Consider the following 127,580-nt stretch of genomic DNA (forward strand, 5'->3'; position numbering starts at 1 on the left):
CAGCACCCCCCCATCCCCCTGGGGTCCTGGGGACGTCGCGGCATGGGTCCAGGGATGCGGAGCTCAGGCACAGGGCGTGAGCTCATGGGTATCTCCTTAGTGGTTACTCAAAGGAGAACAAGATAAACCATCGAGGGCACACGTTTTCAACCATGGCTGCCCATGAAAACTACTTGAGCTGCTTAAAAAATTCTAAAGGCTAGGCTTCCTCCCGGCCAACTCAATCAAATCAATCAATTCAACCGGGGATTCCCTGGGCATTCTTTTTTTTTTTTTTTGAGACAGAGTCTGGCACTGTCGCCCAGGCTGGAGTGCAATGGCACAATCTCGGCTCACTGCAATCTTCACCTCCCAGGTTCACGCCATTCTCCCACCTCAGCCTCCTGAGTAGCTGGGACTACAGGCGGCCGCCACCACACCCGGCTAATTTTTTTGTATTTTAGTAGAGACGGGTTTTCACTGTGTTAGCCAGGATGGTCTTGATCTTCTGACCTCGTGATCCTCCCGCCTCAGCCTCCCAAAGTGCTCGGATTACAGGCATGAGCTGCCGCGCCCAGCCTGCATTCATAGTTTTTAACCTCCCCAAGTGATCCGAATGCACAGGTTAGAAGAAACTGATCTCAGAAAACATGTAAAAAGAGGAAACGTGAATGACTCAAGTATAAAATCAATAAAGCTGAGGTTCCTGCCTCAGGCTGAACCTGAAACAGCTGAGAATCAGACTGCGGGATGAGGGGCTCCTCAGCACCTGCCCAAGCCAGGCGTTGACACGGGACAATCACTGTCCTCTTAAAGCTCGCAGCGCGACTGAGAAAGTAGACACAACCCAAGTGTCCATCGACAGACGAAGGGACAAACACAGCGTGGTCTTTTCCCACAATCGAATATGACTCAGCTGTAGAAGGAGTGAGGCTCTGATACCCCTACAGTGCAGATGGCCCTTGAAACATGCTCTGTGAGAGAAGTCAGACACGGAGGTCACGGATTGTACGACTCCATTTATATAGAATGCCCACATGACTCTAAAATCCACAGAGGCAGGAAGGAGATTAGGTGTTGCCAGAGACTCAGGAGAGAGGATGGGGAGTGACTACTAATGGCTGTGGTTTTGGGGTGACGAAAATTATCTAAAATTAGATAGTGGTGATGGTTGCATAACCTTGTGGGTTTACTGAGACCACACAGTTGTATGTTTAAAAGGGTAAATTTTATGGTATAAAACTGTATCTCAATAAAGCTGTTATTAAAAATTCACGGCCGGGCACGGTGGCTCACGCCTGTAATCCCAGCACTTTGGGAGGCTGAGACTGGCAGATCACGAGGTCAGGAGTTCGAGACCAGCCTGGCCAACATGGCAAAACCCTGTCTCTACTAAAATACAAAAATTAAATGGATGTGGTGGTGGGCACCTGTAATCCCAGCTACTCGGGAGGCTGAGGCGGGAGAATCACTTGAACCTGGGAGGCAGAGGTTGCAGCGAGCCGAGATCACACCATCACACTCCAGCCTGGGCGACAGAGTGAGACTCCATCTCAAAAAAAATTAATTTATTAAAAATAAATAAATAAAAATTTACCAGCATGAGTATGAATACAGAGGAGCCAAGGTGGGGATTCGGACCTGGTGAGCTGCGAGGAAGGGGACGCAGTGCTGGTGGCACTGGGCGCAGTCACGCCCATATCCATGGGTCTAGCCTCAGGGACAGTGTGATACAGAGTCCTGGGTGGTGCCACAGGGCAGAAAGATGTTATAAAGGCTTCCTAAGGGTCGTGGTATCTAAACAGACTCGAGAACAGTCACTGTCAACCCTGAACACAAGTTAAAATCACTGAGTTCATAAAACCAAAAAACCTAGCCCTGCCCCAGACCAATTAAGAATCTCTGGCTGTGGGCTGGACAGAGTGATTCCACCGTGTAGCCAGAGTGTAGGTTTGAATGCTGCCGGGGGCTTGAAGCTGGAAGGGAGAGGGGCCTGCCAGGCAGAGGGCAGCATGTGAGTGCCAGGCAAACACGGGCATTGCCAGCATAGACTGGCAAGGGGTGAAGCAAGCTGGAAACAGAAACTATCACCGGGGTCACACCAGGAAGTTGGGGTTTATTCAATGGGTGGTGGAATCTCTCTGAAGTTGTTTTTTTTGGGGGGATGGAGTCTTGTTCTGTTGCCCAGGCTGGAGTGCAGTGAGACAGGCTGGGAGTCATGCCTGTCACCCGTGGCCGCCTGGCTGGGTCCCTCCCACCAGCACCTACATGGGCCAACGTGTCCTTCCATTGCCCCCAGGGATTTCTCAGAGACACGTCACACTCGTTCTTAAAATACTTCAGAGAGGGCCAGGTGCAGTGGCTCACGCCTGTAATCCCAGCACTTTTAGGATAAAACTCCTAGAAGATAACACAGGAGAAAACCTAGATGACCTTGTATATGGTGATGACCCAACAGAGGCATAATCCATAAAAGAAATCATTTATAAGTTGGATTTCATTAAAATTTAAAACTTCTGCTCTGTGAAGGACAGTATCTAGAGAAAGAGAAGACAAGGCACAGAGTAGGAGAAGATATTTGTAACAGACACATCTGATATAGGACTGTTACCCAAAATATACAAAAAACTCTGAAAACTTAACAATAAGAACACAAACAATCCAAATAAAAAATGAGCTAAAGATCTTAACAGGCCCCACACCAAAGAAGTTAAGATATACAGATGGCAAACAAACATATGAAAAGATGCTCCACATTATGTGTTCAGGAAAGCACAAATAAAAACAACAATGTTATACCACTGCACACCAACTAGAATGGCCAGTCTGGAACACTGACAACACCAAATGCTGGCAAGGAAGTGAGCAACAGGAACTCTCCTTCACTGCTGCTGGAAATGCAACATGGTGCAGCCACTGTAGAGAACAGTTTCCTCCTCCTCCTCCTCCTCCTCCTCCTCCTCCTCCTCCTCCTCCTCCTCCTCCTCCTTCTCCTCCTTCTCCTCCTCCTTCTCCTCCTCCTCCTTCTCCTTCTTCTTCTCCTCCTCCTTCTCCTCCTCCTCCTTCTCCTTCTTCTTCTCCTCCTCCTTCTCCTCCTCCTCCTTCTCCTTCTTCTTCTCCTCCTCCTTCTCCTCCTCCTTCTCCTCCTTCTCCTCCTCCTTCTCCTCCTCCTCCTTCTCCTCATCCTCCTCCTCCTCCTTCTCCTCATCCTCCTCCTCCTCCTTCTCCTCATCCTCCTCCTCCTCCTTCTCCTCCTCCTCCTTCTCCTCCTCCTCCTCCACCTCCTCCTCCTTCTTCTCCTCCTCTTCCTTCTTCCTTCTCCTCCTCCTCCACCTCCTCCTCCTCCACCTCCTCCTCCTCCTCCTCCACCTCCTCCTCCTCTTCCTCCACCTCCTCCTCCTCCACCTCCTCCTCCTTCTTCTCCTCCTCCTCTTCCTTCTTCCTTCTCCTCCTCCTTCTCCTCCTCCTTCTCCTCCTCCTCCTTCTCCTCCTCCTTCTCCTCCTCCTTCTCCTCCTTCTCCTCCTCCTCCTCCTCCTCCTTCTCCTCCTCCTTCTCCTCCTCTTCTCCTCCTCCTCCTTCTCCTCCTCCTCCTTCTCCTCCTTCTCCTCCTTCTCCTCCTCCTCCTCCTCCTTCTCCTCCTCCTTCTCCTCCTTCTTCTTCCTTCTCCTCCTCCTCCTTTTTTTTTTTTTTTTTTTTTTTGAGACGGAGTCTCACTCTGTCACCCAGGCTGGAGTGCAGTGGCGCAATCTCGGCTCACTGCAAGCTCCGCGTCCCGGGTTCATGCCATTCTCCTGCCTCAGCCTCTCCGAGTAGCTGGGACTACAGGCGCCCGCCACCGCGCCCGGCTAATTTTTTGTATTTTTTAGTAGAGACGGGGTTTCACTGTAGTCTCGATCTCCTGACCTCGTGATCCGCCCGCCTCGGCCTCCCAAAGTGCTGGGATTACAAGCGTGAGCCACCGCGCCCGGCCTCCTCCTTTTTTTTAAAGGTCACTTTGTCACCAAGGCTGGAGTGCAGTGGCACTCCACTCAATATCGTCATAGCTCACTGCAGCCTCAACCTCCTTACTGGGCTCAAGCAATCCTCCCAATTCAATCTCCTGAGTAGCTGAAACTACAGGCATGCCCCACCATGCCTGGCTAATTTTTAAATTTTCTGCAGAGACACGGTCCAGGGTTTCTTACTCCTGGCCTCAAGTGATCTTCCTGCTTCCTTAAGCCTCTCAAATTGCTGGGATTACAGTCATGAGACACTATGTTTGGCCCAGTTGGTGGTTTCTTCCCAAAAGAAATATATTCTTTTCTTTTTTTTTCCAGACAGGGTCTTGGTCTGTTGTCTAGGCTGGAGTGCAGTGGCACAAACATAGCTCACTGCAGCCTCAACCTCCCGGGCTGAAGTGATCCTCCCACCTCAGCCTCCCAAAGTTCTGGGATTATAGGTGTGGTCCACCATGCCCAGCTCAAAATATACTCTTACCATATGATCCAACAATTGTGCTCCTTAGTATTTAACCAAAAGAGTTGAAAACTATGGCCATACAGAAAAGTTGCACAGGGATGTTTATAGCAGCTTTATTTATAATTGCTCAAACTTGGAAGCAAATGAGCTGCCCTTTAGCAGGTGAGGTAGATGAGTAAACTGTGGCACATTCAGACAGTGGAATATGATTCAGAACTAAAAAGAAATGAGCTATCAAGCTATGAAAAGACATGGAGGAGCTGTAAATGCATACTGCTAAGTGACAGACGCCAATCTGAAAAGGCCGTATACTGTGAGATTGCAACTATACGACATTTTGGAGAAGGCAAAACTACAAAGACAATGAAAAGATCACACACACGATGCACAGCCACACACGCACATGAGCACAGACGCACGCACACATACACAGGCAGATGTATTTGGCCCATGAAGACAGAGAGCTCCCCCCGTCACTGCCGCGCAAACCGCCTTGTACATAGTAGGTGCGTGTTTCAATGTTGCTGAATGAATCGAGAGCACTAAACAGTATTTTGGTTCTATTTTATATTTTGAGAAAGTCAATGAGATGCTTCACAGGTTTACATTCTCAAAGCAAGGGAATATGAGCGGAGAACAAAAACTTCCTAGCCAAGCACAGTAGCACATGCCTGTAATTTCAGCACTTTGGGAGGCCAAGACAGGAGGCTGCTTGAGCCCAGGAGTTGGAGATCAGCCTGCACACATAGTGAAACACCCATCTCTACAAAAAATAAAAACATTAGCCAGGCATGGTGGCGTGCACCTGTGGTCCCAGCTACTTGGGAGGCTGAGGTGGGCGGATGACCGGAGCCCAGGAGTCTGAGGCTGCAGTGAGCTGGAATTGTGCCACTGCTTTCCAACCTGGGCGATAGAGGGAGACCTCGTCTCAAAACAACAACAACAACAAAATAACAATTCCCCAAAGCTGTTTCCTACACTTGACCAGAAAGAATGAAAAGACTTTACATAGCTGTTCTGCCTTACAAAACATATTTTGTTAGCAACCGATGCCAGTATTTACATATTTCGAGGATTATGATGAGACACATCCAGCGCACTATCTCTGGGCAAATTTTTGGAAGAATTATTGCATAATAAGTGATCCAAGAAGCTTATTCTGTTTTAAGTTAAAATATTCATGTAGAGATGGACATGGTAATGCACAACTATAGTTTCAGCCACGCTTCCTTTCGGCCGGAACCGCCATCTTCGTCATTTGCCAAAATGACGAACAGGAGGGGAAGGGGAGAGGCTCCGACAGATGTTCTCTGGCCTTTTAGAAAACATGGAGTTGTTCCTTTGGCCACGTATATGCGAGTCCATAAGAAAGGTGATACTGTAGCCATCAAGGGAATAGATTGTTCACAAAGGGAGCTCCACAGGTGTGACCACGGCAAAGCTGGGCGTCTGCGGAGTTCTCCAGCATGAGGGCGAGAGTCCTGCCGGGAGAATTATGTGCGTATGGAGCACACGGAGCGCTCTAAGTGGCTTCCTGAAATGTGTGGAGGAAAATGATCAGAAAAAGAAGCCGAAGACAAAGGTACCTGGTTCAACGGAAGCTCCAGCCTGCTCCACCCAGAGAAGCTCGCTGCGCGAGAACCGGCGGGAAGGAGCGTGAGCCGCTGGAAGCTATTCCTGGTGAATTCATGACATCATAGGTGTTAAAATAAAATAAAATCAAAGACCTCTGGACCGTAAAAATGTTTGTCTTCACTGAGTAGAAGTGTGGCGTCCTCTCCCCCACAGAAATATTTAAACCAAATTTTAATTGTGTCCTAATTATGTAATATCTCTACTATTCAAATTTAATAGATTAAAAGCTACTCTTGAAAGTTGTGAGGTGGCTCCGTGCAGCTGTGATGCTGTGCTGTGAAACGAAGTTCATCAAAGCCAAAAGAATGTAATCTGAAACAAAAACCAAGTTTAAGTAATCGAGTCCAATGGTAAACTGATCCATCTTGAAAGAAAATAGTTTGTAAACAAAGCAAAATTCAAATGAGTACCAGCCAGAAACTCAATATACTTAAAGGTGGCAGAATTAACTGGATAGTGAGTGTGTTTCCTCAGCTTATGAGTTTCCAACTTTTATTTAGCCATTAGGATGGTCAGAGGAGAGGGGGAATAGAGCAATTAAAGTAGTCAGGTTTTGATTATCTTGAATTTTTTATTAGGTGTGCATTTGATAGGCTTCAGTGATTCAGGCTGAAAAGAATTGAACTATTTTTTCTAGAAATTGAAAAGGAATAAGGCTTGCTTCCATGGACTTACTATAAACTTCTCAACTCTTGTGTTTACACCCAGGAAAACATAAAGGATGAGAAGACACTTTGGATTGAATCTCATTTCAGATCTTATGCATCAATTCTGTTTTGTGTCTCATATCTTGTGTACTTTAGAAGAGTTAATCACTTAAATAGGAAAATAATTATGCTCAGCACTAATATTCTTTGGGTTCTCAAAATGTTAAATAAGTGTAATTACATAGGAAAATATCAGTTTTAGACATATGCAGTTACTAGAGTTCTTCCATTGTTCATTTGTGTAATGGCCATGTTTGATTTCTCTAGGTCGTAGCTGAGTATGTTGTATAAATAAAGATGTTCAAATAAAAAAAGAAAAGAAAGTTGTGAGGTGGCTTATTGTGCAACAAATTACTCAATTGGTTAGAAAACGGCCAGATATTATTTATGAAACATTTGTACTGGTTGAAGATAGTCCCTCTAAATCATTATGGAAGGAATTAAATAATTTACTATATACTATATATATATCTATATATATAGATATATATAGTTACAGCTACTTGGGAGGCTGAGAGGGGAGGACTGCTTGAGCCCAGAAGCTTGAGACCGTAGCGAATTATGATCATGCCTATGAATAGCCATCACATCTCTTAAAAATAAATCATAAATAAAACGCTTTCGCCTTTCAACTGAGGGTTGAAGAAGCTTGGAGAATCATGGACAAGTGGAAGGGAATTTTGAGCCAAACAAAGAGGTCATTTATTAGTAAGCATTGTCAGAAAGGTTACAGAGAAGCAGCGTACCCATCCACTGACAGGGCTGCCTGCAGGGAAGAGAGGGCCCTGAGAGCCATACCTTTAGTTTAACTAGAGAAATGGTCATCAACAGCTCTCTTTCAGTGTAGAGACTGGAATTGAACTTTGTAGGCCCCGACTGTGTCCGTGTGGACCACAGCGATCCTATGCACTTCTAAGTCTGAGTTAGCCCCGAGGCAGCAGCGTCATCCAGAACCCAGGCCATCTGGCCCGTGCTCCCCACTCAGGTTAAATTTAGATTCCAGGAAGCTGTGAGCATGTGCTGTGTGCATCTGTGTGGACCGTGTCGCGTGTTATACTGTTGTGCATGTTGTGTTGTGTGTCCTGTTATCATTGTTTTGTATGTGTATTTTGTGTTGTGTTGTGTATGTTGTGTTGTGTTGTCTGAGTGTGTGTAGTATGTCTTGTGTGTTGTGTATATATTGTATGATGTTGTATTGTTTTGTTGTATTTGTGTGTAGTGTGGTGTGTTATATGCTGTTTTATGAATGTGTGGTATGTGATTGTGTATTGTGTGTATGTGTGTTGTGTGTGTATTGTCTGTTGTGCACGTGTGTGGTGTGTTCTGTGTTGTCCGTGTGAATATGTGTGATGTGCATTTTGTTGTGTGTATTGTTTTGTGTGTATTGTGCGTTATGCATGCATGGTGTGTATATATCGTTTGTGTTCTGTGTTGTGTCTGTATGAATATGTGTGGTATGTGTTGGGTGCATATTGTGTGTTGTCATTGTCCATGCGTGTGGTGTGTGTGTGACGGTTCTCACAAGAGACTGGGAAGTGAGATCAGCCTCTGCTGTGTCTGATCCAAGTGAGGTTCAGACGCCAGTCCCTGTCCCTGTTGCAGGAAAGCCTGTGAACACTGGCAAGGGGCTGCAGTGTCACCCGGCCTGGTCTGTGGTGCCCTCATGGTTATGGAAACGGAAGGAGCCAGGCCTGAACGGGGGTGCCGTCCACTGGTGAACTGCGGAGCCCGTGTGCATGCTGGGTGCAGGTGAGGCCTCCGCTGTGGGCCCAGAAGTCCTTCCTGCCCACAGGCCTGGGCTCACAGGCAGAAGACATGGATGCAGCTGTGGTCGTGGGTGTGGACTTGGAGGTGGGCTGGATGTGAAGCCAGAAGCTGGCCTGATTTGGGCCTCATCTGGTATCAATTCTTTCTTTCTGTATTAAGCTTCACTTACACCCAAGTCTTCAGTCAAACCTTGTTAAAAGGCACCATGTTGCCTCTCACAAACGCAATGTTGAATAAAAGCAGCCAGACACAAGAGAACCCACTGAACGCTTCCAATTACATCAGGCTCAGAATCTGACAAAACACATTCACAGGGCGAAGCGTCAGGAGCAGAGTGACCCCTGGCAGGGCGAGGGCAGAACCAGCAGGGGCACGAAGGGTGCCTGGGGCTCTGACGTTGCTATTTCTTCTCGGTGCTGGTTACATGGGTGTGTTCAGCTTGGAAATTCATCAAGGCAGTGAAACAGGATTTGTGCATGTTTCTGTCTGCACCTATGCTACCATGAATAAAAGAAGAAACTGCACGGCCTCATTGTACTGTGGAGAATGAAGGAGGCCCCAAAAGGCCAAGTGGAGCCCTGGGGGAAGTCACTGGGGATACACACGCCCAATAGGCGCATGACCTTAAAAAGGTGGGGGTAGCCAGGCACAGTGGCTCATGCCTGTAATCCCAGCACTGTGGAGGCCGAGGCGGGAAGATCACATAAGCCCAGGAGTCGAGACCAGCCTGGGCAACGTGGCAAAGCCCTGTATCTACAAAATATTAAAAAATTAGCTAGGTGTGGTGGTGCATGTCTGTAGTCTCTGCTACTAGGGAGGTTGAGGTGGGAGGATCACTTGAGCCTGGGAGGTTGGGGCTACAGTGAGCTGTGTTTGTGCCACTGCATTCCAGCCTGGGCAACGGAGCAAGACTCTATCAAAAAAAAAAAAAAAAAAAAAAAAAAGGCAGGGGAGTGGAGGGTCTTGCTCGGACAAATGAGTGGCAAATGCTAGAAGATACTGAACAGCCAGGTATGTGGGGAAGGAATCTGGTGTTGGAGAGGGAAAAGGCACCTCTGACAGGTTGGTGAAGGTTTGTGCCTTAATGTTTTGAGGATTTGAGTATAAGAGAAAGTGTAACACTGTTGTTGTCCTAACCTAGTGGACAAGGAGGGGAGGTTGCCACATTCTGATAGAAGTTGAGGACAGAGAGTGGACGTGGTGGCTGACGATCGTCCAATGCGACAGGCCAGTGCTGTCCTAAGTGCTTTCCAGGGATGACCTCACTTTATCCTCAGTTCTGCCTTTGAGGTAAGGACTGCAGCGATTCCTGCTTTGCAGAGGGGGAAACGGAGGCAGAGAAGTTACTTGACTTGCTTCAGGTCCCGTGGGGCGGAAGCGAGGCTTGAACCTGGGGGGTCTGACTCCAGAGCCATGCTCTACCCCACTGGGCCTCCGTGTTTCCCAGACTTGAGGTCCTGCAAAATGGAAATGTAGGTGTTTCTGTTTAGAGCCTGACATGTATGCAAAGACAAAAAATGACTTTATCCTTAGTATTTCTTGCAGGGCACGCTGGCTCACAACAAGTTCTCTTTAAAAAAAAAATCTGACAATGCCTTAATTTCTCCTTCACTGTAGACAGCTGTTGCCAACAGGATTCTTGGCTGACAGCCTCTGTGAGCACTTTGAATCCCTCATCCCTCTGCTCTGGCCGCCAGGGTTCCTGATAACTCAGCAGTTCGTACTGTGGAGGTGATGAGTCTTTCTCTAGCTGCATCGTCTTTTCAAACAGTTTAACTGTGATGTGCCTGGGTGTGGCTCTTTCCAAATTAGGGAGTTTTTGCCCATTATTTCCTTCAATGTTTTTACTGGTGCTTCTCTCCCTGCTCCCCTCCTGGAACTCCCACTGCACGTATGTCAGGTTCATTTTTCTTTATTCTTTTTGTTCCTCAGACTGGATAATCTCGACAGACCCATCTCCAAGTTTGCTGATTCTTTCCTCTGTCAGCTCAGATCCATGGGTGAGCTCCCCTAGTGAATTTCGCATTACTCTTATTTACTTAAACCCCAGGCTTTCTGGTTACTGTTTTTGTAATTTCTCTATATTGATCTTCTCTGTTTTGGTGAGACATCATTTTCATACTTTCCTGTAATGGTTGACATGATTCCCTTATTCCTGTGAACACGTTAAAAGTTGATTCGGGGTCTTGTCTTCGTTCACATGACATCCAGCACCAGGACTTCCTTTGGGGCAGTTTATCTGACTACCTTTTTCCTGTGTGTGGCCCTTAGTCTACTGTTTCTTTGCATGCCTCATCCTTTTTTCATTGAATCTGGACATTTAAGATAATATACTCCAGCCTGGCCAACATGGTGAAACCCTGTCTCTACTAAAAATACAAAAATTAGCCGGGCATGGTGGCGGGTGCCTGTAATCCCAGCTACTCAGGAGGCTGAGGCAGGAGAATTGCTTAACCCAGGAGGCGGAGGTTGTGGTGAGCCGAAATCATGCCACTGCACTCCAGCCTGAAAACAGTGCGAGACTCATCTAAACAATAAATAAATAAAGATAATATCGTGTGGCAACTCTGTAGACAAGATCCCTCTTCCACTCCTGGCTTTGTTGTTGGTGGTGGTCGTCACTGCTGTTTGTGTTTAGTAACATACTTGGATCCCTAGAAGCTGTGTTGTCACATGCTGCCTCTGAAGCCTCTGCTGGGTTAGCTCACGTGCCAGCTAAGGACTGGAAAGGGCTTCTTTGAATACTTCAAACCAGTTGGTCTCCCACCTGCTGCCAAGGGGCCCTGTGTATGTATGTGCTGGGTGCCTTCAACCTTCCGGCAGGCACTCACAACTCTCTCTTAGCCTTCACTTCCTGCTTGCTCAGAGCCTCCATGCTAGCCAGAAATGAGAACTCTTGCAGGTCTTTCCTGGGGATGTGCACAGCCCAGCACGTGCATGTGTCTAGCACCCCAGCAATGCCGGAGTTTTACAAAGCCCTCTGTGGACAGTCTCATCCCCTAGGTTCTCCCTTCAAAGTATTTGGGTGGCCTCTTGTTTGTCCCAACTGCTACCACTGCCTCAGGCAGCTGCAATGTTGAACAACTGCCACCGATTCTTCTGGATGACAAACCTGGAGATAGAGTTTTCCTGGGAGCCTGAGAGCGCAAACAGTGACAATTCCCTGGGGATGGGACTTGTGAAGAGCAATAAGCTCTTTCTTTCCCCTCCAGAGGCAGCATGGCTGCTGGTCATCTCTGCTTCTAAGGCTGCTGCTGTATGATTTTTTCCATATTTTCCAATAGCTATTGGCATTACCATATATGACACAGAGATTTGTACATCCAACTATTTTCCAGATTTTTTTTTTTTTTTTGTGATGGAGTCTCACTCTGTCGCCCAGGCTGGAGTGCGGTGGCACGATCTCGTCTCACTGCAGTCTCTGCCTCCCCTGGTTCAAGTGATTCTCCTGCCTCAGCCTTCTGAGTAGCTGGGATTACAGGTGCGCGCCACCATGCCCAGCTAATTTTTTGTATTTTTAGTGGAGATGGGGTTTCACCATGATGGCCAAGGTGGTTTTGAACTCCTGACCTTAAGTGATCCACCTGCCTTGGCCTCCCAAAGTACTCGGATTACAGGTGTGAGCCACCATGCCCGGCCTCCAGATTTTTTTTTTTTTTTTTTGAGACTGAGTCTCGCTCTGTCGCCCAAGCTGGAGTGCAGTGGTGCGATCTCAGCTCACTGCAAGCTCCACCTCCCGGGTTCAAGCGATTCTCCTGTCTCACCCTCCCGAGTAGCTGGGACTACAGGTGTGTGCCACCACACCCAGCCGATTTTTTTTATTTTTAGTAGAGACAGGGTTTCATCATGTTAGCCAGGATGGTCTCGATCTCCTGACCTCGTGATCCAGCCGCCTCGGCCTCCCAAAGTGTTGGGATTACAGGCGTGAGCCACTGCGCCCGGCCCAGATTTTTTTTTAAGAGACAGGGTCTTGCTCTGTTACCCAGGCTGAAGTGCAGTGGCACAATCATAGCTCACTGCAGCCTCCCAACCTCCTGGGCTCAAGAGATCCTCCCACCTCAGCCTCCCAAGTAGCTGGAACTCTAAGTGTGCACCCACCATGCCCAGCTACTTTTTTTTTATTTTTATAGAGATGAGGTCTCACTCTGTTGCTCAGGCTGGTTTCAAACTCCTGGGCTCCACTGATCCTCCTGCTTCAGCCTCCCGAAGCGCTGGGCTTACAGGTGTGAGCCGCCGTGCCTGGCCTTCTTTGCAGTGTTACTATTGGGATTTCCAGGTAGACAATCTGGTATCTGAAAATGACTATCTCTTTGTAAAAATGTACGGATAATCGTTTTTCTTTTTATTATATTGCCCAGGAGGTTGGGAGTAACAGTAGTTAAAGGCAGACTTCCTGGGTGTTTCCAACTTTCATGTCTCAACTGTTTCTCAGATGAGGACGCCCTTGGCCTTTTCTCTCGATAGTATCCATCATGCTCAGCAGTATTAAAAACTGTTAGTAGGTATGTATCTTTTTTTTGAATGGAAATTTGTTAGAAGAGATGAATTATATTTTGGTCTGCCAAACGTATTTATTTCTTGAGACAGGGTCTTGCTGTCTCACCCAGCCTGGAGTGCGGCAGCGCAATCATGGCTCACTGCATCCTCGACTTCCTGGCTCCAGTGATCCTTCTGCTCAGCCTCCCGAGTAGCTGGGACCATAGGCATGCGCCACCATGCCTGGCTAATTTTTGTATTTTTGGTAGAGACAGTGTTTTGCCATGTTGCCCAGGCTGCTGTTGAACTCCTGAGCTCAAGTGAATCACCTGCCTTGGCCTCCCAAAGTGCTGGGATTACAGGTGTGAGCCGTCTGCCAAACTTTATACATTTATTCAACAGATATTTGGTTTACCATGTGCCCAGAACAGTGATAGGCGATCAGGTAAAGATTTAAATAAAACTCACATAATCTCTGTCCTTGAAAGTTTACAGTCCATGTAGGAAAATTTTAAATAAAACTAAATTGTAATTACATTAAATTTGGTGAATCAAAGTAACACAGGCCGGGATGGTGGCTTAGGCCTGTAATCCCAATACTTTGGGAGGCTGAGGTTGGGGGATCCCTTGATCCCCCTACTGCACTCCAGCCTGGGCAACAGAGCAAGAACCTGTCTCAAAAAAAAAAGAAAAAGAAAAAAAAAGAAACACACACGATGCTAAGAAAACTCACAGGACACCGAGAACAACTTTCAACTGAGAAGTGACGGGGAGTGGATGTGAGCTGGGCCAGTCATGGTAAGAGCCTGCGTGGAGGTGCTGGGGAGGGGACAGGAGCAAGTGTGGAGGTGGGTGGGGGAGGAGCAGGTGTGGATGTGCTGCGGGGAGGAGCAAGCGTGGAGATGCTGGGGAGGGGAGAGGAGCAAGTGTGGAGGTGGGTGGGGGAGGAGCAAGCGTGGAGGTGGGTGGGGGAGGAGCAGGTGTGGATGTGCTGGGGGGGAGGAGCAGACGTGGAGGTGCTGGGGGAGGAGCAGACGTGGAGGTGCTGGGGGGAGGAGCAAGCGTGGAGGTGTTGGGGGAGGAGCAGACGTGGAGGTGCTGGGGGGAGGAGCAAGCGTGGAGGTGTTGGGGGAGGAGCAGACGTGGAGGTGCTGGGGGGAGGAGCAAGCGTGGAGGTGCTGGGGGGAGGAGCAAGCGTGGAGGTGCTGGGGGGAGGAGCAAGCGTGGAGGTGCTGGGGGAGGAGCAAGTGTGGAGGTGGGTGGGGGAGGAGCAGGTGTGGAGATGCTGAGGGGAGGAGCAAGCGTGGAGGTGTTGGGGGAGGAGCAAGCGTGGAGGTGCTGGGGGGAAGAGCAAGCGTGGAGGTGTTGTGGGAGGAGCAGACGTGGAGGTGCTGGGGGGAGGAGCAAGCGTGGAGGTGTTGGGGAGGAGCAAGCGTGGAGGGCTGGGGGAGGAGCAAGCGTGGAGGTGTTGGGGGAGGAGCAAGCGTGGAGGCGCTGGGGGGAGGAGCAAGCGTGGAGGTGTTGGGGGAGGAGCAAGCGTGGAGGGTGGGGGAGGAGCAAGCGTGGAGGTGTTGGGGAGGAGCAAGCGTGGAGGTGCTGGGGGGAAGAGCAAGCGTGGAGGTGCTGGGGGGAGGAGCAAGCGTGGAGGTGTTGGGGGAGGAGCAGACGTGGAGGTGCTGGGGGAAGGAGCAAGCGTGGAGGTGCTGGGGGAGGAGCAAGCGTGGAGGTGCTGGGGGGAGGAGCAAGCGTGGAGGTGCTGGGGGAGGAGCAAGCGTGGAGGTGCTGGGGGGAGGAGCAAGCGTGGAGGTGCTGGGGTGAGGAGCAAGTGTGCATGTGCTGGGGGGAGCAGTGTGGAAGTGTTGGGGGTTCAGAGCAGGTGTGGAGGTGCTTGCGGGTAGGAGCATGCCTGGGGGTGTTAAGTGGGAATGTGTAGGGGCCGTCTGTGGAACTCAGAGGCGTTGACTGAGGTACGGGGGGTGAGGGTCCCAGGGAAGGAGAAACACTCAGCCGTGGAAGCCAGGAAATGCTCTTGGTCTTGAGCAGTGGAACACGGCTGAGTGGGAGTGATTTGTGTCTGAAAGATTCCCCTGACTGTGGTATGGAAAAAGGGGCAGGCAGGGGAGGAAGATGGAGAAATGGAGAGGGACGCTGGCTTGGACCGAGGGGACAGAGTTGAGGTGGATACATTCTCCAGTTATAGGGCTCAAGGGCTTGGTGTCTGCACATGGGCTGAGGCAGTGGGAGGTGGCTGGTGCTGTCCAGGTCTCAGCTGCAGCACCAAGACAGATGATGGACAGACAGATGGACAAAGGGTGTGCCGTGAGGTGTCCGAACTGGTCCTGAACTCAGTGACATACATCTGGAAACCAGAGCATTGATGGTATTAAGAGCACCACATAAAAAGTGATCAGAACCAAAACCCGCGTTACGCCAATATTGAGTCTGGTTGGAGGCGAAGACAGTGTTGGGAAATGGCCAATAATGTGCAAGGAAAATACAGAGGAAGGCGCTACAGAGGCCAAGAAGGATGGCCCACAGTCAAGGAGAAAGGAAGTGCCCGGTGTGAAATGCTGAGAATCAAGGAGAAAGGAAGTGCCCGGTGTGAAATGCCGAGAATCAAGGAGAAAGGAAGTGCCCGGTGTGAAATGCCGAGCGGCTACCAGGAAAAGCGCAAGGCTCCACTCAAGTCGATCCCCACCACTAGTAACGAACGGAACAGGAAGGGATGCTCCAGTATCACCCTCAGTGTGTTCCAACGTTCAGGTGTCTCGGCAGTCCCCACTGCACTTCTCAGCGCCCTAGTTAAAAACACATTTAAAGTCTATTTTTTCTACGCGATTATCCTTTAGAAGAGCTGTTTTCGACATGCAGAGTGTAATGTGCTGGGCAGAGGAGAGTCAAACTGAACTGGGAACAACAGGAAGGATGTCAGCTGCTCTGACGTAGCTGCTGGGAAAACGCGAGTGCAGACAGCAAATGAAACAGTGCACGACGTCTCCTTTCAAATTATCTGACTGCACACTGAACACCTCCCTTCAAAAGACAGAGAAAAACAAATCATGAGTGAGCTAACATAAAAGTTTTATTGAATAAATACATGCAGTCATGTGAAATTAGTTGAACAGAAAGGACATTCTCTACTTTTTAACCCCCACCCCCCACCGTTGTTCTCTATTTGCAGTGGGGGGTCCAGCTGGAGGTGGAATAAATGCAGCAACCACAGAAAAAACACACAGCTACACACAGGCCTGCATTTGGCTTAGGTGCCTGAAAAAGAAGGGCTGACCTCTTGATAAAGAATGTCTGTAAAAGGAATTCTTACTGTGCAGAATATATTATCATGGTAAATACAGTTACAAGGCTGCTTCTATTTTATTTGTTGTTTGAGACGGAGTCTCACTCTGTCGACCAGGCTGGAGTGCAGTGGCGCAATCTTGGCTCACTGCAACCTCCGCCTCCTGGGTTCATGCGATTCTCCTGCCTCAGCCTCTGGAATAGTAGCTGGGACTACAGGCGTGCGCTCCACCACCACGCCCGGCTAATTTTTGTATTTTTAGTAAAGACGGGGTTTCTCCATGTTGGCCAGGCTGGTCTTGAACTCCTGACCTCAGGTGATCCACCCGCCTCGGCCTCCCAAAGTGCTGGGATTACAGGCATGAGCCACCACACCCGGCCAGCTGCTTCTATTTTAATCTGAACTTGGAAACACCTTCCTACTTTAAGGCACAGGATCAGGTTAAGAACCCACATGTACGGGCTAACAGAGCTGCACTTCAAATTTACTAAGTTAATTAATTTTCCCTTCATTGGCTTCGCTCAAGGTAGAAAAGTTAAAATTCCCTTTTCTTAGATAAACTGATTATTTAAAACTGAAAATAAACGTTTTGAGAACTCAAGAGTGTCTGACATCGCTGGGATCCTGGAGTGCTGAGTGTGGCCTTGATGGCTTCACTCCTCCACATCTGGGAGGTACTTCAGTGCCTCAGAATCACCCCCTTTATTTTTTAAAGAGAATGGAGACGGCTACTAGAGGCCACTCAAGGCCCTGGAGACAGCGCCACCGACTCCACTGCCTCAGGGCAGGTACGGTGCTGCTCAACCGCTTCCTCTGGGCTTTGTACCTTTAATTGTGTCTACTCTGCCTAAGTGCTTAAATAAAGCATTCCATTAAGCAAAATACACATGGAGCGGATTACACACTGGACTGCAGAACTCAGATATATGGGATGTTGGTAAAAATTACTGGCATGCTACAATTTCCATGAGTGCTGCTGCTTTATAGATTATGACAGAAGACTTTGAACAGATCTGATTTTTAAAAAACCCTCAACAAATCTAATACTATGGGAAAGCAACAAGATTTAATGTTACCTCTCTTCCATAAATACCATAGTTAAATGTTTTGTGTGCATACACGTTCATATGTGTCTATAAAGGTATTGATACGCTTCCCAAATAATCCTCTATACTAACAATGGAAACAGTTTATAAAGAGGCTTTACAGTCACATGTCATTCAGCAGGAGAGAATATACTGGTCTTTATGATTACATGAAATATGCTGTGAAGCTACAGACTCCATTATAAGTAAACCCACGGTTCAAAGTGTAAGTTATAAATTGAAACAAAATCAAAATCTGCTAGAAGGGAGGGTGGGTAGACAGCCACTCGCCTCATTTATAAATTCAAACAAAATAAAAATCTGCTAGAAGGGAGGGTGGGTAGACAGCCATTGGCCTTGTTTTTTTTTTTTTTTGAGACGGAGTCTCGCTCTGTCACCCAGGCTGGAGTGCAGTGGCGCAATCTCGGCTCACTGCAAGCTCCGCCTCCCGGGTTCATGCCATTCTCCTGCCTCAGCCTCTCCGAGTAGCTGGGACTACAGGCGCCCGCCACCACGCCCGGCTGATTTTTTTGTATTTTTAGTAGAGACGGGGTTTCACCGTGGTCTCCATCTCCTGACCTCGTGATCCGCCTGCCTCGGCCTCCCAAAGTGCTGGGATTACAAGCGTGAGCCACCGCGCCCGGCCTGCCACTGGCCTCGTTTATAAATTGAAACAAAATAAGAATCTGCTAGAACGGAGGGTGGGTAGACAGCCACTGGCCTTGTTTATAAATTGAAACAAAATAAGAATCTGCTAGAACGGAGGGTGGGTGGACAGCCACCGGCCTCGTTTATAAATTGAAACAAAATAAGAATCTGCTAGAACGGAGGGTGGACACAGCCACCTGCCCCGTCATAGGCACTTTGGTTTGTTTGGTCACGTGAGTTACCCACAAGTTGTGTAGTTCCATGAAACAAGCTAAGAGCTCCAATTTAAATTACAAAGCTATACTTTCCTTAATATATTTATACATAGTTTTAAGATGTTCTCATGGCTATGGAAGCCGTTTTCGGCATATAGCTTATAATATACACTTAATCGTCCATATATGTGCATTCTTTCTTTACAGACACGCACAGCCTATGACACTGCAACAGAGCCTCACCTCACAGGAGGTCTGGGGAACTCTTAAGTACAGAAACCTGCTTTTAATAGTCTAAACAGAATAAAAATTGCATAACAATATCCCAATATTAAGGTTAGTCATGGCATAAAGTGAGGCAGCCTGGGAAGTGGCTGCTGAGAACAGCAGGGGCTGGGCTCGCAGCTGTGGCGCCCTCAACCCTGGTGGTGGCCAGTGCTCATCGGCTCAAAGGTCCCACATCCTATGTGTGAGGTCACGCTGGGTGTTCCTGACAATAATGAGATCGAGCTTCCAATTTTTAATGCAACATCCTGTCTACTCATCCCACTCTACCTCACAGCCTTTAAGAGGATAACGTGTACCTTCCTTTTTTTATAGGCTGGGAAAACATTGAAAATTAACAAAGCTCATGACTGATTATTTGACAACAGCTTAATTGCTAACATTGAAAGTCTGTTCTTATAGTTTAAGTACAAGGTGTCTGTATACTGTTTCATGAGTAAGTTACAACAGCAATTAAAATAAACATGACATTTCATTTTTATGTAAGAAATTTCAGATTAGTACAATGTGATTTATGAACCATGACAATTCTCTTAATATCTTATATTACTCAGTTATAAAACATTTTTCCTTATAAGCCCTTCAACTTACTTCTCAATAATACATCCTTATATTTATGAAAATGTTAATATTTTGAATACTTTATTTCATCTTTCATAATGGACAGAAACATACTAACATTTAATAATCTTTCAGCTTTTCTTTTAAAAAAAAAACACCACAAAATAGGTCACTGAGAACTTTTTGCTGCAAAGATGAAAATTATTTGTCACAAGAATTTAATAAGTTTTAGAAGAAAATATATATATTTCCTTGATCTATTTCCTTCTGAATTTAAACCAGCATGTAAAGATTATAAAAAATAGAGTCTATTTACATGGCATAGTATACCTCAGTGATATATAAACAAGGCCATAATAAAGCACAGACACATCCGGCTCCTACGGACACAGCTGAGCAGAGTCCACAGACACAAGAGCTACCCCGCCACCCTATTGCACGTTGTAGGAACTGGCGAAATCCTAGAGGAAATCCAACATAGAAAATTTAATGATAATATTGGCCAAATTTGCCTAAAATGTCAACAATTTTATAAAACTATTAAGGTATGTATAACTAAATCCATGAAATTATAAAAATAACATTGGTACGTCTGTGAGAGGGTGTGTTCCGGGTAGAGGTGGAGGAGCCACGCTGAAGAGGACCCCTCCTGCCTGGTGCGGCTATGTCATCGCCTGAGGCCTCGTCCCGTCTTCCGTGAGGTCATACCTGAGAAAGACAGTGACAGGAAGGTGGTGACGGATACAGGACCAAGTAGGAAAAGCCTATGAGATAATGTGTTGGGTCCCGCCACTGTCTGTGGGGGACACTACCCACCGGGCGGGGAAAGTGTTTTTAGCTACACACTGGGGTTCTCTGTCTGCAGCAGGGACACTCACCACTGGGTCCAGCCTTTGGCAAGTTCTTCAGATGCCAGAGCAACCAATACCTGTGGGTTTTTAAAAAAGCAGTTAAAGTAGGCTGGGCTGGGGGCACTGGCTCCCGCCTATAATCCCAGCACTTTGGGAGGCCAAGATGGGAGGATCGCTTAAGCCCAAGAGTTTGTGACCAGCCTGGGCAAGGTAGTGAAACCTTGTCTCTATGAAAAATAAAACAAATTTATCTGGGCGTGCTGACACGCGCCTTGGTCCCAGCAACTCAGGAGGCTGAGACAGGGATTGCTCGAGCCCAGGCATTCGAAGCTGCAGTGAGCCATGATCACACCACTGGACTTCAGCCTGCGCTTCTAGAGACCCTGTCTCTAAATAAATAAACAAATATATAAAGCAGGCTAAGGCAGTGTCTTTTAGATCTTTTACCACTTCTTCTCATCTCTCTAATCTTCTGTCTTCATCTAGGAATATGGACTCTCCCTTTTTTGAAGGCTCTTATTTTTTTCAATCTTTTCTACCCCTGTGAGTACCTGTAAGCTGCTATATCGCTGAGTACATCTAAGAACTCCTTCATGCAACCAGCAGTCTTAAAATTCAGCTATGACGGAATATCAGGAGAGACGACTCACAGGAGTGTTGGCCCACGTGCCCTCCATGGCAGCACAGCTGACAAAATGATGCCTGTGACTAAAATCTCCTCCTCCCCAACTGAACCCTACTTTCATTCTTAAATAACATACACCCACGTGCCAAAGTTAAATGTGAATATGGACAAAGACTAGAAGAAATTCAGATAAATAAAGCCAATGAATTTTGGAAGAAGAGCAGAGCCGCCAGTTGAGGAGATGGATTGTAAGAGATTATTTTCCTTCAATGTGATACTTGAATAAAAATTTGAAGACTTAAATTTTACAAAGTGCAGGAACTGATCGAGGATTCATTTGGCACTTACTTTGCCAAGGAGCCCTTTGTCTTTGGACAGGAAGCCGCCGCTGTTCTTCACTGCAACGTCGAGCGTTCTCCTCTGCACCTCTGGCAACGAAACACTGAAATCAAAGCTGAAACAGGAAACGAGAGCCTTACTTAACTTTATCCATCATTCTGCTGTATTTTCTTATAACTAAAAATGGCATTTCTGCTCATGAGATCATTCCAAATGTCATGTTCGTTTTTTATTACAAAACTGAGTTCTTCTACCTAATGTTTTAATCTGGCATTTCAGGAAGACTCGAAAACCAACATTTTTTTCGTTTCCCACACATAAGAGAAGGCTCTGGCATCCCACAGATGTCTGGGTCCCAAGGTCCCTGGCTCACTCATGGGTGGGTACGGAGCGTCTCTGAACATGTCTGACTCTTCCTGGGGGTTAAAACATGGGATAATGTTGACAAAACAGCAATTCCAGAGCAGCCCACTCACTCAGGCTTTCCATTCACTCTTGTTGAGTCTTCAGGCCCTATTCCCACCATCTCCCATAAAAAAAGTACGTGCTTGCAGTTTCGCAGGAGGGAGAAGGCCTCCAAAGCACTCCTGATGCTCAGCCAGACGCTGCATTAAAGCACCTGCAGGGCGCCTCTCCTCGGGGCTCGGGCTGCCTGCCCCAGGCCACAGTGCTGGAAACCCAGATGGGCATGTGGAGTCTCCAGATGTTTGAATGCCTCAGATGGGTAGGAGCACTCTGCACAACCTCATCAGGGGTTGATGCATGCCTGCCAGTTTCTGACGTGTGTTTTACATAAAGCTACTTGTATGAAAGTACAATGAATGAGGAGGATGTTTAAAGATGAAATGTAAACCCAATTAGCAGATAGCGACACCATACAACTGTATTATTATCATCTCCCAAAACACAGGTGGGTTTTGAAGCACCAGGGGACCGTTACGTAAGATACCAAAATGGTACAGATTGGCAGCTCTTTAAGTGGGGGCCAATGAGCCCTGGGGGTGTCTCTGAGACCCTCTTAGGAGGTCACCAAATCACCCTGACCACAGAAGCAGACTCCAGCCTCTCTCGAGCCAGACCACTAAAGAGATGAGCATAATATCATTCTTTTCATTATTATGTTTTTTATTTTTGGAAATACAGTTGTTTTTCCAATATGTCATACTTTAAGATGTTAGGAGCTTACTGTTATTTTAAAATAAAATTAAAAATATATGTATCCTTAAATTCTCAGTTTTAATTGATAACATGGTTAAGTGTCGTCAACAGATGTAACCCCCAAAAATGAGTTCTTCAGGGCCATCAATAACTGATCTTTAATCACTAGTGTCCGTGTCCGCAGGGTTATAACTTGAATTTACTACATTTAGAGCTTTTACATGAAGGTCGAAACGCTTGTTTGTTTTGAGGAGTATGTTTGCTAAAATTTGGTTTCTGACTGAACTTCTCAACAGCTGATTTATGTGCTTTGGCCATTCAAAGGCACCATTTAGGGCCTTCTTAATCCGTCACTTCAACCACGCAGTCTATCCTCAGCTGGATAAAATACTGTACCTTTGATCAAACACTGGATTTAATGTTTTCTTTGACACGTGTGTTTTCCTCCTTCCTGACCGCCTCTTGTCTGGTAATAAATACATGCGGACGTAGGGGTCAGAGCCGTCTTCAGAGAAGGCAATGAGGTTTCTTACAACACAAACCAGAGAAGACGAGGTATTAGGATCGAGAAAAAGAGAATTAGCAGCACATTTAGATGTGCTTTATCAAGCTTTGATTTCATGTTTATCTAAAAACCGAGAAGCAACAAGGAACAGAATGCGTGAGGTGCTTTTGCCTCTCCTGATGGCTGCCTGGTGGCATCTCCCGGACCCCTTTCTTAGTGGCTTTCTCAGCAGCGACTTCGGCCTTCATTTCTCAAGCCCAGAGTTTGGAGGACGTTCTAGGTCCTTGGTCTCTGCTTGTAACACAGTGACGGCTGTCTTTCCATAATGCTTCTGCGATTTTCTCTCTCACAGCCAAGAAAGCCAGGCCCCCAGGAGACACCCACAGACCTGCCTGGGCTGCTGGCGTCCACTCCAGTGCCCACCCCCCAGACGGGGGCTGCTCCTTTGCAGCAAACGTGGTCAAGTGCCCAGCTGCACGGGTCCCCACAGTCTTCGCTTCTGACTGACCACAAGGTCTAGTAGGGATTGTTTTGCTAGACTCCTCTACAACAGTATTCCCACGGTCATTATCTTAGTGGCAAGAATATATGAACTTCTTGAGAGTGATGTATTGAACTCTACAGTTTTATCATCTTTCTAAACGGTGCTAATTTTATTTTCCTATGCTTCCAACAGCTATTTATAAGCACCAAATTTTTATATGGTATTTTAAACCACTAATGGGACAGAGAAAATTGCATAAAAGGAAAATAGTTTGTAAGCCCACAGTATCATTAACCAAATACAATTAAAGCAACAGTCACCTGACTTTATACTTATTAATATAACGAACAAGTTAAAATAAATTTTTCCTGATTAGGCCAGTCATGTGGCTCATTGTCTATAATCCCAGTGCTTTGGGAGGCCAGGAATTACAGACCAGAGTCTCCACAAAAAAATTAAAAATTAGCCAGGCCTGGTGGCTTCCACCTATAGTCCCAGCTACTCAGGAGGCCTGGCCAACATGGTGAAACCGTGTCTACTAAAAATACAAGTTAGTCGGATGAGGTAGTGCATGCCTGTAATCCCACCTACTCAGGTGGCTGAGGCAGGGAGAATCGCTTGAACCCAGGAAGTGGAAGTTGCAGTAAGACGAGATCGTGCCACTGCACTCCAGCCTGGGGGACAAAGTGAAAATCTGTCTCCGAAAAAAAAAAAACAACACACACACACACACACACATTCCTCCTGCTCTAGGCTACACATTTGTACAGTATGCTACTGTGCTGAATACTGTAGGCAATTGTGACATATTTGTGTATTTGTTTTTTCTTTTTGAGACAGAGTTTCGCTCTTGTTGCCCAGGCTGGAGTGCAATGGCATGATCTTGGCTCACAGCAACCTCTGCCTCCTGGGTTCAAGTGATTCTCCTTCATCAGCCTCCCTAGTAGCTGGGATTACAGGCATGCACCACCACGCCTGGCTAATTTTGTATTTTTAGTAGAGACAGGGTTTCTCCACTTTGGTCAGGCTGGTCTCGAACTCCAGACCTCAGGTGATCCGCCCACCTCAGCCTCCCAAAGTGCTGGGATTACAGGCGTGAGCCACCAGGCCAAGCCATATTTGTGTATTTAAACACATAAAAGGTAAGTAAAAATATGGTATGATCTTAGGGGACCGTTGTACTTCGGTGACCAAAACGTTGTCATGTGACATACGAAGTGGTGCCACCCTTTACGAGCACCGTCTCTAGAGGTTTAATTGCTTTGTCCTTTCTAAATGAAACATAAATGGATGTTCGGAAATCCTGATGGACGTTTGGAAATCCCAGAGGCGGGTGTCTACATCATCCTCTCCAGCAGCCACACTCAGCAGCACAGCAGTGGGTGCGTGGCGACCCCGGCCCCCACCTGCAGGCATGCACGACCACGATAAGCTTGTTTCTCTGCGAGCTGTGCCGGATGGTCAGCTGGATCTGCCCCAGTGGAGACTGTCCCAGGGTCGTCCCGCTGTGGGAAAAGAGCAGAAAGTCACCAGCTTGCCTGAGACTGGAGAACGCTGTGATTCCTTGGTCCACTGTACACATAAGATAATTTCCATTCATTTAGACAAAAATAAGTCAAATTACCCATGAACCTAAACATAATTTGAAACTTCTGGGTACAAGTCAAACAGATGAATATTTTACTTGAGGGCTCAATATAAATTAATTATTCAAAACTGACATTTTTTCTTTTTTTTGAGACAGAGTTTCACTCTTGTTGCCTAGGCTGGAGTGCAATGGCGCAATCTCGACTCACTGTAACCTCCACCTCCTGGGTTCAAGCGATTCTCCTGCCTCAGCCTCCCGAGTAGCTGGGATTACAGGCGCCCGCCACCACGCCCAGCTAATTTTTTGTATTTTTAGTAGAGGCAGGGTTTCACCATGTTGGCCAGGCTGGTCTCAAATTCCTGCTCAGGTGATCCACCTGCCTCGGCCTGCCAAAGTTCTGGGATTACAGGTGTGAGCCATCGCATCCAGCCAACTGACAATTTTTTAGTTAGGGCCCTGAGAACTGAAAATAAAATCCTAAGCCCCCACCCCACTCCCACGTGAGTGGACCCAGGGGACCCCAGAGAAACCTTAAACACTGAGTTCCTGGCCACAACAGGACGGGAGGTTATTTATACCCCTCCCTTCGCAGTTCAGATGCAACAACTGACTGGCATTAATGCTGCAGCAGAGATCGTAGGACTGAAGGAACAGACTCCTTGTGGCAGTAAGATACCAAGCTACAAAGACCTGGGGCCATGCCAGGCAAGGGTAAGCCTCACACCCAACACTTACAGAATAAACTGGGTTCTACCTGCCGCCAGGTGTTTCTTTCTCCAGCAGCTAAACAAGCACTGGACTTGAGAGCAGCAGTGTTAAAGCAATCCCAGCTTGTCCTGACCCAGATGCTGACTCACTGACCCCTGCTCCACCGGCGCTAACTGCAGCTCTGACTGACGAGAGGCTGATTTCAGAACTTCCTCCTGATGGCAGACCCTGACCACAGACACTGCTGGCTGTTCTAGAGAGGCCGGGCACTCTGCGGCATTCACAGCTCCTCCCGGAACCTGCGGAGGAGGCGTGCTCCGTACAAAGCTCCTGCCCTACCCCCCTTCCTCCTCTGAGGTGCTTCCGGGCCTGTCAGGCTAGCCGGCCTGCAGACTGCAACCCTAGAAGGAATAGTCTCCCTTCTAAATGTGCAGATCTTATGATTCACCAACTGAGCACCCGAGGTGAAAACCATACAGTGTCCTTATTACAAGCATCAGCCCTGTGGTCCTTGTTAAGCAGTTTCTAGCCTGTCTTACCCAAATTTGCGCGTCCCGTTTCAAAGCCTCATGCAAGCCACGTGCTCTCTTCCCATCTGATGAGACTGCAGCGCCCTTCCTTCCATTTCTCTCTGCTCAACGATGGAACACAGACCCCCAAAATGACAACTGGTCTTGTTCGTGGCCCCTAAGATCATTTCTACTTCCCAAACTGAGCTCCTGAGAAAAAGTGGTTCCTTGTTTAAAATTCTATTTCCTTCTGGAGCAAGGAAGAAGGAATGTTTTCTTCTTTCCAAAATAGTGGACATGAGAAAGCATGAAAGAAAAAAGTGAGTGTGGCTCAGAGGAGGGCGGCTGTGCAAGCCCCACAGTCTGCTTTTTCTAACGGCTCAGAAGCAAACATGCTTCCACCTTTGCCTCCGTTTCTGTCACTGTTTTCTTATCACTCAACACAACTCTTATAACACCACACAGGGAGAACTATTTCAAAGGTCAATTTTGTTTCTTCCACCAAGAGGAAAAGGTTAACATCTGAAGCTTGTGATAACTACAGACAACTTTTTCCTCCTTATCTAAAGAAACCCTTAACACACCTATGAGTCATGGGGCTTAAATAAGGAGCCAACGCAGACATCCGAAGACAAACAAAAGAGACTGGGCAACAGCGATGGGATCTGACTACGCGAAAGAGCAGGTCTGTCCTCACACCACGGGGAGGCCAGGGCTTCTCCAGCGGCTGCAGCGAGGCCCGCGGGCCAGCTCTGTGTCTGTCTTCCTGGCGGAGGCCCAGGCACACAGCAGCATCCTGGCGCTGCCTCCTGTCTTTCCTATTGTGAAACCTATTACTCCATCACGTTCTAATCTTTAAATGACTAAATCCTAGAAAACGGCAGGTTTTATTTCCAAAGTCCAAGACGCAGTGAGCAAAAGAGCAACACGACCTGAAGTGCTTTCAGTTAACCTAAGATTACGCCTCCCTCCCCAAAGCATGTTGGCCTCATGCTCTGCTGTGTTAAACGACTCTCCCCCAGCATGGGGTGGGAGGCGCTTGCTCTGCTGGTGAGAAACAACATGGTGGCACTTAGTTACTTTTCCAGCTGCCTCAGCCTTTGCCGCAGCTCCTGGGTGGCGATGGGCAGCGAGATGTCCGAGGCGATGCTGGGGGTGGGTTCCTTGACCGAGATGTGGCCTGGGGAGGCCAGGAGGCTGGAGGAGCTTCTGCCCAGGTCATGCAGCCCCTGAGGGCCGGCCTCAGGGGGCTGGGCCTTTTCTTCCATACCAGGCTTATCACTGCCCCCAATGACTGGTGTGGATGGAGCTGTGTTGCTGCCGCCAGGGCCTGGAGACCCAGACATATGAGATTTAATGGATGTTTTCCTCCCCTCTTTGGACACAGAGGGCCGTTTGACTTGAGCTGAGTGTTGGTGGTCTGGAGGCCTTTCTCGCTTTTCGAGATGGAGCACCTAGAGGTGGACACAAATATAAAAATTAAACTTGGTGACACTGGTAACATCCTAAACTGGAACAGCTTGGGATGTCTTTACCTGCAAAAATTTCTTTAAAACTTAGCTCAAACTTTTTTTTTTTTTTTTTAAAGGAAAGTTTAAGTAACCAAAATATCACTTCCGTGATACAAACACCACTTTTTCCCCTAGAGATGGGGACCTGCTAAGCTGCACAGTCCGGAGTGCTGTAGCTCTCCACAGGGGTGACCATCGCGCACTACACCTCAAGCTCCTGGCCTTAAGAGATCCTCCCGCCTCAGCCTGCCAAGTAGCTGGGGCATCACTGATGTCTGCGTCTTCAGGCTCTGGTGGCAGCAACAGGGCGGTGGCAGTGATAAGCCTGGTGTGGAAGGGCAGACCACCCCCCTGAAGCTGACCCTCTGGTGCCACCCAACCTGGGCAGAAACTCCTCCATCCTCCCCAGGCCACGTCTCAGGCAAGGAGCCCCCCATAGCACTTCTGCATATTCCTCTAGTCTCCTCCGTTTGCACATATTTCTACACAATTGTGGGACACTGTTTTTACTTGAAGAGCCCAAAGTCATGTTTCCTTGACACAAGACCAAATCCCATATTCTACATAGGTGGTTTCCACCTGGCGTCCCCAGAGGAAGGAAGTCAGTCCAGAACCCCTGCTATCCAGCAAGATCACCCCAACAACCTGGCATGAGTGCAGGAACAGGGGTTCCCGCAGGGCCTGGGGTCTCCTGGCTGTGTGGGCACAGGAATGGGGGTTCCCGCAGGGCCTGGGGTCTCCCAGTTGTGAGCACACGAGCTGGTCCCTGGGCTGGCTTGAGCAGAGTCTACACCTTGTAAGTCGCTCCACTCTGGGTGACTGTGATAGCTTAAAGATTGTTTCTGGTTTTAGGAAATAACGCTGCGGTGAACATCTTTATGTTCCTGGTCTCCCCACACTTTGTATCACCAAAACGAAAGTCAGGTTTCTAGAAGAAAGGCCAAGGAGCCTTCAGATGAGTGGCTCAGGGTTGCCGCAGCTCCCTCTGGAGAGGTGTGTGACACCCCCAGTCTCTGCCAGGGGCAAAGAGGCTGTTCCCATTGCCCCCTCAATAGAAGACATTTGTTTTAATTTTCTAAAAAAGCTGGCTCTTCATTTCAATTTTCATTTCTTTGATTCATGAGTTTTAGCATTTCCCCATATGTTTGCCAGTTTTACTTTCAATATTTCCTTAGCTATTTACAAATGAATCGTGATTTTGGACAAAAAATATTTTGTTCCTGTAAGTTCTACTGTCTCATGGAGTTTTATTAAATTCTCTCTTCTGAACAACCTTTGAAAAGTCAGACTTAGGAGAAAACCTTGTTGATACCGACAGTAACACTTTCCAGGCCAAAGGGTAACGGTAAGGTTGCTGGGTTCACAGGAAAGCACTGTGAGTGGCCGTGGGCCTGCTCAGGCAACCTGGAAACGTGGCCTGTTCTATGGCTGAGTCCCAGCTTTGCCTTCTCCCCGGAGCCCTCTGATACCCAGCAACAGCATCTCCTCCCTGCACTGGCGCCCTCCTGCGGCCCAGAGCTGCAGCCGACACAGAGCTTTCTTCACCGGCCTCATGCCCAGGGCCCACGAGTATCCCTGCCAGCACCCGCCTCCCCATCCCCTACGGTGTTCATTGCAGGATGACACGATACCCGCAGGGCAATCTTCATCTTGATGGTGCTGTTTGGACCCGAGTTACTGAGGTGGAAGCGCTGGCTCACGGTCATGTCCTCACTGGTGAGCAGCTGGCTGAGGGGGACCTTCAGGTTCCCCAGGGAACACTGGTGCTGCTCGTCTCTGACCTGCAAAACACAGGGTGGAAACAATGGCATAACTAGGATCATGTCTGCAGAACCCTTCTACGTCTTCTAAGCTCCTGACCCTTTGTCCTCAGAGATAGGAACTTAGAAAATGTAGAAAGCAGCCAGGTGGGGTGGCTCACGCCTGTAATTTCAGCACTTTGGGAGGCTCAGATCATCTGAGGCCAGGGGTTCGAGATCAGCCTGGCCAACATGGTGAAACCCCGTCTCTACTAAAAATACAAAAAATTAGCTGGGCATGGTGGCGGGCACCTGTAGTCCCAGCTACTCAAGAGGCTGAGGCATGAGAATCACTTGAACCCGGGAGGAGGAGGCTGCAGTGAGCCGATTATCGCGCCACTGCACTCCAGCCTGGGTGACAAAGCTGTTTCAAAAACAAACAAACAAATGTAGAAAGGTCCACAGACAATACTAGTCTGTAAGAAAGATATTTTTAAAAACCTAAACGCATTTCAGCCATATTCTCTTAAGTAGTGTTTCCATAATGATTAACATGGTACGAAATCTCCTAAGAAAGACACAAAACACTGTTAACAAGCAAAAGATCTGCTATTTCCTCATTATAGATTACAATGAGCACAGAAAGAAATGATGCAATAATGACAAATGAGAAAAGCAATAACGACAATAATGACCAATCAGTTAGGAGAACACTGGGTTAATAGGCAATAGTCTACCTGTCTTTTAACCCCTGGGAAAATGGTGGCAATATACATTCATAATGATGTATACAGTTTCTACTCATGACACTTATGGAGACAATACACTTCTAAGTAACTTTTAAGCCTTCTCTATTCAAAATCCACATTAAAGAAATTTGCTTTAAATGCAAGAAATTTAAAGCATTTGCTTTAAATGCAAGGCAATTTTTCCTATTTTTTCAAAAAACAGAGGCAGATCTCACTATGTTGCCCAGGCTGGTCTCAAACTCTTGGCCTCAAGTGATCCTCTCATCTCAGCCTCCCAAAGTGCTGAGATTACAGGTGTGAGCCACCATGCCCAGCCTTTTTCCTGAATAATAACCTTCCGCTTTATCTCTGCAACAGGAATTATTCCTGTTAGATGGCTGTAATATAAAATAATTTAATCAAATAGAGTAAGAACTCTGAAGGTTTCTCAGGCTATACAAAAATGGTCAGAGAAAGGCTGGGTGCGGTGGCTCACGCCTGTAATCCCAGCACTTTGGGAGGCCGAGGTGGGTGGATCATGAGGTCAGGAGATTGAGACCATCCTAACACGGTGAAACCCTGTCTCTACTAAAAAAAAAACAAAAAACAGCAACAACAAAAAAATACAAAAAATTAGCTGGGCATGGTGGCGTGTGCCTGTAATCCCAGCTACTTGGGAGGCTGAGGCGGGAGAATCACTTGAACCCAGGAGGCAGAGGTTGCAGTGAGCCGAGATTGTGCCACTGCACTCCAGCCTGGGTGACAGAGCGAGACTCTGTCTCAAAAAAAAAAAAAAAAAAAAAATGGTCAGAGAAATTAACACATAACTACTCAGGAAAACCTAAAAGCTTGATTGCGTATTTCTTTTTAAACTAAACTATAATCACAAAAGCAGTTTTAAATGAAATAACTATGACAATGTTTGTAGAACTTTAAAAATTATTTTTAAAATCCAAGGTCCAGTAAGCATAGATTATTTTGAGAATATAGAAGTGCACTTTATGAAGGAAAAACCAGCTAGACAAAACACAAATCCTTTTGTATAAAACAGAATGTAAAAAAAGTATCAGGTTGGTGCAAAAGTAATTGCAGTTTCAATGGCAAAAACTGCAATTACTTTTGCACCAACCTAATAAAACCACCAACGCAGAATAATGAGACAGGACCAGGCAAGCCGGCATGACCAGGTCTCCAAGGCCCGGCTGTTCACACACACACCTATCAAGAGAAGTTCAAGACACAAGAAGCAAAAACAGAGGCTGAGGAAAAAATACAAATTCAGGGATTTAAACACCGTGCTCTTCATACCTGATATAAGAAGTAGTCTGAGAATTAGTAAGGCCCCAGAGGGCCTGAGCAATGCCACCAACCACCCTGACCTACTGACATTCATGAGACACTCGCCAACACCAGAAAGGCACACAGCCTACAGGTGCACGTGGAGCGTGTCCCAGGATAGGCAGTGCTCTGGGCCATAAAGCCGGTCTCAAACATAAAAGGGCTCATGTCATACAAAGTATGTTCTCTGACCACTATGGAATGAAACTGGAATCAATAATAGAAAGATTAAAAAAAAAAATCCCCAAACACGGAAACTAAGTAACAGACCAAAATACCCCATACACGGGTCAAAGGAAAAAGCTGAAAGGGAAATTGAGGAAATAATAATAATCAAAAGGAGACATCAACCACCAGTCAAAGTTCGTGAGATGTAGCTACAGCAGAATTTACAGTGAAATTTACTGGAGTAAATGCCCACATTATAAAAACAGAAATGTCTCAAGCTTCTTCTTTAAGAAACTAGAAAAAGAGAAGCAAAGACCCAAAGTAAGTGGGACTGAAATAATAATGGTCATAGCAGAAATCAAGGAAATAGTAAAAGAAAAGCAATAATGACAATTAAACAAAAAATTGCTTAAGAAAATAAAATCAATAAACATCTTGTAAGACTTATTAGGAAGAAGAAGAGAGAAGACAGGCCAGGCATGATGGCTCACGTCTGTAATCCCAGCACTTTGGGAGGCCAAGGTGGGTGGATGGCTTGAGCTCAGGAGTTCCAGACTAGCCTGGGCAATGTGGTGAAACCCCATCTTTACATACATAAACACACACACACACACACACACACACACGCCCCTCCAAAACACAAAAATTAGCTGGGTGTGGTGGTGTGCACCTCTAGTCCCAGCCACTTGGGAGGCTGAGGCGGGAGGATTGCTTGAGCCTAAGAGGTCAAGGCTGCAGTGAGCCATGACTGCACCACCGCACTCCAGCCTGGGTGACAAAGTGAGACCCTGCCTCAAGAAAAAAAAAAAAAGATTAATAAAGCACCAATAATAAAGACAGTGTGATACCGGCATAAAGACAGACATATAGAACAATGGAATAGAAGGAATTCCAGAAATAGACCCATACACATGGGCAACTGAATTTCTGGAAAGTTGCTAAGCTAATAAATTAGGGCAAGTAATAATCTTTTTAACACAGACTAAACAAGTGCACAACTGCTGAACAACTACACAGCCATATTAAGAAAAAGAGGCTGGGCACAGTGGCTCACAACTGTAATCCCAGCACTTGGGGAAGCAGAAGTGGGAACATCGCTGCTGGAGCCCAGGAGTCTGTGACTAGTCTGGGCAACACTGTGAGACCCCGTCTCTACAAAAAATAAAAAAATTAGCCAGGCATGGTGGTGTCTGCCTGTAGTCCCAGCTACTCCGGAGGCTGAGGCAAGAGAATCACTTGAACCTAGGAGGTGGAGGCTGCAGTGATCTGTGATTACACCACTGCACTCCAGCCTGGGTAACAGAGTGAAACTCTGTTCTCCAAAACAAAGAGGTGGGGTGCGGTGGCTCACGCCTGTAATCCCAGCACGTTGGGAGGCCAAAGTGGGCAGATCAACTGAGGTCAGGAGTTCAAGGCCAGCCTGGCCAACATGGTGAAACCCCGTCTCCATTAAAAATACAAAAAATTAGCCAGGCGTGGTGGCGCGCACCTGTAATCCCAGCTCTCAGGAGGCTGAGGCAAGAGAATCACTTGAACCCAGGACGTGGAGGCTGCAGTGACTGAGATCGCACCATTGCACTCCAGCCTCGGTGATAGAGTGAGACTTCGTCTCAAAAACAATGAAACATTAAAAAAGAAAAACCCCCTAAACGTCTTACAAATTCAGTATTAAGACAAATAACCTAATAAAAAAGACAGGCAAAAAAAACTGAATAGACATTTCACCATAGAAGATACACAGACTGTAAAAAAGCATTAAAAGGTGCCCAATGTCACTAGTAATGACACGGAAACCACCCGGAAATACTCCTGTCTATCCACTAACAACACAGCACTGGCGAGATGTGGGGCCAGCCCGACTCACATGCACTTTGGTGGGAATGTAATGTGGCACAATCTCTGGAAAAACAATTGGGCAGTTTATTAAGAAGCTAAACAGGAGCAATCTGCTCCTGGACATTTTACTCAACAGAATGAAGGCATATGTACACACAGTCTTGTATGTGATATTCACAGCAGATTTATATGTAATAGGTCTAAACTGGAAAGAACCCAATCTTTTATCAATGTCTTACTCACAGGTAAATGGATGAGCAAATTGTGGTATATCCATAAATACTACTCAACAATAAAAAAAGACAAACTGTGGATATCTGCAACAACACGGGTAAACCTCAGAATAATTATCACCAGAAAATACAGACAACTAGAGTACATACCGCATAATTCTATTTGTATAAAATTCTGGAAAATGTGAACAGTAATCTATAGTGACCGAAGGCAGGTCTGTGTTTGCCTGGGGCTGGGGGAGGTCCGGGTTACAGAGAGAACAAGGGAGCTCGGTGGACGGATCTACCAATTGTCCTGATTGTGGCGATGGATCCTCAGGCGTATACACGGGTCACAACTCAGCAAATTGTATACTTTAAAAAGTCAATTGTATTTCAATAAATTGGTTAAAAAAATGCAAATAAAATACCTCAACTTCAAGGTCCTGGCGCTTGGGATTGTGAATGAAGAAAGTGAAGTTTTCCTCCCACACAGGTTCATTGGTTTTGTATCGAATCTGGAAGAAATATACAAATTATTAGCTCTGATATTTTCTGTGGAAAAGGGCTACTCATTTTATGTGTTTAGAAGCTTAGAATGAAAAATAAAAATAAATAAAACAAAAAACTAGAAGCTTAGGTTGACCTTAATTAAATTCCAAGACATGTATTTGCAGGTATGCACTATTATATATTGATTGTGGACGTGTTGAAAAGATAACGAGACGGTCTAAAGCCTTTTGAGTGTGTCATGAGGCCCTGAACTGTGCACCCACAGATAGAGGCTTCGTGTGCATGGCCTGGCCTCAGTTCTGTAATGACTTTTGCACCAACATAATAGCTCCTCTAAACTGAGGAGGCTGTGCACTTGGGCACATCTCTTAAACCGTTAACAATTCATTGAGTGACGGCCTGTAACTTTGGGCAATTTCTTTCTTTTTTTTTTTTTTGGTAGGGGGGATGGAGTCTTGCTCTGTCGCCAGGCTGGAGTGCAGTGGCGCAATCTCAGCTCACTGCAACCTCCGCCTCCTGGGTTCAAGCAATTCCCCTGCCGCAGCCTCCCAACTCGCTGGGATTACAGGCACGTGCCACCACGCCCAGCTAATTTTTTTCTCCTGTAAGGAAAGTAGAACATATTACAGCAATATGTAACAGCAATACCCTCTTCTCAAGTCATAATTCTAACTGTATTGGTTGAATTTTAAGCACTGTTGGTTTTCTTTTAAACAATATTTATAGAGTGCTCAAGACAAACTTAGGAATTGTTCCCATGTGTCTATTCATGAAATCAAGCAAAAACATATTCATCTATTACTTCCTAATGTTGTTTTTGTTTTGCTTTTTGAGACTGAGTCTTGCTCTGTCGCCCAGGCTGAAGTGCAGTAGTGCAATCTCTGCTCACTGCAACCTCTGCCTCCTGCCTCCTGGGTTCAAGTGATTCTCCTGCCTCAGCCTCCCGAGTAGCTGGGATTGCAGGCGTCCAGCACCACACCTGGCACCATGCCTGGCTAAGTTTTGTATTTTTAGTAGAGACGAGGTTTCACCATATTAGCCAGGCTGGTCTCGAACTCATGACCTCAAGAGATCTCCCCGCCTCGGCCTCCTAAAGTGTTGGGATTACAGGTAGGAGTCACACCACACCTAACCACTGAAGTTATTTTTAAAAATGAACAGTATATTTCTTGCTATTTCAAGTAGCTGGTTACCTATATCAAATGACTGATTTAAGAAAAAATAGACCTGGAAAGCCCTGGTCTCGATGCCCACACTATCACACAACTGAATGCATTTGCAACCCGGCATCCCCCCGTGAGACAGCAACACGCACAGCGCCCACACGACAGGCACCAAGGCTGAGTCGGGGGCCAGTGCCTTACCTTGCTCTCCTGGGCCTTGTGCCCAACTGACATCTGGACAACAGGATTTGGGTTGCTGCTTATTTTCTTCCCTGACTACCAAAACAAACAGAAAACAGACAAAATAAATAAACACATTTTGAAATGGGTCTTAACTAAAAATGAAATTACTGGCTTATATTAGTAGTCATTTTTATTTATCTCTGATCTTAAGGGAATACCTGGGAACAATTTAATGGGAAAACATATGCTACACACACCCCAAACCATAACTACAAAACTCTCATTTGCACACACATTTTAAAGGTTAGCGTCTGGTATTTTTAAAGCCAACTACTTTGGAAAACTGAATCTTCTAAAAATTCTTAATCATAGTTTTCAAAAGTTCTTTTATTTACAAGGATAACGAAAATGAATAAAGTGCAATTAATGAAAACCAAAAACCATGAGAAAAGACAAATGTAAAAGAATGTAAAATTCAGAATATTTCTCTGGTGGGAATAAAAACACTACACAGTGTCAGATATATGGTTTTATGTTCTCAACTTAGCGTCTTCTGTTTGAGCATTTTTAAGCTTTCATATATCAAATCTTGCTTACCAGCTGCTAAATAATTTTTACTGGAAGAATAAACATCAGTTTAGAATCATATTAAATTAAGCAGATATAAATATGAATAAAAAATTCAGGACTAGGAAAAACGGTAAGAAGTATACATTAGCACACATAGTTGATAGGAGAAAATAGTAAAACAGCAGATACGTGTGACATGAGGTTTATTTATAACTTAGCCCCACAAGAAGATGCAGTTAAATATCTGTGTTAGTGGAAATTAATTAGAAGGTCACAAAAATGTTTTTGAGTTAAATAATTTTAGAGTCAAGACTCAACAATACAGCAATGTCAGAAATAGGTGTCAAAATCCTATCATTATTGGAAGAAATATTATTAGCTCAAACCTACTGCGATAATCTATTTTCTGGTTCATCTTTCTGATGTGAATGAATTCTGCAAAATGAAATAAGTACTGTTAAAAGAAGTTTCCAAGGCTACAGATTACTGTGGCAGAGAATACTAATTTTCCCCCTAAGTTAATTTTCTCCTTTTTCCTTTAATATTAGAATTCCCAAGTGTTAGCTGAGCACAAGTCCTCTGTAAATAAAGATTTTGTTGACAAACCTCCCTTGCAGTCAGGCACGGCCACGCAACTAAGTTCTGGCCTCACAGGAGGCTGTGTCCCCTCGGGCTGGAGCCACAGGTAGCTCGTGGCAGACCCCCAGGCCAGAACCCCCGGACTTTAGAGGGAGATCAACTACTGCTACTTCTAAGTCAGTTCTGTTATTAGATACAGAAGCCAAGGTTGCTCCTTAACTAATAATATAAACACTTCATCTCTGAAAAAGTGGTCACCTGTTCCTAGAGATTGACTGCATCTTGTCAATTTTAAAACATATACTTTTTTCCCCCAACTTTCTAACATCCCTGAAAACAGAATGAATCTTAAATCGATAATATATACCTTTTCGGGGGAGGTTGGCAATAGTGAGAGTTGTCACTGCCCTAACCAATTTATTTTGCTTCTATTTTCTGTTTAGGTATACCTGTCAGTGACATGATTAAAGTGTTTACCCTAAGTCTAAAATTCTCTAAGTATCAAATAAACACTGTCAAAACTTAACGGCATTTAAAATCTTAGTGGTTCATAAAATAATGATGTATCTTAAAATGGATGATGTTTTCAATCCTATGAAATAAGGTTAAGTTTTCTACTATGATGCAATATTCCAAATACATCAGCACAAGTCAAAGTGACAAAGTATAATAATAATATAAGTGTAAGTCAGACTGTCTTGAACTTAAACCTCAGCTCTATTTATCCCTTGATTATTGGGACCTAAATGTTGCATCTATCTGAAACTCAGTTTGCAAGTTTACAAAATGGGCATTTTTGGAACCTAGATGAGCTAATATAACAAAACAATTATAATATATATTATCCTAGCTACACTGGGCACTTTCGTATGCATTATTTTATTTAATGTATTCGATAATTTCATGAAGAGGATACTAATCCTTCCATTCTACAAACAACACAACAGAGTGGATGAAGTGTCTTGTTGGAGGTCACACTGCTTGCTGAGTAGTTAGGTTGCAATTTAAACACAGTCTGATTTCAGGGCCTTCAGCCTTAACGTTATGTTCTCAGGTAGCAAAGAAGAGTGTTGATGTAATTCCTTTCAGTGTTCTGGAGGGCACAGTTATTTCACCTACTGTGCTAACTAGTACTCCACAGGAGGAACCTGTGCTCCTTGGTGCAGGACGAAGTGGGGGTTCGCAAACACCACACTATAAAGCAGACTCTGCCAGTCTCCTGCACCTTTGAAATCCAACTCATTTTTTCCAGATGAGACTGGTTAAAAACAGTTCCTGTTTCTTTAGGATAGATAGAGTTTTCTTTAAATAATTACATGTAAAATTCCCCACCTCCCCCTAAAATTTAAGCCTAAAATGTTCAAAAAAATTAAAGAAAAAATAATAAAACATTAAGTCATAAGAAAACTTTTTAACAATTTGTCAGAGCACACACGTGGATGTCATATTTTAGGGAGTGGAGCTTAGTTTTCAATAGACCTCATTTAATGAAATTGAAAGCTTCTCAAAAGATCTATCACCCGAACCCAGCAGCACCAAAAGCCATGAAGTTGTTGACTCAGAGATGACCCTAACTCAACATATTGGAAGAGGTGATATTTAAATGTATATTCACAGTTCACAAGGCATACCTTTAAGTCATGATTTAAACATCAGTTAAGATTTTAAGTAGAACTTCTACATCACAATTTTCACAAATTCAAATCCAATTAAAATAGATATTTAAATCACCTTAGAGACAGTTGCCTAAAGCCAACAGGAAAATAATCTAATTTATCATACTAGTACTTTATAAAATTTACCTTCAAAGTTGACTTTAATTGTTCTAACTACTAATTATTGGATAACAAAAGTAGGGTCTCTTCCACTGTTAGACAATTAATTACTATATAAATATGGGAGGTAATTTGCCAATAAACTTATGAGACAAAGTATCATCTCTTTCAATATGTTTTCATTAACTCTGTGACCTGAAGGGAAAACAGTTTACCTTTAAAGCTCTCTGAACTGCAGTCTTCTTCAAGACATCGGGGTTAAATTCTAATGGGTTACTCTTTCAAGTCAGAAGAAAACGAATATGCCAAGGGTTAATAAAACATGCAATGAAGTTTATGTAAGGTTAAAGACATGAAAATTTACGGGAATAAACAAACAAAAATCTTTCAACAAAACCACCAGAATTACACAAACAAATGCCACCTATAAAACTCTTTATGCCTAAGACTTCATCTTAGAATGAACCTTTAATCTATGAATATCAAAAGACAGCTCCTTATCCCCTATGATTAATATTCTTTTACTACCCCCACCCTCTTGATCCTTTGTGATTTCACAAATACAAGAGTGGGACTTTAGGAAAGGGTTCTATTTACTATTCTCTGCTGAATAAACCCCTAAAATACCAATCATAATTAAAGGTTTTATTTGAAGCACAATGAATGGGCCACAGCCGCCAAGTCCCTCTCAGGCCAGGTCAGGTCCTGGAACAGCCGCTGAGACGCACCTACCCACCCAGCACCCAGCAGAGGAGCTGCTCCTCTCTGCTTGTCCTTTTCCGGGGTAGGAGTCAGGCTGGCTGGATCCTCACAGAAGCTTCTAGGGCTCTAAATATAGTCCTATGATTATGGGTTTTATGTTTACTTTTATTGATTTTTTTCCAGTTCATTAGTTTCTTGCCCTCGAAAAGGCAAGACTGAGTTGTTTTGCAAGCTCCTTCTAGGACTAGTATTCAATATTAAAGAATTTATCATTTTAGTTGTAATTAACTTCAAACTTGTGACAAGCTGAACTAATGTTTAATTTTTTTTTTTTTTTTGCTAAGCAAAAGATTTTATAATGAAGAAAGATGAATAACTAGCCTCTCAATCTTCCGTGACTGGCAGGCTGGGCCAGGAGAGAAGATGGAACAGGCAGCCAGGCAGGAATTCACATGACCCTAAAGCTGCTGGTGGAGCTCTCAGAAGTCCCTGGATCCACTGCCTCCGTCTCTAGGTGGAGCGTGGAGCCTGGACAAGGCATCCTTCACACACTTCCCAGGGGCTCATATACAATGAGGATGGGAACTCTGCTGCCCGGAAGGACTGACATTCTTCAGATATCCTACGAACCCTTCCTGAAGCTCACTTTTGGATAGATATGGCCTGCACCAAAGACACTGATTATTCTAACATGCATCAAGTAAAGTAAAACAAGGAGACAGGCTGTGGTGTGTGGGTAGGGGATGCAGGAGAAGCTGTGTAAGGTAGTGGACAGCTGTGTGGCTCTGGGGATGAGACAGACTAGACTGTGCAAGTGCTTCAGGCAGGTGCCCCGTCGGGAGGCCTCTGGAGTTACTCATCTCGCAGCCTTGGGCTACTCACCGTCAGGAGGCAGTGGGAGCACCTGTGTTTTTTGTTTTTATTTATTTATTATTTATATTTTTGAGACGGAGTCTTGCTCTGTCACCAGGCTGGAGTGCAGTGGCGCCATCTCAGCTCGCTGCAACCTCCACCTCCTGGGTTCAAGCAGTTCTCCTCCCTCAGCCTCCCGAATAGCTGGGACTACAGGCATGCGCCACCGCACCCAGCTAATTTTTTGTATTTTTTTTTTAGTAGAGATGGGGTTTCGCCATGTTGGCCAGGATGGTCTTGATCTCCTGACCTTGTGATCCACCCACCTCAGCCTCCCAAAGAGCTGGGATTACAGGCGTGAACCACCACACCTGGCCTTTTTTTTTTTTTTAAATGACAGCCAAAATAACTTGCACAAAGCTCCTAGCATCATTAGTCCTAAGGGCCTCCACAGTGGTGGCTATTACCCAGCTAGCACTGTTATGTTTAAGGCGTTAGTGCAAATACCACTCATCTCAGATGAATTCCACATACAGACTGATGAATCTATAAACTTAATAAAGTGACAATAAATTCACTTTGCACTAGGGTCGAGTGGACAGGAGGCACCAAGCACCCGGACTCTGGGCCCACGATGAGTTCCGATTCCAGCTCTGCCACGCACTGACGCCGTGCCTGGGAATCTCTAGTCTGTGTCATCTGGGTTCTTGGTGTTGTCTTAATTTCCTTATCTGTAAAGTGATAATGAGGGTCTGGGGATTAAATATGTAGCACCCTGAGACCCCTGCCTGGCTCCTGGAAAGTGCTCAGTAAGTATGCTGTCCTATCAGGCTTAAGATGCCAAAGCTGGCCACCATGAGTCAGAGAAAGTCCTTCTTGTTCAAGCCTGAAATTAAAGCCCAGAATTTCATCAAAAGAAGGAGGGCAAAGTTCTAAGAATCCACATTATGAAGAGGTCATTTCCAGCCTAGGAGAAATTCCTGTTGTCCTAAGTTTGCAGATGGGGATCACTGGTGGCAATGCACTCCTGGAACTGGAATTCAAGGTGCTTTTGAGTGGGTAGGAAGTAAGAGAGCACTGGGTTGGCAGCTGTCAAAGCCTTCACCAGTGACAGCAAGGGTCTCAGCTCTCTGGGGAAAACTGGAGAAGCACTGATCTGGCTTCATGTTGAAAACCAATGGGTGGGGAAAAAGTTCAAATTTGTTTTACAGAACATCTTAGGTGATGCATGTGTTCTAATAAGGAAGTACAGTGTGCCACTTGGATAATGCTGCAGGAAAGCTGATTTTGGTAACCCTCCTGATACGAGGTCAGAGATATTTCCTTTCTGCAAAAGGAAGCGGTTGTAGAATTGGAAAAAGCAACTTGGAAAAGCTATTGGAGATAAACTAACAGTTTACACAGGGGAGCTATCTAGTCACATTTATAGTCGCCTATGATGAAATTTTCTGCTAACAATCATCAGAAGCAAAAAATTATTTTCTTAAAAGTAACAGAATATGCTGCTATTATGTACTGCTGACCTCATTTTGACTTTAAAAAGGCCTTAGACATATATGAGTAGATAGCCAGAGAGACCATGGTTACCACTTACTATTGCTGTGACTCTGAACAGCTCACCTAACCCTTCAGGGTCTTGATTTTCCTCATCTGTAAGATAGGGCAAAATACCTGTTCTTCCAATGAGATCACTTGGACATGGGGCGGGGAACATCACATACTGGGGGCTGTCAGGGGGTGGGGGGAGCAGGGAAGGATAGCATTAGGAGAAACACCTAAGGTAAATGACGAGTTGGTGTGTGCAGCAAACCAACATGGCACATGTATACCTATGTAACAAACCTACACGTTGTGCACATGTACCCTAGAACTTAAAAGTATAATTTAAAATAAGTAAATAAATAAACAAAATACCTGCTCTTCAAGTTTTGCCCCCACCCTCTCCCTACTTTAAAAAATAAGAATAAACTGAGAATGCATAGGGAAATCCTTTGGAAATAGAAATGAAAACTCTACAAATATGCAAAGCTCTATCACTACTCTATTAAGGGACAACTGGGCCGTAAGAATCTCACTGTCAATTGGATGAAGTCTCACTTTCCAGGCTAATGACTAAGACGCTGTGGCCCCCTGTGGTCCAGAAGCAGGTGAAAACGGCTCTCTACTGAAAGCACAGAGAACAGCACAGGTATCCAGTGCCAGACATACGGACCACGGGCAACATGTGATGAGATGGGAACAAAGACACGCTCAATTATCCACTCCAGGAAGGTCTTTAAGTGTCTTAAAAGAAAGTGAATCACAAACTTAATATAGTTTTCTTCTCCCTTAGGAGCTCTGGGTAAATCATGTGAGTGAAGGCAAATTTTTATTTAAAAAATGGGTGAATTTCTGTCTTCACGTGATCATCCCCCAAGTGACTGAGAGTTGATTACACAGCAGGGTTTTCAAAGAAGGCCCTAGTTCTGACTCTTGCGTGTTTGATCAGGAAGGGATAGTAGGCCGGGCATGGTGGCTCACACCTGTAATCCCAGCACCTTGGGAGGCTGAGGCGGGTGGATTGCCTGAGGTCAGGAGTTGGAGACCAGCCTGGTCAACATGGTGAAACCCCGTCTCTACTAAAAATACAAAAATTAGCCAGGTGTGGTGGTGGGTGCTTGTAATCCCAGGTACTCGGGAGGCTGAGGCAGGAGAATCACTTGAACGTGGGAGGTGGAGGTTGCAGTGAGCCGAGACCGTGCCACTGCACTCCAGCCTGGGCAAGAAGAGCAGAACTCCATCTCAAATAAAAAAAAAAAAAAAAGGAGGGGATAGATTTTAAAACAGTTTTGTGAAAGTTTACAAAAAAATTTACATCTCACATTGAGATGAACCACAAGAAAATGAATTTTAATCATTATGGCTTCGTTTCTCCTCAGGAGAGGTTTTTTTTAACGAGCCAGTAGCAGTTGAGGAATGGAGGGCCACTTCTCTATTTGCCAGGGTTGTTCATCTCATGGTCAGATGTTCTCCAATGTTACAACAGTGTTACATTTCACAAAACAAGCACAAAATAAATACACAATAATTAAAATCATGCAAGAAAATAAAAGCATGCAACATAAGTCCACCGCCAGCCAACTGCGTTAGAAGTTCCAGTCCACATTCTGGCAGTTTCCAAACAGACAAAGAAAGAACCCCAGAGGACTCACAAATAGTGCTCTATAGACTGAGGCGGTATTTTCACAAAACACTAGTCCCGACGCTCGCCTCTCTTTTAAGTAGCCACACCCAAAGTTTCCCTCGTAGATGCTCTTAGGGCAGTGGAGCCAGGGGAGAAAGCAGAGAACGGTGGATTGTGGTCAATGAGAGCACCAGGAGCACCACAGACAGTGAGAGGCAGAGCCAGAGAATCCCAGAGCTCACGGGACGCCCCTTAATCCAGCGCCAGAGAATCCCAGAGCTTGCGGGACGCCCCTTAATCCAACGCCAAAGGATCCCAGAGCTCACGGGATGCCCCTTAATCCAGTGCCAGAGAATCCCAGAGCTTGCGGGACGCCCCTTAATCCAACACCAAAGGATCCCAGAGCTCACGGGATGCCCCTTAATCCAGCGCCAAAGGATCCCAGAGCTCACGGGATGCCCCTTAATCCAGTGCCAAAGGATCCCAGAGCTCACGGGACGCCCCTTAATCCCGCACCGGGCACGCCGCGGCTCTGCAAAGATCCTTTGCCTCTGATGGCCATAGCACATTCCATGCACAAAGTGCCCTTTTAACAGAAGATGAATACATTCTCTCTGGGGTTTTTTTTTTTTTTTTGGTTATGTGACATTATTCAAATTTCAATTTAATGTGACAACACACACAGTTCTAAAGAGGCCTAATCTTTTGTAGTCAATTCACTGATACTATTCTCTCTACCCTAAAATAGAAAACAAATTCACTTCCATCAGGCATTATGGAAGCCTTTACAACAAACATTACCATGGCTAAAAGCAAACAATTCTACTGTATAGAAATTCTGTGGAAAGATTAAATACTTAATGAAATAACTTTTTCCAAATTGAAATTGTAACAGGTAAAGTCATAGACTTTAGACTGGAAGACTGATCAAAGGCCAAGGTAAATACTTTAAGAGAAATGTAAGAATTCTTTTAAGAAGTTAAAATCGGTCAAGAAAGCTTCATTGAAATAAACAGTGCAATTCTATACAATTACATACAACAAAGAGTACAATCACATCCTCCCAGTATGAAATATAAGTGATCAATCATATCTTAATTGTAGATAACTTTAAATAAAATGCACTGGTGCACAAATATTTACTTCATTTCTGTGCAAAGCTCAAAGAAATGCACAGTTCTCAGAACGTGGAAGGTGCTGGAGGAAGCCAAGGGTGTGCATCTCGTGAACTATGAAGCATAGTCTGACCACGGCAAGGCAAGACTACAGGGGATTGAAAGGTCGATAACTGAGGTCCAGGATGTGTGTCGAGAAGTGAGTTAAACGCTTCTTTGCCTTCTTGTCTATCTCCCTGCTAAACACTGACAAAGGGAGAAAAGACACAGGAAGACGATTTATGTACAAACGCACTTGGGTGGATGAGTATTTACTGTGGAGGAGGAATTATGCAAAGAATAGCTTGGGGAGGAAAGAAACTTCTGCACCAGGTGGCAGCAGTCTTTCTTCCAACAAAAGCGGCTGTGGACAAGATGAAATAAAGACTGAGTGCCCAGTCAACAAGTGTATGGGCACTCTAAAATCATCAAACAAGATGACATGACTAAGGACCACACTGCTAGCCTCACTAGCAGGTTTAAGGTAGGATGCCGGAGAGCACACTATGCCTCACGAGATTGAATTAGTAAGATCTTCCTTCTCTATGGTTACAGTTATTACCTATAAAACGATATTTTACATTTTTTTCTCTACAAATGAACAATTCTGATGCAAACAAAAGTATATGCTTCTACGCACAGAGTGTCTCGTATCTGGCAGTAGGTCATTCCGAGACATGGCTTCCTTTTGTTCTGTGAGAAACATCCCAGGCACCCGGAGGCCGGCTCGCTTGTGCAGCAGCACCATTCTGCCATCTGATGCCCCAGGGATCGCCAAGGCCCAGCAGCTCACGCAAGGCCCTGTGACAGCCAGGATGAATCTGGATTTTGTAATCAGAGCTGCTTCATTTTATTCCCATTCCAAATAGAGACAATTCCCATCCTAAGGCAACTAAGTTTTAATACTTAGTGATTTTCTAGAGAGTTAACTTCTTCTCCTGACCACTATTCATCTTCTTTTCCTATGTACTGCATTAAATCCAGCTAAATGTGTAAATAGAAATGTATGCACTCCCAGAGCAAACAGTAACTTCTCCCTCTCCACTGCCACTCTCCTGCACTTGGATGTGAAGTGAAAACGCAACAAGAAGAGAACAGGTGATGCAGAGTGCTGCACAAAGCAGTGGTTACAAGCAAGAGCAGCTGCTAGGAAATACGCACCCACAGGTGTTACCACTGTGTTACCTACCGGAAGGTTCCTTGCTGAATCCAAGTATAAGATCAGCAATGCAGAAGAAAGACCATCGTTGGCTTGGTCTTTGTCAGCTTTGATGTCTGTTAGCACCTAAAAGGAAAGGAAAAAGGCCTTAGCAGCCATGTTTCCACAGGATTAGATACTACTTCTATCTGATTGTATCATGTTGATTACGCTAAAAATAAGAAAGGTGAGAAACCATCCAATCCATGCAATAGAGATGGAACTAAAACAATAAATACCTTTTAAATAACAAGACTACTATTCCATATATAAGCCAATTAAATGAAGCACTCAGGTGATTTCTGGCTCTCAAATCCCTGCACTTTAACGAGCGCAAAACTAAAGATCTGATAAAACAGGTATGAATGACCTATAAATTTCATTTTAAAAACTCCATTATCTTTAATTTATCCCTGATGCTACTATGGTGACTTATTACACAATAATGAAAATTACTGCTATAATTGTTAAAAAAATCAAGTAGCAACACAACTGAGAGACCAATCTCAGTTATGAGGAGTAGTTGGTTGGGTAGTTTTCAAGAGCACATGCTTCACAGCACCTTATCGAGGTTTGACGCATTTGGCATTAACGTGAGCCACTCCAGTCTCAAGTGTAGCTTCCCCTTGGGAACCTCGTCCAGAGTGAACCACTGAGGAGAAAAAACGTTTACATTCAGCAAAAGTTCTTCTGAATCAAAAATCCAAATTAAACCCAGTCTCTACAAATGTTCCATGCTGCTCACTAACCGTGAGGCAACAACAGTTCTCAGTAACGCGAAGGCTGAGCCTCACCATGTCCAGCTCTGCGCTCTGTGGATGCCAGTGACCCCCCGTTTGGAGGTGACGGCAGTGACAGGGGTGAGCAGACCCTTCTAAGTGCTTTACACACACCAACCCGTGACCCCAACAGAAACCCTAAGCAAGTACTAGTATCATTCCTACTTTACACATAAGAATTCAAATGTTTTCTAGGACTACCTAGAGACAGTAAAGTCTTCTATGAATAGACTTCTTTTTTTTGAGATCGGGGTCTTGCTATGTTGCCCAGGCTGGGCTCAAGTGATCCTCCTGCCTCAGCCTCCCCAGCATCTGGGACCACAGGCATAGGCAAGCATGCGCCACCAAATGGCCTTTAATTACAGGACAAGAGATAATACAACACTGATTCCAAATACTGAATTTCAGTATCAAATGACTTAATCTGTTTGTTCTAATTCATCACTCTATACTAATAAAATAGTATACAGCTGTATCAGCTTAAAAGTCACAAAATAATTTAATCAAAGAGGCTCCTCAAATGCTAAATGATAGAAGCCATGGGCAGGACTGTCCATCCAGTGCCCGGCACACCCAGGAAAATGAGATGTCACAGCCAATGAATGCTGAACACTCAAAGGAGGGAAACGTGTGATTATGAAAGCAGCAGAATTCAACACTTTTGTTTAATTTTGCTTCATTTATCTAAATCTTACCCTTCTTTTAGAAGCCACCACAAATGTTTCCTTTTTGATACTTTTTATTCTGATAGCAATAAAACGGTGGAAGTCGAGCCTCTTCGCCATGAGTTCCCACTGTGAGACGCCTCACTGACCGCCCTGTGCCTTCTCCACTATTCCCTCCAACCGCCTGAAAATCTCCATCACTAGGGGGCGTCTCGCACAGCCCTGCTCTTACTCCTGCAGGGATCGCATGTTTGTCTGCAATAACGTCCGTTTATGCTTCATATCCGTAAGGATTCCCAGCATATAGTAGGGACTCAACACGCACCTGAATGGACTCTTAAATTTATTTCTTTTCATTTGCTATTTCTAAAAGGCCTAAATGCTTAGTATTTGTGAAGTAAATGTTGTTCACGCCATACTAATTAGGATTCCTGCACTGTGTGATGGTGAAGGGGTGGTTCGTGGCTCCTCTGGCACAGGGCAGGGACTCAGTCAGCAATTGTAAATAGATCCACATTCCAGGGAAACTTACTTCATCTAAAATGCGCTCCTTTTCAACTTCAATGAGATCAATCATAAGACTATAAAAATAACAATACAACAACTTTAGAACATAGAAACACATTTCTTACTGAAACAACTTTAAGACATAGAAACACATTTCTTCCTGAAACAACCTTAAGCATTTGTCTATGAACAAGCACTCCAGAAATGCAACAAAACGCTAATAATTTATCAAGGAACAGGCTATTCTTCCACAAGCTTCCTCCAGCTCACCCCCAGTGTCAGGAGAGTAAGGAAGAGTGAGATGAGCTCAGAATACTGAGTTTGGCCCAGCTGAGGTTAGAGCTATAAAACAAAAACAAAAAAAACAACTCATCTTCCCTACAATGTTTTATGCATCAAAAAATGTTTAAAAGCATCTCAACCCTCTTATTTTATACGTCCTCTCGGAACGTCTTATTTTATACGTTCACTCACAACTCCAGTAGGGCTGTGCGTTACTGTGGATTCCTCACTCGCACAGTGAACGCTAACCTCACCTTCCCCCACCCTTGCTCCCAGGCTCTAGACCCATGCTGCATCGAGCCCGATGGACGCCTTCACTCGATGTGACTGAGAGGAGGCTCATTCCAGTTCCCCTAAACCTCCTGTACTTCCAAGATTGGCACCACCCCCAGACGCCAGATACAACTAGATGGGATGATTATACTCCCACTTCTTCTTGTAGCCTCTTCTGCCTCCCACAATCTATGTCTACACTGCATTCTCTCTGTCCTGGTCTATGACACGCTCTCTTATTTGGTCTGCCAGTCTCTAAGCTCAGCCCCCGACAATCCAATCCACACAGCGATTTTCCTAGAATGAGCACCTGATCTACCCCTGTCTGGCTTAAAATCTCTCAATTGTTCCTAGTTGTCCTAGGAAGTCTTATGAACTCTGAAGTCAGGCCACAACATGCAAGGCCATTCTTGATGAGGTATGAACCTCTCCAATGTATTCTATCCCTGCATATTTTTTGCCACAATTAATTCAAATAACTTAATTCGGTTAAATTAATTAGAAATAATTGATATTATTAACAAATGGTGGTTAAACAATAACCATTTTAAAAGTTTATTTTTAAAGCTATACTAGTTGTTCAATTGAAGTGAACAAATCAGTATTTATTTTCCCAATGTGAATTACTATATCCTGACAAAAATTAATCCAGCAACTCAAAAAAATTAAAAAACCCATTTTTGCAACCTGGAATAGAACTGTCTGTCCACTACAACTCAGTACGGGGGCAGGTTCCGCATGTAGCTTTAAGCCTCGTAAACAAAGAGAGTGCCACTCAGATAGAGCTTTTAATTTATTTAACTTTAATTAACTTAAGGCTGGTGGCTGCTGTAATAGACAGCACAGATCTAGAAGACTCACTTCTCTTAAATGTGAAACTTTTAGGAATAAAAATGTTTTAAGAAATCCAAGGTGAAACAACTGTTATATCTAAGAACCATTTAATGAATATATAACAAGTATACAAATGTATTTTAAAACATATTTTTGATTATTAAAAAGAAAGACTGACCCCATGCCTTCCTCCAATAACCACAGAGGGTTTTATTTACCTTCCTAAAAAGTCATCCTTGTCTGGGTCTTCATCAAAGAGCTCAATCTCTAATTCTTGTCCAGGATGTTCATACACTAAAGCCTAAGACATCAACGGTTAGTAGTTCAGTGCATTTTTACTAATATAGTCATACACTGAGTATGATATGATGATTGTAGTAAATATGACCATGTACTTTTCTCTGGTGGTAAATCCTTTTTATTTATTTATTTATTTATTTTTGGAGATGGACTCTCGCTCTGTCTCCCAGGTTGGAGTGCAATGGCACAATCTTGGCTCACTGCAACCTCCACCTCCTGGGTTCAAGCGATTCTCCTGCCTCAGCCTCCCAAGTAGCTGGGATTACAGGCATGTGCCATGACACCCGGCTAATTTTTGTATTTTTAGTAGAGACGGGGTTTCACCATGTTGGCCAGTCTGATCTCAAACTCCTGACCTTAAATGATCCACCCACCTCGGCCTCCCAAAGGGTTGGGATTACCACTGTGAGCCACCACACCCGGCCAATAAATTCTTTTTAGAACACTTATTTTTTTATTGTCGAGTCACACACACCTCTTGATGACGGGAGGTCAGTGAAACACCTGCCACACAGTAACAGTCTACTGTGCTTGTTTCTAGGGATCCTGGATTGCGTCTCAATAGATCAAGTTCAATCACTCCAAAACAAGGTCATGGTATGTCACCCACAAGCTTGGTGCAAGGCATGAGACAGACCAAAGATCCAGGACACATCCCTCTAGTCCTGAAGTGGCTCCACTCAGATGCTATCTTGGAATAACCACAAGTTATCTGCTTAGCACCACTCAGGGTAAGAAACTGGCAAGAGACCAGACTGACAAAGGAGTAGGGGAGAGGAAACTGGTGGAGTATAAACCGTACGACTGTTCTGAAGGGCAATTCTACAGATGTGTCAGTCCTTTAAAATATGGTGGAGTATAAATCACACGATTGTCCTGAAGGGCAATTCTACAGATGTGTCAGTCCTTTAAAATATGGTGGAGTATAAATCACACGACTGTTCTGAAGGGTAATTCTACAAAGATATTTCAGTCCTTTAAAAATGTGTAACTTTTGATCCAGCAATTTCACTTTAAAGAGCTTTATCTGGGGAAAACTTGGCTGAGTGAAGAAAGAGACACTCACCTTCTACTTGTACAGCACTGTTTGTAATGCTGACCTGAATAGCCTGGGCCTCTCTGGGTAAGTCTATTCGATGGAATGGTTATTAAAAATCACGTAGATCTCTATTCACTGACATGTGAAGATGTCCTAATTTAAAAAAAAGCTTGCAAGGAGGTATATAACTAACCTCATTTTTGTGTTTTCTGCATTAATAACCACACGTAACATTTTATACTTAGAAAGACAAGCTACTCACATTATGAAAAATATTTTGCTGATCATTTAGTATGATAGCATTATGTAATTAAGGTTTAAAACATTACTTGGCATGACAAGAATGTTGTGTAGTAAGGAGAGAAGGTACGACACTTTTTAAAGATGGGAACAAGGAACATTTAAATGATGGCCTAAATTAGCCACACTCCCACGTGACCGTGCTGGAATGAGAGCTTGGCCACCCCGCTCAGGGCTCAGCCCACCACCCCAGCAACACAACAGACACGACACCCCACCTCATAGACTTCATTCCACTTTGGACTGAGGTTCTCCTTGATGACTTTGCTTTGGAAGATTTGGTTGCCAACTCTAATGATTCCATAGGGGTCTGACTTTCCCTTGACAAGACCCTTAAGGTAAGTGTCTTTCCCCTGAAGATCCTGAGCTTCAATAAAATGTATCCTTAGAACACCCTGAAAAGAAGAACAAACTGAAGGTTAGACCCTTGGCTGGCTCGTTTAACTGGCATGGAAGATAGCTACGCGCCTGACCCCGTCTCGAGAATCAGGAGTGCCGAGGGAATAAAGACCCTCTTCTGGTGCCGAGTACACCCCAGCAGTGGGGAAATGCAAGTGTGTACAGGAGAAGCAGGTGCGCAGAAAAACAAGAGCAGGGCAAGGCAGCAGTGCCTGGGTGGGGCTGGCTCAGAGGAGAACAGACGGGCTTCTGGAGGGACGACCCCTCCACAGAGACACGAGGACAGGCAGCCCCATGCAGCCCCAGAGAGCACTCCTGGCACAGGGACGCTGAGTGCAGAGGACCCAGCACGGTACCGTGCTTCTCTCAAGGAGGCTGGTGACACAGCCACCAAGCTGTACTAGATCTGGTGCTACAGTGAGTAATAACATGAGAGGTTGTGTCACACCTGTCACTAAGCATTAGACATGCAGTAACTATGCTGTTCCATTTTCAGAATAATCCTATGAAATAGTTATTAACCTTATTTTAGAGAGGAGAAAACTGCAACTTTGAAATATGTATTATTCATAGACTTTAAACATAGTCTTGGCCAGGCGCGGTGGCTCACGCCTGTAATCCTAGCACTTTGGAAGACCGAGGTGGGTAGATCACTTGAGGCCAGGAGTTCAAGACCAGCCTGGCCAATATGGCAAAACCCCATCTCTACTAAAATTACAAAAAATTTAGCCAGGCATGGTGGCGCATGTCTGTAGTCCCAGTTACTCAGGAGGCTGGGGTGTGAGAATCACTTGAACCCAGGAGGCAGAGCTTGCAGTGAGCTGAGATGGCGCCACTGCACTCCAGCCTGAGCGACAGAGCAAGACCCTGTCTCAAAATAAATAAATAAACAAACAAATATAGCCCTTTCCCTAAAATATTGTTTTACTGATAAAAGAAAAAAAATATTCACTCTTACTTCTTCCAAGGCAAACAAAGATGCTCCAGCCACCTTTTGGTAGGAAGCATTCTGCTCCACACATCCTTTTTTAAATTACAGAGTGATGGCCAGGCACGGTGACTCACGCCTGTAATCCCAGCACTTTGAGAGGCCGAGGTGGGTGGATTATGAGGTCAGAGGATCGAGACCATCCTGGCTAACACAGTGAAACCCCATCTCTACTAAAAAACAAAAATTAGCCAGGTGTGGTGGCAGCTGAGGTGGAAGAATGGTGTGAATTCAGGAGGCGGAGCTTGCGGTGAGCCGAGATTGTGCCACTGCACTCCAGCCTGGGCGACAGAGCAAGACTCTGTCTCAAAAAAAAAAAAAAAAAATTACAGAGTGATATTCCTCATTCAATCAGCACAGGAATACATGTCCCTCCACAGAGGAACACACTTCAAAAACTCGAAGCAGCTCTTGTTTATATTTTCACATGTCTAAAGTTGAGATAATCGGGCCACATCTATTGACGACACTGGCTGTTAAGCCCATGTAGCTAAGGGCAGCCAGATCCAGGCTCAGGTGCTCACCTGTACTCAGAGCATAAGAAGCTTAGGTGCAGAGGAGCACGAGGATTTCTACATGTAAAGGGATTCCTGCATTTCCAGAGGTGAGAGTCAGAAGTTAAGGAAAAAAGACATTCTTTTCTAATATACAGCACCACATTAAAGCTGTTGAATGCCAACGATATAACCAATTTGAGCACCAAATTAACTGGCATATTGTTACTCCTAAAAAACATAAGGATGCCTCTGCATGTCTGTTAATTTGTGCACCATTATTTAGATCTAATTAAACCAGAAAAAGTAAAAAGGCATCAGGAGAAAGCGATCTACTTCTACTTCAGCGAACAAAAATAAAAACAACATATCCACTGAAACAGGACCAACTTACCACATCCTGTTTCAGTAAAAATAAATAATGTGGTGTGCACTGCTTACTACAGACACCACCACGGTGGTAATGCTCACTGGCTTCTGGAGTCCAAAGTCCAGACAGACTAAACAGACATGGATCCAACACCTGAGTGACTGAAGAGCCCTTAGCCCATGAGAGATCCTTCATTCCACCCACCCCTTCCATAGTCAGCAGAAGGAATCTCATCTTCTTGACTACTTTGCAGTTATTTATTCAGTTTGCTCAAATGAAGGTGACATTAGTATCTGCAACCAGCTCTGTGTACTGGGTACCGTCCTATTTTACAGATGACGAAACTGTGGCCCAGCTACGCCAAGTAATATGCCCATAAAAGTAAAGCTACAGCTAAACTCAAGAGCTGTGACGAAAATCTAGTTCTGTTCTTTCCATTTTATCCAGGTCAAGCTGTTATATAAGTGCTTCTTCTACCAGGTTACTCATTAAATGGCTTCAGAGGCAACGGAATTCTAACATCTGAGAGAAAATATATAAATTATTACATGAAGCTCTCATCATGACTGCCAGGAAAAACTGGTGTCTGCTGCTGAGGGCTGTCCATTTTAATAAAAACAAATGCAGTATGTGCTTTCTGAGGTAACTAAGATGTCTGTGCCATGTACCTAAATCCCTATTGACCCCTCTGAGGAACACAGCTATGGGGTGAGAATCATCCCGCTGTCTCCATGACAAGCTTTAGGGTCAGCGTACATCAGTCAAGTCTCTTAAGGAAAGTGACAGACAACCAATAGTCAATGCATCAAGACCCGTGTGGCAAGCTGGCTGCTGGGGAGAGACAAAGAGTCACAGCACCCAACGCCACACCCACAGGCAGGCAGGTCTCCAAGATCTGTTTTTAGATGTGAACAGATGCCCAGACATTCTTACCTTTGGTACAGGAAACCGCAACTGAGCTATTTGAACTTCACTGACAAGTGGAACGGTGATTCGATTGGGAAGCACCAGATAGTTTGATATTATATCCAAAATGATAGTATCCGATAAACCACTGTTCGTTGGGAGACAAAAAGAGCAAATGGACTATCAGACATGTGAATGCTTCTCTCACCTTTGACAACAGACTTACCACGAATATGATGTAATGTCCCATTTATTTACAGAGTAGGAGTTATCTCATTCCTCCAGTGCAATATTTACAACCCGCATTTCAATACTTTAGCTGTGATACTACTATGGTGACTGTGATACAGAATTTATTTATAAAATACAAGGTAAACTTCTAGTTATTGCAAGTAATTGTGGATTTTGCAATTAAAAAAAAAAAAAATGGCAAAAACCGCAAATACTTCTGCACCAACCTAATACACTTCATAATTTCCGAAATACATTTAATGTATTCCTATTTCATCACAGATTTCATACTTATTTACCAAAATACACCTCATTGACTTTTTTTAACATAAAATATTTCATACATATAAGTACAGAGAATAACATTCATTGGCCCATTCATGTTTATATACACATCCCATTTCCCGTTGTTGTGCACCAGCCCCCACTGAAGGAGAACTTACTTTGTTTTCTCTTATCTGTTATCCAACACTTTAAGTATTGAACACGTTAATAATTTTGAAATACTATACATCACTGCACAGCAAACTAAGTAAAGTGAATAAAATTGCTTAGGCTAAAGGAAAAAATATACTCGCTTTTTTAATGAGACAGAGTTTTGCTCTTGTTGCCCAGGCTGGAGTACAATGGCATGATCTCAGCTCACTGCAACCTCCGGTTCCTGGGTTTAAGCAATTCTCCTGCCTCAGCCTCCCAAGTAGCTGGGATTACAGGCGCGTGCCACCACGCCTGGCTAATTTTGTATTTTTAGTAGAGACAGGGTTCACCACGTTGGCCAGGCTGGTCTCGAACTCTTGACCTCAGGTGACCCACCCACCTTGGCCTCCCAAAGTGCTGGGATTATAGGCATAAGCCACCACACCTGGTCAAAGACGTACTTTTAATATATCTTTTTTGGCCGGGCATGGTGCCTCATGCCTGTAATCCCTACACTTTGGGGAGGCTAAGGTGGGAAGATCCCTTGAGCCCAGGAGCTGGAGACTAGCCTGGGCAACATACAGTGAGACCCCCTCATCTCTATTTAAACAAACAAATAAACATATATATGTCCTATTCTTTAGGGTAAACGTGAGAATTAAATACTGCGCAGAACTCTTAAAAGCATTTATAAACCTAAGTTTCATTGCTGTATAACACCTTTACCTGAACTGTGAAGTTGCAAACGTACTTTGCTTCTCGCCAGTAATGTTTTAGATGCTAAAATTATTAACATACGTAATTACAAACAAAAATATCCACTGAGACAGTGATAATCATCAGTGTTCAACAAATAATGTCCAAGCACCCACTGCAAGACAGTGTCCACACGTGATAACCCAGCACCTCAAGGACTTTTCAGTTTAATATGGGATAAAATTTTAAAAAATCCCCAAAAGAAAAACCGTATGTAACACTACTCTACTCATGAACAGGTCAGTTATTCAGACAGTTAATACTTCCACAGAGATTCGGAGGGCTTCAGCCAGCAGACACTGGCTGTGGGTTCACCATGCAGGGGCAGGACCCACCACCTTTCTCCCACACAGACTCCTGGCCTCGGGGGCCACAGCAGCTCTGACAGAACTCTCTGGTGGGGCTCCCCTCGCTGCGCCTCCTCACACCACTACGCCCTGCACGTCCCTGAACTGTGGATGTGGACGCTGCTCCCCTAGGTCTCCACAGAAGCGTCTCCTGCAGTGGTTACTTTCTTGCGAGTCACTATTTCCCTGTGTGTCCTTCGGAACCACGACTGCTCCTCACCCGTATTTTGTTTCCACCATAATCCTCACCCTTCTTACGCCTTCAACACTCAGAGCCGCTTATCAAAACATAACAGATATTTAATCATAATCTTCACCCTTCTTATGCCTTCAACACTTAGCTTAGAGCCGCTTATCAAAACATAATGGATATTTAATAAGGATAGTCCAAAGTTATGGTGTAGTGAAGGAATTCAGGCATTATTCTTACTCTGTAATGTCTGGGGTTTCTTTTTGTAATCAATATAGCATGTGGATGCTCATTTTATAAAGCTTGGGACAAGATTTCATTATGTTAAGTTCATAGTTATTTATTTATTTATTTTTTTAAATTTATGTTTCTTGAGACAGAGTCTCATTCTGTTGCCCAGGCTGGAGTGCAATGGTGTGATCCTGGCTCATTGCAACCTCCACCTCCCGAGTAGCTGGGATTACAGGCGTGAGCCCACGCCCAACTAATTTTTGTATTTTTAGTAGAGATGGGATTTCCCCATGTTGGCTAGGCTGGTCTTAAACTCCCGACCTCAGGTGATCCACCTGCCTCAGCCTCCCAAAGTGCTGGGATTACAGGTGTGAGCCACTGCGTTGAGCCTCATAGTTATTTAACATTCACTTTTATAACCTAAGGGTTGCTATAGCTGTGATTTGATAGACTGAGTGAGAACTAGTAGCCCCAATTTTACGTACATACCTATCAAATTTTAGTACATGACATTTATGTAAACAATTTATTATATAAAATCTACATAATTGTGTATAAATTATATATACGTATATCTATAAACTTAGAAGAGATATTTTTACATCTCCCTTTTATACAACAGCCTGTTTTTGAATGGTGTTTGTGTATTTATGTTATGTAAGTATATCTTTTTAATGACATAATTATACATATATGATTATATTTTGTATTACATATATAAAAGCTACATGTAAGACAAGAGAAGCTGGGTGCAGTGGCACAAGTCTATAGTTCAGCTACTTGGGAGGCTGCGGCAGGAAGAGCCCTGGAGCCCAGGGGGTTGGCGCCAGCCTGAGAAACATAGTGAGATCTATCTCTGAAAAAAAAATGAAAAATAAAAATAAAATAGCTAGAAATGACTACTATATAAAAAGAGCCTACATATAAATTATCAAATAGAATGGAGCTACACATGTATATGTATCTCTGTATTTATGTGTGTATGTGTGAATGACTTTTAAATAAAATGAATCAGGGATCCACTTCCCCAAACTGTAGGCTTGCCGGGGCAGAACGCATTCTTTGACTCTGCCCTTTCAGGTTGCCAGTATCAATACAACGTTATTTACAGAGTAGATGCTCAATAATGCTGTTTTATTTCAGTCCTCCTATGGTACTGAAGGGAGGCAAAATCAAATACTTTTTTCTACACTGATATGTGTGGATGTTTGTTCCATTTGGCTAAATAGTATCTCCTCCCCCTATTTCTAGTGAAAGTTTTTGCTTTGGGGGATACTCCCATTCACTGGAATTTTTCCACACAAGTGATCCATTTCTTTGCCTTCCATAGGGGTGTGCATGAGATTGAAACCTGATCATCGGAGTCACAGGAATCTGTCCAAGGGTGGCCCTTGCACACACAAGTCAGGTCGGGACCTAGCGGGAAAGGCGACTAAGTCCGCAGACTAGCTGCAGGCACAGCAAGAGCCTGCCTGAAAACAAGCCCACGAGGGACACGCCCACCCTGCATGGGTGGGGAGCTGGCGAGAGAGCCCTTATGGTGCCAACACCGGCTCCATCTGAAACCCCTCAGAGGACATGCCAGCTTTCCAGCTGCTGAGCAGGAAACAAGCACAGCTGTGTCCCATGCACGAGCGGCTGCGGCTAGCTCAGAGCATGCAGTGGGCGCCCATTGTTGGAAGAGTGAATAAACTGCTTTTTGAAAATATTATTTACTGGCCGGGTGCAGTGGCTTATGCCTGTAATCCCAGCACTTTGGGATGCTGAGGCAGGAGGATCATCTGAGGTCAGGAGTTGAAGACCAGCCTGGCCAACATGGCGAAACCCCATCCCTACTAAAAAAATACAAAAATTAGCCAGGCGTGGTGGCACGCACCTGTAATCCCAGCTACTTGGGAAGCTGAGGCAGGGAGAATTGCTTGAACTCGGGAGGACCACCTCCGAGACTGCACCACTGCATTCCAGCCTGGGCAACAGAGTGAGATTCCATCTCAAACAAAAAAACAAAAAAAAAACAACAAACAAAAAAAAAGTACTTATTTATCTACTTAAGACCACTTGAGTCAGGTTTGTTGCTTGCAACCAGAATCTTAATGAACTCTTTAACCAATCTTTTAAAGTTGTGCTTTCTTTCCGCAGATCTTTTAAAGATCACGGCGTTTTTCTGTATCCAGTAAACCACAGCACCTAAAAAGGACTTTTATTATGACTGTGCTTCAGATAATTAAAGTCCTAATTTTTCCCTAATAATGAAACAAAACTCTTTACAAAGGCCATTTCAGAGGCATAAACAAATATACGAGAATAAAAAAATAGTCTGAAACCAAGTTTCATAATTTTCTAAACTATTTTAGGAAAAACAAATCACACTAGAAAATATCCACTAGAAACATGTGACTTTAACCCACAGGTGATATGTTTTAACTTTCAAATAAAACGGTAAAGCCAGCGAAAGCATTTAGAGGCTATAATTTCGAAACTTCCCATTTGGAGGTGACCAACAGGTCTGCCACCCACAGCCCCACGCACTGTTTCAGGTAATGGGACTGTGGCAACTAGAATGACTCCTTGTCTCTGAGCAGGGACGCATACTCCAGGGCCTCAGATGTTTGTTATGGAACATTTTTCTCCTGTTTTAGACACTAGATCGTTACAGAATAATGAAGGGAATCCCAGTGAAATGATACGGAACTTCAAGTTCCTCACCTCTCACACTCAAGAGTCCTGGTGAAGTCGACACTGTCCCCAGCCCATTTCAAAAAGGAATGGAATAGAGGTTAAAAAAAAAAAAAAAAAGACGGAAAGGGTGGGGTAGCCACAGGCTGGAGAGACCCTGGAAAGCATTTCCTTTTGAAGTTTCCTTTATTGTTTCTGAGAAGATAAAAAAAAAAAATTGCAAACTGGCTTACAAAATATTAAAAGGCCTCTACTTTTCTAAAATGCCAAGGCCAGGAAGACACCTTGTGGTGAACAAACGCAAATGAAGACCGAGTGCTCAGCTGGCACTCCAGAGCCCTCCCGCCCTGGCCCATCGCTTCCTGGCAGCTCCCGGTGGGCAGAACAAAGCCCCTGTATCCTCTGCTTGTTTCTCACGACAGCCTGTGGAGAAGACGCCCCTTCACTTGGCAGACGCAGGTCTTAACCATTCTCACACTATTGTCAAGACATCCAAAATGCACAACACGCCCTCGACCGCTAAGCCTCCAGGACCAGACACGAGACTTACTTCAATCCAGGGATATCCAGAAGATTCGTCAGTCCTGTCCAGTTAATTTCTAAAAGCTGTTTTAAAACAAGGGCAAAATATTAAGTTCCAAACAATTTCCAATTATCGAATCAGGTGCACACAGGCTTGTTTCTTTATAGACAAAATGGGTTAGTACACAACACAGACCCACACCCTTCATCCTTTGTAATATACCAAGGACATTTTTCTTTGGTGGTACGTGGAGACCTGCCTCTTTCTGTTTTTTGATAATGTCACAGTTTTCGCTAGTAAAATCATAAAATAATTTATTTACCCACTCTCCTATGGATGGATACTTAGAATTTTGACAATTTCTCTTTATTGTAATTACAAATAATGAGTCAGGGAATGTCTTTTTACATACATGTTCTTGTATACATATGCAGACTAGCATTCAAAAAGTGCGATTTGGGGTCAAAGGCTTATGTTCATTTTTAATGTCAATAGATGGTACCTACCTGCCCTCCAAAAATACTGTACCCATTTACATTCCCACCCAAAGTGTATGAAAATGTCCTTTTCACATACCTCACCAAAAACAATACTAAAACCCAGCCTATCTGGCAGTTAAATAATGGACTTTATCATTGTTTTACTTTGTATTTTCCAATTAGCAGACCATGCTGTACCCACTCATTCGACATCTGTGTTTATCTTAGAATAATTCCCATACAGTTAGCTAACATTCCATTAAGTAGATGTGGGTTGGTAAAAACTATTGATTAGAAATGCTGCTTTTCCTAACAAAACAGCACATAATAAAATTACTTGTGTTCTATATTTGCAGAAGAAATTCTAAGTAAAATTGCATGATCTCAATCACCCATATAGTTGAGTAACAAAACTGCTTGAATCCCTTTTTGGTTGCAAGCAAATATAAAGTGGAAGAGTCAAGATTCTTACAGATAGAACAAAACTTAAAAACAAAACAAACAAACAAAAAACAATTTTTAAGATGCTGAAAGGCCAAGACTTCTTAGTGTAACAGAAATGAGATATAAATATAAAAAATTAGGAAGGAAAAAATAGGCAACTGATTTTCAAACTGGATTGCAAACATCAGTATCAACCTATGCTTTACCTCCCCCTTAAAATAAATGTTTTTCCCTAGTCCACCCATTGAACCACCTGGCTAAACCTCTACATTCTAAATCATATGAATATATTTATAAACACTGACTTAAGAGCTCATTTTCCTTTCTCTTTTCTCTTACACAACTTAAAAAGGAACAGGTACTCCCTGCCACAACAAAACATTCTGGCCATACAAAAATACCTGTTATGAAGAAACTAAGATTTAAAAGGCATCACAACAGGGTTCTATCATTTAGTTCTGAAGGTTGTTACTTCTGATCACAAATCTACTTCAGGAAGTAAGAACGTACAGAATCTTGCATTCGACTCAGGTTAAAATGCAAGCACCTCGCACAGCACACCATCAGAGGACACCCAATGGTGACTGCTCCATCCGCAGAGCCATGAGACACAGGAGCCACATAAACTTCAGGAAAGGGTGGCTGTGACAAGGAAAGTGGCAGGTAAGCTTCTAAATAAAATTAGATGAGGCCATTGTAGTTAAAAGAACAATAAAGAGAATACAATTCAAAGATGCTATTTAATAAAGAAATAAAGAATTTTTCCTATACAGGCATGCCTCAGAGATACTGTGGGCCGGGTTCTAGAGCAGTGCAGTAAAGGGAATATTGCAACATGTGAGTCACACATTTTTGGTTTCCCAAGGCATACAAAACTTATGTTTAAACTATAGTCTATTAAGTGCACAATAGCATTATATCTTTTAAAAAATGTACATACCTTTATTTTAAAACACCTTATTGCTAAAAAATGCTAACGATCACCTAAGCCTTCAGTACGTCGTAATCCGGCTGGTAGAGGGTTTTGCCTCAGTGTTGGTGGCTGCTGACTGACTGGGGTGGTGGCTGCTGAAGGTTAGGGTGATTGTGACAACGTCTCAAAATAAGACAACAGTGAAGTTTGCTGCATTGACTAACTCTCCCTTTCAAAAAAGATCTCTGTAGCATGCCATGCTGTTTGATAGCATTTTACCCACAGAACAGCTTTCAAAATCGGAGTCATCTGCTCAAACCCTGCTACTCCTTTATCAACTAAATTTATGGGATATTCTAAATTGCTTATTGTCATTTCAACAATGTTTGCAGCATCTTCACCAGGAGTAGATTCCATCTCAGGAAACCACTTTCTTTGTTAGTCATAAGAAGCAATTTCTCGTCCTTAAACTTTGATCCTGAGACTGCAGCAATTCAGTCCCCTCTTCAGGCTCCACTTCTAACTACAGTTCTCTCACTATTTCCCTTCCACCTGCACTTCCTTCTTCCACTGAAGTCTTAAACCCCTCAAAGTCATCCATGAGAGTTGGAATCAACTTCTTGCAAACTCCTGTTAAGTTCATATTTTGTCTCTTCTCATGAATTACTGTTTTCAATGGCATCTAGGATGGTGAATCCTTTCCAGGAGGTTTTGCCCAGATCCATCAGAGGAATCACTGTCTGTGGCAGCTATAGTTTTACAAAATGTATTTCTTAAATAATAAGACTTGAAAGTTGACATTTCTCCTTGATCCATGGGCTGGAAAATGGATGAGGTGTCAGCAGGCAAGAAAACAGCATTCACCTCCTTGTACATCTGCATCAGAGCTCCTGGGTGACCAGGTGCACTGCTGATGAGCAGTTATATTTTGAGGGACTCTTTTTTTTCTGAGCAGCAGGTCTCAACAGTGGGCTGAAAATATTTGGTAAACCAGGGTGTAAAAAGGTGTGCTGTCATCCAGGCTTTGTTTTTCCAGGTATAGAGCACAGGCAGCGTAGATTTAGCACGATTCTTAAGGGCCCTATGGTTTTCAGAATGGGAAATGAGTGCTTACTTCAACTTAAAGTCACCACCTGCATTAGCTGTGACAAGACAGTTAGCTTGTCCTTTGAAGCCTTGAAGTCAGGCACTGACCTCTCCTCTCTAGCTGGAAAAGTTCCAGATGTCATCTTCTTCCAGCAGAAGGATGTTTAATATACATTGAAAATCTGTTGTTTAGTGGAGCCACCTTTATCAATGATCTTAGCTAGATCTTCTGGATAACCTTCTATTTTAACTTGCACTTTTATGTTATGGAGATGGCTTCTTTCCGTGAACCTCATAAACCGATCTCTTCAAACTTTTGTTCTGCAACTTCCTCACCTCTGTCAGTCTTCACAGAAGTGAAGATAGTTAGGACTTTGCTGTGGATTAGGCTCTGGCTTAAGGAAATATAATGTCTGGGCTGATCATCTCTCCAGGCACTAAAACCTTCTCCCTATCAGCAAGAAGGCTGTTTCTCTGCCATTGGTGTGTTCACTGGAGCAGCACTTTTATTTTCCTTCAAGAAAATTTCCTTTGCATCTACAATTTGGCTGTTTGGCACAAGAGGCTTAGCTTTCAGCCTGTGCTGGCTTTCAACATGGCTTCTTCGCTAAGCTTAACCATTTCTAGCTTCGCTTTTCTTTTTTTGAGACAAGGGCTTGCTCTGTTGCCCAGGCTGGAGTGCAATGGTGCCATCTTGGCTCACTACAACCTCTGCCTCCCAGCTTCAAGTGATTCTCCTGCTTCAGCCTCCCAAGTAGCTGGAACTACAGGCATACACTACCACGCCCAGCTAATTTTTTTTTTTTTTTTAAGTAGAGAGGGGTTTTCACTATGTTGACCAGGCTGGTCTTAAACTCCTGACCTCAAGTGATCTGCCCCACTCAGCCTCCGAAAGTGCTGGGATTACAGGTGTGAGCCACCTAGCTTCTGATTGAAAGTGAGAGGTGTGCAACTCTGTCTTTCACTTGAATACATAAAGAGCACTGCAGGGTTGTGAATTGGCCTAATTTCAATATTGTTGTGTCTCAGGGAATAGGGAGATCTAGGAGAGGGAGAGATAGGAGAACAGTCAGTCAGTGGAGTAGTCAGAAGATACAATATTTACAAATTAACCTGGCCATTTGATATGGTTTGGCTTTGTGTCCCTACCCAAATCTCATGTCGCACTGTAATCTCCACCTGTTGAGGGAGGGACCTGGTAGGAGGTGATTGGCGTGGGCACAGTTTCTCCCCTATTATTCTCATGATAGTGAGGGAGTTCTCACGAGTTCTGATAGTTCTAAAAGTGGCTGTTTCTCCTGCGCACTCTGTCTCTCCTGCCACCATGTAAGACGTGCCTCATTTCCCCTTCGCCTTCTGCCACGACTGTAAGTTTCCTGAGGCCTCTCCAGCCATGCAGAACCTTGAGTCAATTAACCCTCCTTTCTTTATAAAATGCCCAGTCTCAGGTAGTATCTTTACAGCGGTGTGAGAATGGACTAATCCGCCATCTTACACGGGCATGGTTTGTGATGCCCCAAAACAATTACATTAGAAACAACAAAGATCACTGACCACAGATCACAGTCACAGATATAATAATAATGAAAAAGTGTGAAATACTGCGAGAATTGCCAAAACATCACACAGAGCCATGAAGTGAGCACATGCTGTTCACGTCAGAGCATGGACAGGCTTAGTTTTCACAGGGCTGCCATAAACTTTCAACTAGTAAAAACACGGTATCTACAAAGTGCAATAAAGCAGAGCACAATAAAGCGAGGTGTGCCCGCGAACACTTTCATCTTAAATGTCGTATTCATATTTTATACGTCTGTCTTGTTACTTAAAGAAAAAACCACCTAGCATAGTCTTAATAGCATTAAGGTAGAATTGTTTTATCCAGGAAGTTTTGGGAAACAGAATTAACAACTCTCTTGAGCATTTTTCAATGTCATTATCTTTCAAGGAGAAATCTGTAACGTAGAAAACTTGAAATTTATGTTATAATGAGATTTTAATATGGTTCCAAGTAGCTATGTGGTATTTTTGGACTTGTTAAAATATTTGGGTGAGACAAGGACTGACTTTAGAAAAAGTCAGTATAAAGCTAATTTTAGTTGGTGATTTTGGACCTGTTAATATATTTACATGAAACAGACACTGGCTTTAGTCAAGTTAATTGTATTATGGATAAAAATGTAAAAAAAAAAAGATAAATGTAACTAGTTGCAGGCGATTAAAAAAATGTACAAAGTGGAAGGAGGAAAATAATGAAAGAATCTCCTCCTATTCCTGAAATTTAACGTACCATACTATTATTCCATGTGGCAATCTGAAAACCATTTCCATCAGCAGTGTTAACATCCTACGTACTTCACCAGAACTGCAACCCAGAATGATGGCACTGTCTCTCCAGCTAACTGACACATCAGCCTTTTGTGGGGTGCAATGCTCTCCTCACCAAGATTCGGATCCACAGAGTACAAAACATGTTTGCAGTCGATGCAAGAGACCTACTTTTTAATATCGTGTATAAAGGTGCTATGTAAAAATGACATCACACCGTGTGACTGGCTGGCCTCAACTTTTATTTATTTATTTTTTTTAGCATGCCCCCAAGAAAAGTATCCCCTTGTTTAGATTAAAAAGTATGTTTCTGTTTGAAGGAACAGAAGATGCAACTTTACAGCTGACAAAACCGCTAGCCTCCTGTTTTACATGAAGACTTTAAAGGCCTGGGAGGGCACTGACATAAATGTTTTGCTACATTTTAAATGATAAAAACTGCCCAAATTTGGCAAGTAAAACCTCCATAAATGGGTAGTATTAATGCTCTTCTTGTAGGCAAACTATCTAGATAAAACTTCCTTAAGCCTATCTAGAAACCCGAAAGACGGCTTCTTGCCTATCAAAGCAAAAGATCAAAGGCATCAAACGTAGGGAGAAGTTTTCTATTTATAGCAAAGAGCATAAAGGGTTATTGGAGTAAGCTCAAAAACAAAGCAAGAGATCCAGGTGTAGTGGCACAAGGATTGCTTGAGCCCAGGAGTGTGAGGCTGTAGTAGTGTGCTCCAATCTATGATTCTTTCTGTGAATAGTCACTGCACTCTAGCCTGGGCAACACAGCAAGACTCCATCTCAAGAAAAAAAGAAGCCAAACAGACATACATTTTGAAAATTACACATAAAACTAGGCTAAACAGTGGGTCTTCAAATTTACAGTTAGTCTTAGAACTGAGAAAATCATTTATTTTAGTTTCACAGGTAAGTAAACTGAGACCTAGAGGAGTAATCTTATCTGTAACTTTTTGCCTTTCACAACTAGATAAGCCAAGGACAGAATGAAATCCTCATCTTTTCACTGGACCCACATGGGAAGAAACGACTGATTTTTAAGGACGGCTGTGCAGACGGTGCTGCGGCCCCTTCTGCTCTAAACCGTCCAATCTGCTCCTGTCTCTGATGTGCCTCATCTTGCTCACTGACTTCTCACTTGCTGCTAAGTCTCTCTACGTGGAATGACCGGCAGACAGCTCCAGCCCACATTTGCTTCTAAGCCTAGCTCCCCTGACTCGGGTATTTGCTTACAGAGGCTATGCAGAGCTTATGAACGGGGGTTCTTGGCCCTTGGGTGGGGAGGGGCAGTCCTCTGCTGCACAACACTGACAGGCACAAGACATTTAAGGGGTCAGCATCCATCTTGGTTTCTGCCACTAAGGGCAATAGGGGCCCCAGCCCCCATTATTGTGACACCCTAAACATCCATTTCCAAATCTGTCACTGAGAATGACTACCTACAAAAGAGACCATTCAAGAACAAAGTTTCTAAACTTTAAAGTACAATTTGGGAGATTTTAGAGAATAAATTTCAATACTAGAAGCATCCCTACCAAAGTTCCCATTTTAATGATAAACTGGCCTTTATTTTCCTCACCAGTAATATGCGAACAATCCCATCCTGTGAGGACTAAGTCAGACAATGCACAGAAGCCACGTGCCTGGCTCCAAGCCCATTGCCTGCGACCACAGTCATCACCTGAAGGCTTCCTTCCCTGGAAATCCCTTTGAGCAATTAAGATCTTTCTCGCCACTATCAAGGACTAGCACATGTGCCATGTAAGTAAGCATTACAGCGAACATTTACCCTTTTACTTTTGAAGTTCTGTCCCACTTTAATCTCAGATGAGGAACCATCTATAATCAAAGCACAACTGACCAAATATAAACCAAACAAACAGAGACTATTTCTGACCACTTGTCTTAGAATCATTTCAGAAAAACAACTTCATTACTTTGTCTAAAACAAAACCTCAAAAAGAATATTAACTATCAACGACGGAGTATTAAAAACACAAAACAAGGAAGTCAGTATAAGCTTGTCAGGCAACAGAGGGCATGCCCACGTGGGCCTTGTTGAAAAGACTGAGATACATTTAAGTGCTGCTGAAGTTCAGAGAAACTAATCATCAGGGAGGCAGGAGCAGGAATTGTGGAAGGAAAGGACTCAGCTGGCTTTTGAAAGGAAGAGAGATTTGAATGCAAGAAAGAAGGCGCCAGGCAAACGGGTCCCCATGTTCAAGGCACTGAAAGGCCTGTCCCTGAGCACGGGGAACGGTGAAGGAGCAAAAGCTAGAGGCTGTAATGACGGAGGGAGCGAGTGGGAAGAGAGAAAGGAAACACGTGTGTATGAGTGAGAATGTGAGAGGAAAAGTGTGACAGGCTAAGTGTGAATCTGTGTGAGAAAGCGGGACAGAGAACTAATGTGCGAATGAGTGTGAGAGAGAAAATAAGTGTGAGAATATGGGAGAACGAGTGAGAACATAAGAGCAAGTGTGAGAATGAATGTAAGACAGAACATGTGAGAACAACTACGAGAGAACAAGAATGAAAACAAGTGTGAAACGAATGTGAGAAAAAAGTGTGACAGTCAACAAGTGTGTGAGAACAAAGTGTGAAAGGTGTGAGTGTGAAAGAACGAGTGAGAACAAATGTGAGTGAACGAGTGTGAGAACAAAGTGAGAGATGTGAGGAGTGTCAAAGAAAGGGTGAGAACAAGTGTGGGTGTGAAATCTGAGTGTTGAAAGTATGAGAATGTGTGTGAGAACGAGTGTGAAATAAGTGAGTGTGAGAACACTGTGAGGAGGAGTGAAACGAGTGAGAACAAGTGTGAGTGGAATAGCAAGTGTGAGAAAATGTGGGAATGAGTGTGAGAACTAGCGTGAAAGTGGGAGTGTGAGAACAAAGCAAGAATGAGTGTGAAGGAACAAGGGTGTGTGACAAAGAATGAGAACGTGAAATAAGTGGGTATGTGAGAACAAAGAAACGTATGAAAGAACAAGTGTGAGAACAAGTGTGAGAATCGGTGTGAAAACGAGTCTGCATGAGAACAAGTGTGAGAATGAGTATGGAAGCTCAAGCATGTGTGAGGACAAGTGTGAAAATGTGTGTCCATGAGAACAAATGTGTGAGAATGAAACCGTGTGAGAACGTGTGTGAGAATGAGTGTGGACAAGTGTGAAAGAACAAGTGTGAGAGAGAACGAGTGTGTGGGAAGGACAAAATGGGTGTGTGAGACAGGGAGGCTCCAAAGCCCAGTCTGAGGTCCACACGAGGGCACCATGGAGAAGCCACCAGCAGGGCCCGATAAAGGCCTGGCTTTAGAAGGCGCCTTTGGAAAAGCAACTAAAATTAGCGTGCCCCTCCTTCCCCACGGACACGTGCCTCAGGATGCTGGGAGCCTCGCCTCTGGAGGACTGAGCTATTTCAGGAAACTGAAAAGCCAGTGGAACAGGCATTTCCAAAGGACAGGAAGTCACCTCTGAGCTGTTGTGGCTCTTCTATGAGAAGCAGAACGTGTACCGTGCTCCATGATCGGAAAACAATGTCAGGTTTCAACTGCAACGACACAGATGGATCCACGTATTTCATGAAGAGCACAGATGCCCCTCTTCTCTCCACGTTCCCTAATCCGTTGTGACGGGTGTGGGTAACGTTTACAGTTCCAGGGCAGCCACTTGGCACCTGACCATGTGCTGTGTATGCCTGGCGTCCTGGCTGCATCGAGCTCCACAGTTCAGAACAAGAACCGCCTGGGAAGTCTGTTGGAAATACAAACTCAGGGCTCCCACCTTTCTCCAGTTTCTTATTTAGCAGATCGGGGCTGTTGGTAAAGTTCAAAAATGTTTCTCTTATGTTTCTAAGTCCCAGGACTTCTGAGAGCTTCACTTTTGACCACACAGGAGAGCTGACATCCTGAGCCACCAGCCAGCCTGAAACCCCTCCTTCCGGGCAGCTCCGAGGGAGGAGAGGCAGGAGTGAGCTGAACTTGAAGGAGGACAAGATCCCCACAAAACAAGTGAGATGACTCCAGCCAGATCCTAATGAAAGCCCACAGGCCAAGTGTGGGTGAGCCAGAGAACCACAGAGGTGTGCACATCACGTGGTGGCACCTGCATCCCTGGTGTGCAAAGACGGCCCCAGGGAAGACACTTCCCACTGGGGGGGAGCCCAGGAGGAGGCAGCTGCCACTGTAGAAGGGCACAAAGCAAGCCCTGCCCCACCTTCCATCTTAAGGGACAGAAGCCATGGGGGAGGGAAGCACCTTGAGGACCCACTGCAGCTGGGGAGAGCTCCCTTAAGGATGTGGTAGGGCAATGTCCCAGGCCGGTAGAGACCCTGTATTGCTGGGGCAGGTGCAGACTCTCCTGCAAAAGACCCGCCAAAGACACAAAGCACAGGGAGGAGCAGCAGGGTCTCTGGGAGAGCTCTGGCCCCAAGACCCAGGATGGACCAGGACAACAGGAAGCTCCTCTGTACCCCCTCTACTAGGGGTGGGCAAGACTGTCCAAAATAATATAAAACATCAAACCACAGATTCCAGAAAGTCGGTGAAAACAGCATGATAAATACTGCAAAAACTCCCAGTTACTAATGTGTGGTCTGAGTCTGTGGACGTGCCTGTGGCCCTGACTCCGGAACTCACTGCAGCCTCATCTGCAAGGCTGTAAGAATGGGCTTCAGGGAGCCCTGTTCAACCACCGCAACCCTCCTACCCCCAGCTGGTCCAGGGGTTGGTATCTGACCCAGCTGGAATGGCTCACACTTGTAATCCCAGTACTCTGGAAGGCAGAGGGGAGAGGCCAAGGATACAGAAAGACGCAATGCTTTCTCTGAAGTGCTGGCAGGCATGCTATTCCACACGTGGACTGCCGCACCAGAGGAAGCTAGTCTCAGAGGGAGAGGAGAGCGAGCAGAGGTGGAGACAGTCACAAAGGCTTTCAAATTCCTGGTTCCATTCTGTTCCTGAGACTCAACTGCAGTCCCCTGTACATGTCATGAGACATCAATATATGCTATTTTTATTTTTTAAATAAATTCCTCTCCTTTTTATCCCCATTTGCTTAAAGCACATCAATTTCTGGAGTCCTTGGCTGATAGGATTCAATTTCTTCTCATAACAGAAGACACTGTTTCCATTTTACAGAGGAAGAAATGGAATCTGCGGTTCAAAAGATGCCAGCAGCCAGCACCTCTGCATTGGGCTGGAAGAACATTTATCCAAGCTTTTCTCCTTATGGATAATTCACCTCTAGTGGCTGGGCGCGGTGGCTCACGCCTGTAATCCCAGTACTCTGGGAGGCCAAGGTGGGTGGGTCACCCGAGGTCATGAGTTCAAGACCACCCTGGCCGACATGGTGAAACCCCGTCTCCACTAAAAATAGAAAAAAATTAGCTGGGCATGGTGGTGGGCGCCTGTAATCTCAGCCGCTCAGGAGGCTGAGGCAGGAGAATCACTTGAACCCGGGAGGTGGAGGTTGCGGTGAGCCGAGATTGCGCCACTGTACTCCAGCCTGGGTGACAAGTGTGAAACTCTGTCTCTAAATAAATAAATCAATCAATCACCTCCAGTGTCAGGACTAAACCTACATGTAGGAGAAATATTTAATTTCTTAAAAGACGAAGATTACTATGTGTTACGTATTATACTAAGTAGTTAACATTCATTGGCATTTAATTTCCAGATTTAATTGTGTGAGGTAGGTATTACTGTCCTCCCATGTTACAGATGGGAAAACTGAGGCTTAGAGAAATAAGCTGTTCAAAGGCTACAGTAAGAGAAAGGACTAGGAGTGGAAAACCAGGCTGTCAAACACACACGTCTGTCACTTAACCACGGCACTGTGCTGCCTTCTTCACCTACACTCCAACTTCATCACTTCAGCAATATTTAGGGGTTTTTTTCCTTCAACAAGTTCTACATTATAAAAACTAAACAAGCCAACAAGTAGAAAAATGTAGAAAGGTTTCGTAAGGGTTTCTAAATCATCCAAATAGTAAAAAGAAATAAAAAAACCCCACAAAATAAAAACCCTTCTAGAAACATCTTTCACCAGGATGAGGTGGAATTACTTGGCAGCCAGCAGTAACTCTGTTCTCATATTTTCCAGTAAAAGAAACTGAAAAATTTCCTTTTCACTGGGAGCACGTTTGATGACTTTACTCACCATATAAGGAAATGAGTGACTCTGAACTTTTCAGCCCCATCCTTCTTTTCTGAGCACTAAATTTCATTTGGAAGTTAATACGTTATTTTAAAAGTAAAGTCATCTATGGAAGATCCAAACTAAGTAAGAGCACAATTAAATTTTGAAGAAGATTTAAAGGTTTGGATTTTGTTACATTCTGAAATGAACTTTTTAAAAAGGTCTTTCTCTAAATTGTTAAAAATGTCCCTGGTTAAAGATGGGTAAGTTACAAATACTTAGCAATTTGTTAAGATTACTGAGGTTTTTTTTGGTCACGAATGAAGTTCATTTCTTAAACATACAGGACTTTTAATGACTGGTATGTGAAAAAAAACACATTAATTTTAAATCTTACAAATCTCTTAACTTCCTGAATAGTAAAATTTAATTTTAACAGTAAAATTTGACAAAGATGACCTAGGAGTTTTTGGATGTTCCCATGTTTCATGTACTTAAAAATCGATTCAAAAAACTGGAAGCATTCCCTTTGAAAACTGGCACAAGACAGGGATGCCCTCTCTCACCACTCCTATTCAACATAGTGTTGGAAGTTCTGGCCAGGGCAATCAGGCAGGAGAAGGAAATAAAGGGTATTCAATTAGGAAAAGAGGAAGTCAAATTGTCCCTGTTTGCAGATGACATGATTGTATGTCTAGAAAACCCCCCAAAATCTCCTTAAGCTGATTAGCAACTTCAGCAAAGTCTCAGGATACAAAATCAATCTACAAAAATCACAAGCATTCTTGTACACCAATCACAGACAAACAGAGAGCCAAATCATGAGTGAACTCCCATTCACAATTGCTTCAAAGAGAATAAAATACCTAGGAATCCAACTTACAAGGGATGTGAAGGACCTCTTCAAGGAGAACTACAAACCACTGCTCAATGAAATAAAAGAGGATACAAACAAATGGAAGAACATTCCATGCTCATGGGCTGGAAGAATCAATATCGTGAAAATGGCCATACTGCCCAAGGTAATTTATAGATTCAATGCCATCCCCATCAAGCTACCAATGACTTTCTTCACAGAATTGGAAAACACTACTTTAAAGTTCCTATGGAACCAAAAAAGAGCCCGCATCGCCAAGTCAATCCTAAGCCAAAAGAACAAAGCTGGAGGCATCATGCTACCTGACTTCAAACTATACTACAAGGCTACAGTAACCAAAACAGCATGGTACTGGTACCACAACAGAGACATAGATCAATGGAACAGAACAGAGCCCTCAGAAATAATGCCGCATATCTACAACTATCTGATCTTTGACAAACCTGACAAAAACAAGCAATGGGGAAAGGATTCCCTATTTAATAAATGGTGCTGGGAAAACTGGCTAGCCATATGTAGAAAGCTGAAACTGGATCCCTGCCTTACACCTTATACAAAAATTAATTCAAGATGGATTAAAGACTTCAATGTTAGACCTAAAACCATTAAAATCCTACAAGAAAACCTAGGCAATACCATTCAGGACATAGGTGTGGGCAAGGACTTCATGTCTAAAACACCAAAAGCAATGGCAACAAAAGCCAAAATTGACAAATGGGATCTAATTTAACTAAAGAGCTTCTGCACAGCAAAAGAAACTACCATCAGAGTGAACAGGCAACCTACAGAATGGGAGAAAATTTTTGCAACCTACTCATCTGACAAAGGGCTAATATCCAGAATCTACAATGAACTCAAATTTACAAGAAAAAAACAAACAACCCCATCAAAAAGTGGGCGAAGGACATGAACAGACACTTCTCAAAAGAAGACATTTATGCAGCCAAAAAACACATGAAAAAATGCTCATCATCACTGGCCATCAGAGAAATGCAAATCAAAACCACAATGAGATACCATCTCACACCAGTTAGAATGGCCATCATTAAAAAGTCAGGAAACAACAGGTGCTGGAGAGGATGTGGAGAAATAGGAACACTTTTACACTGTTGGTGGGACTGTAAACTAGTTCAACCACTGTGGAAGTCAGTGTGGCGATTCCTCAGGGATCTAGAACTAGAAATCCCATTTGACCCAGCCATCCCATTACTGGGTATATACCCAAAGGACTATAAATCATGCTGCTATAAAGACACATGCACACGTATGTTTATTGCGGCACTATTCACAATAGCAAAGAGTTGGAACCAACCCAAATGTCCAACAACGATAGGCTGGATTAAGAAAATGTGGCACATATACACCATGGAATACTATGCAGCCATAAAAAAATGATGAGTTCATGTCCTTTGTAGGGACATGGATGAAAATGGAAAACATCATTCTCAGTAAACTATCGCAAGGACAAAAAACCAAACACCGCATGTTCTCACTCATAGGTGGGAATTGAACAATGAGAACTCATGGACACAAGAAAGGGAACGTCACACTCCGGGGACTGTTGTGGGGTGGGGGGAGGGGGGAGGGACAGCATTAGGAGATATACCTAATGCTAAATGATGAGTTAATGGGTGCAGCAAAACAACATGGCACATGGATACATATGTAACAAACCTGCACATTGTGCACATGTACCCTAAAACCTAAGGTATAATAATAAAAAAAATGAAATTTCTAAAATAAAAATAAAATCGATTCAAAATAAGCCCATTATTTCAGTAACAAGAAAATCAGAACAATTATTTTATTCATAACAGAAAGTGATGACACTTGTTTTTATACAGAAAAAGTACAAGCTGTAGTAAACTTAGTTTATGACAGGCGTAGATAAACCCATATTTTAAAAGCCAAATGACAATTTTTAATGTTATTTGAATCAAATTATATGAATTAATATTCCTACTTTCAATTACAAATGACGTTGAAGGTACTTCCATAAAGGACTCATCAATGGCACATCTTGCATCATTCATTTGCCAAACTCTAAGGAGACAGTTATGATCCTTGCTTTCAAAGAGCTAACAATAACTGCAGAAATTGCTGCAAGTAAGTGAAACAAAAGGGGCGAAGAAAGCCTTCTGCGGCAAAGGAAAAGGCACAGGGAGGTAGCAGCGAGGCGTGGGTTGATACAGACAACAATGTGGGCAGTGTGCACCTGGAGAAGACGACCCGGAGCACAGTGAACACGGAGGGCAGCAAAGGGAGATGCCGGCCAGAGGCTGCGGGAGCCCAGGGCAGGAGGAAGGAGTCTGTCTGGTCGGAGTAACAGTTCTATTGTCTTGGTTTTGTGGGAGATAACAAATAGTATTCACTACTTTAAAACAACAACAACAACACAGTATAGGTTCAGCATCCCTAATCTAAAAATCCAAAATGCTTCAGTATCAGAAACTTTTTGAGTACTAGCATCATGCTCAAAGGAAATACTCACTGGAGTCTAATGCAAATATTACAAAACCTGAAACAAATCTGGTCCCAAGCATCTCTGAAAATATTCAACCTGTATATAAAACTGTATGTACAGTTCATTAAACACACCCCAAACGAGGAAGGAGATGCACGCTAATTATGGCAGCCCTTATCTCTGGAGGGGAGAAGAGGGAGGTTTACAGATGAGTCTTCTCAACAAAGTGTTCAGGAACACCAGCTCTGTATCAGACTAAACTGGATCTGTATACAGGCTCTTATTGTGTGACTTGGAAAAATAAGACTTTCAAAATCTCAGTTTCTGAACAGTAAAAGAAAACAACGTTAATATTTAGCTATGGAGTTATGAGGATTAAATGAGCAAATATCTATAAATCATATTCAGTGAGGTGGTGAATAAAATGTGAGCTAAGACCCACACTTCTGAAGAAGTTCATGTTTTCAAATTTTTGTAACATTTTTATAATCAGGAAAGAGAGCTGCTTATCAGGAGATGAGCTCTCAGTTAAGGCACAAAGAAATACAAAAAACTCCCACAAGATTCACACAACAGAAAGGGACAACGGTGAGGTGATAAAATTTTGTTTCTCCACTTTATATATTCTTCCACGGCTATGTATTTTTGTCACCAAATGGGAAAATAAAAATGAAATAAATATTGACTTACTGGTTTCCTAAGGAAGAAAATAGACAAAGCTCCAACTAAGGGCATATCTCCAATCAACGGTTCCAGGATCACCCGCATGGTACCATGAATCTAAACTCAAAGAGGAAACCAAAGTATGTCACAGAAAACATTCTGCAGGGCCGTTTAACGCAAAGAGTTTGCATGTGCATCTTAGTAACTTTTGAGTATGTGACTTCTTTATCTCAACTATGACCTACAGCTAAAAACTGAACGTCAAAAAAATTCCAAGCTAAAAAAACTTCCTAATTTTATTTTTGAATACAGCTTGGAGAACTTTAGAAACTTGTACAATTAAAACAAAAAAACAAAAAACTTACCTGGATACTTTTCACACCAGCTCTACAAAAATATCGTTTGATCTCCAAATCAATCTCACAATTTCCTACAAAACTAACAAAGAAAAATTTCTGTGTTACATAATGTGAGTGAAATGCAGGTCTTCATTATTATAGACCTGTAAGATGTATAATGTGAATAAAATGATAGTAAAGCAACCAAATCAGATTGTAGGTAAAAACTGTAAAATGTGGCCCATCAGATTACAGTATTTTACTGCCCCAGGTCTGCAGGCTGTTATCAGATCCAACATTGCTATGACATTGGGAGGAATACTCTCAATCAATCAATCAATGGCTGTGGTTGTTGTTGGTCTTATATATAAAAAACTTAACTAAATATATGTCCATGTTCAAAAGAAGATGTAAATAACAAACTGCAACTTCTGAAGCAGTCTTTTGATGAAATGTAGTTTTCTTACCTTATAAATCTGATGTTTAAAACATTAAAAAGTTTAATTTTATTTCACACAAATGAATTTCACACCTTGCTTCCCAATCATGAAAAATCTCACAGTGCCCTAGGCCTCTATAACATCAAAGACTGGAAACAGTGTATCTGTCTGGGTCCTCAGTTTTACTCAATGATTATGTCATTTCAAATATTAATATGAAACAAACATGATGCTAAAGATCTGCATCTGTTTTTAATATAAACATGAAATGTCAAATACTTTTTCATGGGTTAGTGTAGGACCTGACCCCAACCCTTGGCTTCTGGAGGTAGGATGTCACACTCCTACCTGACAATGTTTGTCGGTAAGTTTGATAAATGCTAGAAAGGGAATGTCTAAGCAGATAAGCAATATAGTAACAAAAGGAATCTGGGATAAGTTTCTTCCAGTATTTACTGTCCTGGTGTTAAAGGCAATACCTACAGATTCCTCTCATTGAGAATTACTCTCTACCTAGTTGGTGAAATCACCAATAACCTGTTACAAAACTATTAAAAAAACTTTCCTTTTCTTCATTCTATGACTTGATCATTTTCTTTTCTTTTTTTTGAGTAGCTGGGATTACAGGTGTGTGCCACCACGCCCAGCTAATTTTTGTATTTTTAGTAGAGATGGGGTTTCACCGTGTTGGCTAGGCTGGTCTTGAAATCCTAACCTCAAGGGGTCCACCCACCTTGGCCTCCCAAACTTCTGAAATTAACAGGCATGAGCCACTGCACCTGGCCTTGATCATTTTATTTTCTAATACTTTTCAATTACTCCTTCCCCATCTCTACTGCCTGCCAATTTAGTTAAAGTGCTTGTCTGGAACTCACAACAAAGCAGAATGCATATTTGTTCAGAGACGTAAATCTGAGCAATATACTTGGCATATGTTACGGCAGCTAACCCTGAAACCAGACTGATGCGTATTTGTTCAGAGACATAAATCTGAGCAGGATACTTGGCGTATGTTATGGCAGCTAACCATGAAACCAGACTGCACCTTCAAAACGGCATCCACTGACTGATGGACTCAGACTCGCTCGGTGCAGGAGACACTGGACAACAGCACGAGGCTCCGACCCTCATGAAGCCTGGTATCAGCCCAGTGGATCGTCCTCCTGGGGCACAGCCTGACCCAAGACATACGTGGGCCTCCTCGTTTATCCCACTGATGACAATGGCGTTTGCCCTAGCACCAAATATTTTAAAGAGGCAGATTTTTCCATATTAAAGAAAGTTTTTGCTTCTTTCTGAAATAAAGGTAACTTGGTGCCAACTTTGTACATTCACTATATTTAAATACTTTGTAAACTCAAAGATGATCATTTTAATAAAATGATCCTTAGTAAAGGATCAAAAAAAGCACACAACTCTGAGCTGCTAGACACCACATGGTTGTTCTGAGTGCACAGTAGTCACTGGGCACCACACACAGTGTGTTGTGAGGCCCCACGTGGAGCAGGAAGCCCTGAGCAAGCTCAAGGAAGAATGAGGATGAAGGACAAGAGAAGCCCACTTTTGAGCCACAGCTGCATCACTGCCCTCCAGCCCGGGCGACAGAGGGAGACCCTATGGGGGATGTGGGGGGAAGGAAGCCCATTTTTATTATGCTAGGCATGGTAGTTGGCGATCTTCAATTTCCATTTTTTTCCAATGTAAAACACTGTATTAAAATACACAAAAATTTGGCTGGGCATGGTGGCTCACGCCTGTAATCCTAAGACTTTGGGAGGCCGAGGCAGGCGGATCACTTGAGGTCAGGAGTTTTAGACCAGCCTGGCCAACAAGGTGGAAACCTTGTCTCTTTTAAAAATATAAAAATTAGTTAGACGTGGTGGCATGTGCCTGTAATCCCAGCTACTCGGGAGGCTGAGGCAGGAGAATTGCTTGAATCCAGGAGGCAGAGGTTGCAGTGAGCCAAGATCGTGCCATTGCACTCCAGCCTGGGCAACAGAGTGAGACTCTGTCTCAAAATAAATAAATGAATTAATTAACACTCCAAAAAATCTACCCTCATAATCATTTTTAAGTGTACAACTCGGTGGTACTAAACACATCTGTAACATGCAACCATCACCACCCTCCGTCTCCAGAACATTTTTCAACCTGCAAAATGAACACTCTTCCCCCATTAAACACTAACTCCCCATTCCTTCCGCCCCCAGGCCCTGGCAACCACCATTCTGCTTCTGTCTGTGACTTTGACTCCCCCAGGAACCTCACACAAGTGCAATTATGCAGACGCTGTCCCTTTGTGTCTGGCTTGTTTCCTTCAGCATAAGGTCCACAAGGTCTAGCATGTGGCGGCCTGCAGTAGGAGTCCCGTGTTTTTAAGGCATATCGGCCACATTCTGCTTATCCCTTCGTCGGCCCACGCATACCTGGGCTGCTTCCACCTTGTAGCTATTGTAAAAAATGCTGCTAAGAATGTGGGTGTGCAAATATCTGCTCAAGTCCCGGCTTTCAGTTCTTTCGGGTCTGCACACAGAAGCGGGATTTCTGGATCACATGGTAATTTTATGTTTAAGGTTTTGAGGAACTGTTTTCACAGCAGCTGCATCATTTCACATTTCTACCAACAGTGCACAAAGGTCCCAATTTCTCCACATCTCACCAACACCTGTTATTTTCTGGGTTTCTTTTGACAGTAGCCTTTCTAATAGGTGTTAGGTGGTATTTCATTACGGTCTAGATTTGCATTTTCCTAATGGTTAGTGATGGGCAGTATCTTTCCACGTGCTTACTAGCCATTTGTGTATCTTCCCTGGAGAAATGTCTATTCAAGTTCTTTCCACATTTTTGAATAGGGCTGTCTGGTTGTTCTGTTGTTGAATTTCAGGAGTTCTCTATAGATCCTGGATGATGACTGCTTATTGGATTCATGATTATAGGGATTGTATTAAATCTGGGATTGCTTTAGGTAGTAGTAACATCTGAACAATATTAGTTCATGTCCTTTGTAGGGACATGGATGAAACTGGAAAACATCATTCTCAGTAAACTATCGCAAGGACAAAAAACCAAACACCACATGTTCTCACTCATAGGTGGGAATTGAACAGTGAGAACTCATGGACACAGGAAGGGGAACATCACACTCCGGGGACTGTTGTGGGGTGCGGGGAGTGGGGAGGGACAGCATTAGGAGATATACCTAATGCTAAATGACGAGTTAATGGGTGCAGCAAAACAACGTGGCACATGGATACATATGTAACAAACCTGCACATTGTGCACATGTACCCTAAAACCTAAAGTATAATAAAAAAAAAAAGTTTTCTAATCCATTAATTAAGATAGAATGTTTTTCTATTTATTTGTATCTTCTTTGATTTCTTTCAGCAATATTTTAGTTTTCAGTGTACAAGTCTTTCTCCTCCTTAGTTTATTCCTAAGTATTTTATTCTTTTTGATTCTGTTATAAATGAAATTGTTTCCTTCATTTTCTTTTGGGATTGTTAATTGTTAGTGTATAAAAATGCAATTGATTTTAGTGTGTTCACTTTGTATCCTGCTACTTTGCTGAATTTATTTCTTAGTTCCAAGAGTTCTTCTTTTTTTTTTTTTTTGGTGGGATCTTTAGGGTTTTCTACATATGAGATCGTCTCAACTGTAAACAGAAAGATTAATTCCTTCCCCTGGGTGCAATCGCTCATGCCTGTGATCCCACAGCTTCGGGAGGCCAAGGTGAGTGGATCGCTTGAGCCCAGGAGTTCGACACTAGCCTGGGAAACATGGTTGGCCACACATGGTGGCATGTACCTGTAGTCTCAGCTACGCGGGAGGCTGAGGTGGGGGGATCGCTTGATTTTGGGAGGTTGAAGCTGTAGTGAGCCAAGACTGCGCCACTGTACTCCAGCCTGAGTGATAAGGCAAGACCCTGTCTCAAAAAAAAAACTAACCGAACAAAAACATACATACATATATTTTATATATATAAAATGTCTTTCTTCCTTTCCAGCCTGGGTGCCCTTTACTTCTTTCTCTTGCCTAACTGCTCCAACTAGAACTCCCAATATTGTGTTGAAGAGAAGTAGTGAAAGAGGGCATTCTTGCAGTGTTCCTGATTTTAAAGAAAAAGCTTTCAGTTTTTGACCACTGAGTATAATGTGGACTTTTTGTTTGTTTGTTTTCTTTTCTTTTGAGACGGAGTCTCCCTCTGTCCCCCAGGCTGGAGTGCAGTGGCGCGATCTCGGCTCACTGCAAGCTCCGCCTCCCACGTTCACACCATTCTCCTGCCTCAGCCTCCCGAGTAGCTGGGACTACAGGCGCCCACCACCATGCCTGGCTAATTTTTTGTATTTTTAGTAGAGATGGGGTTTCACCATGTTGGCCAGGATGGTCTCTATCTCCTGACTTTGTGATCCACCTGCCTCGGCCTCCCAAATTGCTGGGATTACAGGTGTGAGCCACCGTGCCTGGCCCACTGAGTATAATGTTAACTGTGGGGTTTTCTTATATGGTTTTTATTATGCTGAATTAGTTTCCTTCTATTCCTAGTTCATTCAGTGTTTTTATCATGAAAGGGTACTGAATTTTGTTAAATGCTTTTTCTCCATCAACTGAGATAATCACATGGTTTGTTTTTTTCCTTCCTTTTAATGTGGTGTATTACATCGACAAATTTTTGTATGCTGAATCATCTTTGCATTCTGGGAATAAATCCCACTTGGTCATGGTGTAAAATCTTTTTAATATGCTGCTGAATTCAGTTTGCTAGTATTTTGTTGAGGATTTTTTTAATCAATGTTCATAAAGAATATTGGTCCACAGTTTTCTTGTAGTGTCTTTAACTTCTTTTTATTTAACACATTTTATGAATGGCAGTTATAGAGGCTATTAGAAACTGAGACCCAGAAGGTAAATAATATTTGGATGTCTAACAAGAATTTAGTCAAATTCCAATCAACAGCAGGTAAGACATGTGCTCACTGTATCCTCCACCTTACAGGCACAGCTAAATGACATTACACGCCATTAACCATGACACAAATATAACAAATAAAAACTTACCTAATCTGAAGGTCCAAAATAATTTGCCTTTTGTCGACATTTTCAGTGTATACCTTAACACCATTGATCCTGAGGGGCTGAAATAAGAAGTAGCTTATTTTAAAATACAGAGGTTAAAAAAAAACATCAAACCGTGTAACACAGCATAGAGATAAACAGAACAAGCTTTAAATTTCAGACTACTACAGGAATTAAAATTCTGCCTTCATAACAGAGTGCGGATTGATTTTTGGCTATTTAACTCCTGTTCCTCAGCTTCCTCCCCTGGGAGCTGCAGAAAACAATGGCCTCTACTTCATCAGATTACTGTGAAATTAGGTGACAAAATAAATGTCAAGACAGTAGTGCATGCCTTGCCCACAGCAGTTAATAAGCACTGGGTATGATTGCTGTTGTCAGCACGTGTAACAATATGTATGTGCTCTTTTCAAGCTTCTTTCTCTCGTCTCTTCGCATCTAACTTGACCCTTTCCCTCTGCTCCATCCTTACTACCATGTTTGAAACATAACTTCCTTTCATTTATTCTTTATGTCTCATAATTTTTCATTTCTTAAGACCTTCATGCCCAGGCGTGGCAGCTCGGGTCTGTAATTCCAATACTTTGGGATACCAAGGCAGAGGGTTGCTTGAAGCCAGGAGATTTAAACCAGCCTCGGCAACATGGTGAAACCCTATCTCTACAAAAAGTAAAAAAATTAGCTAAGATGGTAGTGCACGCCTGTGGTTCTAGTACTTAGGAGGCTGAGGTGGGGCGATTGCTTGAGCACAGGAGTTTGAGGCTGCAGTGAGCTATGATTGTGCCACTGCACTCCAGACTAGGCAACAGAGTGAACCCCCATCTCTTAAAAAAAAACAAAACTGGGCACAATGGCTCAAAGCTGTAATCCCAACACTTCGGCAGGTGGAGGCGGAAGAATCACTTGACCCTAAGAGTTTGAGACCAGCCTGAGTGGAGACCTCCATCTCTACAAAAACTCCCCAGGCTTGGTGGTGTGCACCTGTAGTCCCAGCTACTTGGGAGGCTGTGGTAGGGAGAATCCACTGAGCCCAGGGGGGTGAGGTTGCAGTCAGTGGTGATCACGCCACTGTACTCCAGCCTCGGTGACAGAGTGAGACCCTGTCTCAAAAATCAAAGAAGCACCTTACCTTTAGAGTACTACTGCTTACTTGACAAACATGAGTGTATTAAAATCACACCTCTCAACTAGCTGTGGAATCAAACTCTAAGCCTTTACTTGAGAGTCTGGCCACCTCCTATGCTCCCAGGTTCCCAGGCTTTTTCTTTATGGTACTAGCTAAGCCATGTACAGACTGCACTAAAAAACACAATCAACACACTATGTTAATAAGTGAAAATGGGGCAGGCAAGAGGTGCATCAGATAACATACTCTCCAAATGACGGGGAGATGAAGGGACCAACCCCACTCCAGGTGACTGGGCATTATCTAATGAAGGACAAACACCAGAAGGCAACATTGCCCAGCTGCCGGGGGTCTTGGTCAGCACACAGTCTGGCCAAGGACCCTGCACAGGACTCCACATGCCATTCTATCCGTCCCTTCATCAGAAAGCCTGGGTTTGCCACTTGTAAGACACTGGTACAGTAGATAAAAATGCCAAAGCTATCTTGATTGATTCAGCACTCCTCTTAACACTCTTGCTATTCTCCAAGGATCTTCTTATTCAGCTGTTATCAAACTTAAAGTGTGTGTGACGGAACTCAAACATAAATTATTCCTAAAATAAACCCAGCTGAGATTGGAATTTTAAATATCCACAAACATGAACATGCTGTAACTTAGGGCATAACAGGCTAAATGTGGCCTTTGGCCTGACTCTACAGCCCTGGAGCTAGGATGGTTTTCACCTGGCCAAAGGGCTGTAAAAGAAGGGAGGGAGAGACAGCAGGACAATGTGCCACAGAGACTTAAGGTGGAGTCAGAGCTAAAACATGTATGACCTGGCCATGTACAGACAGAGCATGCAGCCCCTGCTTTACAGCATTTAACTTGTCACTGGGATTTTAACCTGCACTCACACGGCACTTTAACTTGTAATTGTGTTTTTTCCCATCTGTGGTTACCATTTTAGGTGTTGAGGGTAAAGTCAACACTGAAAGTGTCCTACAGGCGTTCCGTGCAGAGACATGGGCTCGTCCCACAGGCGTCCCATGCAGAGACGTGGGCTCGTCCCACAGGCGAACCGTGTAGAGACGTGGGCTCGTCCCGTGTAGAGGCGTGTAGAGACATGGCCTCGTCCTACAGGCGTCCCGTGTAGAGATGTGGGCTCTTGCACAGGATGGCCACGCCTCAGGCATGTCACAGGAAAAGCAGTAGCACATACAGGCAGGTGTCACACGTAAGGCTGCACGGGAGGCAGTGGGTCTGGAGTAACTGCTTCTGAGACAGAGCATTCTCTGCACACACAAAGTCAGCTCCGATGGAGAAAGGTGGCCAGCAGCCTGGAGATCATGGGGTGTACACTGGTGCCCACTAACAGGTGGCAAATACACAGCGGCCATGCCAGACCCTACCACAGCCACATCTATCACAACCCTGAACCGCACTGTACCGGGATGTCTGTGTGCTGACTCTGCTGTGTGTGCAACAACGTGTGCGGACTGTGTGTTTAGGCATACAAAACAATGTTACCTTGGACTGTTGCTACTTATTTAAACGCTGATTTAAAAATAGAAAAAGAAAAACTTCCCATGATCAACTAAATGTACTCTTGAGGCCTTTACGAAAGGTGGTATTAGGAAGTATCAGCTTTCCTTTTTATATAATGTGACCCATTAACAAAATCCGTCTTTCCTTCCACCTATGTAATGAATGTTGTACCTAACATACCAGCATTAGAGTCATTAGTAGTTTTGTTTTTTAACATCCCGAGAGGGGTAAACACCTTAAACTCGTCAATTACTGCACATTTAGCATGAATTCGCATATCAAACTAGCTCACAGGAAAGACTACTTAAAACTAGTGCTTCCGAAAAGGGCGTGCTGACAGAAGAACACGGAGCAGAAAGACACGTGGTGGAGAAAAAGTCAGTGTTAAAGAGAAGCCATGCGACGGAGGCTCACATGGCCAAGACGGCACCGCGGACAAGAAGGCAGCAGGACGGTCTCCTGGCAGATGGGAAGGGGCAGTGCAGGCGAGAGGGAAGCAGGACGGTCTCCCGGCAGAGACGGGAAAAGGCACTGCGGCTGGAGACAGAGCCTGAGTGGGAAATGCAGGGGCACCCGGTAGACTTTCTTGGTGAACAATTTTCTTCAGAACATAATTTGAAGCTGTCTGTTTTTTGAAATAGGGTCTTGCTTCGTCACTCAGGCTGGAATGCCGTAGTGCGATCATGGCTCACCGCAGTCTTGACCTCCTGGGGCTCAAGTGATCCTCTTGCCTCAGCCTTCTATGTAGTTCCGACCACACACGTGCACCACCACACCCAGCTAACTTTTAAATTTTTTTGTAGGGATGGAGTCCCACTTTGTTGCCCAGGCTGGTCTCAAACTCTTAAGCTCAGGCCTCCCAAAGCGCTGGGATCACAAGCATGAGCCACCGCTCCCAGCTGAAGTTGTTTAAAACACATATACCCAGCTAGTTGGGAGGCTGAGGCAGGAAAATCACTTGAGCCTAGGAGTCTGAGGCCAGGGAGGGCAACATAGTGAGGCCCTATCTGAAAAAAAAAATTAAAAGAAAATGTGTTTTTCGGCCGGGTGCGGTGGCTCACGCCTGTAGTCCCAGCACTTTGGGAGAGTGAGGCGGGCGGATCATGAGGTCAGGAGATCGAGACCATCCTGGTAACACAGTGAAACTCTGTCTCTACTAAAAATACAAAAAATTAGCTGGGTGTGGTGGCGGGTGCCTGTAGTCCCAGCTAGTCGGGAGACTGAGGCAGGAGAATAGTGTGAACCTGGGAGGCAGAGTTTGCAGTGAGCCAAGATAGTGCCACTGCACACCAGCCTGGGCAACAGAGCGAGACTCCGTCTCAAAAAAAAAATGTGTTTTTTGTTTTCACAGCAATCTGACTGTGTGCACATGTGAGGATACTTAAGAGAACACTGACCTGCTGGCCCACGTCGACCTTCGTGAAACTAAAGGTGCTAAGGTGGGTGTTTGCTCCCCGCACGGCTGGTTCTATAGTTTCTCGAAACAACTTCTCTATAAATTGGCAAATGAAAGGCCACATGTGTTTTACAGTCTGGAAAGGAAAAAGAACACAGTTTAAACAAAATGCTATAATGCATGACACACGAGTGCTCGTGAGAAACTCTCGCAACAGACCAAACCTGGTTTTGAAAATAAAGGGCGAGAGGATCTTCTTGTTATGCAAAATCAACATGATCTAAATTCTAAAAAGTTATTAGAAAAACCAGCTACTGATTAACCAACATGTTGCAGGAACTAGTTATTCTGGTTAAATATTCTGTTTAAGTATGTCAGCACATTTAAAGATTTCTAAAAGTCTTGTGGTTTCAACTTAGTGCTGAAAACTAATAATATTTATACAGTTCTTCAACTGTAATCCCAGCCATTTGGGAGGCTGAGGTGGGTGGATCATCTGAGGTCGGGAGTTTGAGACCAGCCTGACCAAAGTAGAGAAACTCCATCTCTACTAAAAATACAAAATTAGCCAGGCATGGTGGCGCGCGCCTGTAATCCCAGCTACTCGGGAGGCTGAAGCAGGAGAATCACTTGAACCCAGGAGGTGGAGGTTATGGTGAGCCGAGATCATGCCATTGCACTCCAGCCTGGGCAACAGGAGTGAAACTCCGTCTCAAAGAAAAAAAAAAAAAAAGATTGTTATTGATTATTCAGTTTCTTGTAAGTTATTTCTTTCTTTGTCATGTTTCTTAAAACTTATGATTATTATAAAATAGACTTGAACCCTGGCTGTTCAGAAAAGAAGACACGTGGCCAGAGATACAAATATGTACATGCCTATACTTTTCTCAAGTCAAAGAGACAGTTCTCACTCTCTGGAAAGAAAAGAAATGCATTTGTTGTGACTGAGGTCTTTGGGGAGCAGAAGCCAACCCACTAAAGTCCAAACAAGCTCAAATGTTACCAACATGCAAATTCCCAAATATGGAAAGATGGTATCTCATCCTCTAATTCCACTGATAGATGGTAGTTGGTATACTCTAATCTTACCTTATTTAGCCATTCTGCTCTTTCAGTGTCTGGAAAATGAACCTAGGAGGAAAATGCACACATATGACTTATTAACTCCCAACAACTGTAAATAAAATGTCAAGCAGGCAATTTCATATTCTCATCATATGTCCTAAGTTTACATGATGCTTCTTTAAAACACTCTGCTCTAAAGCTTTGGAAAATGGTCTCCAAGGAGGGAAAGTGAAATGCATGGCACCCCAGCTCTTTACATTCTGAGAACACAATGAGCAGAAAAGTGGAGTGTGGAAAATGCCATCAGAGTCTTCTCTGCACCCCACTGTTCAGAGGAAATTCACTGGAATCTGAAACATCATAAATTATACAAAACTGACCTCCACCTTTTAAAAAAAACATGTTTCTAATTTGTCAGTAGTATTATCATCATGTCCTGGAAATCTAGGCTCAGAGCCCCTACCCTTCCCAGGCCAGCCGTGGTGGCCCAAACCTGCATGTCCCAGGTACTCGGGAGGCTGAGGCGGGAGGATCCCTTGAGCCCGGGAGCTTGTCTGCAATGTGCTACAATCATGCTTGTGATTAGTGCTGCATCCTAGTCTGGACAACATAATGAGACTCCATAAAATAAAGTAACAAAATATAAACTAAAATAAAATTCACTCTTCCCTTTTGCTTTTCTCTTTTGGCCCAAACCAGCCAAGAGACACTTTCCCTTACTTGGCTCCTCTCCGTACCACCATCTCCCACCTTCACCCAGATGGGAATCCCCCTTACAATTCTCCAGGTAGGGCCTGGATACTGGAGAAGGGTTTGTACAGGAGAAAAGAAACCTATTTAGGGCCAGGCATGGTGGCTCATCCCACACTTTGGGAGGCTGAGGCGGGTGGATTACTTAAAGCCAGGAGTTCAAGACCAGCCTGGCCAACATATTCTTGCAAACCTCTTTTCTATGCACTTATAAGCATGTATAACTTAACATTAGAACATGTTTCTATACACACATGCATATGCGTACGATATTTTTAAGACTATGTGGCCTCTTAATTTTTTTTTTTTTTTTTGAGAGGGAGTCTCACTCTGTCGCCAGGCTGGAGTGCAGTGGCGCGATCTCGGCTCACTGCAAACTCCGCCTCCCGGGTTCAAGTGATTCTCCTACCTCAGCCTCCTGAGTAGCTGGGATTGCAGGCACCTGCCACCACGCCCGGCTAATTTTTGTATTTTTAGTAGAGACAGGGTTTCACCATGTTGGCCAGCATGGTCTCGATCTCTTGACCTCGTGATCCGCCTGCCTCTGCCTCCCAAAATGCTGAGATTACAGGCGTGAGCCACAGGGCCCGGCCAAGGATATTTTATTTTAGTCCCAATGGCAGAGAAAATATTTTCTTTCTCTTTTTTTTAATCCAGAGACAGGGTCTCACTCTGTCACTCAGGCTGGAGAGCAGTAGTTCAATCATGGCTCACTGCAGTCTGGAACCCCTGGGCCAAAGTGATCCTCCCGCCTCAGCTTCCTGAGTAGCTGGGACTGGGACTACAGGCGTATGCCAACTGGCTAATTTTAAAAATTTTTTTAGAGACAGGATCTCACCATGTTGTCTAGGCTTGTCTTGAACATCTGGCCTCAAGCAATCCTCCTGCCTCAGCTTCCCACTGTGTTGGAATTACAGGTGTCAGCCACCGTGCCCAGCCCACTTCTTTTTAATAAGTTTCTTTGTTTTTCTTTTTTTTTTTTTTGAGACAGACTCTCCCTCTGTCATCCAGGCTGGAGTGCAGTGGCACAATCTCGACTTGCCACAACCTCCACCTCCCAGGTTCAAGTGATTCTCCTGCCTCAGCCTCCCGAGTAGCTGGTATTACAGGTGGGTACCGCCACACCCTGCTAATTTTTGTATTTGTAGTAGAGACGGCGTTTCACCATGTTGTCCATCACTGCCTCACTGCAGGCGTGGGTGCCAACCCTTGCCTGTGTGGTGACATCAGCACCCCCCGAGTGGCACAGAAAGCACGTGCAGTGAGGCAGTGATGGACAGGAGCACGGGAGGAGGCGGCACCCACGCCTGCAGTGAGGCAGTGATGGACAGGAGCGGGAGGAGCGGCACCACGCTGCAGTGAGCAGTGATGGACAGGAGGTGGGAGGAGCGGCACCCACGCTCTGGCAGTGAGGACAGGGTGATGGACAGGAGCGTGGGAGGAGCGGCACCCACGCCTGCAGTGAGGCAGTGATGGACAGGAGCGTGGGAGGAGGCGGCACCACGCCTGCAGTGAGGCAGTGATGGACAGGAGGTGGGAGGAGGCGGCACCACGCCTGCAGTGAGGCAGTGATGGACAGGAGTGTGGGAGGAGCTGGCACCCACGCCTGCAGTGAGGCAGTGATGGACAGGAGTGTGGGAGGAGCCGGCACCCACGCCTGCAGTGAGGCAGTGATGGACAGGAGCGTGGGAGGAGCCGGCACCCACGCCTGCAGTGAGGCAGTGATGGACAGGAGCGTGGGAGGAGCCGGCACCCACGCCTGCAGTGAGGCAGTGATGGACAGGAGCGTGGGAGGAGCCGGCACCCACGCCTGCAGTGAGGCAGTGATGGACAGGAGTGTGGGAGGAGCTGGCACCCACGCCTGCAGTGAGGCAGTGATGGACAGGAGTGTGGGAGGAGCTGGCACCCACGCCTGCAGTGAGGCAGTGATGGACAGGAGTGTGGGAGGAGGCGGCACCCACGCCTGCAGTGAGGCAGTGATGGACAGGAGCGTGGGAGGAGCCGGCACCCACGCTTGCAGTGAGGCAGTGATGGACAGGAGTGTGGGAGGAGCTGGCACCCACGCCTGCAGTGAGGCAGTGATGGACAGGAGTGTGGGAGGAGGCAGCACTCACGCCTGCAGTGAGGCAGTGATGGACAGGAGTGTGGGAGGAGCTGGCACCCACGCCTGCAGTGAGGCAGTGATGGACAGGAGCCGGGAGGAGGCGGCACCCACGCCTGCAGTGAGGCAGTGATGGACAGGAGCGTGGGAGGAGCCGGCACCCACGCCTGCAGTGAGGCAGTGATGGACAGGAGCAGGGAGGAGGCGGCACCCACGCCTGCAGTGAGGCAGTGATGGACAGGAGCGTGGGAGGAGGCGGCACCCACGCCTGCAGTGAGGCAGTGATGGACAGGAGGTGGGAGGAGGCGGCACTCACGCCTGCAGTGAGGCAGTGATGGACAGGAGTGTGGGAGGAGGCGGCACCCACGCCTGCAGTGAGGCAGTGATGGACAGGAGTGTGGGAGGAGCTGGCACCCACGCCTGCAGTGAGGCAGTGATGGACAGGAGTGTGGGAGGAGCTGGCACCCACGCCTGCAGTGAGGCAGTGATGGACAGGAGCGTGGGAGGAGGCGGCACCCACGCCTGCAGTGAGGCAGTGATGGACAGGAGCGTGGGAGGAGGCGGCACCCGGGGGGGGGGGGGGGGGGGGGGCCCACGCTGCAGTGAGGCAGTGATGGACAGGAGTGTGGGAGGAGGCGGCACCCACGCCTGCAGTGAGGCAGTGATGGACAGGAGGTGGGAGGAGGCGGCACCCACGCCTGCAGTGAGGCAGTGATGGACAGGAGTGTGGGAGGAGGCGGCACCCACGCCTGCAGTGAGGCAGTGATGGACAGGAGCGTGGGAGGAGGCGGCACCCACGCCTGCAGTGAGGCAGTGATGGACAGGAGCGTGGGAGGAGCCGGCACCCACGCCTGCAGTGAGGCAGTGATGGACAGGAGCGTGGGAGGAGGCGGCACCCACGCCTGCAGTGAGGCAGTGATGGACAGGAGGTGGGAGGAGGGCACAGGGGGGGGAGGGGGGGGAGGCGGCACCACGCCTGCAGTGAGGCAGTGATGGACAGGAGTGTGGGAGGAGCTGGCACCCACGCCTGCAGTGAGGCAGTGATGGACAGGAGTGTGGGAGGAGGCGGCACCCACGCCTGCAGTGAGGCAGTGATGGACAGGAGTGTGGGAGGAGGCGGCACCCACGCCTGCAGTGAGACAGTGATGGACAGGAGTGTGGGAGGAGGCGGCACCCACGCCTGCAGTGAGGCAGTGATGGACAGGAGTGTGGGAGGAGGCGGCACTCACGCCTGCAGTGAGACAGTGATGGACAGGAGCGTGGGAGGAGCTGGCACCCACGCCTGCAGTGAGGCAGTGATGGACAGGAGGTGGGAGGAGGCGGCACCCATGCCTGCAGTGAGGCAGTGATGGACAGGAGTGTGGGAGGAGGCGGCACCCACGCCTGCAGTGAGGCAGTGATGGACAGGAGTGTGGGAGGAGGCGGCACTCACGCCTGCAGTGAGGCAGTGATGGACAGGAGCGTGGGAGGAGGCGGCACTCACGCCTGCAGTGAGGCAGTGATGGACAGGAGTGTGGGAGGAGCTGGCACCCATGCCTGTAGTAAGGCGGTGATGGCAGCAGCGTGGGAGGAGGCGGCACCCACGCCTGCAGTGAGGCAGAGATGCAGCAGGAGAGTGGGAGGAGCTGCCTGTAGTGGCCCATTCTATTCTGGAATGAATAGAGAAACCCTCTGCCCAAATAAGCTTTGAATACAAGTCAACTGGCTTGTATCAGAATTTAACTGGTTAACTGGCTTGTATTAGAATTTAACTGGGTTGTGTTAGAATTTACACAAAGTGGCTTTGAAAATCAAGCCGTCTCTTAGTAGTGCTATCCCAAGGCATTCAATAGTTCTGAGGTTTTTCATCTATGAGTGATTATTCCAATATGCTAAAGAAAAAGAGAAAGAGATTATATCAAATTTGAACAAAGCAAATCTGTTACAAAATTTTAAATTCTGTTCACTAAGTCAAAAATCTGCTTCTCACTAATACATATTCATAAACATTTGCTTATTTTGCATAAAACAGAATCTAAAGTAGCAAAAACATCAGAGAAAGACGGACACACAGGGATCACAGAAAACACAGTCCTCAATCACACAGGAACACAGGAACACAGATTCGATTTTAAATCTTATCTTTCCACTTAAAAAAAAGACTCAAATCTCTTTTAAGTTCTAATTATAAAACAAATTTCTATATTTATATTATCTCTATGAACTAGAAATAATCATTGTACTATTATTCACGCTTCTATTATATTTGAGTTGGCACCACCTGCAAAAATCTCTTTAATGTTATCTTTTAAAAGAACAAAGGCATATTTTAGATTCTAATATGCTGCTATTACCAAAGTTGTTTTGTTTAGAAAAATTAAACCAAATATACAGAGACAGAACACTTAACTGTGCTCCAGGAACTCTACATACAATATTTTGTTTAATCCTCACCAGAACCTTTGAACAATTAGTGGCTCCATCTAACAGATAACAAAATGCCTCGGGGGAACAGGTAGAATAAAGAGATCCAGACCCAAAGGACTCCAGAGTCCTTCCTGTTATGCCCTGCTGAAGTATACAGGATGGAATTGACATAAATGGTCAAAATTTTCTTGCCAATTAAATCATATTCTTCCTATATCCAAACATAAAAAAATTGACAGTTAACATTTAAAACAAAAATTAAATAAAAGGAATGTCTTTCTTCAAACAACATTCTCCTTGAAGACCAGTATTAACAATCAGAACTTGCATAGGATTTTATTGTTCATAAATTCCATGTCCTATGCACGATATAAGCATTTTTTTTTTTTTTGAGATGGAGTCTAACTCTGTCACTCAGGCTGGAGTGCAGTGGCACGATCTCAGCTCACTACAACCTCCTACTCCCAGGTTCAAGCAATTCTCCTGCCTAGGCTTCTCGAGTAGCTGGGACTACAGGTGCCTGTCACCACAAGTGGCTAATTTTTGTAGTTTTAGTAGAGACCGGGTTTTGCCATGCTGGCCACGCTGGTCTCAAAGTCCTGGCCTCAAGTGATCTGTCTGCCTCGGGCTCTAAAAGCGCTGGGATTACAGGCAAGAGCCACCGCACCAGGCTGATATAAGCATTTTTAATTACAAAAAAAAGTACAGCAGGCACTTGACAGGGAAGGTAGAGGAGTAATTTTAAAATTCCATTAGCATTAGTAACACTGAAACATGCAGTATCAATTCTGCTGACTCATTCCTTTTTAAAAATCTAGAATATGTTTAGATAGGTAACATCTGAGAAAATATGAAGAAAGATGCTATGCCTGAGGCATTGCTGACTTAATACCTTTAAGTAAAATTTAAAAGATAAATGGATAAAATGATTCTTTTAGAAACAAAATGCCACTAAACATGAAATCATGAACTTGCCAATCAAGTTCATTTATTCAAGATTCTTCCTCATTCCAAGAAGGATTTGAGCTTTGCTCAATGCTGCAAAACCCTTTAGGCACTATTTTAAAAAGAAAAAAACGAAACACACAAAATTCTTACTGGAAGCAATGGCTGGTTGCAGGGAAGAATTCTTTCCCTCTCTTAGACCACAACTAAAGGGGAAGGAAGAAGGAATCTGAGTCCCTGGCACAGCAATTGAGAGTGTGCCCTGGGGCAGGCCCCACCAGCATAGGTTCCCCGGAGCACACCTAAGTGACAGGGTCACTCACTTATTGGCCATCTGAAAACACCAACCTTCCTACACCACATGGCTAGCTCTACGTTAAGCCTATAAAATTAACAACATCTAAGCAGGTAGCTTTGTTTCCTTGTCTAAAATCAACACGGTTGGCCAGGTGCAGTGGCTCACGCCTGTAATCCCAGCACTTTGGGAGGCCGAGGCGGGTGGACCACGAGGTCAGGAGATCGAGACCATCCTGACTAACACAGTAAAACCCCATCTCTACTAAAAATACAAAAAAAATTAGCTGGGTGTGGTGGCAGGCGCCTGTAGTCCCAGCTACTCGGGAGGCTGAGGCAGGAGAATGGCGTGAACCCGGGAGGCGGAGCTTGCGGTGAGCTGAGATCGTGCCACTGCACTCCAGCCTGGGCGACAGAGCCAGACTCCGTCTCAAAAAAAAAAAAAAAAAAAAAAAAAAGAAATCAACACAGTCTCAAAAATGGTCAACAGATAAGGCAAAAAGGACCAGAGAACCTCGGTTCTACAAGAACATGAAACGCTTCTTCTTTTTCAGTTACATCACAAGAGAAATCGGAAACTCTGGTTTCTAGAAGCCTTTAGGCAAGCAACACACCTTTACTTGGAAGCACTCAGCATACTACAGGTTTACTTAAACAGATGTGGCCTGAGTTAAAATAATTCAGTCTGGGGAAATACTAAAAACATTAAATATTTAAAATGTTTTATATTGTTCTCTCTGAATATGAATTAAAGTCAGCGCAAATGATCAAAAAGACTTGCAGAAAGTTAAAACTGCCCAGAAAATTTTGGTTCACACAAGCACAACCAAAGTGAGTACAAGGTTCTAACACACACAGAACACCTTCCTGGAGCAGCCAAGACTTGGGGACTGCTGAGAAAGGTGAGGCGCGTGACAAGCCCAAACTGTTGAGAACGGTGAGGCGTGTGAGAAACCCACTGTTGAGAAAGGTGAGGCGCGTGACAAACCCAAACTGCTGAGAAAGGTGAGGCGCGTGACAAGCCCAAACTGCCGACAACGGTGAGGCGTGTGAGAAACCCACTGTTGAGAAAGGTGAGGCGCGTGACAAACCCAAACTGCTGAGAAAGGTGAGGTGCATGACAAACCCAAGGCCCCATTCAGTGCGTTCCAAGAAAGTTGGTGTCCTGCACTGGAGGGAAGAGAAGCACTCCTGTGGGGCCTGGGGAAAAGCAACTCAGAACCACCTCTTAATATTATCAGATTATCATGAGAAAAGGTATTAGGGACAGTATTCCTGACAGTGGACGAGACTTCCAGGCACACAGCACTTAAATGTTTAGAACCGTAGGGCACAAGGATCTGACGGAGCACTTGTTAGCTCTCCATTTCAGTGGGGATCTCTGCTCGTCCCCACAGCTGGGCTGCTGAACTTAGCAGGAGAGTGACTTAAATATAATTTGGTACCAACACAAATTTGTGCCTTCTGATCTTTGTATAATCAAATGTCTTTACTCATCTCCCAAACTATCTGTCCCTCCTCAAGATCCTCAAATCCCATCTGCCCGTCTTCTCTAGAGACTTTGGTCAGTATTCATGGAAACTGAAAAAGCAGGTCAGAAATCTTAATTAAATGGTATTTTTTTTCAAAGATATTAGGATGCTTTATCCAAATAGTTGCTTCTATAAAGAAAGTAGTCAAGGTTAAAAAGGTAGAGAGGAATCTAAAAACATCTGTCAACCCTGTAATAAACTGTCACAGTATGGTCAAATTACTACCTCCAATAGTAAAAGGAAATTGCACAAGATAACCATTTTTATCTATTTCTAGTCTACATAAAAAGCAGGCCATCAATTAATTCACACAGTAAATAAAGCAATTGATCTTTTCCAAAATCCACAACGTTGTAATTTTCTCTGTGGTTTATGGGCTTCGATTACTGCAACATCGTAACTGGATACCCCAATGCTTTGGTGCAATGACACTGCTTAAAAAACCATCTGTTTAAGGTCATTTCTTAACAGAAAACATTTTCAAAATTCTCCCCAGGTGCTTTTTACATTAATAAGAAATTTCACTAGGAAATCTGAAAAGACATTAATATCCCTGAAGTTTTTAACTGAGACCACAGGTAGTGATCACGGTCACTCCTTGACTTTTTCACCACAAATCAAATGGTGTTGTCTACCAGAGCTATGGCAAATTGTTGCTTTCTTATGTCACCTAAAACTCTTAACAGTTTAAAATAAGGACTCTTGCCACGAGAGGAATGACGGCTGAGCCACAGCTGTGGTCACCATGGGCCCCAGGGACACAGGGCTCTTTTGGCCTGAAGGAGGACAGTGGCAGCAGAGCCGGCGCTGATGCACACTGCAGAGGAGGCACTGGCCTAGAGACGGCTTCCTCACTATTTGCAACACTTCATCACTATTTCTTCATTATACAAGTGACCATTATCTATTCTGGTAGACCAGAAAACAGAGTAAAAGAAAAACTTAAAAACTAGGTTCATCCCAGCATACCTTCCATAACAAAGCTGTCTAAGTCATTTGAAATCCAAGTCTTAGATTCCTAAGAGAACGTACCCTGAATTTCATATGTTGTATCTGACATATACTTTTCCTCTATCCATTTATTTTTTAAAGGGGTTAAGCCCCCTTTTAGTGCATGCGTGGAATATTAGGAGAATTTAAGCCAGGACTAATATTCAATGGCAGAGTCAAAACAGGGACGCCTTACAGCTTCTACTCAGGAGAACAACAGAGTATCCCTTCATGGAGACACTAACGTCAACAGACTTATTTACATATAAACACATGTCCGTGAAGAATATTTTTCAAAGATTTGAAACATATTCTCACAAAACTCTAAAGTCCTTTAGACATTTTCCTGTCTCTGCTAAAAGAAAGAAAAGTCACACAATTATTTGATAATCGTGATTGAAGCTGAAGTTCTGGCCTGAGTTACATCAATATCACAAATTAAAATGAGTCCAAGAATAGGAAATCTGTCTTCTCATCTCCTTCACTAAAACACCTAAGACAATCTGGCTGTTTTTATTTTAAATTTAAATCAAATGAATATTAATTCAAATATACATGCTTATGTTTTGACTGGAATGGATTAAAAGATAGGCAATTGTAGCACTGAATTAATTGCATATATTCTGTATACTGTTTAAATGAATCCAGCTTTGTGTGACTATATACATAGTATATATAGTTTATTCTAATATATATATATATATATATGAGAAACTACATGAGATTGTAGAAACAGGGTTATTTGAAACCCCGTCTCTACTAAAAATACAAAAAATTAGCCGAGCGTGGTGGCGGGCACCTGTAGTCCCAGCTACTCGGGAGGCTGAGGCAGGAGAATGGCGTGAACTCGGGAGGCAGGGTTTGCAGTGAGCTGATATCACACCACTGCACTCCAGCCTGGGTGACAGAGCAAGACTCCGTCTGAAGAAGAAAAAAAAAAAAAAAAGAATTACAGAAGTGACTGGAATACTAAAAATCTATCTACATGGATTCAGAATTAACATCAGATTTAAAATTTATCTGTGAATTTTACATTTTCAAGAAATAAGTTTATATATCTCCTAGGAGCTTAACTTTATTCTCATGCAGATAGTAAATTATTGCAACTTATGAGAAGGTCAGAAATTTACCACCCTAAAACTTAGTTTCCTTTTTAATTATTTATTTGTACACAATGAAGAAACAGTAAATAATCAGACATGTGAAAACACTAGTACTTTTTTCCTGAATATGATCATTACCTTCACTGGATGTTTGATACCAAGGTTCCAGAACATCTTTCCCAATTACAGCGTGTGTGCCTCACTGCTGTTTGCTGTTACACATTCCCCATAAAGGGTCAGACAGGAAATATCTGGGGCATTTATGGGCCATGAGGTCTCTGTCACTACTACTCAACCACAGTTGGTGTATGAACTCATGAGCACGGCTGTGTTCCAACAGAACTTTAATATGGTCACGGAAATTTGAATTTCATAACATTTTCACCTCCTACAAATTACTTTCTTCCAGCCATTAAAAAATGTAAAAGATGTTCACTGGCCACAAAAACAAACAGGAGGCCAGGCCATGAGCTGAGGCTTGCTGCCCGCTGAGAGGGACGCGCACACCCGCAAAAGGATGGCGCCACGGGGTAGGGCCGTCCAGCCTCTCTCTCCAGAGAGCAGGCCCCACAGCTCCAGGCGCAGAAAAATGTCTGCCAAACGTTCCTTTTTTTATTAGAAATACCCCAAATCTTAAAATTGGGGTAACTACAGTGTATGAAAACTGAACCCACTGACCTCCAATTTGTTACCTATTACAGAAATCCCCTACTTATCGGCAGTTCCACTTTCTGTGATTTCAATTACCTGCAGTCAACCAAGGTCAGAAAATATTAAATGGAAACTTCCAGAAACAAACAATTCGTCAGTTTTAAACTGCATGCTGTTCTGAGTAAGGTGATGAAATCTCACTGTGCCCAGCTCGAGACACGAGCCCCGTCCGGCACGTTCGCGCCGAGCATGCTCCCGCCCACTCACCTGTGCTGTCTTGATCGTCAGCTCAAGTGTCGTGGGATCGACGTGCTCGTTTCAAGTCACCTTTATTTTACTTAATGGCCCAAAACACACCAGTAGTGATGTTGGCCATTCAGATATGCCAAAGAGAAGCCATCAAGTGCTTCTTTTAAGTGAAAAGGTGAAAGTTCTTGACTTACTAAGAAAAGTATCATACGCTGAGGTTGCTAAGATGTAAGAACAAATCTTCTTCTGTGAAACTGAAGAAGGAAAATAATTTCATGCTAGTTTTGCTGTCACATGTCAAACTTTAAGATGGAAACGGCATTAAATTTGTGGCTGGGGCCTGGCACGGGACTCACATCTGTAATTCCAGCACTTTGCCTATAATCCCAGCACTTTGGGAGGCTGAGGCCGGCAGATCACTTGAGGTCAGGAGTTCAAGACCAGGCTGGCCAACATGCGAAATCCCGTCTCCACTAAAAAAAAAAAATTAACGAGGTGTGGTGGTGGGCACCTGTAGTGCCAGCTACTTGGGAGGGGCTGAGCCATGAGAATTGCTTGAACTCGGGAGGCGGAGGTTGCAGTGAGCCAAGACTGCGCCATTACACTCCAGCCTGGGTGACAGAGTGAGATTCTATCTCAAAAAAAAAAAAAAAAACAATAAATAAACAAATAAGTTTGTGGGTAGAAGACAAAACAGATGTTCTGATTGACAGCAACTGGGTTTCGTACTATCCTGTTTCACTGGGGTCTTGGAAAATATCCCCCACAGATAAGGGGGGGCTACTGTAGTAAACTTTGGATCACATTAAACCAATTTAAAAATGGGCAAAAGTGGCTGGGCGTGGTGCGTGGTGGCTCACGCCTGTAATCCCAGCACTTTGAGAGGCCAAGGCGAGCAGATCACGATGTCAAGAGATCAAGACCATCCTGGCCAACGTGGTGAAACCCTGTCTCTACTAAAAACACAAAAAGTAGCTGGGCGTGGTGGCGTGCGTCTGTAGTCCCCGCTACTCGGGAGGCTGAAGCAGGAGGATCGCTTGAACCTGGGAGGCGAAGGTTTCAGTGAGCCGAGATTGCACCATTGCACTCCAGCCTGGCTACAGAGCAAGACTCCATCTCAAAAAAAAAAAAAAACAGGGGGGAGGGGGGCAAAAGTATTTATATGAATGCTTCTCCAAAGAGGATATAAAAACGGCCAAGAAGCACATGAAGATGCTCAACGTTATCAGTTAGACAAATACAAATCAAAATCACAATGAGGTATGACTTCATGCCTTCTAGGATGGTTAAAATATAGATAATGTTAAGTTTAGCCTAAAGCTGTCTCCTTAACATATTGTAAGTTTCAGCCTGAAGGTTTCCTAACTGGATGTGTGAAGAGACTGTAGCCTACTCTTAGGCCAATCACCAGGTTTTGGCCAATCACAGGCAGCCAGCTGTTCAAACCATGTCCAAATAAGGCAAATGCAGAACTGTAACCTGGCTGGTTGTTTCTGTAGCTCACCTTCTTTTTTCTGCTCATAAATCTTCTTCCACTACATGGATGCACTGGACCCTCTTTGAACCTATTCTGGTTCAAGGACTGCCCAATTTGTGAATCATTCTTTACTCAATTAAACTATGTTAAACTTAATTTGTCTGAGATTTTCCTTTTAACAACAAGTTTTCGTGAAGACGTGGGGAAATTAGAACTCTCATTTGTTGCCAGTAAAATGATGTAGCCCCTTTGAAAATCAATTTAGCAGATCCTCAAAATATGTAAACATAGAGGTACCATATGACCCACTCTACCCACACATATGTATGCAACAGAAAGGAAAACACACATCCACACAAAAACCTGTACATGAATGCTTACAGCAGCATGATTTATATTTGCCTAAAAGTCGAAACAGCTCAAAGGATCATTACTTGATAAATGGCTAAACAAAATATAGCCTTTTCATACAACAGAATTATTTGTCAACACAAAGAAACGAAGCACTAATATATGTTACACTATCTAGTAAGTGAAAGAAGTGGGCCGGGCATGGTGTGTCTCACATCTGTAATCCCAGCACTGTGGAGGAAAGCTGAGAGGCAAGAGGATCACTTGAGCCCAGAAGTTCAAGACCAGCCCAACACAGTGAGGCCCCATCTCTACAAAACAGCTGAAAATTAGACGGGCATGGTGGCGCATGCCTATGATCCCAGCTGCTCAGGAGGCTGAGATGGGAGGATCACTTGAGCCTGGGAGGTGGAGGCTGCAATGGGCCGTGATTGTGTCACTGCACTCCAGCCTGGGTGATAGAGTGAGACCCTGTCTTGGAAAAAAAAAAAAAAAAGAAAAAAAAGCTCATCACAAAGACTACATGTTGTAATATTTCATTTACATGGGATGTCCAGAAGGTGTCTTCCTATAGAGACAAAGCGAATTACTGGGTGGCTAGGGTGGGCGTGACAGGGAGAGCAGTGGAGGGGTCTGAGGAGCGAGGGCTGATGGGTATAGGGTTTCTTTATGGAAGACAAAAGGTTCTACTAAGAGATTTCGGTGATGGTTGCACAATCCTGAGAATATACTGAAAAACAGGTAATTGTATAGTTTAAATGGCTGGATTGTATGGTATGTGAATTATAGCTCAATACAGCTGTTAAAAAAAACAAAAGGGGTAAGGACAGTGGCTCAAGCCTGTAATCCCAGCACTCTGGGACGCCAAGGTGGGAGGATCACTTGAGCCCAGGAGGTCAAGACAACGGTGAGCCACGATTGCACCACTGCACTCCAGCGTGGCAACAGAATGAGACTGTCTCTTAAAAAATAAAAAATTAAAAATTAAAATTAAGAAAAAAGAAATGAATATCTCAATCTATGAAACACATACTGCTTTTACCATGGCCCATTTATTTTAATCAGATACTTCCCCAAATAATAACAGAACCAAGTAAGTAGAGCCAGAGGACCCAAAGTAAATCAGTGGCCTAATTCAGAGCTCCTTGTTCGTGGCTTAACCAACAAAGGTACCCAGCGAGCTATCCAGTCCTTAAAGAGCACATGGCTCAGCTCAGTGATAAATGAGGGGCAAAGCCATTCCCTTGTGGGTCCTAAATTATCTGCCAAACTAGTTAATCACAGAGAAATACATCAGAACTGAAATATTTGGTGAGACCATAAAGATGAACCATGCATGTTCACAGAACACACAGGCGCATGAACACAAGCTCCCGCACACGTGCACAGGCCGCCACAGCTCACACACACACCTGGAAACACTGAAACGCTGCAGGATTCAGGGGAGGCGAAGACCACAGAGTGGTGAGTCAACTTTCTATGGCTATTCTCCTTCAAGGTTGTGCTACAAGAGGTTGAGAAATCCAGAGAAATATGGCTAGATTCAAAGAAGCCAACAGGGTTTATGGACGTCTCAGGAGATTGGCAGGACAAGAACTGGAGTCTGGGTCAGCTAAACAACCAGAACCTGAGGGGCCAAGATCCCTGAAAGAGGAAAGTGGGAAGAAGGGTAGAGTCTCTTTCAAGAGGAATTTGCTAAATTCCTAAACTACCCAGGGCAAGAAGCTAGCCTCGAAGGAGCAAAATAGAGCTTTTAGCAAGATATTGTACTGAGAAAGCACAAACTGGACTTTGGGACAGACCAGCGGGCACTTGGGAAACACTGCAGACTCCCAGTCACAACATCTGGAGGGCTGGGCCTTACAGCAGAGAGTATCAGAGGCAGCCAGAGCTTCCCCCTGCCACACAGCCACAGGCCGGCTCAGGACCACCCTGGAGAGGGCAGCCTTTGCCCACTCTGCCTTCCAGAGGACGGGGGAGCCTCTCTGGAGGAGTACACGCTTCAGAGCAGGGATGGGTTTGGGCTGGCTCCTGCTCACAGACACTTCGCTGAGACTGCTAACTTCTGAGGTGTGAATATTCCCACCATGGCCAATTTCAAGCTACCGAACGACCTAACTGAATGTGGAGGTGGAAGAAATGCACGAAGTCATGTAAACGTGGTACTAGTCAGTCATCGAGGAGATGTAAGTCAGAGCCACAGTGACTCCCACTTTACATCCACTAGGACAGCAGTAACAATAAAAACAGAAAAACACAAGTGTTGGCAAGGATGTGGGGGAATTCAACCTTCATATATTGCTGGTGAGAATGTAAAATGGCACAGGCATTGTGAAAACAGTTTGGCATTCCTCAAAATGTTAAACATAGACCCAACAATTCTATTCCTAGGTGTATACTCAAAAGAATTGAAAATGGATATTCAAACAAAAACGTGTACATGAATGTTCACAGCAGCACCATTCACAACAGCCAAAAGGTGGAAACAACCCGAATGGCCATTGTGGATGAATGGATAATCAAACTGCGGTACCGGAATATTCAGCCTTAAAGAGATGATACACTGGCATATGCTACAATGCAAATTAACCTCAAAACTATGCTAACTGAAAGAAGCCACACATAAAAGATCACACACATATTACATGCCTCTGTTTACAGGAAATACCCAGAACAGGTAAACCCACAGAGACAAAGCAGATGTGGTTGCCATGGGTTGGGGGAGGGGAAATACGGTGTGACCGCGAATGGGCACAAAACAGGGTTCCTTTTGGGGCAGAGAAAATGTTTTGGAACCAGAGAGAGGTGATGATTACACTACATGTAAAGGTACTAAATGGCACTGAATTGTGTCCTTTAAAATGGTTTTATGTTATTTGAATTTATTGCAATAAAAATGAAACAAATGAGCTATCAAGCAATGAAAAGACACAGAAGAACCTAAAATGCATATTTCTAGGTGAAATAAACCAATCTGAAAAGGCCGATACTTTATAATTCCAATATATGACATTCTAGAAAGGGCAAAACTGTGTAAAAAGATCAGTAAGCACAGGCAGATGGAGAGGAAGAGCTGAAGCACAGAAGATTTTAGGGCAGCGAAACTATTTCGTATGACATTGTGATAGCTGATACATGCCATTATCCGTTTGTCAAGATCCATGGAATGTACAACACTGAGAATGAGCCGTACTGTAAACTGTGGGCTTCAGGCTAGTATTAAATATATCAACGCGGGCTCATTAGTTGTGACAGACGTAGCACAGGAAATTGTAAGAAGGGATGTGGGGGCTCTGTATTATCTGCTCAATTTTTCTGGAAATCCAGAATTGTTCTAAAAAATGAAGTATATTAATTTAAGAAAGTGAAACAGAAATAAATACCTTTCCAGACAAAAATTGAGAAAATCCATTGCTAGTAGACTTGCAGTAAAAGAAATACTAAAGTAAGTTTTTCAGGCAGGAGGAAAATCATCCCAGACAAAACGTGTTAACAGTAAGAAGGAAACAAAGACCAAGGGAGAGCACCTCTGTTCCTTGTCCCGATGACTCTCATAGATCAAAAACGTTTCAAAAATATACGTTCCTCGCCCTGATGACTCTCACAGATCAAGAACGTTTAAAAATATACATTCCTCGTCCCGATGACTCTCACAGATCAAAAACGTTTTAAAAATATACGTTCCTCATCCCGATGACTCTCACAGATCAAAAACATTTTAAAAATATACGTTACTCAGGCCAGGCGTGGTGGCTAACACCTGTAATCCCAGCACTTTGGGAGGCCGAGGCAGGCGGATCACAAGGTCAGGAGATCGAGATCATCCTGGCCAACACGGTGAAACCCTGTCTCTACTAAAAAAAAAAACAAAAAATTAGCCGGGCTTGGTGGCAGGCGCCTGTAGTCCCAGCTATACTCGGGAGGCTGAGGCAGGAGAATGGCATGAACCCAGGAGGCGGAGCTTGCAGTGAGCCAAGATTGTGCCACTGCACTCCAGCCTGGGTGACAGAGCGAGACTCCGTCTCAAAAAAAAAAAAAAAAAAAAAAAAAAAAAATGTATATATATATATATATATATATACACACACGTTACTCGTCCAGATGACTCTCACAGATCAAAAACGTTTTAAAAATATACATTACTCGTCTCGATTACTCTCACAGATCTAAAACATTTAAAAATATACGTTACTCGTCCCGATTACTCTCATAGATGTGAAACATTTAAAAATATACCATAGCCTGGCTGTCACCTCCTAACGTATTTAAGAATGCTAATAGTATATAAACTTAAAACACCCAAAGAAGCTCCCACTGGCTAAGAAGGTGGTGGGTCATTCACTTGTGTTGGTTTTGCTCTTCTGGAAACAGTAACCTGCCACTACCCTGGCGTCTCTGGTGCCTTCTGCAAGCACAAGTTTTATGGGCTGGGCCCAGCTCCCAGGACACTGAATATGGCCAGGCGGGTACACCTGACTTGTACTGGGTACAAGTCTCTCAGACCTTAGCTCCTCCTCCGAAAAGCGGAAATGACATACAATTCTCTTGGGGTTGTAAAAATGACTAGATTAGATGGTGCCAAATCCCCAGTTCCTCCCCTACTGCCATCGAGAGGGGAGAGAGCAGAGAATGCACGGCAGTGCACAGACCTCACAGGTCGAGGGCTGCCTGTGCTCACCTCTGACATTAGCAGAGCTTGTTGCCTTACCTGTAAAACAAAGGTGGCATGTTAGCTGTGAGGTTTAAATGACTTCCATGTAAAGAGTTAGAAGACAGCCTGCGATGAGTGCCAAGCACATTCACCGTTTGTTTTCTCACGGGTTTTCTGTTACACTCCTCCAAGTGCAGAGAGGCAGCCCTTGTGAAGCTATCCACATAATCTTCCTCCTCTCGCTGGCCTGTCTCCTGTCTCTCCAGGGAGGTGCTGACTGCTGTAGGGCTGAGTCCTCTCGGAACTTTCTTGGGTTTCTTACAGCAACGTTAAAGACTGAAGTAATCTCCCACCCCAGCCCTAGCCTCAAACTACTGCTTCTATTGTTCCAGCATCATTTCTACACCCTGGGGTTGTTGTTCACATTCCTGGCTCATTCATCTATCTTCCTTCCTCCCCAAAGCTATTCCCCTGACATTCAGGCACTCCTTCCCCTTCATGCTTAGATCTGTGTCCCCAGTCCCTCTGGATATCCCTGCCAAATGTATCTTGCTAACCCCCCCTTTTAAACTGGGACACATCCCTCTAGTGGATATCTGGATGCTGCCCTGTGTCTAGGGATCAAGCCCAACTCTTCCACTTGTGTAACTTATGGTGCTGCTTCCTGTGGTCATCTCAGTTCCCACAGTTCCTAACCCTTCTTCCCACTGCACAGCTCCTCCTCATCCCACCTCTGAAAGACCACACCCAACCTCAGACACCAGGACTACAGCCAAAAACAGAAAAAAACCTTAGTATTGAATCAAGATGTGATCAATTATAAGCTGCACCATCACTTCATGTGCCACTAAGAGCACAGTCCATTAACAATGATACACCCTTGTAAAATAAATCTGATTTCTGAGATGTTACGGCACGGGGAAAGTGCTGGAACTAAGCCTTCCTGGCTCCTGAATACTCCAAGATACAGGGTAGTGTGGGAAGCTGAGTAACAGCCCTCAAAAGATGGTCACGTCCTAATCTCTGGAATTTGTGAGTGTCGCTTTATATGGCAAAAAGAACGTTGCAGATGTGATAAAATGAAGGATTTTCGGTGGTGGAGGATTATTCATGGAGGCCCTAAATGCCATCTCCAGTATCCTTAAGAAGGGAGGAAGTCCAGCCTGGGCAACACAGTGAGACTCTATCTCTACAAAAAATTTTAAAAATTAGCTAATTAGCTGGGTGTGGTGGTGCAGGCCTGTAGTCCCAGATACTCAGAGGCTGAAGTGGAAGGGTTGCTTGAGTCCAGGAGGTCGAGACTGCAGTGAGCTATGGTCACACAACTGCACTCCAGCCTAGGTGCAAACAGCTCACTGCAGCCTCAACCCTTGCCTAAGGAAAAGAAAGAAAATAGGGAGGAACAGAGATTTGACAAAACAGAAAGCAGAATGGCCCTATGAGGATGAAAGCAGCTGCCAGCTCTGAAGGGAGAAGGGCCTGCAGCCATGGAATGTGGCTGAGAAGCAAGAAAAGCAGGAAAAGCTTCTCCCCGGGAGCCTCCAGAGTGCACACCCGGCCCACCCCTTAGTTTTGGCCCAGAGGAACTGATTTCCAACTGCTGGCCTCCAGAACCCTTAAAAGATAAGAGTGTTGTTTGAAGCCACCAAGTGGATGGCACTTTGTCACAGGTGCCCTAATGCACCAACCATGTCATCCTTTCCCTCCTGCTCCAGTAATGACATTGACATCTACGGAGCATTTCTTTTAAAACTTCGCTTCACACACAGCACCATTTGTGATTAAGTAAAATCAATTCTTTCTACTAGTTACTGGATAAATTCCAAGATCTTTATATGTGTGGAAAAAATAAGTAGGAAGAGTATTGTTACTTTGTATTGGATTATATCTGGAGTTTTGGTTTCAAAATTCCAGCACTCAGATATTAACGTAGATGGTGTTAACAAATTTTAGGTACGCACTTACTAGCCATTTACAGATTTGTAGCACAAATGAAATAAATTAATGATCTCAGTAGGCAATTCACTTCTAATTGTGTATGAATATCAACACCAGCTTTATATAACATTTTACAAATTGGGTACAAAGTATAAACCAAAAACAAAATTCTAAGCTCCCAACTATCTGAACAGCTCCTCCTCTCCGCCAGGGGCATTCCAAAGTTAACCTGTAAAACCTACTTCAGGCCACGATGGGGGGGCAGGGCGTCAGACACACCTCATTACCATGACACAGACCTTAAGACTGACAGAACTGACAGAGGAACTGACAGACTCTTTAAGTCTGACAGGAAACATTAACCATCTATTCTCTCTGAAGCCTGCTACCTGGAGGCTTCATCTGTACAATAAAACCTTGGTCTCCACAAGGTAATCCAGGCATTCCTTTCTATTGATTCCAGGTCTCTAGACAGTAACTTAACCAACTGCCAATCAGAAAAATCTTTGAGTCCAGCTATGATCTGGAGCACTCGCCACACCCACCTGCTTCCAGGTATCCCACCTTGCTGAACGAATGTACCCGCTTCCAGCTGTCCCACCTTTCTGAACCAATGTACAGCTTACATGTATTGATTGATGTCTTATGTATCCCTAAAACTTACAGGTCAACCCCCTGGGGCACATGTCTTGAGACTATGTCACCAGCATCCTTTAACCCTGGCCAAATAAAATACTAAATTAATTGAGACTTGTCTCAAATACTTTTGGTTTACAGATTAAACTAAATGCTTTAACAAATATGTAACAAAGTTTCATAAGAAAATGGAAGGTGAAAGTATCATTCAGATTAATAATTTTAGCAAGTTGATACTGGTTCTTGAAATGTGAGCAGCATAATAAAAAACTGGCATATAATAGGTACTCCAGTATAATATTTATGGCATGAAGTTAGATAATGTTCTCCTCCCAAATCACTGGATTTATTTTCTACAGATCTACCTTACTCTGGGAAACTTAAAACATGTCAATCCCTCAGACATAAAAAGAAGGAAACAACTCCACATATAATACACGTTAAAATTAAACTATTACAACTGACCCTGAAATAGGATGTGCACTTTCAAATCCCCACTTTTTAGTCACTAACCAGCACTTATTCACAAAAGGAAGTTAATGAATATTAGAATAATTAAATGTTATATGTACAAAATGTAAAATTAACTATCATTATCTATGCCATCAGGGTGACTCCTGGAAGTGGAGTCAAGAAAGATTAGCCATGTCCTTGGAACAACATTTTTTTTACGGAAGATACAGAGCAAATCAAGGCAAGGAAGAGGAGTGACAACGCAGGCTCCTTGGATATTATTTTAGGGATATACAGAGAGGAAGAGAGAGAAAGTGAAATTTTAAGGCATACATACTTGCAAGTGTTAATAATAACAAAGCATTATGGTAGATAAATTCTTAGCAACAGCGTAAACAAACCACAGTGGAACAGAAACAAAGAAAAACCCCAGGGCTCATCTGTTCCATTTCAGCAGAGGTGGGGGAGGGAGGTGGCAAAGGCCACACCAGGACTTGCCTGCAAGCGGAGTACTGGTCACAGCTGGGCATCTCCGGGCCTGTGACTCAGACGGCTGACCCAAGGACATGCCTCGCTGCCCGCCCACGTCCAGTGTGTTCACTGGCCTCTCCCCATTCCAGCCTCACAACCACAGCACAGTCAGGCTCAACCCCCATCAAACCAAAGAGGAAACAAGGTTCTAAGAGTTGTACCTGACTCACCCAAGGGCAGGGAGTTAGGAAGGGGTGGGCCTCAGGGCACAACCCTCACCCACCAGAGCCAGAGCCTGAGCTGTGGGCTCTGCGAGACGGTGGGAGCCTCAAAGCTAACCAGAGGCCGGTGGCCACACCTCAGCACACCCCACAGAAGGGCAGCCCACTCACGCGGGCACTGGCCACATGACTGGTCACGTCCAGACAAGGACACACCAATTCAGCAGGACATCACGGGAACCTCAAAGTAGCCATCACTCAATTGTGCTACATGAAACCACTGCAGTTAAGAATACTTGTAACTGTTAGCAAACTTTAATATACCAGCACAGCACAGGGGAAGAAAAGCAATCTGAAGTTGTGACTCATTATGGAGGGAATGCTTTCTTCCAAAGGTTATTCAGACAAAAAGAGATAGGGATAAATCTTCTGTCTTTTAACATCATACCATGCAAAAACAAACACTGCCTTCCATGGCCAGACTTTTGCTTATAAAATTATCATGTCAGTCTAATGATGAGTTCAAAAATAATTCATATATCCTAGACACAGATCTAACAAATAGCTCAAGTAAATAAGTTCTCATAACTTAAAAAGAGCAGGAAATTAAATATCTCAAATTCTATTTTTATCTCTTCTCATTATATCATATCTCACAATCTAGTTTTTCAAATGGCTATCAGACATCATTTAAATAAACTCTGGTAGTTCCGTAAGACAGATGATATTGCAATAGCCAAAGTCATATTTCTGAAGAATAACATAATATCCATAATATAGCATTTAAGAAAGGAGGATACTATACACACACATATATATCCAAACATATCATTAAAAGATTAACAAAATCCACTGAAATGTTGCCAATGTAACGTTATCACTAGTTAGTAGAATTGCAGGTAACCTTTTTCTTCTTTATTCTTCTCCAAAGCTTATTCTTCAATGAGCATACTTTCTTCTTTAAATCAGAAAAAATGTTTTTGAAACCTGTCTAGCCATAACATAAGAAATGAAGAAAAATACAACTGCATATTCATTAAATATAGAAAGATAAAGGGGGACTTCACTGTGTAACTGAACAAATTAAAAAAAACTCAGTTTCAATGACAATTTTACAAGTAATAAAGAAAGCATAATGAAAACCATCATATTAGTATTTCCACATCTGCTGTTGGTGTGGTTATCACTAATTCCAGCATGCAATCACCAAGCACAACACGGAAGCTGTTATCGGAAAGGACGCTGCTGCTGCCATACACAAATGCACGTGGGACGTGCTTCTTACTTTGTATTGATACTTTCATCTAGACACTGCGGTAATCCATTAAACCCCATTCAATGTATACTTTTCTACCAACTACCATTATGGATGGTTTGGTATTATGGATGATCTTTTAAATATATTTTTTCTTGGATTTTAAAAAAGTGAACATGTATTATTTTTACTAAAAGAATGGCGGAGAGTCTAGAGAGATATTAGCCAACGGATAAAACATTTCAATTATAAGGAATAAGTTCAAGAGATCTATTGTACAACACTGTAACTATAGTTAGCAACAATATAATATATTCTTAAAAAAGTCACTAAGAGTAGATTTTCTAGTGTTCCACCACAAAAAATGGTAAGCCCGTGACATAATGCATTTGTTAATTAGCTTGATTTAGCACATTCTACAATGTATACATATTTCAAAACATGTTGAACATAATAAAAATAATACTTTCATCAGATAACATAATAATAGCCAGGTGCAGTGGCTCACGGCTGTATTCCCTCCCAGACCTTTGGGAAGTAGAGGCGGGAGGATAGCTTGAGCCCAGGAGTTCAAGACCAGCCTGGGTAACACGGAGAAATCCCCGCTTTACAAAAAATTTTAAAAATTAGTGAGATGTGGTGGCGCATGCCTGTAGCCCAAGCTACTGGGGAGGCTGAGGCGGAAGGGGTGACTGAGCCCAGTAGGTTGAGGCTGCAGTGAGCCACGATTGTGCCACTGCACTCCAGTCTGGGCAACAGAGCAAAACCTTGTGTCAAAAAATAAATAAATAAAAATAATTGAAAAAAACCCACCAATTCATACTGTGACTAATGCTAGGATTAAACAGATTTGTTGTGTTATTGCCAGCTAGTAAATTTCTGAGTTTAAGGCCTTGTCTTACACATATTTTGTGTCACTAGCACCTAGCACAGTACCTAGAACATGGCAAATGCCTAATAAATGTCCATAAATTCATCAAGACTCATTTTTAATCCTTAGATATAAATTGGACTAGTTTCTTAAAATGTGATCCAGGAAAAAATTCACAAAAATAAATAGTTTGCTTTGGCTGGGCACGGTGGCTCATGCTTGTAATCCCAGCACTTTGGGAGGCCGAGGCGGGCGGATCACGAGGTCAGGAGATCGAGACCATCCTGGCTAACACAGTGAAACCCCATCTGTACTAAAAATACAAAAAATTAGCCAAGCGTGGTGGCGGGCGCCTTGTAGTCCCAGCTACTCGGAGAGGCTGAGGCAGGAGAATGGCGTGAACCCGGGAGGCGGAGCTTGCAGTGAGCTGAGATCGCCACAGGGCACTCCAGCCAGGGAGACAGCAAGACTCCATCTCAAAAACAAAAACAAAAAATAAATAAATAGTTTGCTTTAACAAACATTCTAGAACTTTAAAAACAGTTAAGAAAAATAAATGAAGAAAAAAAATCAGTGACAGGGAGAAAGACTGGAAAAACCTCCATAAATAAAACATGCTTTATGGAAAAATGATCCCATGCAAAAGACAACTACCAACATATTCACCATCTGTGTAAGAACTATGCCCCACCCAATTCCAAAAGAACAGGAGGTGACTCAGTGTTCAAGGAACAATAAGATCATTGAGAGTGAAAGAAGATTGTCTATTTGAAGAAAAGTGCGATGGGTACTCCCAGCTATTACAGTACAGTAGTACAGGGCCCAACAATCCAGCAATAATTTTGGCTGTGAGTTTTCTGGTAGCTACAGCAAGAACAGAAGTACACTGCATTACACAGTAGCTTTCCTTTTCTGATTTCACAAGCTTAGATCTGAACACATCACTACTTTCACCCCGTCATGTCCAAACTCTGTCTTAAAAGCACGACAGTAATCACAGCCATGTCCCTGCATCCTGTAAATCAGAACTGCCCTGAGGGCCTGGGCCAGCCATCCAGAAGGAGCACTTCTACTCCTCCCAGGTTGTGGGGACCTGGGCTGGGGTCTAGTGGGACCACTTCCATTCCTCACTGCTGGGCCCAGAGTAAGTCCCAAGCTGAGTGCAGCCTTCTACCAGGTGGAGGAGTTACAACCCTATCAGAACTTCCATGCATTTCCCTCCAGATGAGACGGCCCAGAAATCCACCTTTGCAACTGTCCTCCACACGGCTGCTCGCGCTGTTGCCACTGAACACAAGGCCATGCCCTTCAATAAGAATAGAATCTCTTCTCTAACATGTCCGTAAATTTATAACACACCCCCTTACCTACCATAGAGCCCTCCCTGCTCCTTTCTTCTGAACCACCGTGACACTGGAGCCATCACCACAGCCCGCCTCCCAGGTGCTTGTTCTAACTACTCTGAGAAGAGTGTAAATATGAAGACAGGATGACTTCTTACACTTTTGTTGGCACAATAATCTGCATATAGTGGGTCCTTACATCTCTAAATGAAGAAATAAAATTCCTCCGAGACAGAATTGTCATGAAAACTAAAAAAGATAATGACTTGCCAAACCATAACAAAATGTAAGAGACAACAAAAGACCACAATGTATTATCTAATACATGATAAAATTATGTTCTGATAGAATGTACCCAGTATGAAACAAACCAATCCATAAGCTAAACTACTCAAACATATGTGATGATTATATACTGATACCTTGAATCACAGTTAAGAGTTTGGAATAACTCACAGAAAAACAGATTTCGGTTTTTTATATTTTTGAAGCATGATTTCCATTGTTATGCAATTAAATTCTTTTTTTTTTTTTTTTTTGAGACAGAGTCTCGCTCTGTCGCCCAGGCTGGAGTGCAGTGGCGCGATCTTGGCTCACTGCAAGCTCCACCTCCCGGGTTCAAGCGATTCTCCTGCCTCAGCCTCCCGAGTAGCTGGGACTACAGGCGCCTGCCACCACGCCCAGCTAATTTTTTGTATTTTTAGTAGAGATGGGGTTTCACCATGTTAGCCAGGATGGTCTCGATCTCCTGACCTCATGATCCACCCGCCTCAGCCTCCCAAAGTGCTGGGATTACAGGTGTGAGCCACTGCGCCTGGCCGCAATTAAAATTAATATTTGTTTAAGCCAATACAGTATAGCATCAGTGTTTAAAGGACTATTATAGGCCAGATGTGGTGGCTCACACCTGTAATCAGAGCACTTCAGAAGTGCTGAAATGGGAGGATCACTTGAGCCCAGCCTGGGCAACATAGCAAGACCTCAGCTCTACTACAAGTATAAAAAATGTTCAAATAAATTTATAAAATTAAAAAATAAAAATAAAGTAATATTAGAGCTGGGTACAATGATTCACACCTGTAGTCCCAGCTACTCAGGAGGCTGAGGCAGGAGGATCCCTCAAGCCTAGGAGTTGGAGGCCAGCCTGGGGTAACACAGTGAGACTCCAGCTCAAAAAATAAATAAAGTACTATTAGGTTTAAGTTAAAAATATTTACCTAGTTTTTAAAATTCATATACCTAACCCTTTCATTAACTATCCTTTAAAGTGTAAACGCCCCCAAACTTAAGTTAGAACAATATTCCTTAAAAACTTTTACAGTTTTAGCTAGAATTCTGTAAGCAAAGGTATACCTCACTTTGCACTATAACTGACCACCTTTTCATCCATTATTAAAAGAAATCCAGGCCAGGCGCGGTGGCTCACGCCTGTAATCCTAGCACTTTGGGAGGCTGAGGCAGGCAGACTGTCTAAGCTCAGGAGTTCAAGACAAGCCTGGGCAACATGGTGAAACCCTGTCTCCACTAAAATACAAAAGAAATTAGCTGGACGTGGCAGTGTGCACCTGTAGTCCCAGATACTTGGGAGGCTGAGGCAGGAGAATTGCTTGAACCAGCGCGGCGGAGGTTGCAGTGAGCTGAGATGGTGCCACTGTACCCCCGACTGGGCGACAGAGCAAGACTCCGTCTCAAAAAAAAAGACGTTGGATTTTTTTTTAGAGATGGACTGTGGCTCTGTCGCCCAGGCTGGAGTGCCATGGTGTGATCTCAGCTCACTGCAAGCTCCGCCTCCCGGGTTCATGCCATTCTCCTGCCTCAGCCTCCCGAGTAGCTGGGACTACAGGCACACACTGCCACGCCTGGCTAATTTTTTGTATTTTTAGTAGAGACAGGGTTTCACCGTCTTAGCTAGGATGGTCTCGATCTCCTGACCTCGTGATCCACCCGCCTTGGCCTCCCAAAGTGCTGAGATTACAGGCGTGAGCCACCGCGCCCAGCCCCGATGTCTATATTTTTTAACAGTGCTATTGAGATATAATTCACATACTTGTCAATTCACTCATTTAAAGTATACAACTTGATGGTTTTTAGTATACTCACAATGTCTACTTCAAGGTTAAAGGCTGTGACCAATGTGGAAATCATGAAAGCCTACAGAAAAGATCATAGGTTCATCAGGTGTAACAATAACACTATTCCATAACTGATCTTCCCAGGATGGAAGTTTACATTTATGAATACGTACTTATAAAATGTATTATGTTTTCAGTGTATATATCCATATAAACTATTTATATTTTAGCCCTAGCTCTATATCCTCCCATCCTTAAATGTAGAATGATGATAATATTAATCTTAAGTAGAAATTTTACTAAATCCACTACATACAGGCTGATGGATGCATATATCCTAAATTTAAATCTATTTTTTAGCATAAACTAAAAACCAGACATTTACTGCTTTATTTTTAGCCATCTTGGGGCATTAACGTTCTAACTGAAGGAGGTTCTCAGACCACAGAACTGAAGCAACAACAGTCACACCCTTTCCCTTCTGTGTCGCAGCCGCAGTGTGGGTGTGAACAAGAAACCCAAGCAGCACCCTCATCCTATCTGCAACTACGATGAGGACTCCAACACTTCCTCAACCACATGATCACTGGGATTCAGGTGCTAAAGTAGCACTTGTTTAAAATAGCTAAATTGTGGCTCCTGAATTAGCTATGCCAACTATTTTCAGTTATAAGTCTTCACAACATTTTATTAAAGTATTAAGTCAATGATTAACACTGAGAATAAAAAAATAAATATTTGCCCTTTCTTTACGTGAGACCACAGTGCATTATTTTCTTTTGTTCATTTGGTTCTTAGACTGTACATACCATATTTTTGCTAGAGTTAAATTTTCCTGAACTTCCCAGAAGGAAAATGGGAAGAAAGCTCTCCCCAGAGAAAGTTTGTATGCAAAAGTACAGAACAACATAACCAAGGAAGCTAACATGCTTTAATTCTCAATAATCCAAGTATGAGGGTAATAAAAGACCGACTGTCGGAACAGTTAAGTAGTATTATCCATGACAGTATTATCCATGGCAGCCATACAATCAGCATTTATTGGCAACAGTAAAAGCAGGATAGAGTCAGACGTTATCCTATGAAGAGATAATATTTTCAAATAAATAGAAATAGTAATGAAAAATTGCCCTTATTCAATCTCTGTAAAAACTCTTCAAGAATCTTCTTCACAGCCCTGAGCATGGTGGCATGCACCTGCAATCCCAGGCACTTGGGAGGCTCACATAGGTGGTTCGCTTGAGCCCAAGAGTTCAAGACCAGCCTGGGGAACACAGCGAGAACCTCCTCTCTTTAAAAAACAAAAAAGGCTGGGCGCGGTGGTTCATGCCTGTAATCCCAGCACTTTGGGAGGTCGAGGCTGGTGGATCACCTGAGGTCAGGAGTTTGAGACCAGCCTGGCCAACGTGGTGAAACCCTGTCACTACTAAAAACACAAAAATTAGCCAGACGTGGTGATGGGCGCCTGTACTCCCAGCTACTTGGGAGGCTGAGGCAGGAGAGTCACTTGAACCCGGGAGGCAGAGGTTGTGGTGAGCCGAGACCACGCCACTGCCCTTCATCCTGGGCAACAGAGTGAGACTCCGTCTCAAAAATAAATAAATAAATGAACTAATAAATAAATTAATCTCTTCTTCACCCAGAGTAGTCTAATTGTCCAGGGTCCATTAACACAGGGTAGACACTTATACAACAAAAAGCCCTGTCCTCAACTCATCCAGCCTGCCAGGCCTTTCCCCTGAACAGCTGGAACATCACTGTTCATGGGAAAATAAGTGAAGAATAACAACACTGTTTATATTAAAGCTGTAGGACCAAACTTACAGAATTATCACAGTTAAGTGAGAGCCATTTTTTACATCCTAATAGCCTCAATCAGGAACACTATATATAGTTTCTCAAAGTGTTAATACTCTTTATCTCATTTCCATATCCAGCTTCAGTTTTTACTCAGTAAGAAGAAGAAAAGCTGTCAGTGAATATATATAAAGGTGAGGTAAGGAAATTAGTGTCTCATTAGTTCATGTTTTCCTATGTTTCCACTCTGCTATGAATTCACGGTCGTCAACGACACACTATGAAAATGAGTACAGTCTTTGCGATGTACAAAAACATCTCGTTCAAGGCAAAATACCAGTCCAAAGTCCAGAAACCCCAAGCATCAATGTATGTATGGTAAAAATCAAAGTACTAGTAATACTGGCCAGGCATGGTGGCTCACACCTGTAATCCCAGCACTTTAGGAAGTCTAAGTGGGAGGATGCCTCAAGGCCAAAAGTTTGAGACCAGCCTGGACAACATGGTAAGAACTCATCTCTAGAAAAATAAAAACAAAAACAAGCCCAAAGTGCAAGTAATATTGAAATCTTAACTTTTATTATTCATAGTTTCTTCTGTTATTGATGTGCTTTGACCACCCCCACCATCCCTGCTTCACAGCAGAATTTCAGGCACACTTCAAGACCATGCAACCTGCTGGTTTTATTATGAAAACAAAGTACATTATACTTTTAATAAATATCACAAAATAGATACACAAGTATAATTTAAAAGATATTTTTAAAATCTCTCTAAAACTGTGAACATAATCACTGTCAAGTTTCATGTGAATCCTTCAAGAAGTGTCTTAAGCAACCTAGGCACATTGAAGTCTATACATGTGGGATTATGAGCTCAAATACAAATTAGGAATAAACAAGTAAAACATTCTGGAGAAAATATAAATTCTTCATGAGGTGAATACCATGGTTCATCAGTTTAAGTCACACAGATTAAAAATTCGAAAAGATTCTTTGGCTAAATTACTTTTGTATTCTGTTTTTTTAAAAAAAGAAATTTCAGGCTGGGCACGGTGGCTCACGCCTGTAATCCCAGCACTTTAGGAGGCTGAGGCGGGTGGATCACGAGGTCAAGAGATTGAGACCATCCTGGCCAACATGGTGAAACCCAGTCTCTACTAAAAATACAAAAATTAGCTGGGTGTGGTGGTGCGTGCCTGTAGTCCCAGCTATTCGGGAGGCTGAGGCAGGAGAATGGCTTGAACCTGGGAGGCGGGGGTTGCAGTGAGTTGAGATGGCACCACTGCACTCCAGCCTGGCGACAGAGCGAGACTCTGTCTCAAAAAAAAAGAATTTCAGTTCTTTAATAGGGCAGCAATTTCATCTGTACAGTCTGCGTGGCTGGGCACGGTGGCTCACACCTGTAATCCCTGCACTTTGGGAGGCCAAGGGGTGCACAACACAAGGTCAGGAGTTTAAGACCAGCCTGGCCAACATGGTGAAACCCTGTTTCTACTAAAAATACAAAAATTAGCTAGGCGTGATGGCGTGCGCCTGTAATCCCAGCTACTCGGGAGGCTGAGGCAGGAGAATCGTTTGAACCCTGGAGGCGGAGGCTGTAGTGAGCCGAGATCACGCCATTGCACTCCAGCCTGGGTGACAGGGAGAGGCTCTGTCTCAAAAAAAAGGAGAAAAGAAAAGAAAATCTGTGTTTCACAAAGATTTTTAACAAGTAAATTTGATATTAGCCAATAACCAAGTATCTATGAAAGTCAGCATCATCACTTCCTGCAAATTTCAGCATTGATTACATTGCTGTTTTGGTAATGGATGGTAATGGACTCCGTTTTTAGCTACTTTTTAGTAGTATGCATCTTAGTGTAACATAGACACAAAACGTCACTTCAAAGTCCTTTTCCATTTCCAAAGTGCACCTCTTCTGTTCTTAGTTTTTCCCACCTCGGTTCCTCTTAACTTCCTTTCTCTACACACCCCTCAGTTTTTCCCGCTGCCAGCTAAGAGCTGTATCATGCCAGTTACCTTGGTTCTCCAAATATGACTGTCTCTCATGCTCACCACGCATCGGCAGAACTGTACATTCCCAAGCTCCTTACATTATATTCTTACCCCAGTTGCAATCTGTCGTCACAAAGTAGCATCTACTACCTTCTTGTCTTGGGCACGCCTCCTTTCTAATTCTTGTTTGCCATCTGTGTCATGCCTTACTTCTCAGGTGTCTCATGACTGGAAACAGGGACCTTTCCTCCTCTAAGAGAAAATGACCCTTCCGAAATCCACTACTGGTCACCTTCACCCCAAAGTTTATATTAAGCCTAATGGAAGCATCATTAAAATCCTTTCTTGCAGTGTGAAACTGTGACGCCAAGTCATGGCTAAGAAAGAATTAGGGAATGACAAGAAAAAGATATGAAGCCTACTCTTTGTGTCAACAGTCCATAAATATATGAGGTACAGAACTGCCGGGTTAAAAATAAAATAATACCATGACTCTTGCTATTGCTGCAACTCTTCCAAAACTTCCTGCCACACACACACACATTCACACTGGATTCAGGTCGACCCCATATAAAAATGCTCAGTCTCACAACTATACTTGCAAAAAAATATAGTTGGTATTATCTAACATCTCTACATCTTTCGGGAGACACTCACTGCCCTTGAAATGCGTCAGAAACAACCAAGACACGAATGAGTCTTCTCCTGGTAGAAGAAAAAGTTAACTTCTCCCCCACCAGCTGTCATTACGTTTTTTTAAAACAGAGAGAAGGAAAAGCTGAAGCCACCCGGAGCATTTCCAGGCCGGCAGGGCGTTGGGAATGAGCACGAGAATCGCGCTGGGCGCTCTGAGAGCCGAACCGGCCGCTCAGGCCCCTAAGGAGACCCCGCGGGCGGCACTAGGAGGAAGCGCGCGCTCCAGGCAGGGCCGCGGCCGAAGAGGGGGCGCCTAGCCCGGTACCTGCCGCTGGCGCTGGGGGGTCTGCAGGCCGAAGGAGGGAAGCAGGCTTTGTGAGGAGGGGTCTCCGGGAAAGCCGCGCGGGACGGCGAGGGGAGGCTTCGCGAGGGCAGACGCGCCCCGGACCCGGAGCCTGGGCGGGCGGGGAAACGGTGAGGGGGACGCCCGACTTGGACGGCGGGAGGGCACGGAGCACTCTGGACCAGGGCGGGAGCGGGAGCAGCGGGCGGCGGCCCCAGGCGGACAGGTTCGCAGGGAGTGGGCCGGAGGCCGGGGCGGGGCTGGGGTTTGCAATCGCCCTAGCGGGCAGGTCGGGAGCAAGCTGGGAGTCGGGGCCGGGAGGCGGGGCGGGGCGGGGTCTGCACTCACCTGGGCTGGCAGGTCGCAGGAACGGGCCCGGGGGCCGGGGCTGGGGTCTGCACTCGCCCAGACGACGGGGGAGCGCCTGCCTGGACCAGGGTGGGTGGGGGACTACGAAGGCGGGAGCCGGGGCAGGGCTAGGGTCTGCACTTACCCAGGCGGCAGGTCGCGGGGAGGGGAGCGCCTGCCTGTACGAGGGGGCATCGGGACTGGGGATCAGGGGTCGGGACGGGCAGGGATCTGCACTCACCCAGGCGGGCAGGTCGCAGGCGCGCACCCCCAGGCGCACAGCGCGCTCCTCGTCTTCCAGCAGCGCCAGCGCGCGGCACAGGCGCAGGGCCTTGAGGCCGCGGCTGCGGCGGCACCAGGCGAGCAGCGCGAGCGCGAGAAGCACCCAGCTGAAGCTGAGCCCCAGGTAGCCCAGCGCGTACACGGGCAGCAGCAGCGCGAAGCTCCGCGCCAGCTGCGCCAGCAGCCCGGGCAGCTCCACGCTCAGCACGCCCCCTGGGTTCTCAGGCGCCGCGCGGCCCCCAGCCCCGCCGGCGCCCGCCTCCGGGCCCTCGTCTCGGGCGCCGCTCATCGCCCCGCCGTGCCGCGCTGCCCTCCCAGCCGAGGCGGGCCGGGTGCTCGCGTTGATCCCGGGCAGCTCAGCCCCGCGCCAGCGCCCCTCTGAGGGGACGCGGCTCCGCCGCACGCCAGCCTCCGCCCGGGAGGGCGACGTCATCACGCGGGGCGGGAGCGGCGCGGGCCTGGGGCTGGCACGTCACCCGGAGCGGGTGGAGTGGATACTGACGTCATCGCGCGGGGCGGGCCGTGGGCCGGGTCGGCGACTACTGGAGTGGGCGGGGCGGGCGCACGACGTCATCACGCGGAGCGTTGCGTCTCGGCTGGCGGGAGCTGGGGACCGGGAAGGAGAGTGCTCGTTACGTGGGCCGGGCGTGACTGCGTCCCCTCCGAGCCCCACAGGGCACCCTCCCCACTCGCCTGTGGCTTCGGAGCCCGCGGGCGGTTCTGGCTCGGCGTCGCGCCCCAGCGTGGGACTCCCGAGGCGGCTTCCGGGTGCGTGGCTGCGCTCGCCGAGGCCTGGGAAGTTGCCGTCGTCAAACCGAAAGACTGACCGCCTCTGGGAGCTGCTGGCAAACGTGGGGGGGCGCGGCCGCTGAGCGCAGCCCGGGTGGCGGTGGGATGAGAGGGCGGCGTCCCTGTTTGCGGTAATTTCGCGGCCACGAGGACGGGTGACAGGGCGCCGCCCGCCGGCGGTTGGACGGGCGTTGCTGGCGGGAGTCCTCCAGTATTTCTCGGTGTGAGGTTGCGTAGCCAGTGTGCAAGGCTGTGGCTTTTGCGGAGTCTCTCGGGATGGTCTTGTTATCGGGCATTCCGGCGTGAGAACGCTGCCTCTGTGGCTCTTCCCACCCTGCTTGTCAGGGTTTTAAACACGAACCACTCTTGTGACCCTGACAACTCACACAGTTCAGTTGGCTTTTAAGATGCCTTTAATCCCAAAAATCCTCCCTGAGGAGTCTGGTAGTGCCGGGCAAAGACCACCGCAAGCGCCCAAGGGACGCTGTTGACACTCGGGAACTCCACTCCGGGCACCACGCAGCTTCGCCAAAGGTGTTAATATTGTGGCCAACTATTAATAGCTGTTTCAAACGACTCATTTTGGGCCTTGCCTGTGATTCCTGAGGTCATTTTTCAGTTAACTCAAAAACACAACTATTGATCACTTTATTTTCCAGTGAATTCAATCGAGTTAATTATATTTGTTTTGTAGTCTCTTTCAAGGAAACTTCAAGCCAAACAGTAGCAGAGAACATCCTACTTGACTGTTTTTGAGCATATTCAGTGAATTCCAAGGAAATTTTTAGTGAATTTGTAACAGAGTAGGGCACTGGCAGGTACTGAATGAATAAACAAATGCCCAGAAGAAGCACGGTTACCGTTACATAGGAATCCCTCTCCCCTCGTTCCTGTGTCTGCATAATTTTGTGTGCATATATGTATGTGGAGATTATATCACATAGGTAAAACATTGCAGAGTCTAAACGCTCAACTCCAGGCAAGGGCAGTAAACCCCAAGCAAGGAATGGAAGTGGTTTCCCTTTTCTTACTCTTCACAGTCCCTGGTTTGCTGCAGCAGCAAATTATGTATATTGTAAATATGCAACCTGTTAATGCTCCTAACACCACCTTTCATTCAAAACTAAGCCTCAACACTAAAGCAAGTAATTGCCTTGTTGACACAGAAAGGAGCCTGAGCCTTTCTTTTCCAGCTTTCCTCTACTGGAAAATTGTAGGATCACATCCTACAAAGACTTGCATAAACATAAGCCACATAAAAAATTCTGTAATCCCAGCACTTCGGGAGGCCGAGGAGGGCGGATCACGAGGTCAGGAGATCAAGACCATCCTGGCCAATATGGTGAAACCCCGTCTCTACTAAAAATAACAAAAAATTAGCCGGGCATGGCGGCGCGCACCTGTAGTCCCAGCTACTCGGGAGGCTGAGGCAGGAGGATTACTTGAACCCGGTAGGCAGAGGTTGCAGTGAGTCGAGATCGCGCCAATGCACTCCAGCCTGGGCGGCAGAGCGAAACTACGTCTCAAAAACAAAAACAAACAAACAAAAAAAAAACTGTGCCATGTGCCATCCAGTGGTTGACCCACGCTTGTAAACTAGATTGAAGAGAAGTTCCCATGTTGTATACCAGTCAGCCCAAGTGTCCTCAGCTTCCCTCTGTGTGAGCCCCGGGCTTCCAGCCCCTCCCTGTGGTTAGTTGCCTGCAGAAAGCAGATCCTAAGGCCCTGCCACAGCTCAGTCTTAGAGGTGTCTAGTCTGACTGCAGGTCCAGCTCGGCTCTTAGATTTTTGCTAATATTATACCCCTCAATCTCCTGTGACTTTTCATGACCCCTCCATCCTTTCCTTCTTGTAGACAAGAAAAAGTATTGTAGACTAGGAACAGTGCTGCTTTCTCTGGAACGTCATTCTGAGTGCTCCGGTGCACAGCTGCGAAGTTCCAGCCTTCCTGGTTTCAGAGGAAAGTGCTATCTTCTGCTTAGGTTCAACTCTTCCTGCTTTTAGGTCCTCCCCAACACCTTTAAATACGTCTCATTATGAAGGATAAGAGCACGTGCTCTGCGTCTCTTCCATTTGGAGGTTATACCAGCAAATTAAATATACTGGGGACAGTGAAAGCCAGGTTTCTTGCTGTTGGAGAAGGTAAAAACATGAAAGAGGGAAGGCTAAAAAGAACACTGAGGGATTGGATTGAAACTGGAAGTGGTAGTATGAATTCATTTTAAAATATGTATATACAGATAGATATAAAGATAGTTGTATGTGTGCACACACGTGTAGGTGTATGTGCATATAAACAGAAATAGTTTCTAGTTCTGTCTGCTGAGTATCTAGATGCAGTGGTACCGCAGTAGCAATGATCACAGCTAGCCCCCAGATCTTTATCTTCTAAATAAGGTTTTCCAACAAAAGGAATCAGGGCTCTTTGGAGAAATGGCTAATTTCAGGGCTGGAGTGGAAGTACAAGATGATCCTGAAATAATTTTGTCGTTCAAGGAAGTGAAGAAGTGCTCAAAGATTCACGGGAGATAAAAGGACATGGAAAGTAGTGGCGAAGTCTAGGACAATTTGAGCAACAAAACAAAGAATGATATTGGCAGATTACCACTGAGTGAGCAAAATAGAAACACATGAGTCCACACTGATGTAGATCAACAAACCAGTGATAAATGCAGGGAAAATAATAGTGGAGAAGGGGAGGTTCTTTACAGTAGAATGTGAACTCAAATGGAGAAGGAATTATGAGAATGGAAATCACCACTTACCAATCACTGTAGTGGGGTTGTTGCAGGAGTGCGCTATCAGTGGAGGCTCAGGGTGGTAGGTGGAGATTTGATGAGGAATGAGAATGGACATCTTTCTTCAGCATACTTTTCCATTACAAAGAGGAAAATTGAGACTTTCTGGTGGGAAACGCCAGCAGACACCAGCGTGGCCAGGTAATGAGGCACCTGTCACCAGTGGAGAAAAGTTGAAACTGAGTCCCCATGCAGTGTGCTCAGAAGAGCACAACAGCACGCCTGATGCTTTTCTGCCAGAAACCATGGCCTCAGTCTAGCCTAGGGAATATCAGATAGACCCAGAAGGAAGGCTGTTTTCTTTATTACTATCATGAGCCAGGAACGGTGGCTCACGCTTTGGGAGGCTGAGGCAGAAGGATCACTTGAGGCTAGGAGTTCAAGACCAGCCTGGGCAACGTAGTAAGACTCCATCTTTACAAGAAAAAATCTTAAAATTGCCCTGGCATGGTGGCACGAGCCAGTAGTCCCAGCTACTAAGGAGGCTGAGGCAAGAGTATTGCTTGAGCCCAGGAATTCAAGGCTACAGTGAGCTATGATTGCACCACTGCACTCTAGCCTGGGTGACAGAGTGAGACTCCATCTCAAAAAAAAGAAAAAAAAATATACCAAGAGGCTCCTCTGCTTCCAAGACAGCACCTTGTTGGTGAGGGGAGGAGTGTTGAGTGCTCACCTGGCCAGAAGCCTCGTCTGCAAGGTCACTATCTCCATCCATAGGGAGGAGCCTCATGGCCTAGTCACCTCGTGGCCTCACCTCCTTATACCATCACACTGACCACTAAGTTTCTTTTTTTGTTTTCTGAGATAGGGTCTTGCGCTGTGGTTCAGGCTGGAGTGCAGTGACGTGACCAGAACTCACTGGGGCCTTGATCTTCTGGGCTTAAGTGATCCTCCCACCTCAGCCTCCTGAATAGCTGGGACTACAGGCACATGCCACTATGCCAAGATAATTTTTAAATTTTTTGTATAGATGGGGTCCCATTGTCGCTCAGGCTGATCTTGAATTCCTGGGCTCAAGCAATCCTCCTGCCTCAGCCTCCCAAAGTGCTGGGATTGCCCGTGAGCTACCACAACTGGCCTTGGCCATTCCGTTTCAGCATCTGAATTTTGGAAGGGACACATTCAAACCACGGCACCCCCAAATACTCTAAAAACAAGGATCACCTCCACTACACAACCCTCCCGATGGAGAAATCAATATCAATACATTGTCCAACCCATAGACCCCACCCAAGCTTCACCAACTGTGCCCACACTTCTTTTCCCATGTCTGGGACCTCCCAGGAACATACATTGCATGGAGTTATGTCTCTTCAGTCTCATATGATCTGGAACAATTCTTAGTCATCCTGTCTGTTATGACTATTTATTTATTTGAGAAGGGGTGATCTCAGCTCACTGCAAGCTCCGCCTCCCGGGTTCATGCCATTCTTCTGCCTCAGTCTCCCCAGTAGCTGGGACTACAGGCCCAGCTAATTTTTTGTATTTTTAGTAGAGACGGGGCTTCACTGTGTTAGCCAGGATGGTCTCGATCTCCTGACCTCGTGATCTGCCCGCCTCGGCCTCCCAAAGTGCTGGGATTACAGGCGTGAGACACCGTGCCCGGCACCTCTTGGTATCTTGATCTTGGATTTCCCAGCCTCCAGAATTGTAAGAAATAAATTTCTGTTCTTTATAAATTACCCTATCTCAGGTACTTTGTTATAGCAGCACGTGGGTGAAGGATTACCTAGGTGCCGAGGCAAGAGACTGAAGGCACAAAATATTTCAGTATAATAAAATAGAATAAGAATAGTTATAATACAAATTAGATATAGAGATGATCATGGACATTATGAATCATTAGTATAAACATTATTAATCATTAGCTTTTACTATTACTCTTTATTGTATTACTCGGATTACCAAGGAATAACTGGCGGGTATAGGGTCAGGTACTGAAGGGACATGGTGAGAAGTGACCTAGAAGGCAAGAGGTGAGCCCTCTTGTCACGCCTGCTTAAGGGCAGCTTGAGGGGTCCTTGGTCAAGTGGTAACGCCAGTGCCTGGGAAGGCACCCATTACTTAGCAGACCGTGAAAGGGAGCCTCCTTTCCTTGGAGGAGTCAGAGAACACTCTGCTCCACCAGCTTCTTGTGGGAGGCTGGATATTATCCAGGCCTGGCCGCAGTCATCTGGAGGCCTAAACCCCTCCCTGTGGTGCTTCAATGTTCATGCTCCTTGTCCACTCTCATGTTCCTCCCGTACTCCTGGTTCCTCTTTGAAGTTCGTAGTAGATATCGGTAGAAGAAATAGTGAAAGTCTTAAAAGTCTTTGATCTTTCTTGTAAGTGCGTAGAAGAAAACGCTGACGTATGCTGCCTTCCCTCTCTGCTTCAGCTACCTAAAAGGGAAGGGCCCCCTGTCCCATGATCACATGATTTGCTTGACTTTATCAATCACTTGGATGACTCACCCTCCTTACCCTGCCCCCTTGTCTTGTATTCAATAAATATCAGCGCACCCGGCCATTCAGGGCCACTACCGGTCTCTGTGTCTTGGTGGTAGTGGTCCCCTAGGCCCAGCTGTTTTCTCTTTATCTCTTTGTCTTATGTCTTTATTTCTTACAATCTCTCATCTCTGCACACGGGGAGAACACCCGCTAAACCCCATAGGGCTGGACCCTACAGCAGCACAAAATGGTTAAGATAGGAAGTGATGAATTATCATATTTGAAGCTCTCTCTGAAATGATTCAGAAAAAGACTAATGATAATGAACGTCTGTGTGTAGATAGATGATAGGGAAAAGTGGAGCAATGTGTGAGGCTAACTGGGAATCTGGGTGGTGGAGATAAGAGAGTTTTGTTTTTGTTTGTTTATTTTTTGTTTTTAAAATGGGGTCTTGCGGCCGGGCATGGTGGCTCATGCCTATAATCCCCGCACTTTGTGAGGCCGAGGTGGCTGGATCACCTGAGGTCAGGAGTTCGAGACCATCCTGGCCAACGTATTGAAACCTCATTTCTACCAAAAATACAAAATTAGCTGGGTGTGGTGGTGCACTCCTGTAATCCCAGCTACTTGGGAGGCTGAGGCAGGAGAACCACTTGAACCAGGGAGGTAGAGGTTGCAGTGAACAAAGATTGTGCCATTGCACTCAAGCCTGGGCAATAAGAGCAAAACACCGTCTCAAAAAAAAAAAAAAAAAAGAGGTTTTGCTAGTTGCCCAGGCTGGTCTTGTACTTCTGGGTTCAGGCAGTCCTCCCACCTTGACCTCCCAAAGTTCTGGGATTACAGGGTGACCCACCATGCCCAACCAGAGACAAGGGAGCTTTTTATACTTGTATATGTTCTCTAAGTTTGAAATTATTTCAAAAAATTATTTTTAAAGCCTATATATTTCCATCAAATGGCCAGTTAAAAATGCATATTTGATTGAGTGTCTTCCCTGCTTATGAAATATTTCCTTTTCTGAAGGTATGAAGTTAAAGCTCCTTAGTGTGACAGAGCTTTTCAAAATGTGACCAGACTTGTCTGGCCGCTATTCCAGCCACTTTCCTGTGTGGTGTCATGCTGCCAATTATTCTCAAATCATGGGATATGGTTTGGATGTTTGTCCAAATCTCATGTTGAACTGAGATTCCCAATGTTGGAGGTGGGGTCTGGTGGGAGGTAACTGGATCATGGAGGCGGATCCCTCATGAATGCTTTTACACCATCCCCTTGGTGATGAGTGAGTTCTCACTCAGTTAATTCACATGAGATCAAGTTGTTTGAAAGAGTCTAGGACCTCTCCCTTCTCTCTCTTGCTCCCTCCCTCACTATGTGACATGCCTGATCCCACTCTACCTTCTGCCATGAGTAAAAGCTACCTGAGGTCTTCCCAGAAGCTGAGCAGATGCTGGCACTATGCTTGTACAGCCTGCAAAACCCTGAGCCAATTAAACCTCTTTATAAATTACCCAGCCTCAGCTATGTCTTTACAGTGACGCAAAACAAACTAACATACCATCTCTGTGCCTGGACCATTCTTCTTCTTGTCCTGTTGGTGAACTCGTGTTCACATTTCAAAGTCCAGTGTGTGTGTGTCCACCTCTGGGACGGCTTTTGTGGTGTCTTCCTCCCCCGAGCAGTCATCTCTGTGCCTTGTGCTCGTCACTGTGATCACCTTTTCTACTGAATATGGCTCTGCTTCTTTGGGCTTGTCCCTTTTTGGAGATGCTGGTCCTCAGGAACCCCAGAGGCTGCCCTGTGCATATGAGGGGGATCCCCGGTGCCCTGTGCATATGAGGGGGATGCCCGGTATTCTTGAGGGAAGTTTGAATTTGATGGTACATATTAGAGTCCCCAACTAAAGCCATATGTCAAGTCACAAGCTCCATTTTAGTTTTTATCAGTAATGGAGATGATATTTTGCATGGCTTAGCAAATGCCAAATACATGGGTCCTCCACTTGGGTCTTCTAAGGTGAAGTCAAGGTGTTGGCTGAGCTTGTTCTCATGTGGAGCTCAGGATCCTCTCCTAAGCTCATTTAGTGCATTGGCAGAGTTCAGTTCCCTACAGGGCTGTAGGACTGAGGTCCCGATTCATGCTGGCTCTTGGCCTTCCATGTGGTCCCTCCACAGTCCTCTCGCATCATGGCGTTTGCTTCGTCTTCTTCCAGAACAGCCCATGTGTTCTCTCTGACATGTTGGCTTTGGTTTTTTAAGGTCAGGCCCGCCAGGATCATCTCCCTTTTGACTAATTCAAAGCCAACTGATTAGTAGACTAATCGCAGGAGTGACAGCCCATCACATTCACAGGTTCTGCCCACCCTCAAGGACAGAGGACTATCAAGAGCATGGACCACAGGGGAGACTTCTGCCTGCACAACCTCGTAATTGGTAGAGAGAAGAGAGGAGCATTGACTGGCCCTCTGAAATTCCAAAAAGTACTTCAATTATGGTTTTTCTGTAATAGTGGATAATTTATAAATTTATAAAACAGGGTTATAATTTTGTCATTGCATACATTTTCATCTTTCCTAAATGCTTATAATTCAGGTAATAATGTATAATCACCATAATAATAATATTATTAATAACTGTATTAGTCCATTCTCACACGGCTATAAAGAAATACCTGAGATTGGGCAATGTATAAAGAAAAGAGGTTTAATTGGCTCACAGTTCCTCAGGCTATACAGGAAGCATGGCGGCTTCTGCTTCTGGGGAGGCCGCAGGGAGCTTCCAGTCATGGCGGAAGGGAGAGTGGGAGCAGGTATCTTATTGGCAGGAGGAGCAGGACCTAGAGAGAGGGGGAAGGAGCCACACACTTTTAAACAACCAGGTCTCACGAGAGTGCACTATCATGACACAGTACCAAGGGAATGGTGCTAAATGATTCAGAGGAAACTGCCCCGTGAGCCAGTCACCACCCACGAGGCCCCACCTGCAGCCCTGGGGATTACAATTCAACATGGATTTGGGCAGGGACACACATCCCAACCATGTCAGTCACATTTACTGAGTGCTTGGTTTGCACTAGGCACCATGCTGGATCCCTTACGTAATTACTTATGTAATCTTCACACTTGCTCTACAGGGTGGCTCCCATTTTTATAGAAGAGGAAATGGAAATACAATGTAGTAAAACAGATTGCCCTAATTCACACAGCTACGGAGAGGCCATTGGGGTTATGGACTCCACTGTCACCATTAGGCCAATTTGGGATCCTGCCACTTTGTGTAATTATCTTGCCTATGTTAACATTGTAGGTAGGCTTTGTGTAATACTGGGCATACGGACATTATGCTAATATGACTCCATAACACCTGACTGCAAAACCTAAAGAGGATGCTAGTATGACTCCATAACCCCTGACTGCAAAACCTAAAGAGGATGGCAGAGGAAGGTGATTGCTTTTTTTTTTTAAAGAGATGGGTTCTCTGGCCATGCGTGGTGGCTCATGCCTGTAATCCCAGCACTTTGGGAGGCCGAGGTGGGTGGATCACAAGGTCAGGAGATCGAGACCATCCTGGCTGACACGGTGAAACCCCGTCTCTACTAAAAATACAAAAAAATTAGCAGGGCGTGGTGGCGGGCGCCTGTAGTCCCAGCTACTTGGGAGGCTGAGGCAGGAGAATGGCGTGAACCCAGGAGGTGGAGCTTGCAGTGAGCCAAGATAGCGATACTGCGCTCCAGCCTGGGGGACAGAACGAGACTCCGTCTCAAAAAAAAAAAAAAAAAGAGATGAGGTCTCGCTCTGTCACCCAGGCTGGAGTGCAGCCTCAACCTCCATCTTGGCTTGCGGCAGCCCCAGCCTCCATCTTGGCTCGCGGCAGCCCCAGCCTCTTGGGTTGATCCTCTTGCCTCTTCCTGAACAGCTGAACTACAGGCACATCTCACCACACCCGGCTAATTAAAAAAAAAAAAAAGTTTTAGTGGAGACCGGTCTTACTGTGTCGCCCAGGCTGGTCTCGAACTCATGGGCTCAAGCAATCCTCCTGCCTTAGCTTCCCAAAGTGCTGGGGTTACAGGTGTGAGCCACCTCACTCATAGGTGGTTGACTTTTGTGACAAAGTTGCTTGTTATTGTGAAAAAATGGTTTTTGGCCAGGCGTAATCCCAGCACTTTGGGAGGCTGAGGTGGGAGGATCAAGACCAGCCCGGGTAACAAAGTGAGACATCGTCTACAAAAAAAATCAGAAATTAAGAAAACATGGTTTTGGCCGGGCTTGGTGCTCAT

At 44.6% G+C, this 127,580-nt stretch overlaps 2 protein-coding genes across 4 annotated transcripts; both read right to left on the reverse strand.

Annotated features, from left to right (window-relative positions):
- Positions 1-18,902: 18,902 nt before the first annotated feature.
- On the reverse strand, positions 18,903-117,716 carry ESYT2 (extended synaptotagmin 2). 3 transcript variants are annotated; one of them, XM_012512305.2, is made up of 23 exons: positions 117,252-117,703; positions 85,154-85,195; positions 84,066-84,200; positions 79,998-80,074; positions 74,527-74,599; positions 74,189-74,278; positions 58,798-58,853; positions 53,427-53,547; positions 50,461-50,637; positions 48,822-48,904; positions 47,240-47,288; positions 45,826-45,915; positions 45,255-45,350; positions 38,410-38,472; positions 35,289-35,363; positions 33,843-33,929; positions 29,022-29,171; positions 26,960-27,333; positions 24,481-24,579; positions 22,482-22,613; positions 20,937-21,042; positions 19,991-20,040; positions 18,903-19,820 (listed from the first exon to the last, which is right to left on the reverse strand). In XM_012512305.2, the coding sequence occupies exons 1-23, from the start codon at positions 117,579-117,581 to the stop codon at positions 19,775-19,777; spliced, it is 2,601 nt and encodes an 866-aa protein (XP_012367759.2). In that variant the 5' UTR covers positions 117,582-117,703; the 3' UTR covers positions 18,903-19,774. The 3 variants fall into 3 exon arrangements, with proteins under 3 accessions (XP_012367759.2, XP_030682210.1, XP_030682211.1); XM_030826350.1 differs by lacking the exon at positions 38,410-38,472 and having other exon boundaries at positions 117,252-117,716; XM_030826351.1 differs by lacking the exons at positions 18,903-19,820; positions 19,991-20,040; positions 20,937-21,042; positions 38,410-38,472 and adding an exon at positions 21,067-21,343.
- A 48-nt stretch (positions 117,717-117,764) lies between these two features.
- LOC115838053 (serine/arginine repetitive matrix protein 3-like) lies at positions 117,765-118,421 on the reverse strand (the record flags this gene model as incomplete). Its single annotated transcript, XM_030826782.1, has 1 exon — positions 117,765-118,421. A coding segment is annotated over one exon (657 nt), but the record flags the coding sequence as incomplete, so codon positions are not given.
- Positions 118,422-127,580: the final 9,159 nt, after the last annotated feature.

This window comes from Nomascus leucogenys, chromosome 13 (assembly GCF_006542625.1).
Source record: "Nomascus leucogenys isolate Asia chromosome 13, Asia_NLE_v1, whole genome shotgun sequence".
Taxonomy (NCBI): Eukaryota; Metazoa; Chordata; class Mammalia; order Primates; family Hylobatidae; genus Nomascus; species Nomascus leucogenys.

Bases quoted from the DNA above. Each gene is read 5' to 3' on its own strand.
- ESYT2 (XM_012512305.2), bottom strand. From the start codon at position 117,581: ATGAGCGGCGCCCGAGACGAGGGCCCGGAGGCGGGCGCCGGCGGGGCT. The intron at 45,916-47,239 runs GTAAGTTTCCCT...TTTTCTCCTCAG, and splicing joins AGGAGCGCATTTTAGATGAA to TGGTTCACTCTGGACGAGGT. The intron at 20,041-20,936 runs GTAAGTGCCAAA...AAAAACCCACAG, and splicing joins ACAAAGGGCTCCTTGGCAAA to GTATTGGTTGCTCTGGCATC.